General features: G+C 50.6%; 5 protein-coding genes across 20 annotated transcripts; 3 read left to right on the top strand and 2 right to left on the bottom strand.

Moving 5' to 3' along the window:
- Positions 1–8,141: 8,141 nt before the first annotated feature.
- AGTRAP (angiotensin II receptor associated protein) lies at positions 8,142–27,350 on the top strand. 3 transcript variants are annotated; one of them, XM_030537706.1, is made up of 5 exons: positions 8,142–8,245; positions 14,504–14,538; positions 20,489–20,594; positions 23,183–23,381; positions 26,403–27,350. In XM_030537706.1, exons 1-5 carry the CDS (start codon positions 8,219–8,221, stop codon positions 26,510–26,512), a joined length of 477 nt encoding a protein of 158 aa, XP_030393566.1. In that variant the 5' UTR covers positions 8,142–8,218; the 3' UTR covers positions 26,513–27,350. The 3 variants fall into 3 exon arrangements, with proteins under 3 accessions (XP_030393566.1, XP_030393564.1, XP_030393563.1); XM_030537704.1 differs by lacking the exons at positions 8,142–8,245; positions 14,504–14,538 and adding an exon at positions 14,556–14,735; XM_030537703.1 differs by lacking the exons at positions 8,142–8,245; positions 14,504–14,538 and adding an exon at positions 14,556–14,798.
- A 3,223-nt stretch (positions 27,351–30,573) lies between these two features.
- On the top strand, positions 30,574–66,194 carry C18H1orf167 (chromosome 18 C1orf167 homolog). Of its 4 annotated transcripts, XR_003997094.1 has the most exons (22): positions 30,574–30,930; positions 34,514–36,453; positions 37,106–37,149; positions 37,749–37,968; positions 38,154–38,329; positions 38,878–38,975; positions 39,433–39,619; positions 40,855–41,036; positions 41,445–41,628; positions 42,583–42,793; positions 43,800–43,981; positions 44,135–44,258; positions 44,589–44,743; positions 45,983–46,191; positions 47,066–47,210; positions 51,472–51,739; positions 53,137–53,245; positions 53,494–53,731; positions 54,585–54,720; positions 55,564–55,674; positions 56,953–57,069; positions 66,129–66,194. XR_003997094.1 is itself a non-coding variant. In XM_030537492.1 (21 exons), the coding sequence occupies exons 1-21, from the start codon at positions 30,852–30,854 to the stop codon at positions 57,010–57,012; spliced, it is 5,055 nt and encodes a 1,684-aa protein (XP_030393352.1). In that variant the 5' UTR covers positions 30,574–30,851; the 3' UTR covers positions 57,013–57,593. The 4 variants fall into 4 exon arrangements, 2 of the variants coding, with proteins under 2 accessions (XP_030393352.1, XP_030393351.1); XM_030537492.1 differs by lacking the exon at positions 66,129–66,194 and having other exon boundaries at positions 39,436–39,619; positions 56,953–57,593; XM_030537491.1 differs by lacking the exon at positions 66,129–66,194 and having other exon boundaries at positions 56,953–57,593.
- On the bottom strand, positions 59,409–76,237 carry MTHFR (methylenetetrahydrofolate reductase). 3 transcript variants are annotated; one of them, XM_030537493.1, is made up of 12 exons: positions 76,122–76,237; positions 69,767–70,015; positions 68,147–68,385; positions 67,652–67,762; positions 67,251–67,444; positions 66,194–66,444; positions 65,101–65,235; positions 64,500–64,680; positions 63,707–63,889; positions 61,109–61,216; positions 60,716–60,835; positions 59,409–60,196 (listed from the first exon to the last, which is right to left on the bottom strand). In XM_030537493.1, the coding sequence occupies exons 2-12, from the start codon at positions 70,003–70,005 to the stop codon at positions 59,999–60,001; spliced, it is 1,959 nt and encodes a 652-aa protein (XP_030393353.1). In that variant the 5' UTR covers positions 70,006–70,015; positions 76,122–76,237; the 3' UTR covers positions 59,409–59,998. The 3 variants fall into 3 exon arrangements, with proteins under 3 accessions (XP_030393353.1, XP_030393354.1, XP_030393355.1); XM_030537494.1 differs by lacking the exon at positions 76,122–76,237 and adding an exon at positions 76,072–76,094; XM_030537495.1 differs by lacking the exon at positions 76,122–76,237 and adding an exon at positions 69,607–69,663 and having other exon boundaries at positions 69,767–69,856.
- Positions 76,238–76,385: 148 nt separating this feature from the next.
- On the top strand, positions 76,386–101,018 carry CLCN6 (chloride voltage-gated channel 6). Of its 9 annotated transcripts, none has more exons than XR_003997043.1 (24): positions 76,386–76,467; positions 78,803–78,862; positions 80,208–80,273; positions 80,658–80,723; positions 81,160–81,226; positions 82,087–82,193; positions 82,423–82,549; positions 83,210–83,277; positions 84,434–84,492; positions 84,964–85,096; positions 85,979–86,092; positions 86,416–86,582; positions 87,735–87,861; positions 88,272–88,401; positions 88,762–88,915; positions 89,013–89,172; positions 89,334–89,440; positions 90,850–91,036; positions 91,684–91,841; positions 92,785–92,941; positions 93,522–93,629; positions 94,185–94,310; positions 96,781–97,159; positions 97,479–101,018. XR_003997043.1 is itself a non-coding variant. In XM_030537273.1 (24 exons), exons 1-23 carry the CDS (start codon positions 76,399–76,401, stop codon positions 96,859–96,861), a joined length of 2,598 nt encoding a protein of 865 aa, XP_030393133.1. In that variant the 5' UTR covers positions 76,386–76,398; the 3' UTR covers positions 96,862–96,872; positions 97,479–101,018. The 9 variants fall into 9 exon arrangements, 5 of the variants coding, with proteins under 5 accessions (XP_030393133.1, XP_030393134.1, XP_030393132.1 ...); XR_003997046.1 differs by having other exon boundaries at positions 96,781–98,599; positions 99,618–101,018; XR_003997045.1 differs by having other exon boundaries at positions 96,781–98,599; positions 99,016–101,018.
- Positions 101,019–104,669: 3,651 nt separating this feature from the next.
- Positions 104,670–105,809, bottom strand: LOC115636770 (natriuretic peptides A-like). Its single transcript, XM_030537277.1, has 2 exons — positions 105,597–105,809; positions 104,670–105,452 (listed from the first exon to the last, which is right to left on the bottom strand). The coding sequence occupies exons 1-2, from the start codon at positions 105,729–105,731 to the stop codon at positions 105,099–105,101; spliced, it is 489 nt and encodes a 162-aa protein (XP_030393137.1). The 5' UTR covers positions 105,732–105,809; the 3' UTR covers positions 104,670–105,098.
- Between the last annotated feature and the right edge of the window lie 3,844 nt (positions 105,810–109,653).

The following is a 109,653-nucleotide window of genomic DNA, read 5'->3' as shown; positions in this document are numbered from 1 at the left end:
TAATGTTGCCGTGAACTGTTATAGGAAAATTTGGAAGCGCACATGCAACAGTTCCCACTCCACAGTGTGAAGTCAGACTAAAGGCCCAATAACGACAAATTTATAAAGCTGTGTATATAATAAGAAATAGGATGCAAGCGCGTCTTAACTGCCAAAAGAGATTCTGAGGGAGGCATTTGTGAAGGAACCCTTAAGACAAAACCCACAGTTCGGGTAGGCAGTAGCTGCAGTGTAGTATGACTTCTGTCCAAGATTTAGGACTAAAGCATGTGAATTTGGGTCCAACTCCAAGCAACAGGAGGACTGCAATTAGCCAGCACAGAGAGCAGGAGAAGCGTAGCCTCTCTGACAGGCCGGCTTCATAATAAAGGGTGGCACTGCCAATGTTATTGCCAATAACTGAAGTTTAAAGGCAAAAGTTCTTAGCTGATTGGTCAGTTGCAGAGTTCTTCAATCTGGCCCACAGTTTGCTGACAACAACCATGTTCAAAACACAGCTGATAGGGCTCTGCCAGGACACACTTTCCGCCACGTTTGTTGCTAGTCTGATTGTGTGCAGGTGAAGCCCAGCCTCAGATAGTGGCGCTCTGTGTAGGGGAAGGGGTCTGCCCATGCGGAGCTCGCTGTAGGATCTGGGCCATAGTGTGTATTAGCTAGTGGGCACAAATCATCATATCAAGCTGGAAGCAGCTTTAAACAGCGGCAAACGCAGTTACAAATCACTGCGCCGTTAGGCTTTCCAAGGGAGCTCAACCTAGCTTTTGTGTTCATAGCTGCAATTAGCGGCGGGTACAAAGAGCAGCATTTAGACAACCAGTTCCCTGGCTGGCAGGATTAGTTAGCTGTAAAGGATACATTAGTCCATTAATGCCTGCAGAAATGGCTGCTGCTGTTCTAAATCAAGGTATACTGCTAGATCTATCACTTGGCTGTGGGGACAGGGGGAACAAAGAATCCACTGCAAAAAGTTAAAAGCTTTCCAAAGCAAGACATGATGTTCAGGGGCTTGACTGTAAAAGCTCTACGTAGAGGTGAGCTTCAGACTGCATGTGCCCTGCTCCGCTAAATGAGCGTGAGATGGGAATGCAACCTCTGGATTTCTGCACCAGCTCGAAAACGGCCTTCTGAATTCCAGAGCAACTGAAGGAAAAGCTGTCAAGTTGCTAACACCTCAAGCTGTTGAATTTGAGCCCAGCGTCTCAGACCCCACCACAGAGCAGCCTGGCTCAGGCTGCAAGACCTGACTTACTGCTAAGGTGCTGCAAAGCTTTTTGGAGATAGCCCGTGCAATGGCTTGGAGAACATGACAGCACTGGCAGAGAAAGAGGAGGGATGTTAATGCTGGTTGCATCTATGGACTCTCCATTTCTCTTCCAGGGTCTCCCAGCCCCACTGCAGCAATCAATGGCCATGCTGCCTTTGCGGCATTAACCCCAGAAAACGCAGAGGTAGGAAAATCAAAGAAATCCAAATTCTGCATGTCACTCTCAAAGGTTAAGCATTCATGCAGGGCCAGCTTCTCCACTGCTGCAGGCGGTATAGGACCTGATCCAGTGGGATCTGGAAGGTCTCCCACTGACCTCAATGGGCTTTGGACTGTCCCCAAACCAAGCATAGCAGGACTTCATGGAGCAATTTCAAAAGCACCCTTCCTGAGGGAGTGCACATGCAGTGAAGGTGGGTGAGAGAGCCTCCCCTAAAATTCTGCTCTGGAGAAATGACACATGTGGTTTGGAGCTGCTGCTCCAAAGTGAGCATCATTAGGAATGAAAGAGAGTGGCCAACCTGCTGATTTGTCACAATCATCTCAGCAGCTGCCTGCTCTGCAAATATCGCTGCGCCTGGGGGATGTTCCTGTCCACAAGTGACAGTTGCCAAAATGATGAGTTAAAGGGAGATGGGAGGCTCTTTGCAAGCCCCAGGAAGGCACAAATTAAACCATTTGGGAATCTCTCTCTGCTCTGTAATGGGCTGAACTAATTTTAGCGGTGGAGTGGCTTTTACTGCTCAGTCAGTCCACAGTGCAGGCAACTGCTTCAGGTTCAAGCCATTGGAGCACTGAGCATTTGAAGCACATGCTATTCAGGGTCTGTGTGTCATAAAGCACAGTGTAAATGCTGCCATTTGTACATGGTTTCCATGAGAAAGAATCAAGGCTGTTGGTTTCCTGGCTGCGCCTTGCAGGAGCACATGTCACTAGTCCCTAAAAGCAGCCTCCATCAGGCATTCTCACCTACTTTGGTACGCTCAGCCTCAGGGAAGTATCCCATGAGTGATCTCTCAAGGCTTTTGATTAAGACTTATATGATGCAATCAGGGAGACTTGCTCAAATCCTGCATCTGCTCTTTGGTTTCATACTGTGTCCTGGGATCAAGAGGTGAATGTTTGAAGCTTAAATGTCTTACCAAGGGTTCTGCAGAAATGGAAATTCCACTCCTTTAATACAACACAATTCAGGGCCTGATCCAAGACCATGGAAGTCAGCTGGGGTCTTTCACGTTGCCTTTAGTTCAGACCCTGAGCAAATGCCAGCTTCCCCCATTGCCCTGCTAATGTGCTTCAACCTTGCCCTTGAAAGATCAGACTCTAGAGGGGAGAAAGCTCAGTCACCTTAGCTTCCCTATTATACTGCCAAGAAGGGAGCCAGCCAGCTGAGTGATAAATACTCAGCCAGTAGCAACTGGACTGGTACCACCAGCATATTTGGCATAGGCCGCCAAGCAGCCTGCTGATTGTCACAGCTCAGCTGTGCTATTCTGAACCAGGGAGCTAGCTGTGAAGCGCTCCATATCCCATTAACGAGCTTGTGTGCCGTTGGATTCTCCCTGGAGATGCTTCTGTAACTTCCTGCTTATCTCTTCCATTCTGTTTGTGCTGCTTTAGTTATCATGCCCAGGGAATGCAACAGAGGAAGCCGGAGAGAGTGCAACAAAGTTAGACAGCGAGGCAATTTACAAGGTACAAGCAAAACAAAGCAGAGATAAAAAATAGCCCAGATAGGCATGGGAGACGTGCAAATGCACAATGCAAATAATGGCTCTAGTTGTTTTCAGATCCAGGGGATCATTAAGACATTTCAGAGTCACTTGAGTCCAGGGCACACAGTGATAACTAGGGCTGAATGAACTACGCCATACACTGAAGAACAAAGGGAAGGAAAAGGCTTGATTGTATAAGAAGAAAGGCATGTCATGCACTAAATGGCAATTGTATCAATCCAAGTTATGACACTCATAAACCATAATAATACATGATGTCTTGCTCTGGACTGAGTGAAAGTGTTGAAGGGTGTCAGGAGACCCGCACAGGGCTGCATCTAAATCGTGCTTCTGCGTACACTCCTGATGGCGAATAGATTGCAACACGATCTATTGGCTTTAGAATGACAGCGTCCTTTTCTGCTGTGCTGGGGATTCCCAGGCACTGGTTGGCTACTTGTCACGGAGTCACCGGGCGATGCTCTGGAACTGATCCCCACCAAGCCAGTCAGGACTTTGGGGAGCCTCCTCTCCCTTGGAGCAGACTTGCTCGGGGCAAGAAGCTCACACAGCTTCACCTCCTGGGTCTCTCCTTGGAGCATTCAGCATCCTCTGCCCCTCCATGCGCTTCCCACAGCGAGTCCACCCCAGCGGGGTCCTGGGGAAGCCACCGGGTTCTGCACCCCCACTTTGCAGTCAGACGTGACTCTCAGCCAGCCAGTAAAACAGAGGTTTATTTGATGACAGGAACAGGGTCTAAAACAGAGCTTGTAGATACAGCGAACCAGACCCCTCGGCTGGGTCCATTCTGGGGGGCAGTGAGCCAGACCCCCAGGTCTGCCCTCCACCCTTGACCCCAGCCAGCTCCAGACTTACAACCCCTCCCAGGCCCTTTCCTGGGCCAGGAGGTCACCTGATCCCTCTGTCTCCAACACCTTCAGCTGGCACCTTTGCAGAGGAGGGGCCCAGGCCATCAGTTGCTAAGAGACAGAGTGTCAGGCATTTAGGTGCACTGGCCCTTTGCTCTGCCAGATACTTAAGAACTGCCATGGGGACACTGAGGCACCAACACAGTACTCAGAGAAAACATTAAGAACTTTCCCAGTTCGTCACACTACTCCACTATAAGGAAGGGAGCGCCCCCTGCAATGCACCACAAGTAGTAAGCCAACGACAAAGCCCACTAAGTTATCTTCCTCTCCCATTTGTCCCATCTTCGCCATTCCATCTCTACACTAGAGATGAAATTCCCAATCCTCAAAAGTGCCTATTTCCCATTGGAATCAATGGGAGTTAGGGGTCTAAATACCTTTGGGGATTTGGGCCAAAGTCCTGGCCCTACTGAAGTCAATGAAGGTTTTGACGTTGATTTCAGCAGAGACTGGACTTCAGTATGAATATTTTTCACAGTTGCTACCACTAGTTCAGCTTGAGGGGTGGCTGGTGGAAAAGCTGGTTATTATTATTTAACACTTATATCCCAGGAACACCTAGAGACTAACCAGGTCAAGGTCCTAGGCTCTGTATAATCACATAGTAATGACAGTCCCTTGGCAGACAAGTCATTTGCTGCCATCCGTGTTTTAGCCACCGTGTTATATACACCTGTCCTGAACAGAGGTTAGATGTCGCAGGGTTAAAGCTTAAAATGCCATCAGTCGCCTGGATTCCTGTCTACATTAGCACCCCCCCTCCTCCACCATTGCTACCTCTGGTGGAGCTGCCCCAGGGAGACACTCTATGGAAATAATCCTAGTGCTGATGCAGCCCTGGATTATAAACTCTGCAGGACAGAGCCAATTTGGGTTTTGTACAGGGCCAAGCACAATCTCTTTGGGGCAGGCAATGTCTTTTCGTTAGATATTTGTTCAGCTCCAAGAACAGTAGCCCTGAGCCCTCACTTGGGTCTCCAAGTGCTACACTAATACCGATAATAATTGCAGACCCGTAATAGACAATAAATAAAACAAAGGTAATAAATTTGCTATGAGGATTGTCCGAATGAAGCCATTAATTACACCCTTGTAAGAATCTGTGGTTGGTATTAGGGACCAGTCCGGCAAACCTTACTCAGGCAGATAGTCCTGCCTCAGCTGAGAGATCCCGTTGAATCATGTGCCCAGCCTGGGCTACAGCCCTGCAAGGCCAAAGGCTGTAGCACAATCCAGGAACCCCATAAAAACACAATTTGTTACTGTTACCAGATGACCAACTTGTGCTGGGAATATGTCATCCATCACCATTCTGTACCATGGTCCTGCAATCCTATGTGGCCAAGATTTTCAAGAGTGGCTATTTGTTGTGACTGTCTCCATTTTCACGAGTCCAACTTGAGACACCCTGATTTTCAGAAGGGTTTTGAAAATATCAGCTACAGATTTTTGTAGTGTAGACAGGGTGTCTGCATGAAACAGGGAAATGAGAGCTTAAAGAGAAGTGGATCCTAGCTGAAAAGGAATATGGAAATAGTGAGTCATGCTTCGGTCTCTTACACAATTGAAGTGGTGCAATCTGGGAGAATTCGGGAGTCTTTTTTGGTTCGTTTTTGCAGTTGCTCTGACCTGTAGGTACAGCCAAGCTTTCTCTGGTGCTGGAAGTGGTGCAAAAACCTGGGCTTACTAACACACATCCTGCCTTGTATGTTTCCGAAGAGAACTAAATAGTAATAGCTACAATGTGACCTGGTGAGCCTCCACCTCCTTTGCTGGCTCTGTTATTTCTAATCTGCACAATTCTCTGAGTGGTTTTTACTAGATTAGCAGTTTATAAATAATAGTTCCAACCTGGGCATTTAAGCAGCACTTTCTACTCAGACATACCAAACTCAGCAGGCAATGGGACTAGAGGCACGATGAAGGGCCGGTCACATGAGCAGGATACAACTCTAAACTGCCCCCACCACAGATTTTCCAACACCAAACTGCCTGCCCACTAACGGATAGCAATGTGGTGTTGCAAACTTCCAGATAGCGATCGGCACCTCTTTCTTTACTGTCAGAGCAGCTCTCATCTTGGTAGCTGTAGGCCTGGGGTGAGCTCAGCACACAGCTCCAGGAGTATGGTCTTCTGCATCTGAAAGGTTTGCAGCCACTTCTGGTGGTCTCAGATTTGTATCACTATCCAGCCTCACCACTTGGTGCTCATTGTATGGACCCAAAACTGCCGCTCCGTGTGCTGTCGCTCAGTGAATGCCTGCAAGAGGTGGTCAGCGCCATCCTCCATCTGTGTCTTCCACTCATCTTCAGTAGCCCTGCTGAATGGCTGGCTGCTATGGCATCCCTTGTCCTGTCCTTGAAATGGACAAGAGAGCTGCATTGATCAGAGCGGATTCCAGGTTTTTGCTGGTGAGACGGAGAAACAGCGGGAAAGAAGAGATTATAAAACGAGACAGATCTCTGGAAATTTGGCCCCAGACTTGCACAATTCCGTGGGAGGAGTGATGCTATCCCGCAATACACAGCGACAGCCCCATAATATGCTGCAAACATTTCCACAAGTTAGCGCACCAGACAGCAGCGTGGGGGACGCCAGGATCTTATCACAGGGCCACATGTCTTTTGCCGATACTGCCTGTTTCTGTGAGGACATGCTCTACCGGCAAAGGCAGCCCAATGTGAATGCACTCTGCCAAAATAGCAATGTCCGTATCACTTTTGCTGCTAAAACTTTCTAGTGTAGACAAGGCTTCTCCCTACATACGTGAACTCCTGACCAATGAAATGCAGTAAATCTTAAACAAGCCTGTGCAGACCCACTGTCCCCTGCATGAACACACCATCTGTGTTTTCCATTTATGTGTTGATCAGACACTCTGGTGATGATCTATGCCACTTTGCCACATATTCTGACTCGGTCTCCTTCTCCCACCCTTCTGTAGATATTTTGCAGTCAGTTCCAAGAGCTACAGGTTGGGCAGCCCTATGGTTTCACATTGCACTGCACAGAGTTAATCCCATCACCTGAGTCCCTTCCTACTTGCCTCTCCACATACACAGAGGGACTGATTCAAAGTGCAAGTGACGTCAGGGGGTATCCTTTGTCGTGAAAGCCAGTGGCCTTTGGATCAGGCTCATATAGCAGGAGCTTGTACTATCTCACTGGGTAGGAATTCCTTGTAGGGTCAAGTCCTCTTCTGGGAACTTGCTTTTCAGAGGATTTGAATCCTATTCAGAGGACTTGCTTTACTTCTTTTTCAGCCAGCAAGATTAGTGATATCAGGTGGCTCAGTTTACAGTCGTACAGTCTTGGGTTAGTTATACCGGCCGCTGCTCTATATTGCAATTTACCTTAATAAACCAATCGGCTGAGCCAATGTATGCAAACCCTCAGCTTGTACTGAGATTAATTTGGGGTGCAGCTGGAGCAGCTGGGACTTTTTAAAGCAGCAAGAGAGCAAGACTCCACGTCCTTGAGTCCTAAAGCAGGCCAGCCACTGTGGAGAAGAGGTATTTCTCTAGGTGAGGAGGATTTTATCACCCTATCGGCTGGGGCCTTCAGGCAGCAATGGAGGGATGTGCAGTGACATTTGAAAGGCCCTGGTCCTTTAGGGATATACACACCAAGAGCTTCCGAAAGGGTCTGGCCTCGGGCAGGATGGTTTTTTTTTGCCTGTTCGCTTTTAAACAATAGCGTTTGTACCTGCAAAAATCTTTCACCGTCACGTTTGATGTGCAAGCCAAGAGGGACGGGAGCAGCCATGCGAAGGAAGGGCCGGTGCACAGAACACCATGTCAGGGGGTATGTGGGTGCTACCTGCCTGGATCCCAAAGGTCACCTTGGAATATTGAACAGCATCTGATGTGCATGGGGCCAGTGGCCAGCCAGGTGCTGGCATCCTCCCTTACCACAGTCCTGGGCCTGGAGCAACTGGGCCCCCTAGCCCCCTGCCCAGCCTCAACACTGCTTCTGTCCAGCCCCAGCCCCACTCATTATCCACCTGGGGTCATCGTCCCACATTCCCTGCTCCCCCCCGGCCGGGGTCCCTCTCCTCTCGGGGAGGGGGTTTCATTCTCCCTCTTGGGGTGTGGGGTGACCGATCGGGGCGGGGCGGTGGCTCTGTGCACCCCCCCACAGGGAGCCCCAAGCTGCCTTAGTTGCAGACCCCCCTCCGGGGCTGAGCCAGCCCACCAGCGCCCGGCCCCGCCCAGCCGGCCCCACGTGAGGCGCTGCCCGCTCGGTCACGGGGGCGGGGTGGGGCCGCGGAAAGTTTGGAAGCGGCAGGGGCAGGCGTCCCGCCAGCATGGAGGTGCCCGCTGTGAACCTCAAGGTACCGGGGTGGGGGGACACGGGCTGCGGCTCAGCGCCGGAGCCCCCGGGAAGCTGCGGAGGTTGAGCTCCCCCTGCTCCCAGGCGTGTGCAGGGGGTCTCCGTGCAGCGCCGCGCACCTGGTTAGCGTAACCCCAGTTCCTGAGCCCACGCGAACAACGGGGGAGAAAGCGGGTCTGTCCCACGGGAACATGGCACCCTCTCAGCGGTGGGGTGGGGGGGTCTTCAGTCCAGGGGTAGCGCTGCACAGCCCTGAGCCCAACCCAACCCTCCCTCCCCTTGCGTTCTGTCCACACACAAATCAGTCTGACTCCGGGCCCCAAGCACTCAGGACCCCCATTCCTAAGGACGCTGCTAGGGAGGTGGGTCAGAGCCTGGGTCGCCCTGTAACTTGGGTTCAAACCCTTGTCATTTTTTTAATGTAGACACAGCTCAAGCTGCAGACCCAAGCCAGCAGGTCTGTGTTGCACAGTAGGAGCCCGAGACCCTTGCGGCCAGCAGCTGTTCAGCCCATGTTTTGGGCAGTGTGGATGCTCAAACCCTGGCTTGGAAATACCAAACCCACAAGCCCCGGTCCCACAGACCTGGGTTTACAGTGCAGTGGAGACATGCCCCCAGGCACTACCCTCTAACCCCAATAGATAAGGATAGATCAGACAGGAGGGTGGCTTTTATTTTGACAACCTCCCTGTAAAGGTCCCATGACTCTTGACCAAGCATTTACCCAAGCAAGGGTCAAAATACCCCCTCTGCTGTAGGCTGCACTGGATACAGATGCCCCTGGCTGTGCACTCCAGGGAGAGCTGCATTCACACAGTGCAGGTGACTTGTCACTCGCTGACATTGAGTGTTGGTTTGATCAAAGATCGTGACTCATTCTCCCCTCAAAGGAGCAAATTTTTCTGTGGCTCAGTAGGGAGCTGCGATCTTGGGGGCTGGGTGCTGGAGGCTGGCTTTCTCGCTCGGTCGGTTTTTGTCTTCAAACCTTTGCAAGAATCTCCCCTGGCTACAACTGGTGCTGCTTCTAATTTGGCCTGTGCCCACCAGAAGCTAGGAGGCCAGGTGGGGTGCTGAGGTGAGAAACTGGGCTAGGACTCTGTCCTAACAGAGCTGGCATGTGCCAGTTTGCTTTGGAGAGAGTGCAAAGAAGTTACTTAAACTCTGTTACATTCCTGTCATGTATTTGTGCCACCCGGGACAGGGTCTTGTGCCAAACATCAGAAAATATGCACGTTTCCTACAAGGAAGGAGGGAGTATTTATATCTAAGTTTCCTTCTTGCAGCATTAACCCAGTTAGTTATTAACCCTGTCATGCATTTCTCATGTCCCCATAGCTCCCTTTAACTACAGGGCAAGTTCTGGGGGCAAGAAAACTGCAGCAGCAACAGTTGGTTAATTAACCGTGTTTTTTAGCTGCTAACACTTGATCTTGGATAAAATTCTACATGAGTTTTCAGACTCAGAATGGGCTTGGCTGCTGTTGGGCAGAGCATTTTAGGAAGTGATCCAAATATCCTGGCGATTTCTGTATAGCTGAAAACGGCTGTTTTTTTTGTTTTGTTTTAACATGTAGGCTGTAGGGCATAGTTTCTAATCTGCAGGGTTTGAAACCTTTACTGGATAGCTAGTGGCCAGAGACAGATGCCGAGAGTGGCCTCTCCCAATATGGATCAGAGTCAACACCTTGGTGAGAAGCCCATCCTCCTTGGAGAAATCCCAGCTGCTGGGGAAAGGGAGGAAGCTAGAATTCCTCTGCAGGGGGTGAGTCCTTGGACTCTGCTCAGGGACTTTTTCAACTGGTGTTTGACTTGGCTATCTGATGAAACTGAGACCTTCTGCACATTTTCACTGCTATAAGAGAGCAGAGCCTTTCTCCTCAGAGCTCCCTGGCTGTTAGGGGGTGTCAAAGACTAGTTTATCTTTCTCTGTCCTCCATTTTTGGGGGCAGGGGAAATCCTGTCTACATAAATATCTTCAGGCCCTTCCTCAGCGGCTTATAGCTTTGCCCAAGCTGTAGCAGGAATGAAATTGATATGGATCTTGTCATTTTTGTTGCTGTCTGCAGGGTTATGAATAGCTGTGAAATTAATCAGAGTCTCGTTAATTTTACTGGGCTGAAGCTTGAGGAAGTTAGGAAGACCAGCACTGGAGCTGTCAGTCTGCAGCCTTGGGAAAACACCACTGGTGTTAAGTTTGCATCCAGAATGCTGGGTTCACAGCCATAAAGTCTAGGCACTTTTATGTGGCATGTTAAAACAAAAGTTTAGATTTTACAGATTCGTGGCTTCCCACTTCCCTCTGCAAGGAAAGCTTTTTTCACTTGCTAGAGGCAAGTAGGAAATGGTGTTTTCAAGTGCTGATCATGTGGCTTGCACATTCTGGTGTTTTTAGAACACTGAATTCTGGGTGACTTTCACTATGGATAATCAGGGCTGTTGTGAGAATTTCTGGGGCCGGGAACACTTGAAAGATCTTGCACTAGTCCATGTTTTTAAAATCTTAACTTTATTGTCTGAGCACCACAAACAAAAAGCATAATAGTGAGCAACAAAGACATCTAATTAAGACAGTAAACAAAATGTGCACTAAATATCTGTTGTACAATGGACGGGGAGGGGGAGCTGTTTTGAATTAAATTTCTCTCTTTAAAGTTTGGCTCCGCTAGGCCCCCTGCAAAAGCAGGGGCCCATAGAATTATCTTGGTGGCTTTTTTATCTTAAGTGACTTCATAGGTGCTGGAACTAGAGGTGTGGGGGTGCTGCAGCACCCTCTGGCTTGAAATGGTTTCCATTATATACAGGGTTTACAGTTTGGTTCAATAGCTCTCAGCATCTCCAGTATACAAATGGTTCCAGCATCCCTAAGTGACTTGTGAAAACAAGCAGAAAGACAGCAATACAAACTGATATTTGTTTATTTTCAGAGTAAGTGCTGCAGGAGTTTTCCCTTGGGGTATCCCATGAAGGCTCTGGTGGGAGGATGACCAGAGTTCCCTATATCTATTCACCCTTGTTGTCTCTGTTGAACCTGCCTGTTGTGTTGTGGATCCTTACTGTATTACAGTAGCGCCTAAAGGACTTATTGTGGTAGGAGCCGAAGAAATATATAGCGAGAGAAATCCCTGCCCCGAAGAGCTTACCATCTAAATAGACAAAACAGACCGAGGGTGGAAAGAAGGAAAGATTATCCCCACTTCAAATGCTGGGACCTGATTGAGTGACGTGCCCAAGGTCACACACAGACAGTCGGTGTCAGAGTGAAGGATTGACCCCAGATCTCCTGAGTTTCCAGTTAGTCTTTAACCAAGCGACCATCCTTCTATTCAGCCTGGAAGCCTTTAAAAGGGAAGCGTGGGTACAAGGGCTCATCCAAAAACCTTTCCACCGTTAATGTCTCTGTCACTTCTAGACTGAGGCTTAATAACGGAGTTTACTTCCTTAGAAGAAGAAAGTTCAGCCATCTGGGATTAAATCCTTGAGCAAAAAGAAGGGAATTAATCCTTCCCACATACCCCTATAAGAGCTGGCCTGCAAAGTGGCTTGTGTAATCTGGCATAGGCAAAGATACCATTAGAAGTGTATTCCTGGCACCATACTGATTTAAGATGCTACTCTGAACTGGACTGAGACCACAACTAACCTCACAGCTGTCAGAGAAGGATATCTTGTCACTATCAGCCAAGCCTAGTAATGAGGAAAGAAAAGGCCCCATATCGCCTTGCCAATCCCCTAAAACAGTCAGTCCTGGAATAGCAAGGCTCTGTCCCTCCCTCCCTCATCTGTGTGGCTAAGCATGCCTCCTCATTTAATAACTGCAATATTGGACCAGACAGCTTTACGGGGGGGAGGGAGCTATCAAATTATGTTAAATGGTGAGGCTTTAGGGGTCTAGTGAGTATGTAACGTGCAATTAAATTTTACATAATTAAGAACTTCTCTGATATTGTGATAGTCTCTTGAGTAAGCACTATTTGCATTTCTCCTTTTTATACAGGCACATCCTGTATTTTACTGATTAGCAGCTCCCATGTGGTCTCCAGGGTGAAATGGGGGAGAAGCAGCATTTTGTAGCCTTCATGAACAACTGAAATAAAATTCAACATTAAAACCCTGTTTAAATGGCTTTTGATGTTGTGACAAAATCCAGCCTACCCTGTGTTAATGCTTAGTCCCAGCTATGCCAAGGTATTGCATTTATACAGGAACAATATTGCATCTTAAGCCGTACGCGCTGTGATATCTAGGCAGAACAGGGTAAGTTAAGGATGAGGGGCTACTTTTCGTTTTGAATTTCCTGGTTTTTGCTTGTTTGTATTGCAGCTTTATTGGTTATTCACATTTTAAAAAGCAACAGTCTTTGTGTTAAACTAGAGAGTGGAGGAAAGGTCTTATGACCGAGGCTCTGTGCCGAGATCCAGGAGAGACCAATAGCATCTCAGAGCTGGCAGTTTGTACTGTGTTTGCACAGCCCCTAGCACCGTGGAGTCCTGATCCCTGACTGGGGCTCTTATGTGCTACAGTAATACAGATAAATAATGATCGTGGATTCAGTTCCCAGCTCTGCCACAGCCTATCTCTGTGGCCATGGGCAAGTCACTTCACCTCTCTGTACTTCCACTTGTAAGGTGGTAATGCTACGACTTCCTTTTTCCATCCTGTCTCTTAGATTGTTCTCTGAGGAAAGGATGGTCCTTTATTGTGTTTGATCCTTGAGGGCTCTAGGTGGTCCTGTGAACAAAGAATGACACTTTAGTGCATGCGCTGCATATTAGATGGCTCAGTAAATGCAATGAGATAGGAACAGTTTTGCGCCCAATCCCTACAATATCTAGACATGCTAAAATCGTTCCTAAATTTGCGTGTAAAGCATGTGGACTGTAAGGGCTGGATAGAGACACACTGACACCCATTGAGAAGTCCCAGTGATTTCAGTAGGACGATTGCTTTGCGTAAGTTAAGGTATTGCTATGGGGCCCTAAATGATGAAGCGTGTTGGGGTTGATGTAATTTTCATTAAGCACCTCTCTCATACAATCTCTTTAGTGATTGAAAACTTTGCCAGGAGATCTGGCAGTCAATGTGAGCTAATTGAGAGCATCTTTGATTTTTTTCCCTGTGGTTCCACATCAAAACTCGTCATGTTTTAGACAGAGGTCCACCCACACCTTGTACCAGTGGAACATACGTCCTGTATTTCTCTGCAGGCCAAAGGTGTCTTAGGGAGTGGTAATGGAGCACAGATTGTTTGGACTCAGCAGGTTCACTGTGTCATTTTTCATGCTGCTGTTCATTCAGAAAGAGCAAAGCTCACAACAGTTGGTGGAAGTTCACAGAGGAGGCCCAGGGCACCTTTCCCAACTGTAAATCAAATTAAACACAAACGGAGAGAAAATGTCCTGCAGTGCATGGAGAATAAGAATGTCTCCTTGGTTACAGAAAATCTCAAACCACCAGGAAGAGAATGCTTGTGCTGCTCGTTTGCTTGGTTGTAAGCCTCTAGCTTCTGCCATTTGCCTAATTAAACACAATGGTCAGAGTCTTTCCTGTAAATATTTGTATTGTGACAGTGCCTGGAATGTCTTTGCCATGCAAGGAGTTGGGATCGGATTGTTCTACTCCCATTGACTTCAGGGAGAGGGGAGGGAATTCAGCACCTTGCAGGATTGGCCCTGGATTTTTTTTAGCAGGCATCTGGGAAGCTGAATGTCACCGTTTCCGTCTTCAGACCTGGCGAGGTGGCGCTGGGGCTGAACACTGTCTCTGAACAGAATGGCAGGAGGGGAAGGGAGAAAGCATATTAAACCCTCTGTGCCAGCAGGCAGGGACTTCTGCTGAGGGCTGATACAAAATGGCCTTGCAGTGGGAGCCGGGGCCCCAGGGCTGGGACACCTATTCAGTGGCATTTTAAATGCGCTAATCAAGTGTAGATCAGATTGCCAGGCTTTCTAGTCAAACTGTTTTCTGGTTCCAATATCAATAACCGGTTTAAAAATCCTAACCTGGCCCTGAATAACCTGCTCAAAGAGGCAAGAAAAGGAACAAATTGCGACCAGATCGAAAGAAGCCCAGCAGCAGAGGCCAAGGGAAATGGCAGTGTCCATTGTGCCTCTGCAAACCAGCTCTTTGAACTGGTCTGTTTCTATAGCCTGGCTGGCGCTTTTTGCTTTCCTTGCCCTTTGAAGCCAGTAAGAACCATTTCCCTCCAGTTCTCCCCTGTTTCTCAGACTTTCTGACCTGTCTTCTCTCTGCTCTCCTGCAGGCAATCGTTCTGGTGCACTGGCTGCTCACGACATGGTGAGTCATTGGTACGCTGCTCGGACCTGGTGAGAAGAGGGGGTTCTTGAGAACCAAGAGTCAGCTTGCGATGGGTTGGGTCACAAACTCCCTCAAGACGGTCACTAGATGTGCTGGGATCCCACTGAGAACAAACCCTTCTGCCAGAAAAGGCTTCCCTCCACTCTGCACCGGTCTGCTCCAGCACTGACCAAAAGGTTGGGCCACACCACCCTGCACCTCGCAGAGATTAAGATTCACTTAGTCCAGGGGTTTCTCAGGTAACTAGGACTTTCCCAGCACCCAGTATTCAGTCTTTCTGGGAGTCTAAACCCCGAATACATCCGTTTTACTCTTATAAAGTTTATACAGGGTAAACGCGTAAATTGTCCACCCAATCTAACACTGATAGCTGTGCCCAGCTGTTTGCTCCCCCAGGTATTAATTACTTACTCTGGGTTAATTACTAAACAGACGTGGTTTTATTAAGTACAACAAGTAGGATTTAAGTGGTTCCAAGTAATAACAGAAAGAACAAAGTAAATCACCAAGTAAAATAAAGCAAAACAGGAAAGTCTAAGCCTAATACATTTCAGAAACTGATTACAGATGAAATCTCACCCTCTGAGATGTTCCAATAGACTTCTTTCACAGACTGGACTCTTTCCTAGTCTGGGCCCAATCCTTTTCAGACCAACGTTGTAGGTTATGGCCTGGGTCCAGCAATCACTGGATGTGTCCCCATAGCTACTGTCCTTTATTACAGTTTCTTTCAGGCATCTCCTTGGGGTGGAGAGACCATCTCTTGAGTCAGTTAAAGACAAAATGGAGAGGCTTCCAGGGCCTTTTATATTCTCTCTCTCTCTCTTGTGGGCGGAAACCCCTTTGTTCTTCTATGCAAAATCACAGCAACAAGATGGAGTTTGTAGCCACCTGGGCAAGTCGCATGTCCACGAACGAGCTAACTTTTTGCAGGCTGACGCCATTGTTTACATGTTAGTTTGAACGTTCCCAGGAAAGCTCAGATGTGGATTGGTGTCTCCCAAAGTCCATTGTCAGTTAAGTGTTTCTTGATTGGGCACTTACTGAGAATAGTTCTTTCTCAAGAAGCTGACCAAATGCTTAACTGAGGCTACTTAGGATTAAAACACATTGAGATACAAGTACATAGCCAATATTCATAACTTCAAATACAAAAATGATACACACATACAGACAGCATAATCATAACCAGCAAATTACAACCTTTCTACAGACACCTTACTTGACCGCCTCTGTATAAGATTTGGTGCAACTATAGGACTTTGGTTGCAACAATGATCTATACGGTTATAGTTCATGTCATTAACATCACACTGCTGTTTTGGTGTTGGGGGAGCAGTCTCCGTACAGCATTGTTCTCTGCCTGGCTAATAATATAGGCACAGCACAGTGGTGTTGGTATGAACCTGGGGTGGCTTCTCTCTTAAATCATGCCACTGCCCCATGAGCTTTTTCACAAGCGAAGCTGGGTCCTGTTTGGGTGGCAGCATAAGGCAAAAGCCAATGAAATGTGTCTCCAAATGACTCTCTGATAACTCTTCTCTCTGTGTTGGTCCTGGGTAGTGCTCCAGGGTGGTACTGGGGGTACCTTCATGCTGGGCGTTCTGTCTTTCAGATACAAGGTAAAAGTGACAAACCACATGGAACTTAACGCTTGGCTGGTGTAAATCGGTGTTGCTCTGTCAGCTTCAAGAGAATGAGCTGGGAACCAGGCCCAGGGCTTCCTGTCTTTCTCCGGCCTATTTACATGGCCTTGCAGGAGGGCTGCCACCTACTGAGCAGTTCCTTGTGGCCAGGACCGGCGCTAGGGGTTTGAGCACCCTAGGCGGCTGGCAATTTCGCCGCCCCGCGCGCTGGTCCCGCGGCTCCGGTGGAGCTGCTGCAGTGGTGCCTGCGGAGGGTCCGGTGCTCCGCGGCTCCGGTGGAGTTGCCACAGTCATGCCTGCGGGCGGTCCCCCGGAGCCGTGCGAGGAGCCGACTGTCCGCAGACATGACTGCGGCAGCTCCACCAGAGCTGCGGACCAGCGGACCCTCCACAGGCACCACTGCGGCAGCTCCACCGGAGCTGCCTGCCGCCCCCTCTGGCAAAACTGCGTCCACCAATTATTCTGGCACCCTAGGCGATTGCCTAGGCTGCCTAAATGGTAGCGCCGGCCCTACTTGTGGCTAGAGTTCCCTATGCGGTGGGCTCCCTCTGCTCTGCTTTCCCTTTTAGAGCCACCCACAGCCTTCCTTGTAAGTCCTGCTGCCCTCCTCTTGGGGCTGCGTTAATGACCTCCAACCGTTCCACCAGCAGAGTCCCATCACCACAATCCATCGGGTCACACTTAGCTCTGGCTCTTCTGCCGTCCACACACAGCTCGTCCCTTGCCACCTCTGGCTCTTCGCAGACTCGTCTCTCGTTGCTGTCTCTCCCTGGAGTTTGTGGCTTTTTTCTCTTGCCAGCATTTCCCCTGTACTGAGGAAGAAGGCTGTTTATATACTACCTGCCTCAAGAAAGCTCCATCTGATTGGCTGGAAGAGAGGGAAGTCCTGACCCATCCAACACTACAGGGCTCCTGATCCTGAGCCCTTAAACTCCAAGACACTGTTCCTTTTCCTCCCATCAAACTCCTAATTCCCTGGGATCGGTTCCTCTCTTCTATTACGAGGGCTTTTCCTGAGCCTTTGCTCATTCCAGCTTCTTGGAACAGGGTCTCCTGGCCCCCTCTACTCCGAAAGGGCCAGTATACCCCATTATAGGCCCTCATCACTGTGGTTTCTGAGTACCTGTCAGTCTTTATAGCCCCCCTGTGAGGTAGGGCAGTGCTATTAGCCCTCATTTCACAGGTGGGGAACTGAGGCACCAAGAAGCTAATAACTTGCCCAAGGTCACACACAGAGAGTCCACTTCAGAGCAGGGATTTGAACCCAGGTCTCCTAGGCTGGTCCCTCACCATGGTATCATCCTTTCTTGACCACTTAGGGCCATTTAAAAATCTTTTGTCATGGTTAGCACAAGCAAGATTAACTCAGGTGTCCTGCCCAAATTCCCGTGCATGTGTATTAATGCATCTCTGAGGCATCTTTGTCATAGTATCTGGATACGAATTATATCGGTATGAAGTAGCAGAAAATTGCTCGGGATGGCTGAACAGAACTCCCTGCCAGTCTGTCGCCTTTTAGATTTAAGATGCTACTCAGGAAGAATCAAACCAAGATAGCTGGGGCCCTTTCCACCAGCCACTGTCTTAGGAAGAAGCTTGCTGGAAAAAGCTGAGTTTTGCAATGCATCCTGCATTATATCCTGTTTATGACCCCTGTAGCTTTAATTGACTATAATAGCCTTCACTTCTTGTTCTAAACTGCCTTCATGCTGTTGTGGGCTGCTAAACAGCTGTCATTTCCCCATGGAGGTGGCTGCATTTCAGTGACAGGTGAAGATCACACTATCTATACAGGTCGAGAGAGAGAGTGGGCTGTGAAAACACTTTGGAATTCTTCAGAATTAAGGTGCATAATGAACGTAAGAAGCTGTCAGTTGTTTGATTTACACTGCAGCAGTGCTTAAAGGTCCCTGTGATAGAGAGTTTCTGTGGGGCCCATTGTATTAAATTTAAGAATGGCTTATGTATAGGCTTGACAGAATTCAATGTTTATCTTTTGATCATTTCAATGGGCAATGTCAATAATTTTTTTTTGAAGCATTTTTTTTGTTAGATTTTATCAGTTTAAATGCCAGTTGTGGGAAATTACGGGGGATATCAGACAATGAAGGGAGTCCGGTAATAATTATTCATGACGGTAGATGTTGCGATTCATAAAGCTTTATCACTGTTAAAACACAAGCTGTCAACATCGCAATATTGACAAAATATACCAAGTCGATGTCCTTAAATCAAACTCGAGTAAGTTCTCAAGCAGTGTTTTTCTTACTTTGCCTAGCTGTACATTTTGATCATCATCGATGGAAATATTTTTTGTCGGGGTGTGTGTGTGCGTTTGCATGCGTGTATAGTGAAATGGGTGTTTATAAACATTTACCAATACAAATCGAACCTTTTCAAGCCTATTTATGTATCCATGTGGGCCAGAGAGCGTATGCAATTCCAAGGAGAGGGTTACCAGCATTCCTCCAGGAACCAAAAGCAGCAGGGAGCGATTATGGTGAATCACTTAGTTTGTAAACCCCTCCAGAGCAGTATAGCTTGTATACGCTGGGTCAAACAGGATTTTTCAGAAACCAACAGACCAAGAAAGGACTTTTGGTATAAAAAGGCTGAGTTTAAACTGTCTTGGGGCCTGCCTTCTGATCCAGCAAATGGACAGAATCTTCTGTCCATGGTGGGACCCCAGCCCTTGTGGAAGGGCTGGAAAGACATTGGCCTCCTCTGGGGCCCCATTAGACTGCTGGGTGACTCCTGATATGTTTACTGTGTGTGTTTAAGCCTGTTTATTGTTTCCATTATGTTTTCTCTATGATGCTTTTACCCTAAGAATAAATGTACTTGTTTGAAAGAGCTGTGTGATAACTTGTAAGTGCTGGCACCACACTGTTCATAGCTCTTGGGGAGGGAGCAGGGCATAGGGGCTTGCTGTTAGGCAATCTGGCTTGCTGAGGATATCACAGTGTAAGGCAGGGAGCTGGGCAGCCTTAAAATCCCCTAGTCAGAAGGGAATGGGACAAGGCTCTCTGTCCAGAGACAGGTGATGGCTGCTGACCTGACCGGACAGTCCTGGAGTGGACCATGGAGGTGGGGATACAGGGTGCAGTTACCCTGAAATTGACAGTACCAAACAAGGTCCAGGCTCCATTGCAGTAGGTACAGTACCCACACCTTGCAAGAGCTGGTTTCTGCCCCATGCGGCTTGCAGTCTCAACTGACTTCATCCTGAATCAAAGCATTAGCCTAACTGTTGTCTGTAACGTTTATTTTTGTGTAGGCTTGGAAGCCTTAGATTTTTATCCGTAAACGTCAATAAACATTGATTTCGCCATACACACACAAATTAAGGAACAAAGATTTCTACTGAAAATATAAATTTACACATAGGCAAAGTACGAAAAAGGCTGCTTGAGAACTTTAGAGTTTGATTGAAGGCTGAAATGTTGATGTATGATATTGACAATTTGTGTTTTCACAGTTATACTGCTTAACTTTTTGAATCTCAACTTCTGTCATTAAATAATTAGTTGGACTTCCTCCATAATGTCCTGCGACTGTGGAAATTTAAATGGATAAAACTAAAATAAGTTTAAAAATAAATATTGATATTAGCTGTTGAAATTATTTTAAAAATGAATTCTGCCAAGTGTGCTTATGTGATTAGATTTTTAGATGTAACTAAATCTCCATAACAGGGTGGAGGTAAATATATCTCTGCAATGGAGACCAGCTGGGAACAGTGCTCTGAACAAACATCAAGAGACCCTAAAGAAAATAATCCTAACCCTTTGTTTGTAGGGGATTTGATTGTGCTAATTGTATGCGTGTACTGTAGGAAATGCTTGAGCTTAATTGGCCTCATAGCTGATGTTGGGATGATAGGTATAACACTGGGAAAGGTTAACTGAGACTGGAGGGCAATCATCGGCTTCTTCCGGTTGTTGGTGCACAGACCCTATAGTAGCAAATGGAGAGATCTTGTAGTAGTAATTCTTGGCTCGTACCCTTGATTGATCCAGAAAGCTGATTATTCCTATATATGCAGAGTTCTAGGGATGGGGATGTAATCTCTTCATATTGCTGGAATCAGTTTTGAAGATAACCCCGGAGTCTTACCTGCAGAGGAAAACCCGCCATATTGCGGGAACAGGTCTAGCATTCCGTATCGAAATCTTGCAGCACACAGATCTAAGGACAAGGGTTGAATTCCAATGGTTAAGATCACACTAGTCACACCAGATATGTTCTGAGTGGTTGTTTTTTTTGTGTGCCTTGTCTGCCAGGGGATGCTTGGAGTTTTCGGACTCCTACACATGGGGAAACTTCACCGTCCTGGCAGTGGGGGTTTGGGCAATTGCTCAGCGGGATTCCGTCGATGCAATAATCATGGTAAGTCTGGGGGCAGGCACCTTCCCGAATGGGCTCTATAAGAGGGTGTTGTGGGGAAGATGTCCCTGCGTTTAAGGAGAGAGGAGCAAAAATTGCTGAGAGTCTATTCTGCTTTTCAGTGGTGCTCGAAATTGAAAAGGGCACTTCCGACTCTCAGGCAGCCAGATTTTCAGAATAGCTGGGCTCTTGTTTAGGCACCTAACTGAAGGTTAAATGTGCTCAGCACCCATTGTTCCTAATGGGATCCACTGGATGCTGAGCACTCATGGCCTTTACTGGATGAACTCCTTAACCATGCATCGACAAGAAAGAGGCCACCGCTGCTGCCGCCAGCACCGCTTTAAAACAAACCACAGTGTTCAGCTTGTTTGTAGAAATAAATTGGCCTGCCTCTTTGAAAGGGACCCATTCGAATTAAAAAAAAAGTCTCTCAGTTTCTTGCCTACTGCTGGTAGAAGTAAGACCTAAGATGACTGTAACTAAAATATATTGGAGAGACTATTTTCTCCTTTTTAAGCCTTGTGTATTTAACAGCATTCTGTCTGGTCAGTTTCAGTGTTTCCCTTGATATGCAGTTTGTCCTGTTGTTCCCTTCCATTTGTGTAGGCCTTTCAGATGATAAGGGAAAGAAATATGTATTTTTTTAAATAGGCAACTTGATTGTGAAGCCACAAAAATTGGCAGTGGGACTTAGGCAGGTGTAGGACAGGGAAAGTACTGTTAACTTTTTGAATTAACTAGGCCCTAATCCTGCAAAAACTTACACACATACTTACCTTTAGGCATTGTGAATGATCTTATTGAAGCCTATGGGATGAATTACAGCAGTATAGTTGCTTATGTGTATAAGTCTGGTGTCCACAGTTCATGAAGGACTAATAAATTGGAGAGGGTTCAAAGCAGAGCCAGGAGAATGCTCAAAGGATTAAAAAACCTGCCTTATGGCGATATACTCAAGGAACTGTTTAACAAGAGAAAATTAAGAGATGAATTAATAAGTTTATAAGTAGCTACATAGGGAATACATATTTGATAATGGGCTCTTTGGTCTAGCTGATAAAGATCTAACAAGATCCTGTGGCTGGAAGCTGAAGCTAGACAAATTTAGACTGGAAGTAAAGCAAACATTGTAACAGTGAGGGGAATTAACCATTGGAACAATTTCCCAATTCTCCATTAGAGACCTTTTTAAAATCAAGACTGGATGTTTTTCTAAAAGATAAAATCTAGTTCAAACAAGAATTATTCCGGGTGAGTTCTATGACCTGTGTTATGTCAGAGGTCAGACTAGATGATCTGGCCTTAGAATCTACGATACATCTTTACAGAGTATCTGCAAAGAGCCAGTAGCTGGTTAACGTAATATATTAAACAACAAATGTTTGTTTTTTATGAACACAGAATATTGAATCTGAAAATTAAAAGAATGTAATGCACTCTCTATGCTTGGGCTTGGATACCACAGTGAGGGGCGGCAGTATAAAAGCACTAGGATAGAGCATAAATGCTCCATGTTTACTCTCAGCATTTCACTCAGCTTTGACAATGCAGAGAAGCGACTCAGTTTCACTTTGCCTCTTGTGTGCTAGCACAAAGCTAGTGTTAGGGCTACAGCCACTTTAGAGGAATATTGAAATCCTCACATACGGTATTCATTTAAATCCGATACCACCTGAATCCCTGATTGGAACTGCTAAGTGTTACTGCAGTGCAAATATGAAATTTGTGTCCACCTTAGACATGTCAAATCTCGTTTCATACCAACCCTAGGTTTTTGGACCTAGCCTGACTTGGCAAAGGGTCCCACCGAAGACTCTGATCTGCTTTCCCCCTCCCTCCCCGCCTGAGCTCAAAGTGCTGCATGTATTTTAAAAATAAATCTCTCTCTCTCACCCTGGAAAATACAAATGAGAAGGAAAAAAGGTCTGAGCCAGGTGAGGAGGAAGAATTGTAAATATGAGACCAAGAGTCGTCGTATTAGGCCAGGGGTCAGCAACCTTTCAGAAGTGGTGTGCCGAGTCTTCATTTATTCACTCTAATTTAAGGCTTTGCGTGCCAGTAATACATTTTAACGTTTTTAGAAGGTCTCTTTCTATAAGTCTATAATATATAACTAAACTATTGTTATATGTAAAGTAAATAAGGTTTTTAAAATGTTTAAGAAGCTTAATTTAAAGTTAAATTAAAATGCAGAGCCCCCTGGCCCAGTGGCTAGGACCCGGGCAGTGTGAGTGCCCACTGAAAATCAGCTTGCGTGCCGCCTTCGATACACGTGCCATAGGTTGCCTACCCCTGTATTAGGGAAATCCATCTTTTACAGGGAAAAGTGTAAGGTGTTAAGTAATGAACAGGAAGGGGGTGAGACACCTGTCAAGGGGGTGTGAATTCCATATGCTAGAGGCCACCATGGTTACAATTTCATGCTGACCTGGAGGTAAGGCAAAGTAAAGCCAGTGGCATGTGAGCGCAGATGTTCGAGGATGGAGACGTGTTACCTCCCGAGACTCTGATTTCCATTGGTTTGGGCTGTTTGGCTCTTGGTGGTGAATCAAATTTCCAATCAATGTCTTTGTGTTTCTGATTTCCAGTTCCTGATTGGCCTGTTGATCACGATCCTCCTGGACATCATTAACATCAGCCTCTTCTATCCCCGGCATAGCTCTCTAAGTGACCTGGAGCGCTTCAGTTCGGGCATGGCCATCTTCAGCCTCCTCCTCAAACCCCTGTCATGCCTCTTTGTCTATCAGATGTACCGGGAGCGTGGGGGAGAGTACATCGTCAACCTAGGTAGGAGGCCACACATCCAGTTCCTGTTGTCGGTCTGGGCTTATCCTGCCTTCTGGATCCTTCATGCCTGCTCTCGGTCTGGGATATGCACAGCTGGATTCTGCCTGTTATAGTGGGTCTCTCTCTTGCCCAGTCTGTGTTCTCACCTTCTTGTGCCCCCAGTTTGTCTCATGCTTTCTGGGTTTTTTATGTTCTCCCTCTTTTCCCTTGCAGACTTGGAGTCCTCGCCCAACAGTCGCTTTACCTGTGACGGTATTGGCTCCAGTGCTATCCCCCTTGTCCGACGTAACTGAGCTGCCTGGCTCCTCTTCCTTCTCCCTTAGCTGTGTGTGTCCCATGGCCGGACGAAAGCCTTTGTGTCTGTCTTCCTCACCGACCAGTTCTGTTCCCGCTGGCTGTGCCTAGGGCAGAAGGAGGGAGGAGAGGGAAGAAATGAAAGCCTGTTGAGAGAACAGGGGCAAGGTGTGGGGGTTGGATGCCTTGCATATGAGGTCGCATTGCCTGGACAACTGAGCATGGATATGAAAGTCTGGCTTCTCATCCCAGCCTTGTTGTGACACCTTGGGCAAATTGTTTTAATCTGTGCCTTGGTTTCCCCTTCTGAAACATGGGGCTAATATCTACCTCACGGGGGGGAATGTTGTGAGGAATAGGTGATGTCTCCAATGTCCTGGATAGATGAAACATGTCACTAGTTTACAGTTCCTCAGTGACAACCGCAGAGAAAAGAGGGTGTTAGCTGCTATGAAACGACCTTCTGCTGTGTGTATGGGGCAAGCCCTGAATCTGAACTAGCTGGCTTGCAAATCCCCACTGAGCTGCTTTTTTGGGGCATCCTTGGCAGAGGGGCCTGCAAGTGGAGGCTGCAAAGCAAATTCTGGCCCTGTTGGCCTGTGCCTGTCACTAGCCTTGCTGCTGCTCTCCTTCCCCTTCCTGCAGAGGGTACTATGCACTCTGGAGCCTGCTTTTTGCCTCTTAAAACTTCTCGAACAGCAGCTTTTCACCCTCGTCTCTTCGGAGAGCAGCTTGGGCTAATGCACCACTCCACCACCCCCAGCTCTGAACTCCCTGGCTTGTAGGAAAGTGGAGAGGTGTTATAAGGTCCTTGCTTTGCTGCTTCCGTGCTACTTCAGAAGATAAGGCCTCCCATGGAAGGGGGCACTATAGAATCCAGAAGATGGGATCAGCTTGGGCACCTGGGGATGCCATCTGTAGGATTCCAGTCTCATCCCACCTAGTGTAATGGGGAACAGCTTTGATGCCTGCCAGTCTCTCTCTTGCCGCGCCGTTCATGAAGCTGCAAGCAGAACGCGGAGGTGCCAGTCCCTGTGGGTTCTCAGCACAGTCTTGCCAAGCACCTGGGCACAAGCCACGTCTATGAGCTGCTTTCTGTGCTTGTACCCCAGACTTCCCATCTGCTTGCTCGCATCAGGAAGAGAAGGTGTCGTTGAGCAATGAGTGCCGTTTCCTTCACCTCTCTAGGTGTTAGGTGCTGTCCCTTCCAGCCCAAGAGTGAGCCCTGCATGTAGATCTCGTCTTTAACTTTACGCAGCTCCGTCACTAGACCGAACTCAATAAAAACTAGCACTAGTTTCCTGTGCTAGCCCAAACTGGCTTCACTGCAGCCTTTTGGTACAAGACGAGTCACTGATGAGGCTAACACGTTTACCAAACACGCCTTTCTGTTAGCTTTTCCGGTGGCACCTTCATGCCACCAGGTCTATTCCACTGCAGTGCAACTATCCCACGTTGTTGCCCTTATGTATTTTCCTAGTCACTACTTAGTCAGTTTCGTTCTATGCAGAATAGCCGTCTGTTGCCTGGCAGTTCCCCCAGCCCCCTGCCTGCTTTCAGCAGGGGCTGTCACATGAGTCAGTGACTAGCATTGATTTAAATAATTTTCTAGCTCATGACAGTTGATCAGCCTAGATAGACAAAAAGCTTCTCTCTCTCGTTGCCATGAGGCTACATCAAGGCTCTGTAAGATGCTTAACACTGTAGACCGTGTTTGTAACATAATCAGGGCACAGTTGTATTTTAAGACTGTGCCCAAGTGTGATACACTTTGCTTTGTGACTGGGTCCTCAGAGATACGAGGCTGGGCTTATTAGGAAGAGAGACTGATGGGTGAATCATGCGTTCATCTCTTCGCTCATTTCTACCAGCCAGACATGGTGCCCCCCAGATTCATTTATTGCAGCGGGGGTTCAGTCCTCCCTGGCTCCCACAGGAAACTGTTCAAACAGGCCGAAACAAACTGTATTTCAGCAGCATTTCTACTGTGAGTAATTGTGGGTCCGACTATTCAACTCAGCCTCCTGGCTGCAAAAGCAGTTCCTCAGTGAAAGAAAAGCAGCCCTGGCTTGTTGTTCTGAGTGAGGATCTAGCACTCATCATCCCCACCTATTAAAATTATTTTGCCTTGGACTAGCCCTTCTCCAGCTAGCTGTGAAGCTGCGTGCATGCTCCTGGAACTATACTTCTTCCAGGAACTGTCTCGCTGCATAAGTGTAGGTCCCTTCTTCAGGATAAATCTAGTTGGACTGGAGGACTCACTTACAGCATGATTGTACTACACCATTATTAAAACACCTGACGTGCAGTTGTAACTATAGAGGACCTTGGGGCATAAGTGTTTATTATTCAGAGCTAATGGCAACAGTGGTGTCTAGAATTAGCCATACTGCAGCAGCATGCTGGTCCGTCCCTTCTGATATCCTGCACCTGGCCATTGCCCAGTTCTGCTTCAGAAAAACTCTGTAATACAACTGGCAAATGGTGCATTGCTAAGCAAGGAGGTGGGTGAGGGAGGCTTTTGCCCCCCAGTGCTAATTATCCTTGGAAGGAAGAGTGCTTTTACTTGAATGAGTGTAATTACAAGTAGCATGTGTCACAAAATTCCTTAGATGCAAGGAAAGCAAGGGTGCAATTAATGTGATGCAGTGCTGGACTGCACATTCATTTTATGTGACTTCCTGAGCTGGCATTGTCTGAAAGCTTCATCTCTTCCTTCCCATGCAGGTTTCCTCAGCGTGGGCCGGGATCGCAGCTCATACCAGTCGATTGATCAGCATGATGCACCTTGCCCGTACCCTGATCTGGACAGCAAGCCAGCCCCACATCCCTTCTGAGGCTCCCCCCCAATTGCCAGAAACAGAGAGCAGGATCTCACTGATGCCCCCCACCCAGCAACAAATTAAAAACTACCCCTCACTGTTTTTCCCCCCTATTGGAGTAGGCTCTAAAATGAGCAAGCAGCAGAGGATCTAATTTTACTCTCCTCCCTTTGAACATCCATCCTTTCCTGAGGGTGTGTAGGTGGATTGGGTCCTGCAGTGAGTTCAGAATGTCCTTGAGAAGCCAGTTTAAGAACCATAGGTCTGTCTAACCCTACCACGCCCTGCCCCACAATGTCACTATTGTCTGAGTTATTGCAAGAACCTTCCCTGTAGTCTCCCAGGTCCTACGCTCTGCAGCTCCTGCATCACCATTACACCTCGCTACCCAAGATGTTGATGTAGAAGCTGGTTTAAAAGGCTCTTTGAAATGTCCATCTGATTGGGCAGCAGTCTACTGAGCCAGTGGGGGTGACCTTGGTCATATGGATAAATCTCACAAGTGATTGCCACTGGAGTTCACAGACACTCTCCTGTTTCAGTAAGGTGTGGTGGATGCGCATAAAGTTGTGTTCATGTGAGTAACTGCCCAGGCTGGCTGGGAGTAATTGCACACAGCTGGGCTGGGAGAAGGTGGGTCTGCAGGGCCCATGAGTTCTTATTCTCCCTCTACCTAGTCTTGGGTTTTCATTTTTTGTTTGTATGCAGGTGTCAAGTCCACAGGGACACTGTGTGATGACTGTTACTTGTATGTTGTAAATATGTGCCTTAAAACACACATTTGCCTTCACTTGGCATCTAAATAGAACTATTTTTTTTCTAAAATAAAATGAGCACCTTAGCGCTGACAGAATTCTGTGTTAAAAATTACACACTCGCCCCACTGTCTCATCTGTAATGTGAGGAAATTCTGGATGAGTTAGAATTAAGCCCAGTGGCATGGGAGAGTGGTAAAAGAAGAAACAGCCTTTCATTTCCACTCAGTTACTGGTTTGAGTCCAGCACAGGACCTTGTGGGGGAGTTTGCATTGTAGTTAATCAGGGTGGAGTGGATGACGTGTCTTTCTGGGACTGCCACAGAGATAAAGGTCTGTCTCATACGGGTGTCCCAGTAGTAGGGTGACCAGATAGCAAGTGTGAAAACTCAGGACAGGGAGCGGGGGGGTAATAGGTGCCTATATAAGAAAAAGCCCCCCAAAATCAGGACTGACACCATTTTATGGCTGGTCACCCTACCCTGTAGTATCCCATTTTAAACAGATACTGCAAGTCCTCTAACCATCTCTGGTATTCTATTAATTATTAATCATCAGACTTCATATTTTTTCTAGTGCCTTTTGTGGGATAATCACTGTGGCTTACAAACAAATCACAACATTCCTGGAAGGCAGGTGCTCCATATTCAACAGATTGCTAAAGGGATGCAGAGTGCCCTAAGAGCGCTATACCCCTGCTCACCCAGCAAATCAATGGCAGAGCTAGTGATAAAACCCTGGAATCTTGGCTAATGATTTACTCTAATAAATAACACCCTTCTCTGAATATAAGCACAAGTGCCCTCATATTCAGATATACTAGATTTAGCAAAAGAGAACAAATGTAGCATATGTCAGCATGCATATCGCTGCTGCGACTCTGAATGCAGGGTTTATTCTATGCGTGCAGGAGTGTACAAAATCCAGTATTTTCCAGAGATCCTCCTTTTTAAACTGACAGCAGGATACCTCCACACAGAAATACAGAAGGTGCCAGGTGGAATACACCCACAGCCGGTGATTTGCAGGATTTCGGTTCTAAGGTGTTTACTTGCCCTACGTACTCCATTATCAGCTGGGGACAGTTTTCTGGATTCAAAACAACTATCTCTGTTGCTGTGTTACTTATATTTCCCATGCTGCTGCCAAGAAATAATAGCAATTAAAAAACAGAGGCACAGCTTTTGTAGGACCTAAGTAAAGCTGAGCCATCACCTTTTGAAGATAAAGAGAACCTGCAGTGTCTTCTCTGTAAAATCTGGAGGTTTTTAAAGCCGATTTGGTGAGGAGGGGTCTGACTCCTGATTTTTTGATGGCTGAGGGTTGGCAAGGTATGCCTGGTAAGTGGATGTTATGACCCTCATTCACCGATGGGGAAACTGAGGCACAGAGTTTTTTTCTTCCCCCTCCCCCCCCCGCCGTTCTGGTGGTTCGGTTTTTAAACAAGATCAGGCAAGTCTGCTGCACGCGCAGCTCACCGGGGGGCTTTTACCCACGGGCTCACTGAATTCCCACGGTGCTGTCCATGGCCTGCGCGGGCCAGGCCCCGGGGCTGCGGAGCAAGGCCCGGCTCTTGGGAGCTCGGCGACGCCGGCTGAGGGGCGGGGGAAGCCGCTGCCACCGGCCCGCCGCGTGTCGCGGGCTCCCTGCCGGGGCCCTAGCGGGGCGTCTCCGGCTCTGCTCGGCCCCGGGCCCCCCCTCGCTCGCCCCCGCCCTGCCCCGCCCGGAGGGGCTGAGACTCAGAGCCGCGCCTGGTTCGAAACGGGGCGGGAGACAGACAGAGCCAACGGCCGGCAGGGGGCGCGTGCCCCGCAGGGACACCGGTACGAGCCCCTCCCCCCCGCACACAGAGCCAACGGCCGGCAGGGGGCGCGTGCCCCGCAGGGACACCGGTACGAGCCCCTCCCCCCGCACACACAGACACACAGAGCCAACGGCCGGCAGGGGGCGCGTGCCCCCCAGGGACACCGGTACGAGCCCCTCCCCCCGCACACACAGACAGAGCCAACGGCCGGTAGGGGGCGCGTGCCCCGCAGGGACACCGGTACGAGCCCCTCCCCCCGCACACACAGACACACAGAGCCAACGGCCGGCAGGGGGCGCGTGCCCCCCAGGGACACCGGTGCGAGCCCCTCCCCCCGCACACACAGACAGAGCCAACGGCCGGTAGGGGGCGCGTGCCCCGCAGGGACACCGGTACGAGCCCCTCCCCCCCGCACACACACAGACAGAGCCAACGGCCGGCACGGGGCGCGTGCCCCGCAGGGACACCGGTACGAGCCCCTCCCCCCGCACACACAGACACACAGAGCCAACGGCCGGCAGGGGGCGCGTGCCCCCCAGGGACACCGGTGCGAGCCCCTCCCCCACGCACACAGAGCCAACGACCGGCAGGGGGCGCGTGCCCCCCAGGGACACCGGTGCGAGCCCCTCCCCCCGCACACACAGACAGAGCCAACGGCCGGTAGGGGGCGCGTGCCCCGCAGGGACACCGGTACGAGCCCCTCCCTCCCGCACACAGAGCCAACGACCGGCAGGGGGCGCGTGCCCCCCAGGGACACCGGTGCGAGCCCCTCCCCCCGCACACACAGACAGAGCCAACGGCCGGTAGGGGGCGCGTGCCCCGCAGGGACACCGGTACGAGCCCCTCCCCCCGCACACACAGACAGAGCCAACGGCCGGCACGGGGCGCGTGCCCCGCAGGGACACCGGTACGGGCCCCTCCCCCCCGCACACAGAGCCAACGGCCGGCAGGGGGCGCGTGCCCCGCAGGGACACCGGTACGAGCCCCTCCCCCCGCACACACAGACAGACAGACACACACAACGGCCCCCCCCAGCACACACACACAGTCCGACCCACCCAACAGCCGGCAAGGGGCGCGTCCCCCTGCACACACAGACACGCGGTGGGAGCCCCCCCAGCACAGACAGACGGACACCCGGTAGGAGCCCCCCCCCCCAGCACAGACACCCAACAGCTCCCTCACCCCAGCACAGACAGACGGACACCCGGTAGGAGCCCCCCCCCCCAGCACAGACACCCAAAAGCTCCCTCACCCCAGCACAGACAGACGGACACCCGGTAGGAGCCCCCCCCCCCCAGCACAGACACCCAACAGCTCCCTCACCCCAGCACAGACAGACGGACACCCGGTAGGAGCCCCCCCCCCCGCACAGACACCCAAAAGCTCCCTCACCCCAGCACAGACAGACGGACACCCGGTAGGAGCCCCCCCCACTCCAGACAGACAGACACCCAGTGGTATCCCCTCCACAGACAGACAGACAGACAGCCCATAGCTCCCCCCCAGCACAGACACACATCTGACAGCTCGCCCCCTCCCCCATTCTGGCTGATTCAGTGGGATAGCCAGGAACATCTGTGCTCTCCTGGCCCTTAGGCCTTCCCAGCAGTGTGGGACTGTAGCTCTGGAAAAACATCTGGCTGCTATTACATCCTGCTCCCCCTGATGTGGTGGTTTTGGTTTCCCATATCATGGGCCTGCAGTGGTGTATAACCTGCGTTGCTGTGAGAAAGGCCTTTCCGTGAAGCCAGTTTGCAGGGTGCAGAGGTCTCCCCTGAACTGTGTAGAGAGCATGGAGAACACAAATAGGTGCTTGAGCAGCCTGAAGAAAGAAAACATCCCCCCTCTCCTGAGTAGCTATCTGAAATCAGGTAAGCAAGGCTACTCTGTCTGCTGCGGGGTTTCTAGGGTGCATATCACTGTGTTACCTACGGGCTTTGTCCAGGTAACCCACCAAAGTGAGTGTCAGGAAGTGGGGCCCACCACTTTTCATTAGCGCTCCCCTGTTGGTTAGCTAATTTATCTGTGCCATCTTGAGTATGTAGCTCTAATTAGACATGGGTCAAAGCTCCTTTTCCATGGACATCTGTAGTCACAATGACAAGCCAGCATCACTAATCATGGGCGATAAGCTTCTTAAAGTGCCTCAGCTGGGGTGCGCTTGCTTCTGGGATTTGGGGCATTAAGTGGACAAAGCTGCAGGTTTGCAGTGAGTTCAGAGAATCAAACACAAAGAGACGTTTGTTCTTGTCCCCGAGGTTCTGGCTGGAGCGAGTGGCATGTCCTGTGGTGGCTATCGGAGTGAGTAACTTCATACAGGAGAGGTGGTTTATTTAGCACAAAAGGAGAGACTATCCCATGGTTGATATGAACTACACTGGGACATGCAGCTGGGGGGCTTGGGATGTGTGCCAGAGTGATTTCCTGCTGAGAACAGCTTAGCATGGCCCCTCTAGGCTCGGCCCAGGGAGAGATTTCTCTAACCCAACCAGGTACAGCTTCCAGTGCTGTGGGTGGACCACCATGGGAGCTAGTATAGTTGTTGGCAGGTGGAGTGTGCAAGTTATATCATTCTGCAAGATGATGGGGGGAGAGAGGGTCTGATGGTAACTTAGCAGCCATGGCAGACCTGCTCTTTTCCAGCTCAGCAAAGTAACATTTGTGTGTCTTTCTTAGACTTCAAAGGACAAGATTGGGTTAAAAGCCCTTCATGTGCATGGTGGTCTAGAGTGCATTGAGCAATCAGGACATCTCTATTCGGGACTTGAGGGAGTCACTGCTCAATATCTCAGTTTCCTCACCAGTGAAATGTAAAATCTATCACCTGAAATCACTGTGGATGTGGAAAGAACCCACTGATCTGATCTAAGTGCTGCATGTTTGTATGTTATGTGTTTTAACCATAAAGGTCTCCTTTGTTATTGATAACGTTTCATAGTATTGAAATGGAATGAATTTAAAACAATCCAGTTGACTTTGGTTAATTATGCTAAAAGCAGCAAAGAATCCTATGGCACCTTATAGTTAATTATGCTGTTTGTTTTCTTTCTGTGAACATTGAAAATAGACTGATCAGTTTCACTTTGTTTCCAGTCAGTTTCGTTTTTCAGTTCCAGTGCTGCACAATTTAGTTTGCAATTACTTGGGTTTTTTTTTAAATCCTGCTTATTGTCATTGGAATTACCACAACATCAAAAAGTCCCTTGGTCATAGGGTTTGTAATACTTGTTTTTATTTCAAAGCCTAAATCTGGGGCTGAGTTTGACCTATGTGTCTGTTAAGCCTTATCTCTTTTCCTTGTCTAGACATTTTTAAAAATCTTGTTGGCTCTGATCAATTAATCCTGATTTTAAAAGTGTTTAAACTGCATCTACACTAGGGTCCAAGTGGCATTTCTAAAAGGGTTAGTTAACACGTTAGCTAATGTGGATTTAATAGACACAATTTTTTTTTCTAATCTACACAAGGCCTAAATGAGTTGGGGAAAAATAGTTGTTAAAATCTAATCCTAGCCATGTGTTAAGGACCTAGTGCTTGGCAGAAAGAAATGTAATGGGAATTGGGATAGCATATGTGTCTATATGTGAGAGATCATTTGCTTGTAGCTTTTAGATTCTCAAACTTAAAGGCAGACTGATGTGACCCTGTGGTGAACATTGATGGAAGGGAACGTAGCACCTGAAGGGGCTTGTCCCTTTGTGATTCTGGGCCTGTTATTAAACCCCCCTTTTAGCAACACGCTGCTAGCTGTGTGGAAATTCCTGGGATGCAATGAATCCCTTTTTGAAGCGCCAGCTTGCTGTGCTTTGTGATTGTGCTTTATGCAAGAATAGGCACTGAGAAGCCAGTGCCACTCTGGAAATTTGTGGAAAGTCTGTTCACTTTTGTGATTCCAACCCCTAATTAAAATCTTCCCCTTTGCAATATGTTTGAGAACATATGAAAGACAGTGACAGCCGTTCCCAAAGATAATTGGAGTATCAGCGAATGAGTGTCTCCTTCCTGGCTTTGATGAGATTATTGGCTGAATTTCTGTCTCAGAAGGACCAGGACCACCAGCAGCCCATTTGCAAAGAGAGAGAGCTGAGGGTAGTTGGCTATCTGGGCCTTTTTCTGGGAGAAAGAGGATGAAATGTACATAGTCTGGAAATTAAACCTTAATGTGTAATACCTGATACGTAGTTGGCTTTCGAGCATATTGTTCCGAAACGCTCTTGATGTGACAAAGATGATTGGTGTTCATGTCATAGTCAACTCTGGCTTTTCCCCCTGATTCATCTCATTTGCTGATGAGGGAGGGGTGCTGGTGTGAGTATATTTCATAATGTACTTTTCAGCTCACATTCACTACCCATTTTAAAAAAAAAAAAGTAACCAATAGTCAAACTGCTGACTTCAAGCTGTTCCTTCAGTCCCCCCTACTTTTTTCTGAAGCTCTGTCATGTGTGGCTGTAAATGAGTGATCTTTGATCTTAATCAACCAGCAGGCCAGCGAGATGGAGTAGTGGGGACTTCTCCTTGTAAGCATTAAAAAGGGGTAAATAGCAACAGTTTCTGCCATCCTTTTTACAGAAGTCAGGGGAATGAAAGCACACAGCCCCCTAGTTCTGCAGTATCTCAGCAATGGGTATGAGCCTACATCCTGAAAGGGATTTGAACAGAGGCAAGACTGCTAATTAGGGACCTGTGTGCACGGAAGTTCTACTTAAAACATGCTCTGGTTTTGTAATGTAGACAAGACTAAACTGTGATTCCTAAATGTGCTGCCGCCTTGGACTCTTGCCAGACTGTAGCATGATTTGGGAACCTGGTTAAAACACAGTTCAGTGGCTTCTGTGCAGCAAGACCAAACTGTACTCTAAACAGCTCAGAGCATTATCGTCTACCCCAGCCCAGGAGGAATTAGTGTGGATTGGAAACCCAAACCCTGCTGACAAAGATGAGGCAGTGTCCATGCTCCAGTTCAAACCACATTGTGAAACATGATTCTTGCTAGAAATGTGTTAGTTTGATGGCAACTGGGCCTACCCATGCTACAGAAAGCCATCTACAGACTAGTGTGTGCACTGGCCGGGGACAACTGTATTCGCATCTTACTAGCAAAAACCTGTATTTAGTCATGGTTCTGGCTAACACATTCTGAGCTGAAGAGTAACTAGGGCCTTAGCCATTGGTGGCTGCAAGTGTATGAATAATAATACTAGGAGAGATCCCTCTTTCCCTAGGCTCCTGTTGAGATCTCGGACTGTCCCCTTGAAATTCCTCCTGCCCTGCCAGAAGAAAGTGTCTCTCCTTAACAGGAACTCAATAGCGTACATGATATTTTCAGTGCTGGGACTGAGGCTGATCGGCAAGAAGAGGTTCATTATATGGGGAGTGCGTGGAAAGCTGTTGGGGATGTGGTGATGAATTACTGATGCTCCCTTTAAAAGAACGTTTTTTGTTTTTCTTTAGAGCACAGAAAAGTCCAGAAGAACGTGAACGTAAATCTGCATTTGGGCACTGGAAGCCGAACGGAAGCTACTCATCGCTGGGCCAATGCTGCTGCGTTCACTGTAACCCCTGGCTGGGAACTGGAGCAAGGCAGGAGTGCACCAGCTGTAAAAAGCAAAGGCCTCAAGAAGAGGGATCCCAGCCTGATACAGACTAATCTCTCTTGCCCTTCTCAGCCTTTCAGGGCTGCTACCAACCAGCTCTTCACCTCCTGCTCCCAGCAGCAAAATAACCTCTACTGCAGGCTCCAGCGGCGCAGCTCTGAAAAGGTGGCATGTGGCAATCCCCCGCTGCCTTCATCATCTTCACCCAACGTGGATCTTCAGCGGAGACGGTCCTGTTCTGACACAGCTGGGGAGAATGTGAGTGCCAGCCTTGCAGAGAGGAGCCTGCAGTACAAGAAGAAACCAAAGGAGGGGTCTAGGTCTAGCCCCTGGGACCAGTCCTCTGTGCACTCCACCTGCCATAACCTTCCAGAGGGAGGAAACCTCTGGAAGCAGCAACATGGACCTTTCGCTGCTTATGATGCAGACCATGGGAATCCTTTACTAGCCAGTACAGATTCCCTCTCTCCAGCTGTAGTGCCTGTAATCTCCTGTGCTGGACTTGTCCCCCACCACAGACCAATGGTATGTCTCTCTCCAGGGAGCTCCAGAGGAAGTGTGAAGTCCTGTTGTCCAGGGCCTGCCCTCACCTTGGACGAACTGAGTCCCTCCAGCTTGGCCGAGTCCCTTCCCAGCTCTGCGGCCCTTCAGTCTCTCTTGCAGTCCTCAAAGACTTCTGCCAGCCTGCACTGCTCAATGCAGAGGCTTAAGCAAGAAGCTGCTTTAATGGGGATATGGAACTCCCTCCCTTTGGAGTCCAGGTCTTCTCCACTAGCTTGCAGGTGGTGCTTTGCCCCTGAGGTTTCTACACCTGCTGTCCTGAGTGTGGGAGAGCAGCTTGCTAGAGAACAGAGCAGTGCTAAGCAGGCTAGAATGAAATGGGATCCCCCATTTGTTAGGGATTGGGGTCTTGGTTCAGTGACTGGTGATGTGGGGGATGCCGAACCTACCTCTCTCTGTCACAGGTGCAGAAATACTGAATTATTTGTGCAAAGAACCAAAGTTTCAGGTGGAATCTGGCCAGAAACCCTCTGTGCCGGTGCCAGCTCAGTCTACCTGGTTGATACAGACGCAGGTAGTCCCTATGACTGCTCTCCCTACCTCAGGTATAAATCTCAGGCACAGCACACTCCACAAGGGGACAGCACGTTCAGCCATGTAAAAACTCATTTCTCTGAAAAGCCACTTGGAGTGGAAGAGTCCTGTGCCAGAGCGTCACCCCGCGCCATGCGTTGGAGGAAGGTCCTTCCATCTGGCTCAGATCCAGATGGTTTGCAGATGTCGCTGGAGGCCCAGAAGGAAGGGACTCCGATGAATGTCAGTGTAGCTGTGTATGAGACTCCAAGGGAAGTGCATCTGAGAGTCCAGTCTCCTTCTGGAGATGCAGGGATCGGTCAAGTCCAGCAGCTTTGTATGGGCTCCATAGACGTTGGCATCTCTGAGCCTCCTGGCGAAGACCAGGGAGAGACAGCAGAGGCATGTGACATCGTATTGTCTGCAGTCAGGAGAATAGCCATGATGAATAACAGGCAGTCTGTGCCTAGTCCCAGCTACAGCCCTTTTAGGGTAACAGCCAGGCAAGGTCCCAGTGAATATTCTTTGGTTGCCACTGGCGTGGATGATGTGAACTCTGCCAATGAGGGAGGAAATGAAGACCGCTCCCAGGAGGCCTTCTGTAGGGATCAGGGACTCAACACTGACTGGGACCAATCTGAGAAGCTTCTTGCAGAAAGGAGCAGCAGAGAATTGAAGAACTGTGAGGAAAGCAGCCAGGTGCAGGACAGGAGACTAGCATGGGTGAGGACCCTCTCAGTGCACAATATCCAAGTTCTCCTGTACCCTCTTGTGTTCATCTCCACCTTTTGCCAGGAGCAGCTGGAGGTGAAAAATGGAGGTGCTGAGGGAAAGGTGGTGTGGGGATGAATCTCATGGCCCCGAATGGTGAGAGCCCCCAAGAATAATTGCAACTGTCATTTCCCTTCACCAAGGGGATAGACCAGTAGTCCATCTGGTCTTGTATTGTATCTCTGACATGGGCCTTAGAGTAAATGTCACCATCTCCCTTTCCCTCTCTCTAGTGTCTTATTCTCAAAGACCAGCTTGTCACCTTTGCATTTTACCTTCCCTGGCTCTGGGGAGGGAAAGCACCATGATGGCTAACTCTGCTGCAGGCATGGCCATGGAGCACAGCGGGCCCAGTTCTCCCACTCTTTCGCATGCTGAAATTAAAAGGAAGCATTGCAGAGCAAGGTTCTACTCAGCATAGAATGAGCTGAGCAGCCAGCTAGGATCACCCTGAGCGTTAGAGTTTCCCAACCACAACGGTTGTGTGAGGTTGCGCACCATACTGACCACAACCTGATTCTCCCACCTGGGGGTTGTGAGTACTTGTGAGACCGGTGCTTATTGCGGCTAATACCAGTGCGTCACTGTCTGCTCTTACTTGTAGGATCCAGAGAACAACTTCTCGCATTTGGAGATGAACGAGAGAAGGTAAAGGGAGCTTCAGGTTGGGGGTTGAGCAGAGAGTTGCCGTGGGAAATGTGTAGCCAGGGAACATTTCCTGGGGCTTATGGTTCCAGCGAATGCTCAGCAATACTACCTGGAACCTGTACAGTTGGGGGAGTAGTTAGCCCTTGGAGAAGAAATGGATGCAACATGCAGAACTGAGTATGCTTTAAAAAAAAATAAAAATTGGCACGGCTTTTAACTTCCACCTTGGGTAGCTACCAGCAGTGGGCTGAAGGCAACCTCAGTTTAATATTCCCCTCTAGCAGTGCAGTTTTTTCAGCTGAACTCATTGCATGGTCAGCAGAGAGCAATCAATGAGCTAAGGCCTTGAGAAGGGACTTGAACCCACAACCTTTGGGATAAGAGGGGAGAGCACCACTAGGGTGGCAATACTTATGCCTGTGTTTGGCGCAGGGCCATGGCTGAGTACATGGTCTGGAAGCTGCTTTGGGGAGGCCTGGGATCACTTAGTCCCTGGGAATGAGAGGACTAGTCAAGTAGATGGAGTCCAGATGACATGTCTTGGCTGGATTTGACCTTCCTTGCTCATACCGGAGTTCAGTCCCTCGTTTCTGTTTCAGTTCTCAGCTGCTGTTTAATAGGCGACGACTAAGCAGGTGTTTCCAGTCCTGGAGCAGCCACATCCTCAGGAAGAGGGCTGCAGCTAGGGAGCTCTACAGGCAGCAGCTGCTTCGCAAGGGGCTTGGGGCCCTACGGTGGGCAGTGCAGCTGAGGAAGGTGCAGATGGAGATTGCCCAGCGGAAACACTCCCTGGCTGTGCTGGCTGTCAGCTTTCACAGGGTAAGGATGGGCAGGGGACAATAAAGGAGATGCTACCAGGGACCTGTCACATAGTAAGGAGGGCAGGAGAATTACTGCTCATACACATGACGAGGAAAGGTGCACAATGCTACGTTCAGTGCAGAGTGGATTCGGAGCCGGGGATTCTGATGCAGGCAGGTCTCACCATGGCACTCCTCTTTCAGTGGAAGGCAGCTGTGGCGAAGCGAAACGAAAGCCTGACCTCCCAGCAGGAGCCAGCGACTCTCACCAAAGAGTCGCCAATCGGTCTTGTCGGGCTGGGGAGAGGTCCAGCTGTGACAGCCCCAGCGTGGTGCCGGCTGATGGCAGGGTCCCCACAGGAAGCTGCATGGCACAGTAGGTAAGCTGGGATTTTTCTCATCAATGACTCTTTGTCATGAATGGTTGCGGAGCTGGAGGCAGAGGAACTCTCTTTAGCAAGATGACCTCAGATGAAGGGAGAGCTGGTGGCACAATCCTTCCCACCTCTGTGGATACAAGAGAAGATTTCCAGGGCAGGAATTTACACGTACAGCTTCTGAGCGCTGGAGGATCCTACTTCAGACTCATACGCTCTAGCTTTGGTCAGACTTCAGCCCTTCTGATAGAGGGGACAAAAGGGAAACCCCAGGTCATTTCTTGAGTCCAGTTGCTATCCATACGTGTGGAGCAGGGGTTGGTGAGTCAGAATCAGACTCTTCATCAATCCCTGGCAGGAGAACGGACTTAGCAAAGGGAAGGACCTATTTGCTCAGGTTCTATGGTGGAAGAGCTGAATCCAGAAAGATAGAAGCAGGCCTGGTGGAAAGGGAAAGGGAAGGCTTGATTGTAACCCCTCCGCCGGTCTGGGTCTGTGAACTCCCCCTCTGGTAGGCTTTGTGGTTAAACGCAAACTTTGGCCTCTTTCAGGGTGGAGGCAAACCTGTGGATGCAGCTTCATCGCAGGCAGAGAGCAGGCGAGCTCTGTCGGCGGGCACAGGCCATCCGGGACCTGAGGCGGCTGGCTGGTAAGCACTTGCTCCAGAGTGTTCAAACAAATGCAGTTAAACAGTGTGCTCCCAGGCTGGACGGATGGTGGCATTTCACGAGATTTCTCTGTTGATGTCTAATTACCGCCTTGTCTTTGCCTGTTCAGGACCTGATCCCGTGAAGGGCTGGGCCTTGACTCTGGTGGGAGTGGAGGATGCTCAGCATCTCACAGGATTGGTCGCCTATTGTCCTATTTCAGTATCTCCTTTCTTATCTCCTAGATGAGTTTAGCTTATAGTGGATGCTCTGGCTATGGCAATGTGAGCTTCCTCCCAGTAGTGCCCGGCTATTCCCAGTAGGAGTCCTCCCGGTGGATGTTTGGATTAATGGTGCTAAGATGTTCTAAGCTCTTCTCTTCAGATCTGATTTTTCTCTCTCTCTCTTTCTTTTTCTCCACTCTCTCTCTCTCTCTCTCCCCCTGGTCTTGTAACACAGCAGCTTTCAGACTGTGGCGCCTGCAGAAGGAGCTGCTGGACAAAGAGGAGACCAGAGTGCAGGAAGCCCGTGCCCTGCTGGAGAAGAAGCAGCTACAGAACATTTTCCAGGCATGGTGTTCACAGAGCTTGGAAACAGAGCGGATTTTGCCGCTGCTGAGTCGGATCCGGAGAGAGCTGGCCACCCGGTAAGCAAAATGGGACCATCTTCCTTCTCCTGGGGATGTCGGATTCAGTCTGGAATGCGTTCTATTGTGAAAACCCAGAGGCAGCCTGGCAGTGAGAGATGCGACCCAGAATGACTCTATCGAATTCTAGACAAAGCCCGTCCCACCCTTATTGCTCCAAATATTTGACGATTAAGTCAGTGCTCATGGGGAGGGCGTGGGGACATTGGCTAAAGACATGGACCAATACGGGGCAAGCCCCCTTGCATAGCTCAGCCAAGGCACTTCAGCCCTGAGCTCTGTGCTTTTCTGATCCAGTCACCAAATCAGAGACTCCAACCATGTGGAATTATTCCAACAGGCACAGCGAGTCTGTGATACGGCAAATGGGGAGTAGGACAGGAGAACCCAACTCCTTTTCCTTTCCTGGCCCAATCCAAGACTCGAACCTGGGTCTCCAGAAGTGAAAAAGGCTGGTACGCTAATAGCACTGGTGCCTCACCCACTCCCTTTCTCACACACCCACATTAAGGATTAAATATGTTGTGTGTATGAATTTAGTGTTGTAGGCTGAAGGCTACCACAATTCACCAAGGATTGGGGTGGAGTCTCCATCACTGGACATTTTTAAATCAAGATTGGATACTTTGCTCAATGATCTGCTCTAGTTCAAATAGGAATTAATTCAGGGCAGTCCTATGGCCCGTGTTATACAAGAGGTCAGAGTAGATGATTGCAGTGGTCTCATCTGACTGAATCCTCTGTTTATCCACGGACCAAGTACTGCACAGGCTGTACTGGTGCAAGCTTCCCCTGCGCCACCCCACTAAGAGGCCTCACTATTGATCTAGGCAGAGCACATCTAGGGTTGAGAAGATAGGTCAGTCTCAGTGGCTCATCCGGTTGTTGGCTTTTCTGTTGAGGCCCTCAATAAGAGGAGTAGTTGAGAGTTACAGTTTGGACACAGTGGATTCCCATGCATTGGGAACTGGCCCGAAACCCCCATTCGTTTTATGTAGGCCACCCAATAGCCATCCAATGGTAAGATGTCTTGGTCTGGAGGCGGACCTTGGACCTAGAAGTGGAAGAAGCTTGGTTCGAAGGATTGTGGCATTCTCCCCAGATCCCTACAGTACCCAAGCACTCCAAGAATGAGTTATGGACAAGAGACTCCTGATTCACAAAAGTTCCACGGCAGAAATAACCAGAGAACCGGCTGTTGCTGTTTGATTTATTTTATTCTTTGGTCTCCTCAGGTGCTTCAGTGCCTGGAAGCAGTTTGTTGAGCGGAAGGCATTGTGCAGGCAGAACCTGGAGCATCACAGGGCAGGGTCCCTGAGGAAGTGCTTCCAGCAGTGGGTCCTGATGCTGCAGCTCAGAGAAGTGGACAAGATGACAGCTGTGAACTTGTTTATCTTGGCGCAGAGGAGATGTTATGGTGAGGCGTTGAGGGCCTATCTAGTCATCATAGGATCAGAAGATACTGATGTGCTGCTACATTTTCCCCTCCCCATGTGGTGCACTGGAGACTGGATGGAAGCTTACTGCAGAGCAGCATGAGTCGAGTCGGCTACACTCAGGATAAAACAGGATATTAACATGAAATGCCGAGTCAGGAAGAGGGTTGTTCCCCTTGACCAGATTAGTGCTGCTGCAGGAAAATTTGAGACCCCTTTGATAAGCCTAGAAAGCCTGGCAGTAATTTACTTTGAGATCTAGAAAAGAAGCTGTGGGGTGGGGGCGTCAGTGGCTGTCCCCTGCCTCAGTCTGAGTTTCTGAGCACTGAAGAGTCACTCCTGACAAATGGTTTCTCTCTCTCTCTCCTGTCTGTTTGTCACCTGTAAAGGACAAGGCAGCTCAGCTGCCAGTGAGCCTGTGGTGAAGGAAGATGAAGCTCAGCTGTGCTTGGCTGTAAGGAGAAGTCACATGTGGAAAGGAGGTGGCTCTTTAGATGAACTCTACCAGCGAATGAAGCTCCAGAGGATATTTCTGCTGTGGAAGGCGAGGCTCCATCAGCAACAGCAAGCTAAGTGAGTGTTAGGATCAAATGCTGAGGGAACACCTTGATTCTTGGGGGTCTAGATTTCTTCTGGGTCCCTCAGCAAGAAATCACTCTGCCTCTCAAATTGCGTCTGCTGTAGAGTCTCTCTGTTGCCGGCACAGATGAAATTACATTCAAAGAAATGAACTGAAGGGATCTGTCTAACCTATCAAAAGCCTATAAGAGGCTTATCATAGTCTCAGTGAGACCTATTCCAGAGTGGGTCCATGCATGTGCGCTATCAGTGCCAAAGACGGTGCCAGGAGGGGCTCTGCATTGCTGTGGCAGGAGAGGGCACTCTCTTGGAGTAGGGGGAGGAATTTGCTGCTGAAGGTGCCTTTGCAGCACTCCCCTGATATGCGTGTGTGAGGTTTCCTTCTCATCGATTCTGAATTTTGGAGATTATGACACAACCAGCTGCGTCGTACATCTAGTACAATGGGGAAGATGCCTCCATTGTTGCCTGTGGTACCAGGTACGTCACTGTGTGAAGGGCAAACGTTCCAAAGGACAGTTTGTTGGCTCTTCAGGGACCATCACCAGGACTTGCTACTGCAGTGCAGGGCAGGCCCAGAGTCTGGAAATGAAACAGGGAGGCTGGTGGTATAACCCATCACCCATCGATTCAGAAATCAGCATGGCACAGGCTTCCCCGCTTTGCCCGCCAGCGTGTCTTGGTGATCTAGAGAGTGGGGCAGTCTCCATGTTCCACTCAGTGCTTGGCCTCTCTGCCGAAACTGCCAGCACAGGAGCTGTTAGGGAGAATTACCATGGTGGACTCCAGCAGGTGGCTTCCTGGTCAGACCACACCCATGGTAACTCGCCGCTACTGACCTGGGCTGGGTCTAAATGGGTAACCTTGAGGTGAAAGACCCATTAGGCCAGCATCAATCTGCTAAGCCATTATGCAAACTTTTCCTTACCCTCTCCTCCTCCTCCTTAGTTCCTTCTCCCAGGCTTTGGAGCAGCGCCAACTACGGGATGCTCTGAGGCGGTGGCACCAGAAGACTCTTCAGCTGAATCCTCTTCACCGCAATCCCAGGGCACCTCAGGAGGAGCCTCTTGCCTTGCTGGATTCTGAGGACTCCTCTCTGTCCTCCGGCTTCCACAGCAGCACTCTTGCTCCTCTGGTTTCCCATGGCTCTTTGGAAAAGGTGAGCTGACAATGCTCTCTGTGCCAGTGCCCGTGCGCTGCAGGGAAGTTCAGATCCAGCAGGGACCTTAGGGGTCTGATTCATGCTGAGAATACTTTGAGGCAGTGATGTCTAGTGGTGAGAGCAATGCACTGGCAGTCTGGAGACCTAGATTATATTTCTGCCACTGACTAGCTGTGCAGCCTTGGGCAAGCCACTGCACTGCTCTGTGTTTCACCTTCACCATGCCAATGTCACAGTGATCCAGTACCTTTCACCCAAGGATCTCAAAGTGCCCTGCCCAGATGGGTAAATACGATCGTCCTCATTTAGTGATGGGGAAAGTGAGGCACAGAAGGGCTCAATACAGGTGGGGTACTGCCTTATGGCACTGAAGTGCTGGGATTTGAACCTATAACTTCTGCTTCAACACAGTCCCCACACTAACAAGCTGATCTGCCTTGGCCTTACACTTGAAGACTCTGATGCCGGGGAGTCCGTGTGCTAAGTGTCCTCAGAGGCAGATACGGTCGTGCCAGTCCCCTGAGTGAGGGCTTAGAGGGCAGGCGCAAGGGAATTCTGCTGTGTACTCACTGCATGGCAGCTTGAAGGCACAGGGTCTCCAAATCTCTGCCAGTTGGGGGAGGGGACAGAGACCTCTTGGCTTGGCTGCCATGGGAAATGGACTGCAGAACTGCTGGTCTCTGTTCTACTTACCACCACATTGCCAGCCTCTGAGGAGCCATCAGGATGGTGGGCTTTGCTGTACTCACCTGCTGACTATGCAGAGCACTGGGGCAATCCATAGTCAGGGTGGGTAGTAGCTAATTAGAGGTCTGTTTTCCACCAAATGCATACCCACGTCCCTGTACACAAACTGGCTGAGGAGTGTTCCCTGCGGCAGCAGAGGAATGGATCTCCCCAAGCTCCGCTGCAAAGAGGAGTGAACATGGAGCTTGGAGGTCATTAGCAGAGGGATCATTGCTCAGAGCACTAAACTCATAGCCATGTGCTTTCCTCTGACCAGGAGAGCAGCTTCTGTGACAGCTGCCAGAACAGCCTCTCCTCCCTCCTGACCTCCGAGGATACCACACCCCTGTCCCGGTCTGTCTGCTCTCTGCAGCAGCACTGCTGCCCAGCAGTCCCAGCTGAGTTGGTGGGAAAGCTCTGTTTGCAGGCATCCTCTCCGCCACAGAGTCCTCGAGTCAGGTAAGTTGGATCCTGGAAATAGGTGGCTCTTCTGTACAGATAGACGTGGCTTAGATGGCTGCCTTTTTCCTGACTCCCACTCAGTGCCACACCAGTTGCTTTCTCCTCACCCTGCTGGGCAAGAGAGAACAGCCTGGTGCTTGTGTCTTGCAGAGAGAATTGGTTTATAGGAGGCCAGCTCCAAGCTTCGGCGCTGTGGAGACCAGACAGCGGGATCGAGCCTCTTGCCAGTTTCTCCGCATGGGACGAAATGCGGTTCCAAGGTGATGCTTTACAGGTAACAAAGGGTTTCTCCATGCTGCTCAATTTACGGAAAAGTCTTTGGGTTTAATCAGCTGCCAACCCCACACCTCACCAGTCTGCTCTCAGCTGGGCAAAGAGGTTCCCATGACAGGCAGATCTCTGCACATCTCATCCCCCTCCTCTTGCGAGCCTCAGCAGCAGATGAGCAGGGAGATTTGCCTGGTACTCAGAAATTGAGAGGGTACTTTGGGAGGGGTTTGGCAGTGGTGAGTGCAGGTCTTGGCAGCAGTGAAAGCGAGCAGGATGAATGGGGTCCAGTGTCTGTGCAGGATTTCAGACCCCTTTCTGGTTTGTTGCGTTACAGGGTTACAGTTCTGGAGAGGAACTGGAGAGTCCCTGCAGCTCCCTCTGGCACCAAGCAGAGCTACGACTCCTGCAGAGGTATTTCTTGGTCTGGTCAGCTCAGACTCAGCAGCATCTAAAGATCCAACAGCGTCGCAGGCTTGTCCTGCTGTCCCGGTATGGGCCCCAGAGCCAGTTTATGCTTTTCTGACACTCTTCTGCTGTAATTGTTTCCAGCGCATCTGTAGAAATGTCTACTGGTGAAAATAGCAATAGTAATAATCCCCAGCTCTTCTTACCCATAGATCTCAAAGTGCTTTACCAAGGAGGTCAGTATCATTAGCCTCGTTTTATAGAGGGGGAAACTGAGGCACAGCTGCAGTGACCTGCCCAAGTTCACCCAGCAGACCAGTGACAGATAAAGGAATAGAACCCAGGTCTCCTGAGTCTCAGCCCTGTGCTCTAGGCCACCTGGGCCTTGAGCTCTGAATTGGACCTAAGATTTGCTTTTCCAGGGTTCCCTCCCCTACCTTATGTATTTCTTTTCCTTCATTTCCCCCCCTCCAGAACACCTCATTTTAGGCTGGGCCAGGAACCTCCTAGTAGAGACTGGCATGTCCAAACAGAGCAGTGGACCAGCTTGTCCGCTGTCTGCAAGAGTGGCCAGTGCTGGGCGCTTCAGGAAGCAGGTCCTGTGCCCCCTTCCCCTCTATTCTCATTTGTATAGGCGACCAGTCCTTTTTGAGCTGCACTGAGCAAAGTGTCTCAATTAGGAAACATTAGGACCTAAATTAACCCCAAAACATGAAGGCTCAGATGATTAAGACTGCCTAGAAGATTTAGACACACAGTTCCCATTGTACGTATGGGATTTGTATATGTCTAAACCCATAGGCAGTTTTAAACAAATGTCAGCTGAAAAGTCAAAGCCAACATTCCACCATGGTCAAGTACAACGCAGCATGGTCTCCTGGTTAGAGCAAAGAACTAGGAGTCCCAATTCCTGCATTCACTTCCTGGCTCTGCTACCAACTCACCTGTGACCTTGGGCAGGTCACTTACCCTCTGTTCCTCAATCTGCCCATGTGTAATGTGGGAAGATATTAACACCCACTCCCCAAGGTGTTGTGAAGCTTAATTTAGTGCTTGTAAAATACTGAGCTCTTGACTGGAAGGCGCTGAACACGTACCAAGTGTGAGTATGTTGGGTATGAGCTCTCCCCCTGGCAAAGTGATCACAAGTAACATTCTTGGTATACTTTAGCTGGTTGCTGTTTAAAAACAAATCGGATGTAATTCCGGAAGTTAGTGAGATCTCCCACCTGTAGTGGGTATTTCATTAAACTTAACATACGAAAGTAAATCTCTTTGAGCTGCTCCTCCAGCCTCTCATGTATCCTGCATCCTCCCACCCAGTGCGTTTCTTGGCTGGCACAAGTGGGTTGTGGAAGATAAGAATCGGAAAGCCATGGCATCCCGACAATGTGGTCTCCATTGCTGCCAGGCTGCCTTTGACCTGTGGAAGCAGAGGCTAACTCAGAAAGTGGAAGCTGACAGGAGATTCAGGCATCGGATCCGCCAAAAGGCAGCAGATGCCCTGCGGTTCTGGCATACCTGCTGGCAGAGTGAGTTACGCCATGGCATAACAGGCCCTGAACGCTGTGTATAGAATGGGCTGAAGGGGAAGGATGATATATCAAACTGGTTGGGAGGAAATCCTGCTTGTAGTCCTAGAGTTGGGCTCTGCAGATCTCAGATGTAATGAACTGGCTAGTGCGTATGCGTACCACTGCCCCTTACTGGTTGCAACCAGAATTGCTCAGTTGTGTGTCACATGCCCTGTACTGCTTCTAGCTAATAGAGAGCCTCCCTTGGCTCAGATAGTTTGGACCAGAAGGATCTGAGTTCTAATCCTGCTATTAGTATAAAGTTCCAAGTGGTGGTGATGTGCAGAGACAACTGGGAAGTCCTGGGTGACCACAGTTTTGAACTGAACATAATGGACTGGATCTTGCTCTCATTGAAGTAATTGTCAAAACTTCCTTTGGCTTCAGTGGGAGCAGGATCCAGCCCTGTGCAGTCTGTAAGAATCCTGAGTCCATAGCACCCTTCGTCAGAGGATTTCCAAGTGATTTACGAACAGTAAGTTTCCATAATGCCCAGGGAGGTAGGGAAGGATCCTTTTTTATAGCAGGGGTAGCTGAGGCGCAGAAGAGCGGCAAAGTGATTTGCCCAGGATAACGCAATGTGCCGGTGGCAGGAGATGAATCCAGGAGTCCTGACTCCTTGTTCCCTTGTCAAACCACTAGACCAACTTGCCAGGACTTTTTTTTTTCTTAACCTGTTTAGCTGCTTGTGTGGAAGGAATGATTTAAAAACCTGTACAAGTCTGTCTGTCAGAGTGCAGGGCATGCATCAGATCCCTTCTGTCTGCCTGGCCTTGGTGAGGTGGCTGCATCTCGTGTGCTGCTCTGGCCTGACTCCTGTGTTCCATTTCAGAGCAGTGCACCCTGAGGGATCTGCAGCTGCAATGGGTCCAGTTTAGCTCCCAAGGGAGGAAGAGGACAGTCATGCGGGCCTGGCACTGCCAAGCTCAGAAGTGGAGAAACGCTGCTTGGTGCTGGAAGTGTCTCCTCATGCGCAGGTTTGTCTGCTCCTCCGGAGGCCTTTCCTAGGAGTAGAAATGTAATTTACTAGAGCTGGATGCGAAAGTTCAAGGGAATTTTGCACAAATGATATTTCTGTAAAATCCTCCCCCTCCGCCCCCGCTCTTCTCTTCTGCTGCTGCCGAAGTGCACTGTGGCATAGCCCTTTCAGGGTGTCTGTGACCCATAGCCTAGCACCCCCGCCTGGCAAGGCATCCTGGGAGAAGTGGCCCAGCTTGAGTGAGCGATTGTGAAGGCTTGCTCTGTTCATATGCCTTAGACCATGTCCCCTTGAACTGGGAGAGCAAAGAGGCGGAGGATTATTCTGCCTTGGCAAGAGAATCTCTTCCGATCTCTGCCAGGTCGGGTCAGTCCCACTGGAGCCTCTGTGAATAGCTCTCTCTAGGTTGTCTTCCGCCTTTGCAAGACTATGTTGAATCAGTGAAGGCAATGGGGTCACACCAAGGATGAATCGGGCCCTCTGTGCATACAAGGCACTGGCAGCCTGGCACTCCAGTGTCAGGGCGCACACAGTAACAGCTAGGTTCCACTAATGACTCATCTGTGCTCCCGCGATCAGCTGCCAGGAACTCCGCTTCCTTTAGAAAGGTTAATTGGTTGCTTTCCAGCCATTTGTCTTTGATTAATAAACCCCTAGTGGCCAGTACCAATTCAGGAGCCTCTGCTCTAGGCGACTGTATTTGCTAAGCCAGGTGCAGATCTCTGATGGCTGAAAGCAAGAGGTTTTTCCTTTTGAAGATCTTTTGACAGAAGGGAATTATGACTGGATCCTAGGGATCCAGGCTCAGGCAGCAGGAGGGGAGCACAGGCAGCAGCGAGTGCCTGAGAAACAGAATCTCTCGGCAGGAGTCCATCCAGCGGGGCAGGAAGGAAAGATCTGCTCAGCTGAAAGGGAAGAGTCTGTTGAATGGGCTGGAGAAGAAGATCCAGGAGTGTGTTGGAAGTGGGACTGGTAGGAAGAATCTGTGGAGTCGGGGATTATTCTGGTGGATCTGACTCTCCCATAGTTTGAATCCCTCCCCCTACCTGGTGTATTCAGAGTAGAGGTTTGTTGTTTTGAAGGCGTCTCTGAGCTTGGCATGGGACAGTGTCAATGCACCAGTGACTCAGGCAGAGCCTCCAAGCCTTTCAGGCTGGAAGGAGGGGGAAGAGGCTGTCTTAGCTGAGAGGAAAGGAATCCTCTGAGTCCGTCAAGCCACAGCTCTCCAAGCCTGCAAGCAGGAGGAGGATGCTGCCCCCAAAGCTGCTGGCCTATGGAGACATGCAGTACTGCAGAGGAGAGTTTATGGGCATCTTGACGGAGCACAGACCCTGCAGGCCTTTCAGAGCTGGGAACTGGTCCTCAGCAGGAGACATGGAGCATCCAGCCGGGTCCGTCCTCTCGCTCTTTCCTGGTTTGAGCAGACCCTGCAGCAAAGGGAACAGGTGGCCTGGGAGTTCCGGAAGGGGAAGAGGGCTGTGCAGTTTAGTACTGGAATCAGTGGCTATCACAGTACATGCTGTTCGTGTGCAGCAGAGCAGATTACATCAAGGTCGTGAGCAAGCAGTGAGGAGAGGAATGGGGAGAGCGGCACCATTACCAAACCACAGTGAAACCTGCCTTAAGCGATCACCCGAGGGCCTGTAAAATTGGTTACCTAATAGAGATGGGTCTTCAAGACAAGATTTGACTAAACTCTCCCAGCAACACTGGAAGTGATCTCTTCAGGGTGGAGGTTGAGGTCTTTGGTGCAGGCTTCACTAACACCGAAGGATGAATAAAATGAACTAGACATGCCTTGGGTATAGGGGAATTTTTTTCTTCCTTTTTGAGTGAAATCCTGGTCCCACTGAAGCCCACTGACTTCACTAGGGTGAAATCCTGACCCAAATCAGGTTAAAAATCCTGTTTAAAAAAGTGAGTGCTCCTCTTTTTTTCTGTGTTACAAATAACTTGGTGATTATTAAAACTGAGGATTTTAAACCTCTAATTTGCCATCCCCTATTTCTGCATTTCTCAGTGCAGGCAGCACAGATAAACTAGTCACAATTGTCCCTTGTCACTTTCGCTTGCCAGCCCTCCTGCACTAACTCGGAGCTGCAGTGTATGTTGCAAACACAGCAAGAGAGATGGTTCTTTGGTTAAAAAAGGCAACTCCCTCTTTCCTCTGGAGTTGCACAGGAGTACTTTTGATGGCCTGAGCTCTTGTGAAATCTCTTCTTTACAAAATCTAAATTTGGGCATGAATTGGACCCAACGGGTTGGCTTCCATTTCTGTTAGTGTGAAAAATCAGAATAAATAATCATGTGGAGAGAAGCAGTGTCCATAGAACACAAGGACATGAAACTATATACAATACTGAACTATCACAAACATCTCATCCTGACCCTTTTTACTTAGATTCTGATTTAAACCCTAGGAAAAGCTGTTAGCCTGTCTCAGAGCCCCAAGCTAAAGGTCAGACCCTGAGGTCCTCTGCCAGGACAAGCATGTTTTATGCATAACAGTGAGGAGTTCTCCATATAAATAATTGGCACGATCTAGCATCCATTTTGTACATGTCTTTCATTGAAGTCAACGTGGATAAGGACTCAGGGCTTGTCTACAGGGCAAGTTATTGCACAGCAAACCAGCGTGTGACTCTTCTGCGCACCAGCTTGCCACACATTAACACCTAGGGTGACCAGATGTCCTGATTATATAGAGACAGTCCTGATTTTGGGGTCTTTTTCTTATATAGGCTCCTATTACCCCCCCACCCCCATCCCGATTTTTCACACTTGCTGTCTGGTCACCCTACTAACACACCATGTGGATCCTGTTACAGTGCACTGAAAGTCCAGCCCTGCTCTGGGACTGTAGGGTTTGACCCCAATAGATTTTTCTTGTGAGGGGCCAAATTTCCATTAGAAAGCAGCAGCAACAAATATCCTGAGTCCACAAGCTCACCTTGATTGGTTTAGCAGTTCAGTCCATGTAGCAACCACCCCAGAAGGTATGTTTGAGAGAGAGACAATCTTTCCTCTGCCTGCAGCGCGTCTGTCTGTCAATAATCTTTCCATTGAGTGCTTCTTTGATAAGGAAGCACTTCCCAATTTCCCACCTGGGCATGCTACAGGCTGAGCAGTGCCGCCTCCAGAGGGGGGCATTTTTCATGCTAGGATAACCCACTATTGATGCCCTTGATCTCAAGAGAGACCTGTCAAGTGGTGAATATTTACACCTCAGTCCTATAGTGCAGGGGGATGATTTGCATAATGGAAACCGTGGTGGAACGAGGAACAAAAGAGCAGGCCAGAAGCTGAGCCTGTGAAGCTGCAGGGGCAGGCTCTGGTGTGTTTTGTGTCAGTGGGTTACAATTTGGCTACAAGGGTACGTTATTCTGGAATAAAGTAGGTTGGGAGCGGAAAGTGCTATAGCTATTCTGGAATAAGAGTATCCACACGGAAAGCTCTTGTGGAATAGCTCTTGTGCTCAGTTTCTCCGTGTAGACAAACTGTAACTGATCTGTATACTAAGCAAAACTGATATAAACCCACCTTTTTCACCTCTAATCATCTAGTTCCACTCCAGCCCAGGGGGAAGTATTGTGCTAGCTTGTCAGTGTTCTGTCTGAAATGAGCGTTGGGTGTTCTTGCTCCATGGAGAGAGTCCCCCCTCCCCAGCTAAACCACCACTGTGGCCTCCAGTTGCTGGCACTGAAAACAGTCCTGGCTTCCCTTCACAGCCCTGACCTGGAAGAACCACTTCTTGGGGTTCAGTGCAGTGGCAGGGCAGCGGGGCAGTAGCTTGTGTCCATGGGGTATCTGTTCTGTGGGCAAAGCAGGGGATTAGGATCCAGGGCTCTTGCTCTGACACCCTGTGTGAGCATTACATTCACTCCTTTGCATTAATACGGATCCCAGAGGCTCATCATTAAAATGTGACAGAAGGAAATTGATGTTCCCCAGGTCACAGGAAGTACAGACAGGCAACCTTCTGGGACAGGCTAAGTGAAGCGATTGGGAGCATTCAGCAGAAAGCAGCTACAGTGCAGAAGTCTGGAGCTATTTGACCTCATCCTCCCAGTGCCTTTGCCCAGGAGCACTTGACAGCACAGGGCAAAAGTGGGTGTATCCCCAATTTGAGCAAGCTGATCTGGTAGCTTTCTGCACTTGCTTTGAGCAGTTGTAAATGACCCCACAGGATGGGAGGCAGAGGAGATGGACTGGTGCCGAAATGTTACTTCAGGAACCCGTAATTGCAGATTCTTTTCCAGGATCCTAGGTGCTTGGTTCCAGGTTACCATCCGCAGAGCCATGCAGCATGAAGCTCTTGCCCAGTGCGAGCTTGCCAGGCAGCAGCGTAGCCTCACATTATGTTTTACCCGGTGGAGGATGGAATTCTTGAGAGCTAAGAAGTGGCAACAAGAAGAGAGAGATGGCAAACAACAGAGACCTGCTTGGGCTAAATCCTTTCAGCGCTGGAGAGTGGCCACTAGGGGGCATCAAGCCCTGCACTTAGACTCCATGGCTGTGGTGAAACAGGTGAGCAGTTTCTGTATGAGTAGGGCCCTACCAAATTCACAGTTGATTTTGGTCAATTTCACAATCATAGGATTTTTAAAATTGTAAATTTCATGATTTCAGCAGTTGAAATCTGAAATGTCACAGTGTTGTAACAGTAGGGTCCTGGCCTAAAAAGGAGTTGGGGGCAAGGGTGTTGCAAGATTATTTTAGGGGAGATTGTGGTACTGCTACCCTGTGCTGCTGCTGGCGGCGGTATTGCCTTCAGAGCTGGGCAGCTGGAGAACTGTGGCTGCTGGCCGGGAGCCCAGCGCTGAAGGCAGAGCCGCCACCACCAGCAGTGCAGAAGTAAGGATGGCATGGTATGGTATTAGGTTTCAGAGTGGTAGCAGTGTTAGTCTGTATCAGCAAAAAGAGCGAGGAGTATTTGTGGCACCTTGGAGACTAACAAATTTATTTGAGCATAAGCTTTCGTGGGCTAAAGCCCACGTCATCAGATGCATGCAGTCTACTGTATTTTCCACTGCATGCATCTGATGAAGGTGCCACAAGTTCTCCTCATTCTTTTTGATAGTATGGTATTGCCACCCATTACTTCTGTGCTGCTGCTGGCAGGACGTTGCCTTCAGAGCTGGGTGCCCAGCCAACAGCTGTCACTCTCCAGCTGTCCAGCTCTGAAGGCAGAGCAGAAGTTAGGGTGGCAATACTGTGACCCTCCTAAAATAACCTTGTGACCCCCCTGCACCTCCCTTTTGGGTCAGGACTCCCAATTTGAGAAATGCTGATCTCCCCCATGAAATCTGTCTAGTATAGGATAAAAGCAAACAAAGGACCAAATGTCACGGTCCGTGATGCGTTTTTCCTGGCCAGAAATTTGGTAGGGCCCAATGTTCGAGACAACTCCCTGTTCTCTGAAGAAGAGCACAGCTGGGTGACTCGGCTCAGAGACTGGCGATGGGGCTCATCTCAACACTTAGATACACGGGCTCTGCTTGTGTGACTGGCTACGTGACGGACCATGACTGTGCTTGGCCTTTCATCTGGAAGTGCTTTTCAGGCTATAGACATGCTGCTTCCCCGCTGAAACGCAGCAACCAGCTGGTGCACCACACACTAGCCAAAAAGACTAGAACAAATCCCCTGCTCCTAAGAGAGGTGCCACTGGATAATTTCTACCCCACAGAGCAGACTGGACCTTGGTTATCACAGTCCTTTCTGACAGGCCCACAGCTGGCAAACTGCATGAGACTCCATTTATTTTGAAGGATTTAGTCAGCCCTGCTGGGATCTGAACCATGGGGTGTCACGCCTGCGGCTCAGCTTGTGTGACTATTGTGTGTGTGAGGAGAGGAGGGATTCCCCCCGCCCCTTATTTTTGTGTTAGGTCTTGACCACTGCTTTGTAAATTCTATCCTCAGGCCTGCAATTACTGGACGAAAGCAGCCGCCTTGTCCCAGAGCTCCCGGCAGCGGTGCACCCTCATAGGAGCCAGGAAGTGCAGGAAAATGCCTCTGTCTCGGTCAATCAGTAAGAATGAAACCCGCTTCCTCCTTTCTGGAGGCTGTACAGGGAACAGTGGGGCATTGTTGGGGCATGCGGGTGTCTGCCTAGAAGGGAGCCATCTACTCGAGCTCTTCTGTAAATGATTTGCTCATTAATTGAATAGGATGGAGGCTGTGGTCCTGTTTTGGGAGCTAAAGGTAGAACAACCCCTGCCGGCTCTTTACCTTGCCACGGTGGCATGCCCTGTGTGATTGCTGTGTCTCCTCTTCCAGAGCCGAGACGACGCAGAGAAAAGGGTCTTGGACCAAACACAGCAGCTTACCATAGACTCCTTCTCAGCGCCTTCTGTTGCTGGCTGGTGATCTACAGAAACCAGAGCAGAACAGAGAGGCTACCAGTCCATACATTTCTGGAGAGGCCTGGTGCAGTGGGCTGGGCACCTGGACACTCCTGGCCCCAGGAGAGCAGTACCGAGCTGGTACCAGATGAGCAGTATAGAAGATGGCTTGGGTAAGCACAGGGTCAGCACCAAGGAATCTGGAAAAGGAATTGCTGGTAACTGTGCTGTCACCTTCAGGCTGTGTTTCCATCAGTCAGCGGCAGGTAGGGAAGATGGACGTATCTAACCGAGCAAGACCTTGAAATCCCTGTTCCTCTTCCTTTCCAGTGGGGGCCCTGACCATAGGACCTGGCTGTTTAAATGGAAGGAGCATTTCTTAGGTCTCATGTATGTGCGTGTGCCTGGGTTCCCTGCTTCTGCTGGGGGCAGAGGAATCTCCATAAACAATTTATTGGGCTCTGGGGGCTCCGAAGCAGGGAAGGGGATGGGTGATGGTCACTGGTTCGAATCTGGAGCAGGTGGGAAGCGGCCGAAAGCTGTTACCAACATATGGAACATGCAGAGTATGATGCGGGTGTCAGTCCAGGCCTTACAGGAGGTCAGTGTTGGGGCATATTGGCAGGGCAGCATGGAGGAAACTCGTACCTGCGGCCTGCAGAGTTGTTAGCTGACCCCACTATCTGCACTAAATGTGCTAATCAAATAAGCAGAGATGAGCCTTGTGTCACTGTTTGCAGGGGATGGGGGCAGTGAGTCATGGCTTGTCCCCCTCCTCCCACTGCATCCTTTACGGCCAATGGAGAGCGCACAGCAGATGAGCCAGGAGTCTCCAGTCACTAAGTTTAAGGAGCTGAGTGCAGGTTAGATGCAAGGACTGCTGGCGTCACTTGATCCTTGCCCTGGAGTGGCGTCGGGTTCCCCAGGAAGCAGTGAGGCCGTCTGTGTCTGTGCTGAGGGAGAACATCAGCCACAGTGTGCACAGCCATTAGGATGAGCAAATTCCTTTTCCTTCTCTGCCTCCAGGACAAAGTACCTGAGACAATGGCAACACAATGTGCTGCTCCGCCGGTTCCAGGCCGGCAGGAGGATGCGCTCGCTGGCGAGTGGATGGCAGCGTTGGATGGACACCAGCAGGACAGCACTGATCGTACGGGCACTGGTGAGTGAATGTCTGGGCCCATCCACAATGAGGGGAACGCTCCTGCAGTGGCTGTCCTCTCAAAGCCCTGTCCTCCTGGGAGGTGAGTCCCCATCCCCGCGTCACAGATGGGGAAGCTGAGGCCCAGGGAGGATTAAGTGGCTTGCACCTAAGGTCACACAGCAAGTCCCTGGCAGGGGTGGCGTGAGAACCCAGGAGTCCTGCGTTGTGTGCCTGACAAACTACTAACCCACACTCCTCCTTACTCAGTGTTTTCCTTCCTCCTTTTACCTCCTCCTCTATTCAATCCTCAGCCATCTGTTTTTAGTACAGACCCATATTCTGTCGTCCTCCTCCTTGGACAAGTGACTATTTGGGACCTGTTCTGAGCCCAGTCTGAGGGTCCCAGCAACAGGCGTGCTCCTTCAGCTGGCCCCTGGCTGACTGCTCCTAGAGTGCTGCTGGTGTGCAAGCTGCTTTGCCAACGGGGTAAGAAGAGGGGCCCCTGCTCCAGAAAGCTTGCAATCTGAACAGCCTGAAAGCTGGCCGAGGAGGGGAAGGAGATTCATGGCCCAAACCAAGTGACGGAGCAGTTTTCCGCAGGAGTCTGGTTAGCATTCAGCTATGGTGTGAGCAATGGGGGGAGGCTGGTCAGGTTTTTAGGCCATCTCCACAGCAGCATTTCCAGGTCATGGGGGCCTCCTGGGAGGACCCAGAGAGATTTGGCCAAAGGCAATGATCGTGTGAAGCAGAGAAGGGGTTGTACAGAACGGTGCTGGAAGAGGTAGGGAGCTGGAAGCTGAGGAGGCAGACAGTGCTGGGCAGAGGGAGCTAACCTCTGTGTGCTGTCTTTTCTCCTTGCAGGTTGGGCAGAGGCTGCTGGAATGGGGCTGGAGAATCTGGAGGAGGCGCTATCTGCAAAGCCTGGTGGCCCAGAGTTTCATGGAGAGTGAAGACCGGAGCCTGCTCACCAGGGTAGGTGCTTACTGCTCTTCCGCTTGATCTCCCAGTTAGTAACTGAGGCTTCTAGCAGGGGACTGGACTAGATGACCTCTCAAAGTCCCTTCCAGTTCTATGATTCTGTGGACTACAAATTATGGGAGCACCTAGAGGCCCTAACCCAGTTTGTGCCGGGCACAGCACAAATGCCTAGTGAGAGACAGCCCCTGCCCCAAGAGTTTATAGTCTAAAAAGGCCAGAGACAGGCGGGCAGAGCAGCAGGGAAGAGGTGGGAGCAGAGAGGGCACCAAAGGGAATGGTGGTTTTCCATGCAAGTCCCACTGCAGGTCCTGTTTCCATTCTGTGTGGTCCGTAGTGTTGTGTGTCCTTGCCTTGAACGAAAGGAGATTGAGGCCCGATGCTGCATAGGGTTAATGAAGCCTTAGTAATTGGAGACTCTGCTAATCAATCGTGGCTGAGGGGTAGGGAGGGGTTGCTGTTGTCTAGGCAGGTGTGTGGATTAGCGTGATCCACCTGTGATGGTGCAATTGGCTGGAGCCCTGCTCTCTCAGCTACTAGGAGGCTGTTTCCAAACTATGCTGACTCAGTTTTATGCTGTTCTAACTAGCAGGGCAAGTAAAGCTGGTTGGGAGATGCCGCTGACCCAGCCCAGAGCCCACAGCACTTGCCCGGGCCAGGGGACGTTTTCCCCGCCGGGTCACTCCTGCAGTCGGCTGGGTGTGGGAAGGGGAGTAAGCTGCAGGATTAACTGTTCATGGAAATCTCGCTGCTGGCCCCTTCTCGCTGTATCGCAGGGAGAGTGGAGGAGTGTCAGGGTCGTGTGCAAACAGCATGTGTTTAACACTGACTTCCTGTGTGCAGCAGATTGGCCGGCTCTGCTGGCAGGACTTGAGCCTTCTGCCTTGGGAACAGATTCTGTGCTCTAGCCAGTCTCCGAGTGCTAGGGAGGGACAGGCCTCTGAGCCAGGCCCCAGCTGCAGCCAAATGCTCTTTAGCCCTCTCGTAAAAGAAGGGGATCCCCGTTGCATCCTGTTGGATGAGCCAAGGCCACGCTCAGCCCTCCTGAGCCCCTTGTTCGAAGTCGGAGGCCCACACTTAATGCAGTGTGTGAAGATGGCAGGGCCCACTAGGCCATGCAGCCTCACCCAGGGCATCCAGTTGAGCACCATAAACCGGGACCTCTAGTCCCCCTTTATGCTGTAGTCAAGGTGAGGATGGCTCGGGCTGCTTTGCAGAATGCTGGGGGCCACCCAGCTGTGACCTGGGTCTGACTTCTCCCCTCTTCCATTTCAGGCCTTTGGAAGGTGGCGCCAGCTGACAGAGTCCCGTCTGGAGGGCAGAGGTCTCTACTGAACTACTGCAGGGACTGGCCAGAGCTCACCTCTTTGGGCCAGCTGAGAACATGGCTTGGTATTAAAAGGAGGAGTGGGGGGGTCTCCTTTGAACGCTTACCAAGAATGCAGGGAAGTGGTGTTTTCTCAGAACTGTCCCTGCCAGGCAGCCACAGGGGCTACCTGCTTCTGGCACAGCCAGTCCTTGTTCTGCTAGTCACACATTGGCCTGCCAGGCAAGTGCCCAGGAACTCCTAGGAACAGAGCGTATCCAGCCTGGGGCTCGGTTTCAAAGCGCAGGACATTGTGTCTCCTCCTTGCCCTGTGTTGGGGGCGTATTCACACGAGTTAGCTAGGGCTTGTCTATGTTGGTGCAAAGCAGGATGAAGGCACTGCTGGGGGCATGCTGTGCTGATTGTGAGTTCTGATTAAAGGTCGGTCTGCCACATGCTTTCCTTTGAGTCAGGGGTTCACCCTGTACCACAAACGGCTCCACCCTGGCCAAGGCTACGCCAGGATCCAGTTCTCTGATCTAGGGGGGGAAGAAATCAAGTCTTCTCCTGCCCAGGAGCTCCCTTCCTGCTTGTTGGCTTGAGCCTTCCAACTCATCCAGCCCCTGCTTCCTCCTAGCGTGACAAGCTTGACTAGGGGCAGCCTATGCTGGTGTGAACAGGGACTTTATTTTTAGATCTGCCTTTTCCCAATGGGGATTCTTGTGCAGCCCTCAGCTCCTGCATGTGTTCCCATCCATCAGCTACTCATTAAGCCCTTCGTGGGTGGCCAATCTCTGACCCTCTGCCTCCCGCAGGGTCCTTTTTCTGCTGAATGGGTCTGTGATGAAAACAGCTGAGCATCAAAAAGCTTTGCTGAGGCCAGGTGGGCATGTCTGCCCCCACCCCCTGCCCCTTATTAGGGCCTGCAGTGATTGATCTATCTAGGGTGTTTACAAGGCATCAGCCATTTCCCATAAGGCTAAAATTAAAGGGACAGAAGGATGCAGGAAGTGCTTCTCCCCAGTGCTCATGGAACAAAGCATTCCCCCAGCTGGGCAGGGCTATGGAAATCCCACCAGACGCTGCCCTGGGCTTGTCTATGGTGGCAGTTGCTCATCAGCTCAAGCTTTGCAACACGGGTTTGTCCAATGTTCGGCGTCACTGAAGCAAGCAACTGCCTCTTGCTGCTTCTTTAGATGCTTGTTTCAGACACATCTCCCTGAGCAATGTGCCTGGAGCTGTCATTGCTGTGTTCTTCCCCCAGAGCTCCCTTCCTGGCTGTGTTCAGGTAAAGGCATTGGTCTCCTCTCCCCCCCACCCCCCATGCACTGTGGAATGGAAGACATGCCCCATCAACGCTGCAGCATGGGCTGAGTTTGGCCAAAGGTCTCATTTCACTTCATGCACCCCCCAGTAGTAATGCTGGTGATGGGCATTTGTGCAGAACGGACCTGTCCCACTGCCCAGCTAGGCCCTGGCCGGGGGGGCTGAATCCTTGACCGCACCAGCTGCTCAGTTTAACTAGACCTGCTGCTGCCTGAGGCCTGTTTATTTGTTGAGCTCATGCTGTGCTCAAGCCTCCCCAAGGATGCAAGTGCCCCGTTGTGGTGCTCAGGGCCCCAGGCCTAGGCGCCCCTGCTGGCAGAAGCTGTGTTCAAATATGTGCACCCAGCACCTTGGAATGACTCTGCTTGGCTGGACTTGCCCACTCCTGATTGGTTGGAGACAGTTCAACCATGGGTGAGCCGATCTTCCAGCACAGAAGACACTACACACTTCTGCAACAGCGCTGGGCCTGTACCAACCCTATTCTGGTCATGTTCCTAAAGTGAACCATGTTTTAACTGTCAGACTTAGTGTTTACCCATGTACCTCAACAGTGTAGGAATTAAACATAGTTGGATCCACAATCCAGCATAGGGCAGGGATTAGAAGTAGTTCATCCTGGCCTGAGCTGTGGGGAAAATGAAAAAGCTCACACCCGACCCTACATCGTGTTGTGACACTAAAGTTTTCCTTGGATTACTATAAAGCATGAGCATCCATTGCTGGAGAATGAAATCCCCAGCTCTGTTAGCCAGACTGTAGCCAGCTTAACCACCTCTGTGGCCCAGCCACACTGGTAGATTGTGCGCACACCCCCAATCTGCACCTGTACCAGTGGAGGCCAAGGGCTGTAAAAATCAAGTCCCTGAGCACACTAGTCCCACTGCTAAACACCTCACACCTGGCCTGGCTGGCCCCACCATTAAATGGTAAGTGCTGCCACCTCAGAGCAACCTCACTGTCATCCTTGAGCATGGAGAGGATGTTGGCATGACTCTAAAAACTGCTTTCAGCTGGGTTAGAGCTGAACTGACCTAAAATCCAAACCCAGTGCTGAGAGATTTTGCACCCATCTTATTGATCCAGAAATGAGGCACACTTGAGTGTCTGCTATTTATTAATTCCTAATCGCTAAACTAGAGCTGAAACTGACCTGGAGAATTCCCTTATTCCCGTTCCCTTAAAAAACAAAACACAAAGGGGAGTGGGGAGGTTGGGAGAAAAACTTGACCAAAAGTCTTTTAGACCTTTTAGTGTCCAAATACCCCAGCCTGCTGTCTCTGCTGCAGTGAGGGGGTGAGTCCCCACTACGATCACATTGAAACAAACCCTGAAGAGGGCACTGAAAAAGCAGCTGGATCGTTTCTCAGAAGGGAGGCTGTTGCTCTGTGGGGAGGTTCAGATGGTTCTAGCTGCCATTAGCATATGAGAACAGACTGCTACATAGTTAGTTTGTAACAGATAGGGGCGTTGGGAAGCCCCAATAGAGTCTCGCTCTGGGAGAGACAAGCGTGTGCCTCGGGCAGAGCAGGAGAGAAAATGTGGCTCAATGAGGAGGCGAGAGCAGAGTGGTTGTGGCCCTTGGGCGGAGTGTCTGGCTCCCTGTCCTGTGTGCTGGGCTCCTCTTGCTCCATAGCAGTTGTGCTGCCTGCAGTGAGCGGGTGGATGGACGGAGCGAGCAACTGTGACTCACTGCTCTGTGGGACAGTTCAACAGCTCGAAAGTGTCCTCCATGACCTGCCACAGGCAGTTCTCCAGCGGGAACTCATTGTCCACCAGGTTGACCAAGTAGTAGTTGTCGTGGATGTACTGGATAATCATGCGAGAGGGAGACTCCTCTTCGTACAGCTTAGCCCACTGCTCAATCCACAAAGCGAAGGCCTCATCCTGCCGGGACAAAGGCAGAGAGCTTGCTACAGTCACCACACGCATGTGCATTACGCTAGCTGCGACTCCTACATCGTCCTCTAGGGTGGTGAGTCTTGGGAGGGGAAGCCAGAGAGAGTATGGCTTTGCATCTGCCCCACTCCACAGCTGAGGAGCTGGGCAGTAAATCAATGCAGCCTCCTACTTTCTAGTAACCAGGTGCGTGCGTATTCTTGCACCAGTGCTGCCTCAGCCTCAACTGCTGTGGGAACTGGCACAGAAATACTGGGACTGGCATTCACATTGCCCACTTCATACAGAGAACAAATACATTGGGGAGGGGGGCAAATCTTGCAGTCCTCACTCAGACAAAGCTCCCATTGCATAAGGACTAAGGAGCATAGGATGGAGTCCATCTAGGCACTAATGTGGCCCTGTGACTATCCAGTGGGTCTTGATAAAGAAGAGAAATCCCAAACCAAACCCCCCAACCTTACCGGGTGGGGGTAAGTTAAATGTCAGCTGGCGCAAGGCTCTTACCTTCCAGTACATGAAGCTAACTGGATCCACAACCGTCGGCTGAATGATCTCTCTGCCTGGGAAGATGCCCCAGGTCACGGCGTTGGGCTGCAGATCGGGAGCGTTGGTGATGTTTTCACCCTGCCAAGAGGAGGATGGGACATTGGAAGCAGTTTCTAGAGACAGATGGTCCTGAGCTGGACCATGGTGCAGAGGTGCTTTTATGGGCGCTACTTCCTGAAATTAAACCATCAACCAACCGGTGAAAAGCCAACAGCTCAGGAAGGAGCTGCAGGGAATAGCTAGTCCTGCTTCACCCTGTCCGATTACCAACTCCCATATTCCTGCCCTGCTGGCAGACTCACTTAGGCCGTGACGTGGCGGGAGGGAAGCATTGTCTAAGCATGCTCTTACCCGGACGTTGACAATGTGGTAATTCACACGGAGCTCGTACTTCTTCATCTTCAGCACTTTAAGCAGCGCAGTGATGTTCTCGCTGGAGGTGAAGAATTCCAGGTATGCCTGCGTGGGCGGGAGGAAACAGAAGCCAAAACTCATTGCAGTGCAGGGACGGGAGAAACCTGTGGGAAACCCAGCTGTTGAGGACTCATCATCCAGTTTTCTGAAGCCCCAGCAGCTAAAATGGGAAAGGTACTAAGATGAATCCATCCAGCCCACCCCCTGAGACAGGCCCATACTATCCCTATTTTATCAATGGGGAAACTGAGGCAAGTCAGGGTGAGAGCTGGGAATGGCCAAATAAACGAAGGACGGAAGTGGTGCTGGCCTCAAAAGTGCCTAGCACACAGAGGTAACGCAGGGCACGAGCCCAATGTATTAATAATCCTTTGCAGGCAGCCTCTTACCCATCCTCCTAGCTTAGGTCCTTCAGAGCAAAGGGGTCCAAAATCAAGCCTCCCTGTAGGCTCTGCAGTAGGGGATGCGCCCAGGTAACTAAGCCACAGCCTCTGCACCTGTCATTCCAGGTGCCCATAAAGCAGCAGGTGCTGGCTGTTTCTAACAGACTCAGGTTAGACATCTTTGTTCTGTGCTGCACCCTCGTTGGTAATTTCACCCCCACGGGCCGGCGAGCAATGCTGCAGAGGGTTATCCCAGCTGGGCTCTAATGAGGGCCTGACCATTCACAGCAGCACCTCTTTTGTCTGTCCTCTGCTTGTACCTAAGACAGTCTCATTCCTCCTTTTCCCCATTGGCTGCTGCTCTGGGCTGGATTCAGCAATTGCCTCCCTCCCTACTGGGCACTAGCTCCATTTCCTGGCCATTGTGTTGGATGATTGATTTCCTTGCTCCTGGGGAATCTTTCGCCACTGAACTGCATTTGCCATCTGCTGGCCCAGCAGCTTTAACCATCCAAATCCCTTTGAATTAGTTCATATTGTTCCCCACCATGTGCTCTGCTCTCACTGTTTACCTTGACTCTGGGAGACCCCATAATAATTATGATATTTTTCACTTCTATAGCACCATTCATTGGAGAATCTCAAAGTGCTATCTCTCTTACACGAGACAGGCAAGGGAAATACAGAGATCGCTTCCAGACACCACTGAAATGCAGCCAGGCTCTGGGGTGGAGCACAGGTGCTATCTGAACAGTGCATGGTAATACTGTGCAACTGCTCAGAACTGGCAATAAAGAACAGCTCTAGGGGACAGAGCACTGGTCTGGGACACCAGAGACCTGGGTTTGATTCCTGGCTCTGTCACTAGCCAGCTGGGTAACCCTGGGCAAGTTATTTCCCCTCTTTATGCCTCAGTTTCCCCATCTGTAAAAGAGGATAATGAGCCTTTGTAAAGCACCTTGAGATCTGATGAGAAGTGCTACATATGAGCTAGGCATCCCTCTCCAAGTGAAACTGCAGAGAGAGTTTAGGGAAGCTGACCAGGACACTGGGTTTAACACCCCCGCTCTTGTGGTCATTAAAGATCCCATGACTTTCTCATTGTTCTATTTCCTCCAAAGGACAGTACCTCTTGCACCACCATGTGAGGCAGTGGTTTGGAGGGAAGAGTACCACCTACTGGATACCCTGCAGGCAGCACTTAGAGTGGGGCCTGGTCCATGAGAGGATGGGATGCATCCTGGGAAGCTAAGTAGCACTCTCCATCCCCAGAGGTGAAACACTTCAAAGGCCAGTAAGTGGCACTGTCTCTATTTTACAGATGGGGAAACAGAGGTTCGTAGATTAACTGGTTTGCCCAAGGCAACACAGCGAGTTGGTGGAAGAGCCAGGAGTACAGTCCAGATCTTTTCGGTCCCAATCTCCTGCCAGATCTCCCTGGCTTTTCTTGCACAAGACTGCAGAGTCACAGCAAGCAGCAGAAAAATCTCTTATTGGGCATGTAGCCAGATGCTATCACTTCTGTAACGCAGGTTTTTGGAAAGTAACAAGCAGAAAGGTCTGGGAGGGAGCTCAGGGAATGGAAGCTAGATGTGTCCTTAGCCCAACAAACCCCAGCTCTGAAATAAACAACTTTGGAAAAGAGGGTGAATGGAAGAGGCTGGTACAGCAGCCTTGGGATACAGGCATTGGGGTAGAACTACCCAGGTGCTGAAAGCCTGCCTTTCAGTGACAGGTTCCATCTATCTATCCATCCAAGAGGAAAGAGACAGGTGACTGGATCACGGTCTAGAAGTGCGTAGGGAGAGAAGATTCCTGATGATAAAGGGCTCTTCAATCTTAGCAGGCAAAGGCGTCACAAGATCCAGGGGCTGGAAGCTGAAGCTAGACAAATTCAGACTAAAAATCAAGTCCCATTTTTAACAGTGGGGGTAATTAGCTACCGGAAGGAATTGTCTAGAGATGGGATCATCACATGAATGTTAAAAAAAAAAAATCTAGGCTGGATCTCTTTCTACACAGGTACTTCTAGCTCAACCAGCTGTTACTGAGCTGGATGCACAAATCAAACAATGTTCTTTGATCTCCTGCGTAAGAGGCCAGACTAGATGCTAAGGGTCCCTTCTAGCTGTACACATCTATGGTTTGGTACCTTCTGGAAGACATAGCCCCCACTGGGTCCCCAGCCCACGATGGGGTCAGTGGACGGTTTGCCATTGATGTTTGGCTGAGAGTTGATTGTCAGGATTCCTCTTCTGTTCACCTTCTCCAGCTGCTCTTTCAAGAGGTTGGTTTCAGCAGCAAGAGGGTCGTCGTTCCAGGGCAGGCAGGTGACCTGCGGGAAGGAAAGAGGGTGAAATCCAAGGCTCTATCCCTTACCATAACCTCACAGCACCGGGAAGCGACACAACTCAAGTGGATAGGAACATGGCTGCCCACCTCATAGGTGAGATGAGCTATTGAGAGCACAGCCCACAAGTGCTCTTACCTCGCACAGGCTGACAACTCCCTTCTGGGTGCAAATCAAGAGCCCAGGCAGCTTCTTTAAAACCCTACATGGTCTACGACAGCCCATCTCAGAGACTCCCTTCAAACCAGGGGTGCCTTTCCAGCGTGCGGTCCCCACAGCTGAACCACCGGGGACTGTCCCTTCTTACCAGGTGTGCCGTTATTCTGAAAAATCACTGGTCTTGGCCCTTTCACAGCACAAGGACATCTTTGTCCAGGCTTGTTCCTAGTTCTAGGTGCTGGCTCTCCTGTGCCGAGAGTGCCCCCCTTGGCAGAGGAATGCCCTGACCCATGTAGAGAAACATCACAGAGTGCTTGATGCCTTTGAGAGAGCATGAAATAAGCACCATTGTCTCTCTCTGAGCCAGCCCTCTTCGGGGGCTGCACTCTCTCCAATGAGCCTCCCTCTCCGTTCTCAGCCCCAGGCCTTCACTCACCTTGTGCCCCTTCCTGTTGGGCTCTCCGGAGATGTAACAGGTGAATACCTCGAAGAGGCTCTCCTCGCTCATCAGCTCCTCCCCCCACATCTTCAGGAGCTCCTCCCGAGGCGACTTGCTCTTCAGGTAGAAGAGGTAATAGTCCTTCAGCTCGCCGAAGGCTGGTGAGGAAGAGTTCCCCCTGCGGGGTGGAGCAGAGAGACGAGGTTTATGTGCTGCCTGGAGTGGAATGTGACCTGCTTGACAGACTGTTCCAGCCGGTGGGGAAAAAGCCACCCCCCAAGAAGGGGAGTCGCCAATCAACCAGGTATCCGCACCCCCACCGCGTTGGGGCCACCAATTCAACCCCACCCAACAGCTCGCTCCCTCAGGCAGCTCCAAGCAATGGGCACCACCAGAGTCTCTCCTAGCAAAGTATCACCAGATGGACTAAGTGACAGGACTCCGAAAGGGTCCTGAAATGAGTCCAGCAGCCTCTGCCTTTGTACAGAGCCACTCTTCCATTTCAAGTGAAGTCGGAGCGGATGGTCCCATGACTCAAACGGCTTCCTGCTCCACTCGCCCTGGCTCCAGCCCCCTTTGGCCTGGGCCAGAGACTCACCAGCGGCCATTGGGGAAATCGTCCCATTCCTGAGTTCGGTGAATGTAACTCTTTGGCCTGGAGGCCCAGAAAATAGGCCGGACGTCTTCGACTCTCCTCTTGGGGTGGGCGCTGACTGCCCAGGGCAGAGGCCGTCTAAAGGGAAAATGGAGATTATTAGGGTGGCTTCTCTGTAACAGACTCCCTGTTTTGGGATTCAAGCACTAGTAGTAAACGCATTTTACGGGAGAGGCAGGGCTCTCGGGGAGGCTGACCAGCAGGGGCTGAAGCAGAATTGAGAGACCTCACTGCATCCAGAGAGGCACCTCCCACCAGAGCGGACACTTCTCCCCCATTCAGGAGATGGTGGCTCATTGCAAGGCATTCATTGTCCCCCTCTCATGTATCCTCCCCGGTGGCCGGACAGTTTGTTACAGGCGAATTGCACAGATTAAATACACAGACAGGCTCCTGCCCTTTTCTAGGGGCTAGGCAGGCCTGAAAGGTTTGCTATTTTTAAAGAAAAAAAAATGACCCCAATGTGTGTGTCCCCCACTCTTGCTGGACAGCCCCCTGCTCAACTATTGAACATTTTCCCTATTTCTGCTGGAGATCACAGTGGGAGCTTACTCAGCACTTAACCCCAAGAGGTGGGGAAGATGAAAAGTTCTTATCTCCTGACTGTTCGTCACACATTTGAGTTAAGTGTTTGTCCAAAAACAACCCCAAACCAACAACCCGCAAACAAAAGCCACAACAAACCCCCGCATACACCACAAAACCAAACCCTGCCAATAGGTTTAAAGAGTCTGACTACAAACCACCTTCCCCTCAGTTGCTGCAGCTCTCACACCCTTGGTACTTTGAGGTCATAATCCTCCCAGCTCTCCAGTCATCCACAGAGTCCTCCAAGGAAGGCCAGATCTGAATTTCTAATGTATCAATAAAAACAGGAGAGGGTGGCAGTGGGGGAACCACCAGCCAAGGTTTCCGCCTTTCTGCAGAAAGCGGTAAAGGAAAGGTGCCAGCTCTTTTTCTTTCCTTTACAGGTCATATCTATTGAAGGTGCAGCTGTGACAGGACAAAGATGTTCCAGGAGTAGCTCTCTGCTCACCTGGGATCCTCTTTCCAAATGCCCAGACGTTTGAGAATCTCAGTGGTGGCCACTTCTCTGTTGAGGGTGTAGAAATGCAGGCCAGACACCATACCGCTGTCCAGCAGCTCCCGGCACATGGACACCGCCAGCTCCACCCCGTAGTTCCGGATGGCTGCGTCATTGTCCTTGATGGGCTCGATCACTTCTTTGATCTCCTGCGGCACCTCAAGTTTGGAGAGCTTCACGAGCTGGCGCAGAGAATGGTAACCCTGGGCATGGGATACAAGGGGAACAGGGAAGGGTAATACCTGAGGGAAAGGCTAACGAGGCCTCTCAATTTTCAGGCCTATTTCTGCTCCCCAGCCAGTTGACAAAGTAACATCTGTACCAGGAAAGATCTCTGCTAGGGGGAAGAGTTTTTATAGTAGTCAAAACAGGAGACTTTGCATCAGGACTCCTGGGCTCTATTCCCATCTTTATCACTAATTTTTAGTGCAACCTCAGACAAATCACTTTAAACTCTCTATGCTCCATTTCTCCCCCCCCCGTCTCAATCTTTAAAAAAGGGGGTAGTATTTACCTCCTTCAAAGGGGGCGGGAAATTGGGGGGGGGGTTAATTCATGTTTGAAAAGCACTCGAGATCTCTGCAGGCAAGGTGGAAGGGTAAAGAGGAAAGCAAAGCTCCGAGCCACTGTTCTGTACCGTAGCGTCCCAGCTGGTGTCTTTAGACTGTAAACTCTTCAGGGAAGAGACATGTGGTTATTGGCTTGGCACTATTTGGCCAATGGCTCCAGTTTACCAATTGCCTCGTGCTAGGTGTGTTTAGTGACATGACTAATGAAGACCCCTTGGAAAGGTGGCTCCCACCATCCTTCCATTACTTTGTCCTGCTACATTTTTGCTCTGCAGGGACAACAGGCAGATTCTACAAGCTACTAGTTGCCTCCTGGGGCACACTCAGCACCCTCATCTCCCAGTGACTTGGAGCTTTAGTTGAGGGTGCTTGGGACCTGGCAGGATTTAGCCCAAAAATCCAACCATGGACCCCTCCTGGCAAGGGCTGGGGAATCTCACCTGTATGGGAAAGATGCCAGGTACGATGGGGCACGTGATGCCAATGGCCTGACAATCCTTCATGAACGCGAGGAAGGTCTCGGACCTGAAGAAGAGCTGCGTGATGATGAAGTCAGCCCCAGCAGAGACTTTCTCCTTCAAGTGCCTCAGGTCGGCTTCATAGCTCTCAGCTTCAGGGTGGCCCTTGGGATAACCTTCAGAGAGAAGAGGAGAAGCTGAGCCAGGAGGCAGCACACTCTCTCCTCCAGAGACTCGGTCACGCTGGGGCATCAAACGTCTGAACCATTCAGGACAGAGTCCAGCGCCCACAAGCCGTCGCTCAGTCTTGCCACCACAGGCTGCCGATTGCCACGATCAGAGGCAAACCCCGCCACAGCTGGCCCATAAAAAGATGTGTTTACCTGCCACGCAGATGTCAAAATAGTCATCGAACTCGCAGCGAATGTGCTTCACCAAGTCAACGGCATAGTTGAAGCCTTCCACCTCTTCCTCCCACTCCTCACCAATGGGGTCTGTGCGAGGAGAAATGGAGATGGGTCTGATCCATGGCCTGTGCATAGCAAAGCTCAACCAGCACTACACGGGCCGCCCGTTACTGAGAGGAAGGGGAAATGGAGTCTCCAAGGTCACTGGACCCTTACTTGGTTCCACCCATGGGCCCTTCATCTCCAACACCTAAGCTGGAGACACCACGCCTTCTGGGCTAAGGTTAACTCATTTCAGCCCTAACCCAGGAGGACTTCCCTGTCCTGGGACAACAGGAAGAACAGATTCAGATAGATGGCCCCAGAACTGGGAGGGATGTTAGATCGCCAGGTTGGTTCATTCTAGTTCCTCCCACAGAGGAGTCACTTGCTGGAGGTGAAGGTACCTCTGGCATTATCCCCAGGGCTCACCTCCTCGCAGCGCCATGATGTTCTTCAGCCCCAGATGCTTGGCCTTCTGCAGATGCCCTGTGATCTCCTCCTTGGTCTGGTTGCAACATGTCATGTGCAGGACGGTCTCCAGGCCACAGTAGTTGACAGCCGTGTTGGCGATGATCATGGAGGAGGTCTCCTTGTCTGAGCCTGGGTCCCCTGCTGGGTGCCAGGTCACGTCAATGAAAAGCGGGCCACCCATCCCCATGCGGTCGAACCTGCAGATGATAACAGAAGCAGTTTATTGCTAGCCTGTGGGGGCGCTGCCACCCCCACGCCTGGGATATCGCACTCAGTGACGGGCCCCTCACTACCAGACAGCGTGTGGCAGACGGGAGGGAATTTGGAGCAGAGCTGCAAGAACAGTTACTGGGCTGGAGCAGCCACCTCAGGAGAAGAGACCAAAAGCTAATTCACTCCAGGTTGGTGAAGGAACCACTAAGGGCCATGAGAACCTGGCAGATCAACACCACAGAGGTGAGACCATGTTCAGGGAGAGCCAAAGGGGTGGAACTAACAGTTTGGACAAGTTTTTTTTTGTTTTGTTTTTTTTTTTTTTAAAAGAGGAGGAATTCTAGACTGGATCCACCACAAGCTTCCTCCCAGCCACATCTTGGAGGCTGCGGCATCTTCTTCCAAAGGAGAAGGTGGCAGGCCCATGGCTACGATACGCATCTAGGGAATAGGGTATAATGGGGACTACAGGGAATAAGCAGGTGCTGCTGGGGGCCATTCGGAGGGGGAGGGGAACTAATAGGTCTAATCTAAGTCCAGATTCCAAACGGAGGCCTGCTCCAGATGCCAGAGACTCCCCTGCCTTCAGTGCTGCTGCACCTGCTTGCCCCAGGCTGGAACCTGGCCAGGGCGTGCAAAACGGGGCCCTGCTATTCCGTTAGCACAGGCAAGAGGTTTTCAAACCACACCTTTCCCTTTGGACGTTGCCACAGCGACTTGTGACCTGAGAGGCCCTTCCTGCATGGGCTGGGCAAAAGGGGCAGAGCGTTCGCATTACACAGCACTGCAGAGGTTTGGCCTGGACACACAGGGAGAGATTCCCACCGGGGCGGGAAAAGACAAGGGCCTCGAGCAGAGCATCTAGATGACCGGAAAGCAAGCAGGATTCATGTTGCCAAGGCCATGGGCCGTGCAAGACTAGACCAGCCACCGGTCCATCTAGTTTGGTCATTGCCAGGGACAGAAACTGAGACACAATGCTTCCTGGAGAGACACCCGTACACACCCCAGTCATGCACCTACAGGACCCTGCACACTGAGCAAGTGGCAGATTCCTTTCTGTTCCCCTGCCTGACCCCACAGTGATCAGCTCAGACTCTGAAGCATGAGTGGTTTCACCTTTAGCAGGAATATGTTCGCCTATGAAATAATCCAGCCCCCTTAGTAATGGTGTTCAACTCTACGGGGATGCAAAGATGAATTACCTGGAGTCCATCACCCTTCTCAGCAGGGAAGCACAGACCCATTACCTGCTTCTTCACCTGGAAGGGAGACAGAGCACAGGCCTGAACCGGCTCTATCAGGCTGTCCCCCAATTACAGCCATCGCGCCTCCTCCCCGTTTCCCCCACCCCGCAGGGCTCACCTGGAGATCAGGTTGACCGCACCATTAGCCGTCCGAGGGGGGAAGAACTCTAAGGAGAACCACTTGTCCCCGGAGTCATATCGCCGGCGCATCTTCTCCCGCAGCCGCTCGTGGCGCTCAGCATCCAGGACGGGGGTGGAGCATCGTGAGCTGTCCTTGGAGCCCTCACTGCCGCTGCTGCTGCCATCCGACCTGGAACTGGCGCTCCCACTGCTGGCACTATGGGGCTCGTTGACCATGATGTGCTCTCTGGGAGGGGGCGAGGGGAGGTGTCACTGCCTAGGGGTGGCTAGGAAGGCAGTTTATGGGAGGCTGCTCTAAGCAGGAGCTGGAGGATGGTGCGGGAAGACAAAGGGATCACAATGTCGGAGGAATGCATGGTGCATCCCTGTTGTTAACAATCCACCACACCTGAAGATTTCAGTGGGGCTGGAAGGAGACTCAGGGGCTGTTAAAAATCACTCCACGCCCTCCCTTCCCTGAACTGTGCACCCATGGCTGCTCAATGGCTTCTAACAGTCCAGAAACCCCAGTGAGCAGCGATGGGATCGTAGATGAGCAGGAATAGGGCCTGAGCCCTGACCAGGACAGCAGGGCCAGCTGAATGACCTTGGTGTCTGCTAATGCTCCTCAGGGCGTTCTGGTGGGTACAGCACTCCCTGTCTCCAAACTAGCTCCTGCAGGACCCTACTCAGCCCTACTTAGCAGCTGCGTGTGGAGATCGGACTGAGTATGCAGTGATGGGGAGCAGGTAGTGATGCAAGTCAGTGGGCCTTCTTCACCCCGGTGTAACTCTACTACAGCCTAAAGGTAAATCAGGAGTGATTTTGCCCCTCATCAGAATCAGCAGGTTTAAGAGCTTCTTTCTGGCCTTTCAACTGCTTTACCACGTATTTACCACGGCGTCCTCGTGCAGCTGGTGAATGTCAGTCTGACCTTCTGGACAGCAACTGGGCTTGCCAGCAGCTCTGTCCAGAGTGGGCTGCGTCCAGCCATCTCTCTGGCACAACGTGTGCACATAGCAGGGCCCTGCTGTCTCGCTGTTTATTCCCAAACTGCAATGTTTCTTAAAATAGCTTGGGGGAGAGGCTGGATCGCTACCCCGCCCACTCTCCCCTCAGAACCCTGCCGTCAAGCCCACAGTGTTCTCTGGCAGAAGCCAGATGGAAAAGTCCAGCACAGTCATCTAGTCCCAATGCCCTGACATGGGCCAAGCTCGTTCCCTACGGTCTGTTACCTCGTGCAGTGTCCAGTCTGGCATCACACGAATCTGCCTTCAGCTGAGCACTCCCCCATCACCCAGCATTCCCCTGTAATGAGATTCTCCCCGTTCCAGCATTCCCCCTCTACACACAGCCTCCTTTTCCAGGCACTCCACATCCCCTTCCCTTCAGAACGTCTTCTCAATACACCAGCTGGGATGCCTGGATGCAAGCTAGGAAAAGTCCTATCGTCTGCCTGGGCAGCTAGAGGGAATGTAGTTATTCCTGGGGGGACAAGCTACCAGCCAGCCCCTTAAAAGGGGGATGCACTGACTGATTGGCAAATCTCACCTGAGCCTGGGAATGAGAACAGCCTGGCCTGCTGCTGGTCTTATAACAATAACAGCACTGTGGGCCCGGCTTTACCGATGGGAATGCGGAGATGCAGGGAGATGAAATGACGTGCCCAAAGACACACAGCAAGTCAGTGGCAGAGCTGGGAACAGACTCCAGACCTCTTAACTCCCAATTCGGAGCCTGGCTCCCTGGCCTTGCCAAGTGTCTCCTCTCAGCTGCACTCTACCCGGTGCTTTGGAAAGAAGGTGCATGAGCTGGATTGTAAACTTGGCGTCATCCCAGGACAGGCTGCTCTAACTTCTGAGCCAGTTTGGAGGAAGCGATAGCACAAACCCTCGTGGCACCGCCTGTCCATGTCACCCAAACCAGCCACTGGCAGGCAGACTTTGCTCTCCCTTTGCTGCTTGCACAAGGGCTCAGGCTGAAAGGTTTAGCCTAGCCTCTGGGGACCTGTCCAGCTGGCAGGAGTTGTGAAAAAGGAGCAGGGAGGCCGCTGATGCCAAGAGGTACCTGGGCCTTCAATCTCTTGTGTGCATACAGACCGGATGTGTGTCCAGAGCAGTCACAGTAACCCAGCACCCCCGAACAATTACAACTGGAGCAGACACAACCAAAAGCAGCATAAAAACTCCAATCCTGGCCTTCAGTAACAGAAGTGAAGCCCGATCCTCTCCACCCCTAATCATTGTTCTAATCCACAGCTCAGAAGTGGGCATTAGTGGTTAGACCAGTGGTTCTCAACTTGCAGCTCAGTCAGCACACAGCTGTGGTCCATGTGACATCCTCAGGGCCATACAGGGAGTATAAGATGTGGCCCACAATGGTAAATAGGTTGAGAACCACTGGGTTAGACCAAAGGCACTGGGAATCTGAACTCATGGGTTCTCTTCCCAGCTCTGTGACTGAGTTGCTGTGGTTCCTTGGGCAAGTCACAGGTGTGCCTCAGTTTCCCTTCCAGGAAAGGGTTGAGGCTTCATTCATTAGGGTCTGTATTGTGCTTTGAGGCCCTTTGATGAAAGTGGCAAGAGAAGGACAATTTATGATTGTAAGCCTGGAAAAGCAGCCTGCAAATAAGGTATCTCCACCAGCAAGATGTCAGGCCATGCCCTCATCCTCAGATTCAGTATGAGCTTATTGGCAAGAGAAGCCAGACAAAGGCTGGTAACATGTGAGAAACAATCATCTGCCCAGCCTCTGCCTTCGTCGTAGGTTTGGTTCGTTCCCTGTATCCGTCTGCTGTTATTGACGTGATTGCTTGGGTTTGCCAAGACAGCAAGGAGAGGTCGGAGAGCAAGGGCATTAGCAGGAGAGAGGAAAATGGCTCACACAGCCTTGTGGGCTGCTAGGGAAGCAGGACTAATGGAGTTACAAGTGGAAAGGGGGCTAGAGATAGAAAGCCCTGAGGCTGGGACTTGCTGCTCCCTGAAGTCAGGAGGTGAAAAGTTTCAGAGAGGCAAAAATCTTCACCCAGGCTTCAGAAGTGCCCAGCCTGAGGCACAGCTGGAGGCACCGACCAGGGGCTGATGCTGCCCTTTGTGTGGTGGTGAAAGAGAAGACAAGGTGGCTTTCCTTCCAAGGACTGGATCTGGACAGCTTGGCCCCTGTCCATGGTAATCACCTTAAACAAATCCCAAGGCAAATACAGGAAGGAGCACGTGCCTAGCTGCTCAGACAGATTGTCTCTCCCCAAAGCAGAGCAGAACCAACAACCAGAAACAGGGTGCGGCCAGGCAGGCTTGTGATGGACATCTACTTCCCAGCTTTGGGATGGGAGGTATAACAGGCATCCTCGCTGGATCCTACATTCCCCTGACCCTGGGGGAGAGGTCCATTCTCCCAGGTCTCAGACACTCCTGAGCCCAGGTGCACCCCTCCCCTGTGCAGCTTAAGCCAGGCAGCCTAGCTCAGTGGTACTTAAACCCTTGGGGGGACGCAGAGGTCTTCCAGCGAGTACAACAACTCATCTAGAGATCTGCCTAGTTTTACAACAGGCTACATAGAAAGCGCTAGTGAAGTCAGTACAAACTAAAATTTCATACAGACAATTACTTTATACTGCTCTATATATATGCTGAAATGTAAGTACAATTATTTATATTCCAAGTGGTTTAATTTATAACTATATGGTAAAAATGAGAAAATAAAAGCAATTTTTCTGTAATAATGTGCTGTGACACTTTTTTATATTTTTATATCTGATTTTGTAAGCAAGGGGTTTAAAAATGAGGGAAAACTTGGAGGGTACGGAAGACAAATCAGACTCCTAAAGGGGGACAGTATTCTGGAAAGGTTGAGAGTACTGTACAGAGCAAAGAAGGTGAGGCCAGGACTCCAGGGTTCTAATCTTGGCTCTCCCACTGAATGGGATCCCTCTGTTTACCTGTCTGTAAAATGGGACTAATATTACCCCCCCAAATCCCCCCACATTATTAGAAGTATTGTCCTTCTCCACCAGTGCACAAGGCCCTTTCCCCTACTTCTAAACAGACAGCTGCTGTCAGCCTAGGGAGGCTGGGTCCATACCACAGTTCACCCATACTCCCCGATGAAGCTATCCCCGGGGGATAGCTGGTCAAAAAGATTCCCAAAAATAAAATTAAAAAGCCGAACATTTTGGGAGAAGCTGGGGAGAGGGTGTTTGAGAATTAGCTGATTTATCAATCAAGCCATTTTGTAGGAACAGTTCAGTTTCCACTAAGTTTGGACAGATCCCAGGCAGCATTTGAAACCTGCATTGGCTTCTTGTCAGCTCAGAAGCTGGGCTCCTCACCAACCTGCTTGGAAGGCAGCGGGTGATCCATTGCAGGCAGCCTGGGAGCAGATTTCATTTGGGAAACACCATGGTTCAGTTTCCAAAACAAATATTGTGAATGAAAATTTTCAGGTTTTCAGCATTTGGTGCCAATCCAGCACAGGGAATTGTTTTGAAATCTCAAACCTTTTCTCTGGATGGAACAGTTTCCCACGCAGCTCAAGGCAGGAGTCCCCCTTTCTTTATCCCTAAATCTCCCCATCCCCTGGTTCTCTGCTGTCCTGCATCAGGGCTTGATCTGGATCTGGGTGTTCACTCTCTGAGTCCTAGCCAGGCTGTCCCTTGTTCTTTCAGCTCCACCATGGCAACGAATCTGATCTTCCCCACCTATCCTGCCCCACGGGTGGGGGCCTGATCTGAGGTCTCCATCTCCCACACACGCAGCCAGCCCAAGCATTGGGGAGATCCGGGATTTCTCCCCCAAGCGCATCTGCCCTGGGGACTGGGGTTGATGTGGGTCTCTCCCCCACACGCATACCCGGCCCAGGCATTGGGGGGGAAATGATCCAGGTTTCTTGCCCACGCACCCAGCCAGGGGATGGGAGGGGGGCCGGGCGCTGATCCGGGGTCTCTCCCATATGTGCACACCCGGGATGGGGATGTGGGGGGGAGATCCGGGGTCTCTCCCTAACGCCCGCACCCAGCCGAAGTGTGTGTGTATGTTGAAATAATCCAGGCTCTCTCCCCCAGGCACGCACCCGGCCCAGACATTGGGGTGATCCGGGGTCTCTCCCCCACGCGCCCGGCCCAGGGATGTGGGGAGGCTGATCCGGGGTCTCTCCCCCAGGCGCGTGCCCGGCGATGGGGGGGGGCTGATTCGGGGTCTCTCCCCCACACGCCCGGCCCAGGCATGTGGGGAGGCTGATCCGGGGTCTCTCCCCCAGGCGCGCGCCCGGCGATGGGGGGGGCTGATCCGGGGTCTCTCCCCCAGGCGCGCGCCCGGCGATGGGGGGGGGGGCTGATCCGGGGTCTCTCCCCCAGGCGCGCGCCCGGCGATGGGGGGGGGGGCTGATCCGGGGTCTCTCCCCCAGGCGCGCGCCCGGCGATGGGGGGGGGCTGATCCGGGGTCTCTCCCCCAGGCGCGCGCCCGGCGATGGAGGGGGTGATCCGGGGTCTCTCCCCCAGGCGCGCGCCCGGCGATGGGGGGGGTGATCCGGGGTCTCTCCCCCAGGCGCGCGCCCGGCGATGGGGGGAGAGGACTGATCCGGGGTCTCTCCCCCAGGCGCGCGCCCGGCGATGGGGGGAGAGGACTGATCCGGGGTCTCTCCCCCAGGCGCGCGCCCGGCGATGGGGGGAGAGGACTGATCCGGGGTCTCTCCCCCAGGCGCGCGACCGGCGATGGGGGGAGAGGACTGATCCGGGGTCTCTCCCCCAGGCGCGCGACCGGCGATGGGGGGGGTGACCCGGGGTCTCTCCCCCAGGCGCGCGACCGGCGAGGGGGGGGCTGATCCGGGGTCTCTCTCCCAGGCGCGCGACCGGCGAGGGGGGGAGAGGACTGATCCGGGGTCTCTCCCCCAGGCGCGCGACCGGCGGGGGGGGGGGCTGATCCGGGGTCTCTCCCTCAGGCGCGCGCCCGGCGAGGGGGGGGGGGGCTGATCCGGGGTCTCTCTCCCGCGCGCGCGCCCGGCAATGGGGGGAGAGGGCTGATTCGGGGTCTCTCCCCCAGGCGCGCGCCCGGCAATGGGGGGGCTGATCCGGGGTCTCTCTCCCACGCGCGCGCCCGGCAATGGGGGGAGAGGATTGATCCGGGGTCTCTCTCCCAGGCGCGCGCCCGGCAATGGGGGGAGAGGGCTGATTCGGGGTCTCTCCCCCAGGCGCGCGCCCGGCGATGGGGGAGCTGATCCGGGGTCTCTCTCCCACGCGCGCGCCCGGCAATGGGGGGAGGGGGCTGATCCGGGGTCTCTCCCCCAGGCGCGCACGGACGCACCCCGTACCCAGAGGGAGGAGCCAGGCCGCCCCGGGTCCGGGTCCCCCCGGCTCTTACCTCGGTCTCCAGCTGTCTCAGCTCCACCGCGTTCCTGCACGTGCCCGTTGCCACGGGAGCGCGCGTTAAATTCCCCTCCCCGGGGAAGGAGTCGCCCAGCGTGCCTCGCGCTGGTCACGTGACCAGGAACCCGCCATTCCCCCCGCCCCTTCTCACACGATCCTGCGTCGGGCGGCCAGCGCGTCCCCTCGCACGTGGGGAGAGAAGAGGCGGGGCTAGGGAGACGTCACGTGATTGCTCTGGGGTCACGTGAGGGGTGGGAGGCTGGCGGGGGAAGATGGCGGGGTGTGGGGGGCTCTGGTGCTGCTGCTGCGGGGAGAGGGAGAGCCGGACCCCCGAGGAGCTGGTAGGAGGCTGGCGCAGGGGGAGGGGCGCTGGGAGCGGGTAGGGCTGGCGCTGGGGCGCACGGGGAGAGGCGCTAGGAGTGGGTAGGGCTGGCGCAGAGGGAGAGAGGCTGGAGCGCAGAGGGAGAGGCGCTGGGAGCGGGTAGGGCTGGCGCTGGGGCGCAGAGGGAGGGGCCCTGGGAGCGGGTAGGGCTGGCGCTGGGGAAGAGGCGCTGGGAGCGGGTAGGGCTGGCGCAGAGGGGGGAGAGAGGCTGGAGCGCAGAGGGAGAGGCGCTGGAAGCGGAGGCCGCTGCAGGGCTAGGGTGCAGGAGGGCTTCTGGAGCAGAGCGCAGCGGCTCCTTTTCCTTTATGCAAATAGCTCCAGACACTTTTATGAGCCTTTCTGGTCTCCTTGGCAGCCAGGGCAGGCGGAGTCCTCCCGCTCCGCCCACTGCACTCCTAACCCCCCCCCCCCAAGCTCTTTCTCTCGGCCCCCCACCTGCCAGGGGAGTCATTTGCATTCACCGTGGCTTTTGTCTGCTCTTCGATTTTCCTTGCTTCTCCTACCTTCTCCCTGGCTCAGGCCGTCTGTAATGTCTCTTTGTCTCACATACAACCCAGGGTTGGGGCTGCCTGTTCTGTTAACTCAGCTCTGCTCTCTTCCTCCCTTTCTGCAGCGCTTTTGCCTCTTCATCGCTCTTTGCCGCAGTAGAGCAAGCGGGTGGGAAGAGGCACCGGAGTTTGAAAAACGAGGATTCCGGTGGTACCTAAAGACTAATGAATTAATTTGGGCATAAGCTTTTGTGTGTAAAAAACCTCACTTCTTCAGATGCATGGACTGAAAATTATCTGGAGTTTGAAATGAGACAAAAGGGTCGGAGTTAAATGGATAAGGAAGAAAGATCCAGTCTCTGTCCGTGTTTTCTCTTGCTAACCTTACGTGTGTGCCATGCAAAATCATCCCCCCTCTAAACACACACATGTGGCACTATCCTATCTGCCTTCACCTTTCTTTGTCTGACTTTGTTCCTGGCTTGTCACCTCTTCTCTTCATACTGTGTATCCCTTTCCTACATTCTTTCTGCCCCCCTTATACTGTGGGTATCAAAATCTGAAATAATGCAGGCAGGTGAGAGCAGAAATTCATCACAGCTACAGTGGAATAAGTTTCTAAGGAGAGTAGGGTGAGTTCTGATTTTAAGATTTGGCAGCAGCATCTAATGAGTTGAACATGAGATGAGGGGTACGTGTCTATACAGTAGCTGGGAGGAGTAATTCCCAGCTGGGGTGGGCATACAGCTGCGAGTTCTGCTTGAGCAAACACCTAAAAATAGTAGTGTGGCTGCGGCGATGGGGGCCAGCCACCCAAATATGTACCCTGGGGTTGATAGGGATTGTATTCAGGCAGGTAGTTTGAACAGCCACTGCTATTTTTAGATGGTAGCTTGAGCAGTGCTAGTGCATGTATGTCAACCTGAGTTGGGAATTACACCTCCCAGCTGCTGTGTAGACATGCCCTGAGAGTAACTCCTGAGTGATAGTGTTGGCTGTGCCGATGTCTTTCTGGGCAATTCATATAACTCTTGTGTGTGTTTTCTCATCTCTAAAAAAGAAATACACCTCTATCCCGATATAATGTGACCCGATATAACACGAATTCTGATATAATGTTGTTAAGCAGTGCTCCGGGGGGGCGGCAGGGCGGTGTTGCGCACTCTGGCAGATCAAAGCAAGTTTGATATAATTCAGTTTAATCTATAACATGGTAAGAGTTTTTGGCTCCCAAGGACAGCGTTATAGCGGGGTAGAGGTATAATACTTTCCTGCCTTGAGGTTTTTTATGGTTAGTTAATGTTTGTAAAGTGCTTTGATAAGGTGAAGCGTTATAAGTGTGGATCATTACTATGGTGCTGGGTTTGAATATGTCAGTCAAACTCCAGATTCTGCTTTCATTGGTCTGTCTACAAGCTGGCATATCCCTCTTCCTATTGTGTTCTTGGACTGAGGGTTGGCTACCCTTGCAGAGCAGCATGGGGAGGCCAGTTTTCATCAGTACTAGCTTTAGGGAGTGCAAGTATGTGAATTACGGTTCACGTGCCGCTTGGAGTGCCCTGCTCGCTCTGCCTCACCCAGCTGGCTCTAGTGTTTTCTCCAGCAGTAGGACCTGGGGAAGTGGCAACTCTGCTGGTTTTCCCCCTCTAGCATTTTGGAGCACTGCCCCGCACTGGGTCCCCTACAACCTGGGGACCTGGATTAACCAGTGCAATGTTAACGAACACCTGTCAGTGCGCAGTACCTGGTGCCTCTACATTAGCTCTCGTGACAATTCCCCTTCTATCTCTGGGGTTTGTTTCATAGACTATCCTTGGGGAAACACAAGAAGAAGATGACGAGATTCTTCCACGCAAGGACTATGAGGTGAGAAACTAAATAGTTGCAGCTTGTGAAATGTGTGCGGGGAAAGAGGTGGGCGACATTGGGTCTCATTCTTTTTGTAGTGGCACAGGCACCATCACAGCTGGCACTCCTTGGCATCTTTGGTATCAGCAGAGATGCCAAGGACTGGGTGAGTAATGGAGAACTGCCTCTCACTACTACATGTGGTTTTGCTAGGCCAGGGTTCAGGTGTGATGGTTTGAGGGAAGCCTTTACAACTGCCATCTAGGCGGGAGCCATTCTGAGGTCAGGATCCCAGGGCCACCACGCTGTCCCCCTTTCACCCATGTTGTATTCACTTGAGCCTGTAGTTCAGTTTCCTGTTTAGTTCCTAGTAGCTGTAGGGTGCATATACTGAAAGCTGGCTACAGCTCCCTTGTTGAAATGTCTGGGAGCATCCTGGCCAGGAGCTGCCCCTTCCACTCATCAGGTTCTGATTCCTAGGGAAGGCTTTCTTAACTGAGGGGGAAGAGTGGTGCCCCGGTAGCTGTTGCTGTCACTGGGTTGACACCAGGGCATCCTATCACCATTTGGCTGGTAAAAGTGAAGATGCTGCAAACAGACTCTGAGACTAGCTGTGCTTTGCGACTGAAGGACTCCACCCATGATACTGCTCTATGTTGCTTTGCATCTCCTATAATATACAGTTAAGACCCTGTGCATTGTATCCTGCACGTCATAGCCTTTCATCTGTTCTGGAATCTCTCCAGTTGCCTGGAGAGGGATTTCTCAGCTGGCGACCTTTGTGTCAAGTAGTTCATATTTCTGGGGGAGTTGAGGAGTGGGGGAGACGATGGGCCCTGTAGAACCCTTCATGTAATACATAGATTTTAGGGGGAGAAGGATTAGGCATATCATTTTGATGCAGTCCATGTGAAATGGAATACTCTGTCATGCTAAAAATCCTGTTTAAATCGTGTGTGGTACAACTACTCCAGATTAAAACCAGATTGAAAACTTCAGTTGCTTTCCATCTCCTATGCTTTCTTGGTTAGTTTTGTATTTCACACAGTTTGGGCAAGAAACTAGATTGGTTTGTTTCCCTTCCTGGTTCACATGTGCTGATAATGCTGTAGGGTTTGGGTTTCCAGCCCTACATTCCAGGTAATGTTTCAATCTTTCAAAACCTCTGTTTTCACTGAAATGGCTCCCAAACTCTTTTATTCTTACTGGGGTCTGCCAAGCCTACATGTAGGGCCTGAACTTCTGCAGTGACCCCTAACGTGTTTTGCCATCCCCTGCTCTGAGCCTCATAGTTCTAGATAAGCCTCAGCATGATCAGTTTCAGCTGATTATCTCCCGTTAACTGTGTGGTGTTCTTTGCCAGAGCTTGGATTATGACAGATGTATCAATGACCCCTATTTGGAAGTACTGGAAAGCATGGACAACAAGGTAGGAGCCTATTCTCTTTCTCCCATTTTGTTGGTTTGAGAGCCAAACCCATAGAAATATCCTCCTCTGCAGTCAGATTTGGCTGACCCCTATTCACATGGGAGAAGTATTGTTTACCCTTGTGCTCTGCTCAGCTTCTCTATCAAAAGGGCAGAAACAGGCATGGAGCTCTCACAGCTCCCAGGACCTTCCCTGAGCCTCAGGTTTAGCGTGGTATATTTATCGTCCAGACTCCCTCTCCCCAGTCCTCTGCTTCTCAGGATACTTGTCTGTGCCTGCTGTTTTATCTCTCCGGTTCTGACCCAACTGGTGACTGTGATATCACATTTCTCTGGTCCCCATTTGTGTGCTCTTTGACGTGCTTATTTGCTTTGCCCTAAACAGAAAGGCCGGAGGTATGAAGCGGTGAAGTGGGTGATGGTTTTCGCCATTGGAGTCTGCACTGGACTGGTAAGGAGCCTGTTGGGTGGGAAGCAGGGAAGTTATTAGAAGAAAAGAGGCACTAAGAGAGTGCCTTATGCTTCATTATGAAGATTGCTTTGTCTGTGGCTAGTGCTGGGCCTTTCTGAGCATCACAAGGGAATGCAGCTGAATTCTTTTCTTTCTAAAGGGCACGTTTTTTCCCTGTAAGTCATCTTGGTGTGTTTTTTCCTTACAAGGCTTACCTTGAGAACAGCATAGCAGGGAGCGAGTCTGAGCATCCAGAGTTACTTTGCCTTGACTCTCCGTCCCCACTCGTGGGATTTAACAGCCTGTACATGAGCTATCACGCATAATTGCCACACTACCAGTGTTCTATCAGACTGCAGCTGTCCCAGTGGGCTGATCTGTTGGCATGTGCAAGTAATTGATCTCTGATGCCAGATCTCTCCTCTCTCTTTCACAGGTGGGTCTATTTGTCGATTTCTTTGTGCGACTCTTTTCTCAACTCAAATTCCATGTGGTACAAACCTGTATCCTTTATGTGGTGCCTGCCTTATCGTTGGACTCAGGTGGCCTCTTTTTCTTAAAAAACATGGCCTTGTCTTGAAAGGGTTGGTTCCACTAGAGAAGTCTCCTGGGTGAAGGGGTTTATTAACCACTAACCTTCCTACTGTGGGTTCTGCTTCAGTATTTGGGAAAGTCCCCCTGGCAGAGGTGACAGAGCGTGAGTAGCATGGTCTCCTGTGTAAGGGTGCTCTCCAGCTCAGTCTTCCTACCACTGAAGCCATTGGCAAAACTCCGTTAACTGGGATCTGGGCTTTGACTCATTGGACCAAGAGCTGGATTCTGGAAGAGGAACTGGCCCTGTCTTGTAAAAAATCCCTGCCGTGGAGTGTCTCTGCAGCAGCACCTGCAGAATGATTTGATACTAAATTAATCATCAGCATTGTCTGTTAGACCCACCCTGTGGCTTTCTAATCCCCATGCTTCTCTGGCTTCTCCTGAGAGGAGCCGCCTTATGCTTCATGCACATCAGCATTTCTCCTTGTCCTTCTGTTGCTGGGCCCTGTGAATTGTCCAGTTGGACAGCACATGAAAGGGGAAGGCATGAGGTGTTTGCAGTGAAGATGGAAGCCAAGCCCACTTTGCGGTTGTCGGGTGTAGAACCCAAGGAGTGGGCTGCCACCCCCGGGAAACATCGATCCAGGAAAGAACATCATGGGCCTGTCAGACACTCTTCCTGGCTTGTGGTTTGGGCATCGTAGGTTTAGTCCAGCTTGGTCGGGGGGCTGCGATGGGACCCTGGACTAGGAGATTCAGCCTTGGGTCCTGTGAATGGGCCCTGCTGGCTGGGGTGTGCATTCCTCTTGCCTTGACTCCCTCCCTGCAGCGGTGGAAGAGTGCAGCGAGAAGGGCTGCCTTGCCGTGTCCCTGCTGGAGCTGCTGGGGTTTAACCTGACCTTCATCTTCCTCGCCAGCCTTCTCGTCCTGATCGAGGTGAGATATACCCTTTCCTCTCCTCTCTGTCCCTGCTATCAAACAGATAATGCACACAGAGTCTGTTGCCCTCCTGCAGCACCTTCCCACCCAAGGTTTCAGGGCATTGTACACAGACTAATGAATTCAGCCTCTCGGTGCTCTCTTTCCCGTAGTCCCTTTCTGCGTGCGTAGGTGGGGGTCATCAGTCTGCCAACACACTGGGGTGTTTAATGTGTCCTCCCTGCAGCCTGTGGCAGCCGGCTCTGGAATTCCAGAGATTAAATGTTACCTGAACGGAGTGAAGGTGCCAGGGATAGTCCGTCTCCGGACGCTGGTGTGCAAAGCTCTGGGAGTGCTCTTCAGCGTAGCTGGAGGTAAGAGGGAGCCGACAGATGCATCATGGACTAAGTGTGTGATGGTGGGAAACAGAGTTTGTCTGAAAATCTCTGGGTGAGCAAGAGCCTGCCCCTTTGTAGCCAGTGATGGGAAGGAGAACAGAGACCCCAGTTGGTAAATGCTGTCTGAGTGCCAGGAGCAGGCTGCCTAAAGCTACCTGAACAAGCAGCAGGAAGCATGTCACCCACTCTGCCTTGGGAGAGTGCAGACACCTGGGATAACAGCCCTCTTTGATGGATGTATTTAGTGCAGTCCCAGTACCAAGCCTCAGGTGCATGGCTGAAGTCCTCACTGTGCAGAAGCATGTGTTGGCACAAACACGTATTTGCCCCACTGGGACATGCCTGCCTGATGCTGTCTGGAATATTGACATCCTGGAGTCACGTTGCCCCTGAATTTCCCTGAGGAGCAGGCAGTGCTCCTACTTTGGGGTCTGCTCTCAGCCTCTGTGCTGGGCAGAGGGTTGGAAACTCATTCTACACAGGCACAGGGGTGGCTGGTTTCTGTGCCCCATGGCAAAGAAGTGATTTCTCTTCTTCCCCCCGCTCCCCCCCAAAGTACTGCCGAATAGGACGGAGCGTGCTAGGGTTAGCTGCAAATGTCTGACTTCTGCAACAAGAATGCTTTCTGTTTTCCAGGTCTCTTTGTAGGGAAGGAGGGCCCCATGATACACAGTGGCGCTATTGTGGGGGCTGGCTTGCCTCAGGTTAGTGCTGGAAATGCTCTGAGACTCTCTGCGACTTGGGCTCTGCCTGGGATGGGTTAGGCACGAAGGACATTGGGGGAAGGGATAGCTCAGTGGTTTGAGCATTGGCCTGCTAAACCCAGGGTCGTGATTTCAATCCTGGAGGGAGTCATTTAGGGATCTGGGGCAAAAATCTGTCTGGGGATTGGTCCTGCTTTGAGCAGGGGGTTGGACTAGATGACCTGAGGTCCCTTCCAGCCCTGAGATTCTGTGATTTTGCTCTGAAGTTTATCCTGTCTCAGCCCCTTGGTTAAGATGAGGTGTAGTGTCTGTTAGATGTATTCTCTTAGAAGCTAAAGTAATGATGGAGGGATGACATGGCTGCATTGGCCTCATTCTGCTCCCTCTCTACTGGCGTTTCTAGGTCACAAATTTGGGCCATCTTAAATCTGTGTGGGTGCCATAACCTCCTCCCTCGACCACCTGGTGAGGGCTGTTACAGGCTCAGAAGAAACCCAGCACCAAGCAGGGATAAAGATGAGATCCCCTTTTGGGGGCGGGGTCCTCCTAGGTGTCAGTAAGGCTAACAGCAGCACACAGTGTAGCTGTTTGCGCTGTGCCAGAACAGCTGACAAACAGCTGCTTTCTCCTGAGCACAGATGCTGCCTCCTGGCTCAGCCTCCCAGCCTCTGGCCTGCGAGTGTGGGCTGCAGGATCCTGTGCCGGAGTGTCTGGAGAGCCTCTCTGCTCATGCTGAGAGACTAATTGGCGCTAATCCCCAGTGGGATGTAGTGCCTGTTTAGACATGGCAGGAAGGGAAGGGAGCATTGGATGTTCCTCTCTCTCATGCTGAGAGGAGAGAGAACCCTGGAGGCTGGTCAGCAGAAGCAGGTAGTGGGTACTTTGCAGAAACCCTCAAGGGACAAAGCTCCCAGCGCCAGCATCCACTGCGCTCTGTAAATAGGATCTGCTAGTAGAGTAGCCAACACCTTATTAGAAAGTACATTTCCTCGTCTGCTTTCCCTCCACCATGGCAAACAGTTGGAGTAACGATATGTAGGCAGAAGAGCTCGGTGTTTCCCAAGTGTTGGTTGCTCCCAGAGGAGTGTTGGGGGAGGGAAGGGCTACCTTGGTTCATCACTGTGTCAGTTTTGACTCTGTCCTTCTGTTTTTTCAGTTCCAGAGCATCTCCTTTAGGAAGATCCAGTTTAACTTTCCCTATTTCCGAAGTGACAGGTACTGTACCCAAGGCGGGGAGGGGGCTGAGTAGGGGGGCGTGAGAGTGCTGGATTGGGTGGGTCAGTCAGCTGGAGCCTGTCAGCCCAACGGAGAGAAGGTCATAGTGGTATATCCAGGTGAGACTCCTTCCTGGGGCACCTGATCTCCCCTACAATCCTCTTGGTGGTCATCCCCCTCCAAAAGGTGTTGGCGACACAAGATTTGCCATAATGTATCAGACCCCAGGTCCCTTCAACCCCATATTGTATGTCTGGCCATGGCCAGACATACATACGTTAGGGAGAGATGATAAACCTGACGGCAGCCAGCTAACTGCATCATTATGCCCACTGGGCACAGCTGGCTGCAGGAGTAAGACTCCTTCCTGACCCCATCAAGCAATTAGCTTAGTCCAGGCTTGAGTCCCCTTTGCCGAGTTCCTTCCAGATTCTGCCTTGATAAACTCTCATTGTTTCCCTCTTGACTTAGGGACAAAAGGGACTTTGTATCTGCAGGGGCCGCCGCAGGGGTTGCTGCAGCTTTTGGGGCCCCAATCGGGGGCACCTTGTTCAGCTTGGAAGAAGGTTCCTCCTTCTGGAACCAGGGGCTCACTTGGAAAGTGGTGAGAACATCTGCTCTTCCTGTTCCCCTTCCCCGTGAGAGGGGACTCGAGCTGGGAGCCAGCGAGCTCGGCTGTGAAGAACCCGATATTCTTGAATCTCTCAAGCTGAGCTCTCCTGGCCCAATGTGAACTCCTTGCAGTGCCGATGCCAGATTATAGCTGGGGGTCAGTGGCACTTCCCAGGAACGCGCTCGGGAAGGAATTGTTCACGTTGTTGGGGCAGCTCTGAGAAATGGCTTTGTTCCTGTGTTCCTTCCTGGCAGTGGGAGCACAGTAAGCAGAGGTTAGATCCCTGTGTCCCCATGGGCTGTGAGCAGCAGACTTTGCTTTGCCTTAGGGTTGGAGAAATTCTCTGACTCAGATTGCTGCATTGGGCTGGAGTTGGCAGAGTTCTCAGAACACGTCGGATTGCACTAGAACAGCAATCTTTGGTGACGTGACTTGGCCCTTTTTAGCCAAACACTTTGCGCATCTGGGAAGCAGCGGCAGACTCCCCTCTCCAGAGTGGATTAAAGGAGCGGAGGGCTTCCCCGAGATTCTAATCTAATCCAGAGCCAGTTTAGGCCTCAATTCATAAATTACACACACCAACAAGCTGTATACGTAATCAATTCTAGCAGCTGCAGCTCAGTGCCCATGACCAGAATGAGGGTCTTGTTGCAGGAATTACTGGGCTAAATTCTGTGGAGCGGTGTTATGCAAGAGGTCAGAGTAGAGGATGACAGTGGTTTCTTGTGGCCTTATTCTCTGAACACAGTGAAAGGATAAAATTTTGGAAGGGTCAGTAGGTTGCAAGCTCCTTTCCCCAGACATGATCTGTGTGGAGAGACTGGCTTTATCGCCAGTGACCTGGGTGTTTTTCTTCCTGCCTCTCTCCTCCAGCTCTTCTGTTCCATGGCTGCCACCTTCACCCTGAACTTCTTCCGCTCCGGGATTCAGTTTGGAAGTTGGGGATCTTTCCAGCTACCTGGGCTGCTAAACTTTGGGGAGTTCAAGGTGCGTTGTTTTTGCTTTACTGCCTCTCTGGCCACCCCCGGTTGTAGCTTCTGGCTTGCTTTGTGAAACGAATCAACACTGTGAGTTGAAATCCGGCAGAGGGGCGCTCCGGCTGGAATGGCCTAGCTGTTCCCTGGAGAAAGGGGAAAGCTACTGCTCTGCTTTGAGAAAGGGAATGAATCCTGGTCTGTGGTCGGTGCTGTTAAATGTTTCCTGCCTGAGGTAGAAGTGATTGAGGTGTTTGGTGCCTGCTTCAGTACGTCTCCATCTGCTCATTCCTGCATTTCTCCCCCTCTCTTCCCTCCCCTCTCTTCCCTCCTCAGTGTTCTGACTCTGATAAAAAATGCCACCTCTGGACGGCCATGGACTTGGGGTTCTTCATTATGATGGGGATTGTAGGAGGCCTTCTTGGAGCCACCTTCAACTGCCTGAATAAGAGGCTGGCAAAATACCGCATGAGGAACGTACATCCAAAGCCGAAGCTGGTCAGGTATCGGTGCTCCTTTCCACCTGCCTTGGTGTAATCTCTGTGGGTGTCTGTCCTCGCTGTCTGTGTCCACAGTGCCTCAAAGAGTAAGGGCCACAGAGGCTAAAACACTGAAAAATGGGGACTTGGTGAAAGGTTGCAAATCCATCCCAGTGAAATAACAAAACCTGGCAAACCTTATAGCATCTGCACAGAGAACGCTAAGCTAACCTCAGCTGCTACAATCCCACTACATCCCTGTAATGACCCTTGTGGTACAAAGGAGCCAGGATACCTTTATGAGGAGCATGAAGGAGATCCTTTGAGGCTGCTGTGTACAGACTCCCTCTATGGATCTCTTCAGTTCCTAGACTAACAATACAGCTTGTGCTGCCTGTGTGTCACCACTGGGGGTCTCCCTGGGTCTTGTCTCGGACTAAGTATTCATAGTAGGAACAGCTGAGTATAGGACGGTGCCTTGTACTTAATTGGTTTATTTGATCAGCACATCTGAAGTCAAACTGTGTCCAATCCATTGATGCAGGAAATTGGTGTATAATTCAAGCTCTGGTTACAGGAAGTTAGCATTTAGCTAACAAGGAAGAGACACATTTTGAATGATCCAGGAGAGCCCATGGCAGGCAGACATTGCTGTGGATGCTAGCTTCACCATGTGCTGTACAGGCCAGGAGCTCTACCCTAGGGGGCGTGTGGATGAGGAGGAGCCATGGCTGAAATTGGAGGAAAGGCTGTAGCGACATTGCTCCAATCCTAGTGTGGGCATCTTGGATTAATGTGATGGCAGAGAGGGTCCATACAGGGCAAGCCCAGTGTGGAGTTAAATGGCACTGCATGCAAATACTCACCAGCCAAAGAGCTTTCAAAGCCTGTCATCCCATGTCAGAGAAGGGACCTCCTGGCCTGCACTGGCTTCTTTCCTCCTGATTGGATGGATCCCTCTGCCCAGCCTGTGAGGCTGGTCAGAATGAACATGGTCAGTAGACAGTCTGTCTCGCAGAACTTAAAATGATCTGTTGTCTGCTTAGTGGAGCCACAAATTGCTGGTTACTGTAGCTTTTTCAGAGCAATGTTGGATGCAGGTCTGTGTGCAAAGACCAAGGGCGTGATTACTCTGAGCATGGTTGTCTCTGCATGGTTTCTGCTTTGTGCTTGCAGAGTCTTGGAGAGCCTGCTGGTGTGTCTAACAACCACCGTTGTGGTGTTTGTAGCTTCCATGATTCTAGGAGAATGCCGGCAGATGTCTTCCACCAATCCTAGTGGCAACAGCACTCTGAGCTTTCAGGTAACACTTGTCCTACCGAGGGGCACATTCCCACACAGTCCCCACCGCCCCAGGAAACACGCATCTGTAAAGTGTGTCCATGTAATGCAATCTCACCTACATTAATATACACCCTTCATAGAGACACCCACAGAGCTTCACTAACAGACTCTATCACCTGCCAGTAGGTCTGCATGCACTGATGAAAGCCAGATGTGTGTGAGAATATTGCCCCCCGGGGAAAAGTGGTGGCAGTTGTGTATCTGGGCTCATTTCAAGTCCTGCATCCTCTCTGGATGTGATTTTCCCCCCAAAGGCCATGCTGGAAGGTGTGTTTGTGTGTGTGTGTGTTTACTCTGGTCCTGGTGGCAGCTCCCAGTGGGGCGTGACTGGATTATATATTAACATAATGTCTGATTGCTGTTGGTTAGGGCTCTTCATCGGAGGACGTGAATTCAAGCATCAAGACTTTCTTCTGCCCCAATGAAACCTACAATGACATGGCAACGCTATTCTTCAACCCCCAGGAGTCAGCCATCCTGCAGCTCTTCCACCAGGATGGTGAGTGTCCAGGAGATGCCGTGCTCGGGTTCCCCGCCAGCATCATCAGAGTCTTGTCTAAGCCTTACCTGTGCTTCCATAGGAATCTGAGAACTAAAAACCTCTTCAGATCCCTGCGGTTTTCAGGGCCTGCTGAGATACAGGTCTAGGGCTCCAGCTGCAGTGAATGAGGCCTGTGGTCCTAGCTTCCCCCTTGCTCTGTGTTGTCATTCTCACTAGTGCTCACTGGGACTCTGAGACTAAGGAGTTGCTTTGAGGTGGAGAGGAGAGTCTGCTCTGATCCCAAGGGAGGACTTAGTGAGATCCCAGCTTGACCCAGGAGGCCTGTGCCCCTGGGTCATAACTCTTCTTGTGTTGCAGGTACTTTCAGCCCAGTCACGCTCTCCCTATTCTTCCTTCTCTATTTCTTACTCTCCTGCTGGACATATGGGAGCTCTGTGCCCAGTGGTCTCTTTGTACCATCGCTGCTTTGTGGGGCTGCCTTCGGACGCCTGGTCGCCAACCTCCTCAAAAGGTGCCTTGTGTGTGTGTGCTGTAGAATGTTGCTGAAGCTGTCTAGACTCTTGACTGGCTTGGTCCTGATGCCAGGGCTGTGTGTGCTTCCTCCATAGCTACATTGGGCTGGACCACATCTACTCAGGGACCTTTGCACTGATTGGTGCGGCGGCATTCCTGGGAGGCGTGGTCCGCATGACGATTAGCCTCACCGTAATCCTGATAGAATCCACCAATGAGATCACCTACGGGCTTCCGATAATGATCACCCTGATGGTGAGCACCATGTCTATGCCCCTCTCTTGATTCCTGGCCAGACTTTGACTTTTCTCTGCTTGGCTGAGGGAGGCTCCCAGGCATGTCCATCCTATCCACCTCCTCTCAGGTTTGAGGACCAGGAGTCCTGTGCTTGGAAAGCTACTTTTCTGTCTTTCTAGGTGGCCAAATGGACAGGAGACTTCTTTAACAAGGGCATCTATGACATCCATGTGACCCTGCGAGGGGTGCCACTGCTGGAGTGGGAGACAGAGGTAGAAATGGACAAGTAAGGACATTGGTCTTGACTGTACCTTTGTTTTGAGAACTGATTGTGGTTCTCTGGCCTGGTGGTAAATGCTTTTTGGGATGGGACACCCCTTCTTCTCTCCCTATGGAACTTCATGGAAGCATTGGAGAAATAGCTTGATATTGTGCATAAAGCCCGCAGTGGGGTGGGAAGCCTGGGGCTTTTCTTGAGAAAGGTGGATGATGGAGTGATCAGGGTAAGGGCACTCCTGAGTGTTATCCCTTTTTCTGTCACTGTGGACTGGGAAAGTCACCTAACATCTCTGGACCTCCTTTTTCCCATCTTTAAAGTGGACTAATATCTCACCGGGGTGGGTGGGTGGGTTGGTTGAAATGCATCGCTAATTAATAAGACTGGGACTAGATTAATAAGGCTGGGACTTTTCAGCTTGGAAAAGAGGAGACTAAGGGGGAGGATGTGATAGAGGTCTGTAAAATCATGACTGGTGTGGAGAAAGTAAATAAGGAAGGGTTATTTACTCCTTCTCATAACACAAGACCTAGGGGTCACCCACTGACGTTAATAGGTAGCAGGTTTAAAACAAACAAAGGGAAGTATTTTTTCACACAACGCACAGTCAGTCTGTGGAACTCTTTGCCAGAGGATGTTGTGAAGGCCAAGACTATAACAGGGTTCAAAAAAGAACTAGATAAGTTCAGGGAGGATGGATGGTGTCCCTAGCCTCTGTTTGCCAGAAGCTGGGAATGGGCGACATGGGACGGATCACTTGATGATTCCTGTTCTGTTCGTTCCCTCTGGGGCACCTGGCATTGGCCACTGTCGGAAGACAGGAAACTGGGCTAGATGGATCTTTGGTCTGACCCAGTATGGCTGCTGTTATGTCCAGCTAAAGAACCTATTGCTCTTTTAGTGAATGGAGGTAACAGGGCAGGCTCTGCTTGATACTGTTATAAAATCACTGATGCCTGGGTGCTTCCCCATATACTCGGACACTTTGCTTCCCGTAGAACCGCAAAGCCTAGAGGTTGCGACAGAACATAACAACGAAGGGCTTGGTGAAAACATTGAGGCGGTACACAGTTGTTTCATGTGAAGTGTCTCTTTGTTGGCTTTGTTTCCCTTTTCTGGTGGTGGTGGTGGAGAAGGAACCCTTGTGTTGTCCGTCTAAGTTAGATGGCAGACTCTTTGGGACAGGAGCCTTTGTCATCTTGTCTAATGCTTCGTGTGTTCTTGTGATTCTATGTAGATAATGCTGCTGCCTCGGTGACCTTACAGCTATTCTCTGCAAACAAGGCTTGTAGGAAGGGCAAAGGCAGCACTAATGTGAAATGGCTTCCATGGGGTTCTCTCTGGTGCTAGTTCGGCACCATGCTTGTTTGCAGCTAGTGTGTTGGCGCCTACAGCTGTGCATTTCTGCATTGCCTCAGACTGAGAGCCAGCGATATCATGGAGCCCAACCTGACTTACGTGTATCCTCACACCCGGATTCAGTCGCTGGTCAGTATCCTGCGCACAACGGTCCATCACGCTTTCCCTGTGGTGACGGAGAACCGGGGGAACGAGAAGGAGTTCATGAAGGGGAACCAGCTGATCAGCAACAACATTAGATTCAAGGTGAGGAGGGAGGTGGCGACCCAGTACCCTCAGGGTTAAGAGGCTTTTCTCTGATCATGGAAGGAGGCAGCTTCCTGGGTCATCCTGGCTGGTGATGGTGCACGAGTCATGCTTGCCTCAGTGTGCAGTTTGTCCTCGACTTTGTTCCACAGCCAAATATACTTTGGTGTCGGGAAGAGTTTCCTAGTTTTCTAAGTATGTGACAAGAGGGATGGAGTGAAGTTGTCGTGCTCTGTGAGGAATTCTCTCCCAAGGGTAGTGGTAGAAACTCGTTCCTTTGGGAAATTACCACTGGGCAGGGTGGGATGGGCGGGTGCGGAATGCTTGTGAATGTGTCGTATGGAGCACTCCCCAGCTAGCAAGAAGCTGGACAGCAGCAGGCCTGTTCCAGCTCTAGATTCTCTCGTTTTTAAGAGAGCGAATCCCGCAGTCCTGGCAATACCTGCAAATACAATTCCTGGGAGAGCTCCGGAGCAGATAGCCCTTCGCTGGCGACATAGTTCAGGTCAGAGGCTTAGATCAGAACAGGTTAATTCTTGCACTCCGTGCCTAGAGCACTCAGATGTTCTGCACTTTACCTGATTCCTCACCCCCTGTTTGGCATGACACCTGTGTCCCTTGTCTAAAGGTTCTGCTCCCCCCTCTAGAAATCCAGCATCCTCACCAGAGCTGGAGAGCAGCGCAGGCGGAGCCAGTCCATGAAATCTTACCCCTCGAGCGAGCTGCGCAACATGTGTGATGAGCACGTAGCGCCAGAGGAGCCGCCTGAGAAGGAGGATCTGCTACAGCAGATGCTAGAGAGACGGTGAGAGCCCGGGGGGTGGCGATGGCTGGAAACGCAGTGGGGTTTACCTATGGTGCTTATGTGGTCCCTGTTACCATAGTAACTGAGCACCTCGTATCTTTACTGTAGTTCTTCTCACAGCGCACTGTTGGCCACGCTGGGCCATTGGCCCCATTGTACAGATGGGGAGCTGAGGGAGACTAAGTGACTTTGCCAAGGCAAGGACTTGTCCCTGCAGCAGAGCAGGGACTGGAACCCAGATCCCGAGTTGTAGGGTTGGGGCCTTAGCCACTGAACCATTCTTCCCCTCTTTGCTGTACTCCAGCCCGGTCATCTCCATGCCTCACGATGTCTCCATTCCGCCTCTAGACTTCCCTTCTGGCTCCTGCTGGGCCTGGTGTGCCTGGGAGTCTCCTAACACCTGCCCCTCTTTCATAAGGGGAGGTGGTGATTGTGAAACCAGCCAGCTGTATCTGCAGCACGGGTGGTGGCAGGGCAAACTTGCCCTCGTGTGCCTCGCCCTGCTTGGGTGATCCTTGCTGAGCTAGCAGCCAGTGTCCTCCTGCACTGCTGTGGTTTCACAATGCGGACAGCAGCCTGCTGGGAGCTGGGTTGAGACCCCCAGCTGAGTTTCTCACACGTGTATGGCTCAGTGGTCAGAGCAGGGGCTCCGTCTGGGTTGGGAAGGCTGGTTTCCGGTCTGCTTCTGCCGCTGAGTTGCTGTGTTGGGGCAGGACACTTAACCCTCTGTGCCTCAGTTTCCTGATCTGTACGAGAGAGGGGCAAGTGTTTTTCCCCATTGTGAAGTGCTTTGAAATGCTTGCATGAAAGGCACTCCGTGTAGACCAAGCACTTCACAGCTGTCAACAGTAACCCATTTTGGTGGTTCTGTTCCTCTGCCATTGTTGCTTTAAGTACTTCCAAGTAGTACCCATTGTAACAAGTGGTGTGAAATCTGTCACAGATACACTCCCTACCCCAACCTGTACCCAGACCAGTCCCCCAGTGAAGAGTGGACCATGGAGGAACGCTTCCGACCTCTGACCTTCCACGGCTTGATCTTGCGCTCGCAGCTGGTTACCCTGCTCATCCGAGGAGTCTGTTACTCTGAGAGTCAGTCGGTAGGTCTTGCAAATTCTGGGGCAGATGAGGATTCTCTGTGGGAAGGGAGGAATTGGGAAGACGGCATCCTCAGGGGCTGCCGTGCAGTATTTTAAACTCCATCATCCCCTTAGAAGCCGCAATGGGTAGAACAGTGAATTCTCCCTTTTGTCTGCAAAGTGAGAACTACGCCTGTTAGGTAACTATGCAAGCACAGGGAGAAGGTGCAGCTACCAAACAATAGCAGCTTCTTTATGAAAATGCCCAGTGTACTGCATAGAGGTGACATCCCCTCGTGGGAGTGGAGAAGGGGAGGGGTCTGACTGCCCGTAGTGCACCCATCAGCATGGTGTCATTGTCCTCGTCTCTCAGAGGCTTGCTGGACAGATGCATCTCCAGTGTGTAGCAAGCAAAATGATCTAGCGTGTTTGAATCCCTCTCCAGACACGTGTGTAACTCCCTGAGCTTGTCAGGGGACCTGGAGGGTTACTGAGAGCTCCAATCTCGGCTGCACTCTCCCATGGCTTCAGCCACTTTAGGAATACCCTTTCGAAAGGGTGATGCTTCTCCTCAGCGAGGCTTTTCATTGTCAAATTTCAGAGCACCAGCCAGCCTCGACTGTCGTATGCTGAGATGGCTGAGGATTACCCTCGTTACCCTGATATTCATGACCTGGACCTCACACTGCTGACCCCACGCATGATAGTGGTAAGTGATGCTGATGGGAACCTGCTGCCCTGTCGTGGTGCCCTTTCTCCCTGATGCATGTTTTCAGGAATGCTCCAAAGACCTCTAAAAAGGCTTCCCCGGCCTGGAGTTATGGAGACACTTCATACCTAATCTTACTCCCAAATTCCAATTTTGGTCTCTCTGGATTGCTGCTTTATGTTGAGCCCAGGTTCAAATCCACTTGGGGTGACAGTGACCAAAAATCCTGCACCTCTGACATCTCGGTCTGAAATACTTTTCTGACCACTTCCTAGCTGGCTGGATTTAATAAATCAATTTAATGTTAGTGGGAGAACAGGTCCTGTTCTCAATAGACTTGACTCTTTGGTTTAAGTGAATATGGATCTCACTTGTACCTGTTCAAAATCTCCCTGCCATAGGATTGGACCAGCAGGCTCCGGCAAGAGACCCAAGACTCATGCAGTCTACAGGGCTAAAGCCCTCTCTCATCCCTTCCTTTCCAGGAGAATGGAAATTCACTTTGAAACTGCCTCGTAGAAATGACCTTGATGTTTTCTTCCTGACTCTCCCCAGGACGTTACCCCTTACATGAACCCATCTCCCTTCACGGTCTCCCCTAACACACATGCCTCGCAAGTCTTCAACCTCTTTAGGACAATGGGGCTCAGGCACTTACCAGTGGTGAATGCAGTGGGAGAGGTGAGTCCATACTACGGCCGTGTCTGGGTTGAGGAGGGCGTTCTGGGGCCTGCCCCATGCTATATTTTAGTCCCAGATTGATGTTGAAGAAACTCGTTCTGAGCAGAATGTGACTTTCAGGGGTTGGAGAAACCTCTCTCCACTCTATGGTGCTAGGTTTTATCTGATTGTGTCTCAACTGACACCTGCTCTCTTGAAAAATTGTTAACTGAGGCTGGTAGTAAAGTTGAAATCTTCACATGTCCTGAGTCTCTGAGGCCTGTTCAGGGGTCTTGGTCCACTTAACACAACCCACCACAGGTGGCACTAATTGCCCTTTGTTTTGGCAGCGTTTTCAGCCAAAGAAGGCTGAAAGCCCCTGGGAGCGATCTCTCCAGGTTGGGGCACCTCCTTCTGTTAGACAGGAATTTACACTGTATTTGTAAGAGCTGAGACAGTCAACTATAGAACCACTCCAGTTATCCAGTCTTGTGGCATTTGCAGTTCCCAGACGTGCCCATCAGGTGTCCTCAGCTTTCCATGAACATAGTAAAAAGTCAGCATCTCACACTCGTGCTGGAGCCGGATAAGAAAATCTGCAAAGCATACCAGGACTACCGCAGGACATGTGCGGGAGGGGGTCTTGCTTGTGTATTGGGTGAGCTGTTGCACTGGTGGGTCTCTCGACAGAGTTTATCGTGACGTGAAGCCAAGTTGCCCCAGAGATTGTACATGCCATCCTCTTATCTAACGCCTACAGTTAGCTCCGGTGTATTTCAGTGACATAACTGATGTGGTACGCAAGGATGAGGCTGCAGAACCTTTCTCCAAGTGTCAGGATTTCTGATATTTGCCCCACTGAAAGCAAACATTGCAAGCAAGAGCTATTGAGGGGTCATGCATTTTCTACTATGGCCCTACAGAGTATACGGAAGGATCCTGATCTTTAAATGCATCCTCATTCTGCTGAACACCTTCTGGTGTTTCTGCCACTGACCACCCTTCACAAGGTTTAAATCTTCCCCCAGCTGCTTGTGAGGCAGAGCTTGTGAGGTAGGTGAGGGCAGTGGTGGCTTCTCTCTGAGACCAGGAAGCCCCCAGCACTTTTCCTTGTTTAGCCTTCGTCCTCTGGCTCTCCTGGGTTGCCTAGAATTTATTGCTGCTACCGTCAGTCTCCCATGTGACGTCCCACAGTGGGGTTCATGGGTGTCTCTATCTAGATCACCCACACAAGGGTTGTGCTGGCCAGAGGAGCCAGCGGATGGACTCTGAGGCTAAAAAGTCAATTAGCTAAAATGTCTTGATACGGAAGTGCCTAATGCTGCTGGCTCTTGAGGAGAGTCCAACACCTCTCTGGGCCTGAGTCAGCCCTTGTATTGGCTCTTACAGTAAAAGTTAAGCTGGGTAGAAGTGGGGAGAGATCCTGGCTTTAGCTGCCTTTGCAGCTGTAGTCTGAAGTATTTCCTGGCTGTTTCCTATTCTGAGCATGGAGCTGTTCCTGGGGGTGAGGAGGGAGGATGTTGAGGACCTGGTCATGACCAGCTGGGCTGTGACCAAACAGGCAGCTTCAGAAGAGTGGGTGTCCAAAACCAAGCTAACATATGGCACTAGAAGTTTCTTTCCTAAATGATACTCTGAGATGTGACTAGCGCCATCTAGAAATGGCTGAAAATAGATCAGGCAGCTTATGCATGATATCCAAGTGGGAGTGACTAGAAACCTGGCTACGTGGGCCCTACGGAAGGTGAATTGGAAGAAACCGATCTAGAGACTGTTTCACTCTTCTCCGCAGAGACTGGAGAGCAGTAACACATTGGCCAAAAGCGTTCCTTTTAGCTGCCTCACTTTTAAGCATCCTATCTTTCCCAACGTGCTGAGCACCTGCTGCTCCCAGTGGTGCACTCGGCACCTCCAGTATTGTGGCCGCAGAGGCGTCCAACTCGATGCACTTGACTTGGAAAAAGTTGGCATTGTTATATAGCTCTCAAAGCAATACCACCCCATATGGGCAGAGCTAAACCAGTTTCAGATGGAGAAAGTCCGAGGTTGGTGACGTGTCTGTGGTCTCGACTATATGCAGATTTTGTGCCAATGTAACTGTTTTGGTTAGCATTACGATTTTTCTGCAGAGATGTAGCTATATTGGAACAACGCCTAGGATATAAAAGTGTCTTATACCAGTACAGCTTCTTTCCCTTCCCATATGGCTATAAAGTGCCTTCATATTGATATTATTACATCCGTGCTAAGGTGCTGCCATTATACTGGTCTAGTTACATTGGTGTATGTTGTGTGTAGACAAGCCCTAAGAGAGAGAATCCTGTCAGAGCAGGGATTAGAGCTTGGACCGGCTCCTAGCCCTGTGTCTAGACCAAGCCTCTCGGAGAATTGCCAGAGACATGTCACCTGCCTCCTCTCCTACACCAAGCCCATGTCTCCTCACGTGAGTCGGTGAGACTGACTTGTATGGTTTCCTTTCTCCCCTCACCAGATTGTTGGAATAATAACCCGACACAATCTGACTCATGAATTTCTGCAGGCAAGACTGAGACAGCACTACCAGACCATCTGACCCTGCTGTCGGTATGGCTCCCTCCTTTCTCCAGGCCTGCACATGCCTTCGCTTTCTGCTTGGATGCCCCATGTCCAAGGACACGATGGCTGGCTTCTCTCTCACACAGTCTGGGGACCAGAGAACATCTTACTGGCAGAGAGTAGAGGAGGTATCTGAGTCCTGAGCTGCTGGCCGGCCCCAGAGAGGTGCTTTGTTTGACTGCTCTTGGCCAGAATGCTCTTCTCTCCTGCCGTCTCCTTTCTTCAGAAGTTGCCCGGACACAGCTCTTCCTATAGAAATGCCTGCAGTTTGGAGGGTAACAATCTACACCATGTCCTATGTGGAGGAGTGCAGCGGATTTCCCTTCCCCTTTCTTGTTGATTTCTTCTCCCTCCCCAGTTCTGCTGCAGTAGTTGCCTTACTCACACGAGAAGGGGTCATTGTCGAAGCTGAGATCACCCACTGTAATTTGCTAATATCCTCAAACACTAAATTGCTGGTTATTCTCAGTGGCACTAAAACTACACTTTGGAGGGGTGGGGAATTTTCTGCCATCAGGAACTCTTAATTTTTCACTCTGGCTTCATGTTTTTCAGTTCAGTTCTTAAAGCTCCTAATTTCTTAATGTCCTTCAGGTGCTGGAATCCCTGCTATGGATTTGTCTGACAGCAGCTGTCTGCTGAGAGCATCTGGGCAAGTCAAGAATCCAAAACAACTTGGTTCTAATTACTGTTCTGGATTAGAAACCCTTAATGCACCCACTCAGAAGAGAGAAATCCTGTTAACCTCATTAGCTGTTGTCAATGATTCCCCTTAGAAGAGAAGCCTTTTATAAGGCACTCTTGTCCCTTCCCTGTAACGCTATGTTGCCCTCTTTGGACCATTATGTAGTGCCCTGCTGCAGAGATCCAGTGCTGAGAGCCTGGTTTCACTCGGGGGTTCTGGATTCCAGGGTCATCTTTACAGTCAGGGTGGAGCTGGAGGAAATCTCTTTTCTCAGCCCAGCAAGCTCCAAGCTCAATATGGGGCAGAGAATGAGCGTTACTCCTCCAGCTCAGATTCAGCAGCTTACAGCAGCAGTGTTGGCTTATCTTGGTTTCACGGCAGGAGAAGGTGCGATTCATGCTGCGGCCAGGCAGAGGAGGCTCTGGGAGGTTGTGACTGCCTGCCAGCCAGCCAGCGCTCTGCTTAGTGGAAGGGCTGCCAGCAGCTCTGAGAGCACTTGGGTTGTTTGTTGCAATTGCAGAATCACCTGCAGGGTAAGGTCAGCACTTAAGAGCCAGTCGTAGCCAGTCTGGTGCTCTGGCAGGTACCATCCTGGCAGCACCTGTGTCGTTTCAGCAGGCTCCTGCCCTTGTGGGTTTTGCATTCAGACAGCTGGGGGAAGCCAGCCTGATGCCTTCAGGGGCTAGAGAACTGATTGGCTTGATAAAGCACAGAGCATTCTTGCTGCCTCAGACTGACCCAGCTAACCGGGGAAATGCATCCCAGTAAAACTTCCCCACAGCCCTCTGACCGGTCCTTTGGTTAACCTGTTCCACGCCATATCAGGCTTTAGCTAGCTGCGGAAGGAGCTACTGTTTTAGGAGTAAAACTCAGCCATCATGAGAACTCTGCCTTCCAAGCATAGAGGGGATGCAAAACCTGTTTTTTCCTGTCAGTTGCAGAGTCCCTGATCTGCCAGGGGAAGCTGTGTGTTCCCATGCTGGGCAGCGCCCATGGGGGCGGTGGCAGAGGTTGCTCTGACTTCTCTAAGGTAAGAGGTGGTGTGCACAGAGCAGAAGTGCCCTTCGTTAAGCAAGTCTCTTTTAGGGATTGGTGAAGCTTTCGCCTGCAGCCCAGGTTGTGGGTGGCTGAGTAGATACAGGGAAATCCAGTCTCTGGGGTTATCTACACCATACAAAGAGCCAAGTCATAGGAGCTGGTTCCAGTTTGTTTTGTAGATAGGAGATCACTGTCCTATCTGCATTGCAGCCTGGATGAAAGAAGTTCCCTTGACTCCATTCTGACATGTACAGGGGAGGATGGGCTCCCAGCGTGCAGGGCAGGGCTCAGCTACATGTTGGTTTATTCACTTTGGAGATTTTCTTTAGTCACTTCCAACGAAATCTAGCAAACCCTTCCCTGGGTCTTGTCTTTTCCTTTCTATCTCCCCTCTTACGAGACTGGCAGCAGACTTCCTGTGAAGCCCTGTTCCTCCCCAAGTCTGGAGCAGAGGCGTTGGCTCTCCTTACATATCCTGCTGATATGTAGTGCAAAACTTCCCTTCAGCAAGTGACTTTCACCCTCCTAGGCCCTTCTGGTTATAGCAGGTACCATCCGAGTTCTGCATTCCAGCCCGTGTGGCATCCAGTGTGACCAGGGTGCATGGAACACGCCCCCACCCCTGGCAGCTGGTCAGTCTCCTCCACCATTCCAAAGAGCCTGTGTGCTCAGGAGAACCTTCCAGCATAGCCTAAATGGTGCATGTTGATCCTTCAGCTCCCAGAGCGAAGCAAAGGCATCTTCCCAGAGCCAGCACCTATCTTGTACCCCTTCCACTTGGGCACCATAGCTGTGATGGGAGTGGCACCCTCGTACTTCTCCAGGTCCGTCTGAAAGGTGGCTCAGTCCCAGCTGCCCATGCTGTTCTTCAGGGAGATCTTTAGTTAATGGAGTTGGTTGACTTTGGCTTGTGCTTTTGACTTAAGGGGTGTCTTGCTCTACCTAAGTTGACTTCAGCCATATCTAGAGTGGGCTTGTCAATAACTCGCCTTTCCCATGCCTTGGGGCAGGAGGAGTACTGGTTTCCATGGCTTGAAAGAGACTGAACTGGTCCAAGAAATTCCAGGACGTATCCTCTCCCCCAGGGTGAACTGGACGTTTGAAATACGTGTGTGTTGCGCTAGGTTCTGGCACCTGGACAGTCCCAAAGTGCAGTAAAGCAATCCCACTTCATTAGGGTTACCTTAGCGTTTTGGCATTTAAGGCGCAAACCACAGGATGCGGCAGCCATGTACACCTTCTATCTCTTCGTAAGCCCAGTGAGAGATCCAGTCCCTCTCCCTCTACTCAGTTGCTATGTGAGAATTCACTTACTTTCCCACTAAAATAGGACTCGTTAACTTTGTCAGTGTTTGTTCAGTACATGAGTTGTGGCAATATATTTTGCCACACCGTGTCTTGGCCTCACTAATGAGTCATGGAGCTAGGAACCCCAGGCAAGCCGAGCTGAAACACCTTGCTCAGGCATGTCTGGACGCCAGCCGTGCCTTCCTTTAGGAAGGCTGCTGGACTCCACCCCATGCTCAGCTGCACCTGCTCTGCCTAAGCATCCATCTTACTAAAAACCTATCGCTCGAGGAGACCAGTTCCTTTCGCTGCTGCAGCCAGGAGAAAGTAACTGGCCACCACTGTGGCACGCTGCTAGCCACTTTAAAGAAATTCACATCTGGACTCGCCAGGTGTGCTCAACAATATTGCATATGGCCCATAACAGGGAAAGTTCCTCTTTCAGAAATGAAGGGGGGTGTGGATGCTCTTCTCTGAGTGGGGTTCTGAGATGCAGCCCAGCCAGCGGCTCTCGCATGTGCCACTTATGAAGGGTGCAAAGGATCCCAGATCTTTTCCTCAGTTGAGACTGCTCAGACTTAGCTGATCACTGAATGCCCTTCTCACAAACCTTAACTGCTTCTGGTCTGGCACTGATTGCTAAATAGCTGATAAAGAAACTCTGCAGGTGCCTGTAATTCTTATCAGAGTAACACTAAGGGAGAGAGTCCATGTATTGGATCAGTATTGATGGCAGAAGCTCGGGATAGTAGAGGGTGCTGTCTCCTGCTTCCTGTGCAGTGTTAATGCAGGGTAGCAAGTCTTAACTTCACTATACTATGAGCCATGCCAGGGGCAGACACTTATCATTTGTTTTGCACTGTTTTGTTACGAGATGATGTAAGCTGATTCCACGGTGTATATAAACTGTATTTTTGTTAAATTTGTATGAATATATTTTTTATTTGAACTTTGGCACTTGGGATGTCATCCTGTAACCATAACATGTCTGAGAGTAAAATGTCGTGTGTCCTTCTGCACCTGGTGGGCTCTGTGATCTTCTTCCTCCCCATTGTATGGTTTTGTTTAAACTTTATTTATTGATTTTTTTTTTCTATCCTAATAATAAAAATGGTCCAACAGCCATAGATCCAAGAACCTATATTTTCAAGGTAGGAAGCCATGAATGCTGTTTACTATAAGTTTTTTGGCTATTGGAAGGCACGCTTCAACCAGGCATCATCCTACTGTTTCAGATAAATGGTCAGTCTAGGTCCGTCTCCTCTGACAGTGGCCAGTTCCAGCTGCTTATGAGAAAGGAGGACACCTGCCTCTAGGCAACCTTTTCCTCCTCACCCCGCTGCCCCTCTTCCCCAGAGACCAGAATTTGATTTGGGTAATTCTGGAGGTTCTAACTCCCCATCCCACTGTCTGATCCTTTTTGGAATCCTTGCAAAGTTCATGCCCACTATATTAATTTCAGCAGGACGATTCCTCCACTCAGACCCAATTCCATACTCGGTGACTTCAGGGGAGAGCTTTGTCATTGACTTCAGTGGCAACAGGTTTGGTCCCACATGGTTTATAGATGGTCCCTCCTGCAGTGGAGAGGATTTTCTGCTTTCTTAGCTGGCCTCCCTCCCCCACCCCAGTAAGCTTCTAAGTAACCAGCTGTTTCCTTAGCGAAGGCAGGTTTGGGTATTGCTGGTGCCCTAACTTCATCCTTAGTGCTTGTAGGGAGGCTGGGGCTGGCTTTCCTGTATCTCAAGTAGCTGTGCTACCGTCTGTCTGATAGAAAACACGAGCTGAAACAAAACTCAGCTTAGCCCTGGTACTAGCAGTAGCTGCTGTAAGGCAGAGCTGCCCAAGGTGTGCAGCCCCCCGCCCCCTACTTTGCCTGTGAGCTGTAGCATGGCGATGGTAGTAACGGCTTCATAGTTCTCCGCATCCCATGCAATGCTCTTGCTGTGCATTGATTTTATTTTAACCTTCAGCTGTATACAGATGCTGCCCTCTGCCTTCTGCTGAGGCACCAACCTACGCTCTCCTGGGTGGGCTAGAAATTGGCACCAAGCATCTTTTGGCAGGGAACCGCTGCAGTGGTTGGGCCTGAGGGACTGACGGGACACACACACACACACCCCCGAGGGAGCAGGGAAGTTCAAAATTTGGTTGAGTGGCTGTGGGCTAAAGGGCAGCTACAGTGGTCCTAGTCTCTTGTGCTTCCACTCAGGAGCCGGGGAAGACGTGCTGGCTGGGAGGAAAACGCCTTTACTCAATCTGCACTTACTACTCCTCATCACACACGCACTGGCGTGGGGATGGAGGCAGGAATAGGAGCTGCCTCTCTTTCAATTTTTCTCAGATGTAATGTAAAAAATGGGGAAACAGGATCTACTTCTCTTCAAAGGGAGCTAGGCTGCCCTGTGCTATGGGACGTCACTTGACAGCTCAGGGCATCTGCAGTTTAAAAACATCCCCAGCAGGTGTGAAACAAATGCCTCTTGCTTGGCTACAGCATTGTCAGCGTGGGGACTGTGCCGAGGGGTCAGGTATGGAGGGGGGGGTTATTTCTTCATAGGACAGAAGCAGTAAGTGTCTTGCTTGGAGAAGAAAGTTAAGCTGGTTCTAGATAACTCTTTGCCTTTGGTTTTATACTCTGCACCGTTGAGTTAATACAGCAGCTATAATACAGTTACGCTTAAACCTCCCCCTGCCTGTACTCAGACTTAAATGGGGTTTATAGGCTCATTCATCCGAGTGCTTGTTAGGAGACCCACAATACCCTTAAATTGCTCCTATTTACCGGGTGCATTAGTGCAGGCCACTGAGATTTTGTCATGATCCTCTTAATGGAATATGAGCTACATTTTACACACAGACAGGTCCTGCAGGGTATGGAAAAATTAACCGTAGCCTTTTATTACACTCATTTATTTGATGAAAGAAACAGACCTGCACACTCTGTCCAAGGTGCTGAAATCTGGGCTGGAATTCTTTTCAGTGACAGCAGACTAAAATGATCCTTTAACCCTTACACTTCAGGGAGAAAGCTAACATCCTGTACATTGTTTGACTAATGGTGCTAGGGGGCAAATTGTTTGCAAATGGGTGAAACCAGATGGCTGCTGAGTTTCGCCTACTGTCTCTGCTGCAACATAAGTTACCAGCGAGGAGCTAAGAAGATGCAGTTGACTTTGGAAGAGCTTCCATGTCCAGGGCTCTGAGGAAGAGGATCAGGATTGCCTCCATCTCCAGGTATAGCTTCAAAACTGAAGGAGAGAGAAAAAGACAAGGAAATGTAGGGATGGTACATTTCTTTATTCTTTTTGGGGGGGTATTTGTACTATCAGAGCATAACCCACTGGTGAGCATGTTACAGGTAACAGAACTTTAGCTCAAGTACATAAGCTTCTGCTTTTAGCTATGAAGTTCTCTGGTTCAGGCACCAGTGTGTTGCTCAAACAGTGGTCATCGCAATAGCACCTAAAGGTATGAAGAGCAGGATCCCGGTGCACTGGGTACTATACACACACAAGAGACTACAGCCAAGGCAGCTAGAGAGTGGGAGAATTATTATCCCTATTTAACAGAGCGGGAGTTGGGCTAAAAAGAGATGAAGTCACTTGTCACATAGGAAGTCTGTGGCAGATCCAGGATTTGATCCTAGATCTCCTGAGTCCCACCACTCAACAATCCTTGCTTTTAAAAATCAGCTGAATCAGAACAAATGCATGGCAGGGTTTTAAAGGGTGGATAAAGGCAGGAGCAACTTAAGCAGCTACTGGTGTATCAGCAGCCCCTTCCCATTGAGAAGTTCAGCAGCATCCCTTTTTTTCCCTCTTATTTTCACCCCCGCTCCCCGGATCTCTTTTCCCACATCCTTCAGCTGGGCTGCTGCCGTGTTAAATGTTTGGGCCCTTCTGTCCTGAACTCCTCACAAAAGAGGATGTAAGCTGGTTCCTTTTTAGTAGCTCCTTTAAGCTTTGAGAGGAGCCTTTCCATGGTTTGTGACTAGCTGGGATTGTAAAGTGGTGGGAAGGTAACACGTCATACTGTCCCCTGCACATGATCCTGAACAATGCCAGAGCTTGGCTACTTGAGTTGAATAGATAGAGCTGTGCTAAGACAGGAGTAAGATGTGGTGGTTAAGGCATAATGTTTAAATCCTTGAATCACACAAAGAGCACTGGAATCGTTTAGTGTGGTTCACAGGGGGTTAACCAGGGGCCTTTTCATCATTACAAAGCGTTATTGGGTGAGACCAGGACCTTGAAGAGGCGAATTAGCTACTGTGATGACTGTGCAGTCAGCGTAGACAAGGACAATTGTGTTCAGTGCCATGCTGGCTACTTACAGTTACTCCCAGCTGAGACTGAGGTGTAGCCAGTACTAGCTAACATGCTGTACAGGACTTGCCCTGGTCTTTGCTGACTGCAAAGTTGTCAGCCTTGTGCTGGTTGGTCCTTTGGGGCTGGGATCTAACCTAGTAAAATTTTGCATCGAGGACGTGCCCCGTGAACCATGTGCTGAAATGAAGAAAAGTCAGCACTGGAGTCTGAATAGTGAGGGAAACTTACTGGCACTGATACCTTTTAAATGGCAGACAAGTCTCCCGTGAGAAGAAGAGGTAGAAACCCCCGCAGGTTGGACTGTAAAAAACTCAACCCAGCAGAATGCTAGATGTTGAAAGGGGACAATGCTGCATTGGGCTCCCAAGATGTGGGCTCTGATTTCTGTGATCCTTACAGTGGAAGGTTCCATTGCTCTGGAATCAAATGCATCCTTCTTGAAAGGATTTTATCTAGGGTGGTTCTTGTGGCTGGTTTTTGAGTTCACCATTCCATCTGGGTTATGTGTTCTCACTGCAGCACTTTATGTTAAATTAGGGAACTGACTGCTAGGCACTCAGCCAGAAAAGGACGCAGGCTTCATTGTTTCTAAAAATTGTAATTTCCTAAAAGTTCAGGAAAGACATGTAAGAGAGAGGGTCACCCAATGCACTGTAGCTGGAGCCCCTACCCCATTAAGTCCTACTGTTTTTTTTTAAATTATCCACCTGGACTCTGCAGCACAAGAACAAGAGAGTTGACATAGGAGACCCCTCAAAATCCATCTCTCTTTTAATCTGGACTAGACCGTCCACCTGTGACTTCCTGGGAACTCCGCCCAGAGTGTACCATTGCTTCATCCTTACCCTATTGCCCCAGCTGTGCTTGAGTCATCTAGCCGTTCCCTCTCCCTCTTACCCGGTAGCTGTTGCATCCAAGTCCGCTCTGGACTCCTATTCTATCTATCCGTTGGCCAAAGCAATCTGAGAACCTTCTCATGCTGCGTGGCGAGTTCAGCAGTGCTCGTAGTTTGCTCCTCAGGGCAGATGGAGGTTTCTCGGGCAGCTCCCAGCTGTTACGCCCATAGGCGAGGCCTTCTCTTTGGGATCTAACATAGTCACTGTTCCTGGGAGCAAGGGGACGTGAGGCATCTCCTGGGGCTTCCTCATTCCGTTCGTTCATTTCTTGGGACAGACCTGTCTCTGCTGCTTCTAATGGGAGCTTGTCCTCCAGGCGGTCCAGCAGGGTCTAAAATGCAGAGAGAGTCAGCGGGGGAGATAGCATTATAGAATCGCCCTAGGGGACAGAGTGAATGGCAAAGCAGTGCACACCTTCCCTGCTCCCCCAGCCCTTGGTTGCACTGTGTTCTGACAGTGATGCCTGCTGCCCTACCTTGAAGTCAGCCAGTTCAGCCGCGGAGGCTGAGCTGTACATGGGATGAGCTTTGGCTCTTCCTTGGGGCTTCATGCTGAGCAGCAGCAGCAGCAGCAGGGGGAATTGCAGGGTGGCAGCAGTCAACGAGCCCATGCTGTAGTCCAAATTCTTCTCTCACCTCCAGTGGTTTGCCCCCCTCTTGCTTATGGGTTGCGAGCTTGACCCCTCCCTTTTTATACGTGCAGAGTCAGAAGGAGTCACGCCCAAAGAATGAAGCCCGCTGCATTCTGTCACTTGCCCGCGATAAAGGATCTTGAGACCAGAGCTGGCAGAAGATTCCCTTTTAAAGTTATCCATCCCCCTTGCTGGCTATCGCTGGGGCAGCGAAGGCTCATCGGCTCCAGCGAGAATGACAGTGCGAGGACCACATTCCTGTTGATTTGTCTCAAGAGGTTTCACACTTCAAAGGTGTGAGAGAAGCACCAAAAAACATCCCCCTTTATCTCTCAGCAGTGCCTCCGGATTCTTGTTCCTTAACGATGGAAACAATGAGGCAAGTGTTGGACAACTGGCTAGCAAGCCTCGTATGGGCATCGTGGTGGGGGATGCGGGAGAGTTGGCTGCAGAGCTGCCATTAAAGCCAATGACCTAGACGTGTGGGGCCAGGTCCTCAGCTGGTGTAAATCAACACAGCTCTTTGGGGCCAGATCTCTGTAGATTGGCTGAACTCCATTAATTCCTGCACCAGCTGAGAATCTGTCCCATTCCTTGCAGACCCAGAACCCTTTAATACTCCCGTCAGTGTGATGAAAGGGCTTCCAGAGGCCTGGGATTTCATTCAAGAATGGTCCTAGGAAGGAAGCTGGAGGAGGGTAGTCAAGTGTGCGAGAGAGAGAACTCTTCAAACGCTCTTTTTGAAAAGACCCAGTCTCATGTTTTGAGCAAAGACTGCAGCCTGGGCGTGAGAGAAGTGTGTAGGATGCCAGGGCAATTTTGTATTTCAGACCCATGATTTGTAACTGGAATCTGTAAATGGAAGGATAAGACACGGTTGGATTTTGAATTTCCTTTCACGTTTACCACTAGAATACATTAGCAGGTGATTCTGAAGATGTTACCATCACATTTAGGGAGGACTCAGGTGTCACTAGGGCAAGGGACGGGGGATTCTGTAGGACTGGGCAGCTCTGGGTCCCTTTAATAAATACTAGGGTTGTAAGGGACCTCAGGAGGTCATCTAGTCCCACTCCCTGCTCAAAGCAGGACCAATCCCCAGGTTTTTACCCCAGTTCCCCAGATGGCCCCCTCAAGGATTGAACGCCTGGGTTTAGCAGACCAGTGCTCAAACCACTGAGCTATCCCTCCCCCCTCTTTGGTACCTTAGTCAAGTAATGGGACCTCTTGCCTCAACCTCCCCCTTTCGTAATGGTGGTGATAACGCTTCCCTCCCTCCTGGGGTGTTGTGAGCTTTAACTGATTATAATGCAGGCGAAGAGTCTCTGGTGAGAAGAGGAGATATTTTCCCAAGCTGCTTCTGTATTTGGGCTGAATCATTACTTGGAATCTAATCTAGGGTCGCTGTTTTTAACATCAGCCCTTGATTTGCATGGGTAGCTGTTTGCCCCAAGGGCAGCCTGGGACTAGATAGTCTGCAGGGTGTTTGCCAGTCCAAGCTCCACAGAATCCCTCTCTCCCAGCCGCATTGCCTTGTGGTGCTCCCCAGCTGCATGCTTTTCAGAGGAGTAGTGTTACTGGCTCAATTGCCTGACTCCCCACACCTGGTCTCTAGCTGTAGTTTGAATCCCTGACCAATAGTGCCACCTCAGTCTTCCCCTGGAGGGGATCTCTTTGCTCTGCTCCAGTGCCCATGCTGCGCCCGATAGAATCTCTCCAGCCATTTCAGTCTGTTACTGGACCCTCCATTCCTTCCTTTCCTTCCCTTCCCCTAACTGCCTCTGAAAGGGGCCAGCCTGAGCAGTCTCCTGAATCTCCATGTGCCAGCAGCTTCCCCCACAACCCCGCACCTCTGCTAGTTAACTAATAAGCCCATGGGGATGGTGAATAGGACTCGGTGCTTGTAGGGCCCACGCTCTGCCCTACGAGTGAGTCTAAGCAGCAAAGACTTTAATGTGTGCTGCACGAGGGCTTACCAGAGCAAGTGCTCCAGCTCCCAACCAAAAGGCCATGTGCCATGGAAAGGGCAGCTGGGGGCAGTGGGTTTTTCTATGCATGCGTGTGCTGGATTCCTTAAGTAGAGGCAATGCAAGCTCAGTGCTAAACCACAGTGGATGTCTGTCTAGGAGCCCTTATGCATGGAACATCCTCCCTGAACTGATCCATAAGGACCCTGCCCTGTGCTGTTTCAGGTCTCCCCTCATTACCCACCTCTGCCATAATGTCTGTAAGAAATCAACCACCTGGCCTGGCTAGACTGAGAGGCAGTGCAGGCCTCCTCTGAGACACATAATTTGTCTGTTACTCTCTGGGCTGAAGAGACAGGGCAGCAAGAATGCTGTATAAAATTTGAACCAGACCAGACTTCAAAGAGAAACTGCTGAGCTTCAGTTCATCTGCAAATTTGACACCACCAGCTCAGGATTAAACAAAGACTGTGAATGGCTAGCCAACTACAAAACCAGTTTCTCCTCCCTTGGTTTTCACACCTCAACTGCTAGAACAGGGCCTCATCCTCCCTGATTGAACTACTTCATTATCTCTAGCTTGCCTGCATATATATACCTGCCCCTGGAAATTTCCACTACATGCATCTGACGAAGTGGGTATTCACCCACGAAAGCTCATGCTCCAAAACGTCTGTTAGTCTATAAGGTGCCACAGGACTCTTTGCTGATAATTTAAATAGAGGCACTGGGCTGTAAAGTCATGTCAGTTTGCAGCTCTCTCTTTTACTTTTTGTGCCTCAGTCACTTTCTCAGAGTGTAAGCTCTTTGGAGCAGGGACTGGGCCTTCTTATGTGTATGTACAGCACCTAGCACTATGGGATCCTGCTCCTGCCTGGGCCTCTGGGACCTACCTCACTCTCACTATAAAATAATAACAAAGGTGGGTCTCTAACAAGGTTGCATTGAAAACCACGGGGGTGCTCTAGTGGGGCCTCAAGATGGGGAATTGCCTAGTGAAGGGGGCCTTGTTACATGTGTTACCGCATTCTCTAGCTAGCTAGGCACCCATCAGCATGGTGGGTTGCTGTCCTGCAGAGAGGAATCTGGGCAAGAGAGGTGCTGTGCTTGTGATGCTGAAGGAAGAGTGCTAGCTAATGCCAGCAGAGAGACAGATTAAATTTTCAATGCTGGGTGCCTAAAGCCAAGCTCCTAAATCTCATAGACTAGAACTGGCCTGATTATCAGAGGTGCTTGAGCTCTTTGTAATCTAAGGTCAGTGGCGGCTGCTGGACACTCAGCGCCTTGGGAAATCAGGCCATTTAATACTGAAGTACCCAAAGATAGATTTAGGAAGCAGGCGTTAGGCAGCCAGGATTGAAAATGGTGACCCTAAGTATCAGCAAGACAAGGAGGGTAAGGTAATCTCTTTCATTGGAACAACTGTTTGGGAGAGAGAGAAGCTTTCACGCATACACAGAGCTCTTCTGCACATCATCTTCCTCAGGTGCTTGCATGATGGGACTTTGTTTGAAGTTATGGAAGAGCTTGGTCTGATGATGATGATTATATGCAGGCCCAGAACAGCTGTCAGAGAGGTAGTACATTTCAGCTAGGCTGGATTCAGGGACCTGGAACTCTGGAGTTTCCTACAATGATTTTAAAACAAGCCCTAGTTGTCCCTAAACTACAGACAGAATCTTCTGGACAAAGACAAGCAGAGAGGCAAGAGGCCATTTAAGGTCTTGCCGTACAGTGTACATTTGTGGTGATGAGCACAAAGTGCAGCTCAGGCCAGAGCAGAGATCTTGGTGGGAAGGAATTAGAGCCACGGGGCATTGCAGTTGCATAAATGGTTGGGAGTGTTTGTTTGTGGGTAACTATGAAGTGGATGTAAAGGGCTGCAAAAGTGCAGTGAAGAGAGCTGAAAAAAAAACAAACAAATAAGACCCTCT

The sequence above is a fragment of the Gopherus evgoodei genome, chromosome 18 (genome assembly GCF_007399415.2).
Source record: "Gopherus evgoodei ecotype Sinaloan lineage chromosome 18, rGopEvg1_v1.p, whole genome shotgun sequence".
NCBI classification, from domain to species: domain Eukaryota; kingdom Metazoa; phylum Chordata; order Testudines; family Testudinidae; genus Gopherus; species Gopherus evgoodei.
The sequence above is the reverse complement of the archived record's forward strand: the minus strand, read 5'-3'. Positions and strand labels throughout refer to the sequence as shown.

What these genes read in the sequence shown, in the direction of transcription:
- AGTRAP (XM_030537703.1), top strand. Translation starts at nt 14,647, where the DNA reads ATGTGCTGGGATCCCACTGAGAACAAACCCTTCTGCCAGAAAAGGCTT. An exon ending in TTAGTCCAGGGGTTTCTCAG is followed by an intron (nt 14,799 to 20,488) that starts GTAACTAGGACT and finishes CTTGTCTGCCAG; the next exon opens with GGGATGCTTGGAGTTTTCGG. An exon ending in CCGTCGATGCAATAATCATG is followed by an intron (nt 20,595 to 23,182) that starts GTAAGTCTGGGG and finishes TCTGATTTCCAG; the next exon opens with TTCCTGATTGGCCTGTTGAT.
- LOC115636770 (XM_030537277.1), bottom strand. Translation starts at nt 105,731, where the DNA reads ATGGGCTCGTTGACTGCTGCCACCCTGCAATTCCCCCTGCTGCTGCTG. An exon ending in CTGAACTGGCTGACTTCAAG is followed by an intron (nt 105,453 to 105,596) that starts GTAGGGCAGCAG and finishes TCTGCATTTTAG; the next exon opens with ACCCTGCTGGACCGCCTGGA.
- C18H1orf167 (XM_030537491.1), top strand. Translation starts at nt 30,852, where the DNA reads ATGGAGAACACAAATAGGTGCTTGAGCAGCCTGAAGAAAGAAAACATC. An exon ending in GGACCTGAGGCGGCTGGCTG is followed by an intron (nt 38,976 to 39,432) that starts GTAAGCACTTGC and finishes CTTGTAACACAG; the next exon opens with CAGCTTTCAGACTGTGGCGC. An exon ending in CATCAGCAACAGCAAGCTAA is followed by an intron (nt 41,629 to 42,582) that starts GTGAGTGTTAGG and finishes CCTCCTCCTTAG; the next exon opens with TTCCTTCTCCCAGGCTTTGG.
- CLCN6 (XM_030537271.1), top strand. Translation starts at nt 76,399, where the DNA reads ATGGCGGGGTGTGGGGGGCTCTGGTGCTGCTGCTGCGGGGAGAGGGAG. An exon ending in TGGAAAGCATGGACAACAAG is followed by an intron (nt 80,274 to 80,657) that starts GTAGGAGCCTAT and finishes TGCCCTAAACAG; the next exon opens with AAAGGCCGGAGGTATGAAGC. An exon ending in GCTCTTCAGCGTAGCTGGAG is followed by an intron (nt 82,550 to 83,209) that starts GTAAGAGGGAGC and finishes TCTGTTTTCCAG; the next exon opens with GTCTCTTTGTAGGGAAGGAG.
- MTHFR (XM_030537493.1), bottom strand. Translation starts at nt 70,005, where the DNA reads ATGGTCAACGAGCCCCATAGTGCCAGCAGTGGGAGCGCCAGTTCCAGG. An exon ending in GGGGCTATGTCTTCCAGAAG is followed by an intron (nt 61,217 to 63,706) that starts GTACCAAACCAT and finishes CCGCCCACGCAG; the next exon opens with GCATACCTGGAATTCTTCAC. An exon ending in TTAGCTTCATGTACTGGAAG is followed by an intron (nt 60,197 to 60,715) that starts GTAAGAGCCTTG and finishes TTGTCCCGGCAG; the next exon opens with GATGAGGCCTTCGCTTTGTG.